General features: G+C 36.3%; 2 protein-coding genes across 30 annotated transcripts in view; one reads left to right on the forward strand and one right to left on the reverse strand.

Moving 5' to 3' along the window:
• LOC139979513 (major facilitator superfamily domain-containing protein 6-like) overlaps nt 1-7764 on the reverse strand; it is a 9779-nt gene extending 2015 nt beyond the window's left edge. Inside the window, exons 1-6 of one of the 6 annotated variants that reach the window (XR_011797186.1) lie at nt 7189-7288; nt 5554-5696; nt 4922-5005; nt 2855-3913; nt 365-1838; nt 1-6 (exon numbers count right to left, since the gene is read on the reverse strand). The exon at nt 1-6 is cut by the window's left edge and continues 2015 nt beyond it. Coding sequence is in view for 5 of the 6 variants with exons in the window: in XM_071990395.1 (XP_071846496.1) it covers nt 1657-1838; nt 2855-3913; nt 4922-5005; nt 5554-5629 (1401 nt within the window). In the remaining variant the exon portion in view is untranslated. Of the gene's footprint in view, nt 1839-2854; nt 3914-4921; nt 5006-5553; nt 5697-6199; nt 6318-6838; nt 7166-7188; nt 7289-7352 lie in introns of those variants that run through there. The other 5 variants (XM_071990395.1, XM_071990398.1, XM_071990394.1 and 2 more) reach the window with 5 other exon arrangements.
• Nucleotides 7765-17715: 9951 nt separating this feature from the next.
• LOC139980128 (rho GTPase-activating protein 26-like) lies at nt 17716-105331 on the forward strand. 24 transcript variants are annotated; one of them, XM_071991532.1, is made up of 32 exons: nt 17716-17976; nt 42646-42741; nt 44952-45013; nt 46838-46909; nt 51644-51745; nt 54770-54880; nt 56565-56607; nt 61325-61386; nt 63123-63185; nt 63496-63559; nt 64501-64598; nt 65863-65895; nt 66453-66490; nt 67308-67361; nt 68228-68306; nt 69088-69127; nt 69839-69901; nt 71257-71331; nt 71817-71904; nt 72525-72583; nt 73471-73576; nt 74298-74457; nt 75120-75828; nt 78028-78156; nt 79705-79740; nt 80917-80970; nt 87607-87696; nt 89497-89542; nt 90149-90229; nt 94043-94117; nt 95045-95080; nt 100065-105331. In XM_071991532.1, the coding sequence occupies exons 1-32, from the start codon at nt 17823-17825 to the stop codon at nt 100111-100113; spliced, it is 3027 nt and encodes a 1008-aa protein (XP_071847633.1). In that variant the 5' UTR covers nt 17716-17822; the 3' UTR covers nt 100114-105331. The 24 variants fall into 24 exon arrangements, with proteins under 24 accessions (XP_071847633.1, XP_071847624.1, XP_071847625.1 ...); XM_071991523.1 differs by lacking the exon at nt 95045-95080 and adding an exon at nt 97369-97454; XM_071991524.1 differs by lacking the exon at nt 95045-95080 and adding an exon at nt 97369-97454 and having other exon boundaries at nt 78031-78156.
• Nucleotides 105332-106056: the final 725 nt, after the last annotated feature.

The raw sequence follows: 106056 nt of genomic DNA on the forward strand, positions 1-106056 counted from the left end.
AATTACCTGCACTCATATGCACCCTCGTGGATTTGTACTCATATTTGTACTCTGGCAGTTTGATATCTAGTATGGATGTGCGTGCAGTACAAGAATATGTACACATAGCGCTTAGATGATTGTTACTCATATCTGTACTCGTATCAAGGTGAATTCTACTTGTACTCACACCCATGCTGTTGTATTTGCACTACAATCTCCATTCCAATATTATAAGCAACATTTATTTCAACGAAACAAAAAGGGAATGTCATCGTCTAGTATGATGACCTATGAGAACATTAATTAGATGCTTACATCACCCTTTAAATATGTCACCAATTACTTTAAACGTACCTTTAAATATTACAAATTATTTGTCTACCCCGTCATCAAGACAGCAACAATATATTTATCGTATATTCTTCTGTAAACATGTACTGTATGTGGTTTTCATTTGAACATAATTTCTGATGCTCATGTGGAAAACATAAATAAATAAAATAATATCATGTCCAATCTGTTAAGTGATTAAATGTATCCAATCATAATAATAATACTGTTTGTTATTGCATAGAGTGCTCAATATTTCTGTTATAAGTCAAAGTAAGAATATATATAATCTGTATAGCACAGTGGAATCATGCAAATTGACTCTGTGGTTTCTCAAGAATTTCTATTTTCTGTTAGACTAGCCAAACTTTCATTGATGCACTAACAGAACCTTGTCATATCAAAACTGAAGTAAACTTATTAATACTGCATAGTAATATGAGGTACAACTTTGTCACCTCTCTTAATGTTTAAATGTTCCAAAATGTTTCAAGGTTTTCTCATAGCAGTGTCAGCTTTCTCATTAGTTCAAAATTGTCCCAGTGACTACTGTACTCTTGTTTGAAATAAATTTTTATCTTAGCATTTAATGTTTATACCTTTGCACTGTTTATAAAATTTATCTGAAAAATACCCGAAAGACAATTGTCCCTTTGTCACACCTAAAATTTAATTTGTTTTGGTTTTTTACCAAAACTGTACAACTTCATTTTACGTCTGCCAAATTCACACTAAGAAAGACTTTGCAAGACTATGTTTTAGAAACAGTTCAGACCTGAATAATGTGACACAGTTATTTATATAACCTAAAAACAAGTTTAGCCTATGAAAATGTGCTTTGAACCCATGTTAAAATGTTTCCTTCTTCGCGCCATGCTAATGTACTACATTTTTTACCTCCAAAGGTTCTTTCAAAATTCAAGTTTACCCTGTAATATCTTCTTTTTTTTTACAGCTAATTAACATATAGATATATATATTAAACTGTTTTACACACCAAATGGTATGAGCTTACACCAAACTTCCCTTTTTCCTGACTTGAATAACTCTGACACAGTTATTTATATTTTCTAGAATCTAGCAAATACTCCAAGTTCAGCCTGGGAAATGTGCTTTGAATTCATGCTCAATGTTTCCTTCTTTGCTTCATGCTAATGCCCTAAATTTTTCACCTCCAAAGGTTATATCACACTTCAAATTTACCCTGTAATATCTCATTTTGATTAACATATAAATATACATTTTCAAGTGTTTTACACACCAAAATTCTTAAAGCATCTCGTATAGTTGATGCCTATAATTTATAGATATCTTACTCTGGAATACAAATATGGTAAGGCAGGTTTATTGAATTCGATCATACTCTGTTTGACGAGATCTCCGTTTGACTAAGAAGTAGTCCAAAATGGCATAAATGATAAATAAAACGGTAGTTACAGAGCAAAGAATTCCACAGTAAACGAAAAGTGTTCTTGCACCTAGGTTGTTGTATATGTAGCCACCTCCAATAGTTCCAAGCCCAGCACCTTCAAATTCAAAGAAAATTAGGCATTTATTAATTTCTAAAAAATTATGTTGCCTAAAGTATTGAAATAAAGAAAATTAAAAAAAAAAAAAAACACACAACAAATAGTTTGTTATAAAATCTAAAACCAAAACTCTTTAAAAATTAATTTTCTTCACCATCCTTTTAATGCAGAATAGTAAAAAATTAGAATGAGATTCTAAAAGCATGGCATTTTTCTACATTATTTTGAATATATTCTATAACAAAAGACATTCAGACAACATTGTTATTTTCCATTAAAACTAAAACATTAAGTAATTTTGAGTAAACTTCAAACAATTATTTCACTATTTTTCTAATATTTCTTAACAACATTATTAAATATTTTAATGGGTTGCTTGGCTTTTCCTTAAAGTTTCCACGAACGGAGGAAATGATTACTAAGAGCTGCTCAACATGTAATCATTTGGGTATTTGCCAAACGAATGCACCCCTTTGTTATTTTCCTTTGGAAAGTTCATTTACCCATTGATAGAGATCTTAACTTTATGGAAATAACAGCATTTGTACAAAGTATATGCAGTACATTTCTGTAGCAGGCATGTGAGGAGAAGAGAGATGGAAAGCACCACAGTTGGGACAAGACAGATTAGAATAGAAATGATTATACAACAAAGTACCCAACCGAAAACCACAAATTGTCTGCCCGTTTCCAATAGCAATGACAGGTTGCACAGCTAAGAGGTACCAGGGTATCAGGAAGACCACAAGGGGTAACATTATGTTCTCTGTCGGGATAATTTTAAGGGATTAACTTCTCTGATCTTTTGTCTCGTTTTCTAATCATCTCTTTAGTCTACTCTTTGGAAGTCCTTCCTCCATCTTGCTTCTCTATCTGCCTCTGAGGGAGGAGTGCAATCATTCCCCCCCCCCCCTCCCTCCCACCTGCTTCTCCTTCTGGTATGATCAATTAAATAATTACCGGTAATGATGAACAGTCAGCCACATCAGATCTTACAGAAACTCGGTACTCACCTAAACCGAGGCTTGCAGCAGACATCAGGGTCTGGACTGTGGCACCCATCCCTTCAGGAGCGACTTTATTGGCAAATGACGCAGCAGCCGGCCAAAGGGCACCGAAACATATCCCATGTAACAACTCAATCGGAAGAATATGCCAAGGGTCTTGAAGAATAGAGTAAAGGAAGAAACGAAGGCTGTAGCAAAACAGGACAATGGAAAAGACCGTTTCGTGTCCAAACCACTGAATGAACCTGTCGGATAAGTACATGAAGGGAATCTCGGAGACACACGTAAATGTAAGGGTCAGACCCATCACCAGGCTCGGAGCTTCGAGTTCATTGAGGAATAGAAACTGGAATGTACCAATCACTCCTAAGGAAAGCCCACAGACTGCTGCGATAATGAAGAAGATGATAATTTTGACTTCTCTGAAAAGATTTAAAAGCTCTTTGCTGATAGACATTGGTGTTGAGTGAGGAGGAAATTTCATGATGAGTACTGGTATGATTGCCGGCGCCATCATCAGCGCAAATATGATGTAGGCTGGGAGGAAGCGGTTTCCGTCGGGATTGTATTTTACATAGGTGTCCATTGCCAAGCCAGTTAAGCCAGACATGCTGCCCCATCCCACTGCACCCCAAAGTCTTTGTTTGCCATAGTCTGTATCTGGATGGTCCTTCAACAACTCCATTACGTTCGAGTCGATCATGGGATTTACGGGCGCCAGGAAAACGATAAAGACTGTTGAAAGACTGATCATGATGGAGAAGGTAAGGAGAGAGTCATCCCAATCAAGCGGTGGAGGAGAAGGCCCCCCAGAGGTAGAGTTGGTGGTGGTGGAGTTCAATGCAGAAGGGGTAAAGTATGTGGCACCAGATGCTGTGCATCCTACAGCAATTCCTATGAGGACCACAATGCGATGGATGCTAAATTTGTCTGCTACTGTTCCCCAAAACGGACAGGCAATGATGGTGCATATGGGTTGCACCGCCCTGATGATACCAATCTGGAAGCTGTTTAACCCAAGCTGTTCCATATAGACTGGCACAAATGGCAGGAAGCTGACCATACCTGTAAATGAGAAGGAAAACTTGAGAAAGAAGAAAAACTCAATTCTTTTGAAAGACACACATGAAACCTATTGAGTGTAGTCAACGTGATGATCTCTTATGCTCAAAAGTACAGACAAATGGTGCCCTATATTTGAAAGAAGAATGCTTCTTTTGCTACAAACATCCATAGCAGTTTTGATAATTGCAACATTTTATCTTTTTCCCTGCAGTATGTCAGGTTCTAAAAACCATGAGGACTAGGAGTTAATTTGGGGGATTTTTTACCATATGTAGTATTATAATTTAGAGGTTACAGATTAACTTCTTGTCCCTTCTTTACTATTGCATCTTCTTGCATCAAGTAACATAAATCTGAGAACATAAGTTATTGACCAATGGAAAACTCACTTGGAAATCATAAAACAATAGAAAAGAGTAAAGAAATTAATTGATAGACCAGGATTCAAACCAGTGATGTCTGGTTTACATTCCAGTGCTCACTTGGAAATCACAAAACAATAGAAAAGAGTAAAGAAATTAATTGATAGACCAGGATTCGAACCAGTGATGTCTGGTTTACATTCCAGTGCTCTATCAACTGAGTTATGCAGCCTTTAGTTAGTGCAATCACTATAGTCATTTCTTTAATGGGGGCCCCAGTTAGAAGCCACAGTACCTTGCATACCATGTAACCAAGGATCCCAGTTTCATTCAGTGACTGGGAGGTGATATCACAAGAAATTTCCATGTTTTAGGTACATATGAATATACTTAGAAGGTTACTAAGCGAGTAATTATACTGGCTAAAGAGTCCCTTCAATCCTGCAATATTTACATTCTTCACATACTTTTGTACAATATTAATTACATAACAAAAGCAACTTGAACATATATACTCTTAATTTATAGGTATAAGGTGCATTGTTAATATTGGATTTAGCAACGATATGAGACAAGCATAGTTGAAGGGAAAATATGTTAAGAAGGGCAAGATTTAAAAAGTGTTCAATGATCTCTGTATACTCACTGCCCATGAACAGAAAGTAGAAAATCTTTGCTGGCAAGAAGGTCTTGTTGATGTGGAAGAATCCATCAGTTTTGAGCTCTTTCACTGTCAAGAGCAAAAAGAATCCAATCAATTTAATGTACAGTACAGTTCCATTAATTCTAATTTGTACAGCAAAAGTTTAAAAAAGTACTTTCCTGCAAGCTCAGACAAAGCAAATTATTCACAGCCATTAAGGAGTGTTCAACTATATCTCTGAGACCAAAAAACATTGAAAGGTGGTCATAAAACAATTAACTTGAAGTTTGAAAATGGATGATCAATCCTAAATCTGATTTTGCAGCATGCCTGTGTTGGAATATGAATGACAAGCAAAAGAGAGGTATGCCACACAAATGCATGTGAGATTCAGTTTAGTAACTACAGTAGTAGAAAATATGATTACTTGAAATCCTCACATGATTGTGGCTTTCTTGATCAAGTAGTTTGACTTCATATATACCCATGGATGTGAAATTGGTCAATAGTAATGCATTTTTTCTCTTACACTCAGCTTATGGACTCACTGGCATTTAAGGTTATGAAAATAAGTATGAATCCATATAGTTTGCAGCATAAGATATCAAAGATAGAATCTCATTGTCTACAATTACCTTTGTCAATGGAATACTGCACTTGGTGGCCACTATAACCTGCACCAAGTTGAAAGGTTCTTCCATAAGCAGTCATTGTCTTTTTTTGTGAAATAAATTACTGAATGGTAAGACAACTCCACCTTAAATCTCTGTGATACTTCCTACAGTACAAGGAAATAAAAGTTTTGGATACTTTTAGTTTGTATTGGTGAGAAAACATTTCTACATCCAACAGCTTAAACAATGTGTTGGGATTTAAAATAACTAAAAAGAGAATTCATTCAACTTAACTAAGAGCCAAATAAAATAAAACCCCTTCTTTCTGACTAGGCCACTGTTAGTCTTGCCTCCATTCTTAAGAAGGTAAAGCCAGGATCTTATTTAAATACAAAAACTAGCCATGGGTAGGTGGGCCAAAGTATGATCATCTGTAGGCCTATTCAGTCTTGAACCATTTCTTTGTTATAATATCACTTTAATATTCTGATGTAACCATAATACTTCTGTCAGAATAAATAGCCTTTGCTAACAAGACAGATCCGTAAGCAGAACAACTGCAGCCAAACCATCGTTTCATATGAACAAATTCAATATGTCCAGTAGTTCGAAGTATTAATATCCATGATGAGACATTACTTGGCAAAAATTTTGGAGATGATCCTACCTCCTATCAGAAAATGATCATAGTCTAAAATTCCACTCCCTCCTTGGCCCTTGTTCTCATCTCTCCCTCTTCCCCCTTTCCTTTTCGTGAAACTCTGTTCTTCAGTCAACTGGACAGACTGTATGGAGACATATATAGGCCTAGTGCAACTTTACAAAATTACACAACAAATAGCTTTTGTGTATTTGCATGATTTCAAATCGAATGATACAATTTTTCAGAAAACATATCAAGACAAGAGCCAATTAACATGGTCCTAACAGGCCAAATAAAAGGCCGTGGCTATTCTTACGACGAGTCGTAACAATTACTTATAAACTATTCTTACGACAAAGGCAAATTCAAGCGAAGTAAAGTAAATAAAGCAACTGCGCATGTAGTAGGGGTAACCCTAACCCTAAACATAACCCTAAACCTCAATCCTAACCCTTACCCTAACCCTAACCGGAAATTATTGTTTCTCCTCGTCGTAAAAATAGTACTCCTGGTCATGAAAATAGCAACTGCGCATGCGTAGTAGGGAATTATTCTTACGACTAGTCGTAACAATAGCCACTTTGCAAATAAAATGGGTTATACTTAGTTAAGAACTTACAAATAAAATAAAATATATAAATGCGCTTCATATGAACTGTTTACATGCTCACTATGATGGCTAAATTAAAAATCAATGGCATATGAAAAATTCTCGGCCATGGTACGCCCCTGCAAAAGTGTAGCTGGGTGTGTCATTGGAGAGCCCTACTATACGATCAAGTAGTGTCACTCTGCACTGTAAATTATGTATTATATATCCAATCTTTTGATTACATTTCGCGGAACTGAAACAAGTTATGAAAGGGGCCACTCGGCGAATTTACCCGGTAGATATAATTACTTTATAAGTGATATTCTTATGATTTACGAGGGGTAATTTAGCTGAAAGCAAATTAAAGATGAAAAAGTTCGAAAATTGTACTGTTAGGAAAACATTAGATTGTGTTCTATACCTTTTCGTGCCTGTTTGCCCTGCAATAACGTAGGCCAGTTGAACTTTGGCTGTCACCTGAGATCACGTAACTATGGAACGCCAAAAGGACCACAGGTGGCGCTGCTATCCTAAATAGGATGTGCTACTTTTGCGGTAACAAATTTAAACGGAAATATTACTCACCAGTCTAGCACAGCAAAAGTAACTCCGGTCCACTGGGTCGGTCCGTTGCGAAATAATTTAATAGCAAATACAGGATCCATCCATAATTAAAGTTATGTTTAGATCCTTCACAAAATACGAAAAGTTAATGTAACGAAATGAAGGAATGCGGGTCCAATAAAATATATCTATAGCGGTCAGACATGAACGTTTATCAAGTTGATAAGAATTATCCGATCGAAAGTAAATATAAGACGATTAATGTAGGCGATTAACGTCGTTGGTGGCTCGTCGTGTTGAGCGGTCGAAGTCGAAAGTCGAAGTGGTGTAAGTTCGAACTAGCGATACCACAAGGGTAATTGAGGGCGCTAACAGTTGACGGAAACAGTAGCGGTGTCAAATTACGCCGCTACACTACCCTAAACTCGAGGTGCTACTACCCTAAGCAGGAGGTGCTACTACTCTAAACAGGAGAGGTGCTACTACTCCTAAGAGACGATGCTGCTGTAACAGCTGCCGCTACTACTCTAAATAGGCGATGCTACTATGCTACTACTACAGGCGGCGATGCTACAGTAAATTAGTAGCGCTACTACCCTAAACGGAAGGTGCTAATTATGGAACACTAAAGGACCACAGGTGGCATTGCTACCATACACTGGTGGTGCTATACCCTAAATAGGCGGTGCTACTACCCTAAACAGGTGCTGATACTACCCTTAACAAGAGGTGCTACTACCCTAAACAAGAGGTGCTACTACCCTAAACAGGCGATGCTACTACCCTAAACAGGTGTTATTATCATAAACAGGGGTCTATCTATTTGTAACTACGAACCGTTTCCAAAGTAAACCGCAGTGAAGGATATTGCCATTACAAATCTGCTGGTTATTTCTTTTGCGGATACGTACACCTGCCATTCGGCCGCATTAAAGAGATACAATGTTTCAAACAAAGGTTAATTTTCAGCCGCTTAACATATTTGAGAAAAGTATTAATGGATACAATTTTCTGGACCGAAGTCAAAATGATATCATGAGAAACAAAAGTCAAGGCTCGTTCAACCCGTCTGCCAGTACAATCTTAAGTAAAACTAGATGCAATACTCTTCATGCCAAATTTTACCTGCCCAAGTTAGAGAACATCAACGTACTTGTATGCTATGTGAAAATCCTTTTATTGATTGTGTGCTGCATTCAAAATTTACTGGTGAAAGCTAAATCGACCGGGAAGCTGTTGCTAGTTGCCGACCATTCCTGGACAGGCTAACAGAATAACATGTATAGAATTTGTGTTAGGTATTTCTATAATTATTTTTGTTTGTTCGCTCATCATGAGAATATGTAACTCTGCAAGAGTGACAGGAGTGAGATGTAAAATACCTTTATTTTCCGTGTATAGTTTAGAAAAGAAAGAAGATATAAAATACGACAGGGTGTCGCACCCCCAGAAGTAGATCCAAAAAGTGAAGCTGGCTCTTTGTCCCCCGCCCCCCCCCCCCCTACGCCTAATTTTGCCAGGTAAGGGTGATATCACAAGTACATCTAGTTTCGCCATCTGCTTGTGTTCACGGAATATGGGATCGAAACATCCTGAAATGAAATTGCATTTTACACTCATTGGTATTTTTTGCACGGTAACAAGTTTATATTATTCGAACAGCCGCTGGGAGGAGTAGGAACTGGGGTAGAAGTAATGGGGTTAAGTGCCCCCTTAATAAATTGGTTAAAATACAAGCCTTAACAGAGAATGAAGGAAATTCATTCCCAACTCTTCGCAATTTCAGAGTAATCCCCTTTTCTGCATTTTTTTTTTGTGCTTCAAAATGGCTATGAAAGACAAGCACTGTCCGAAAATGCTATACCCCTTCCACGCACTTATAGGCTGGATGAAAGTATCATTATGATCCCCTTCTAGGGGAACCATTATAACGACCTGACGATGATCACACAGTCTCGATGCAAGGGGACTGGGTTGAGAGCGGATCAGTCGTTCGGTTGTTTGGTTTTCGTGCCCAGGTTTTTTCCTGGGTGACTTTTCTTAAAAAGTATCACACAGTCAGTCTTGATGTAAGATGAATGGGATTAAGAGCGGATCAGTCGGTTCGCAGTTTGGCTATTATTGGCCATGTTTCTTCCTGAGTGGCTTTTCTTACAAATCTAGCATTATGTTCTCCTTCTAGGGGAACCGTGATACACACCTGACATCGATAACCACACGGTCACAGTCTTGATGCAAGGGAACTGGGGTTGAGAGTGGATCAGTCGGTAGTTAGTTGTTTGGTGCCCAGGTTCTTTCCTGGGTGACTTTTCTTAAAAATCGAATGCTTTTTCGGCCTTCTGGCTAAGATCATGTGTAGAATCTGTGTTTACGGGAATCTGCCCAATTTGCATAAATGTCACGTCAAACGTGTACCCTAGCATTAGTTGAATTTTACTTGTTTCTCACGGTTTGTAGTAGTATTTGTTTTGTGCCTCACGATATCATTTAACAATAAATGACGTGTATACCCCGCTTCAAAGATGCGACGAACGTAGAATGAATTGTGATATGACGTAAAGTTAGAAAAGAACCTATCACGAAATAGCAATCGTTTTTTAATGAGTTAAACATGTCTTATGACGGATAACTTGTTATTTCTAAAGGTATCCTATTTAAAATTCTAACATTTATCGTAAATGTAATTATAAACCATCTCAAATATTTGAAACAACCATCTTGAGGAAGATTTTACTTACATTCAGCTATTTTTGTGGTACAATATACTGTAACGTGTTACGTGACAATACAGGCTGGATTAAAGTACTGGGTGACTGTTCTTAGCAAGCATCACGTGTAGCATCATGTTCTCCTTCTGTTCGCCTTCGTGATACACACCTGACGATGATCACATAGTCACAGTCCCGATACTGGTGGCCCCTTGTATGCTTCAGTACACTATGGTGTACCTCAGCACGCTGTGGACTGGCGGCCCCCTGTATGATTCAGTACACTGTGGTGTACCTCAGCACGCTGTGGACTGGCGCCCCCTGTATGATTCAGTACACTGTGGTGTACCTCAGGACGCTGTGGACTGGCGGCCCCCTGTGTGCTCCAGTACACTGTGGTGTACCTCAGGACGCTGTGGACTGGCGGCCCCCTGTATGCTTCAATACACTGTGGTGTTCCTCAGGACGCTGTGGACTGGCGGCCCTCTGTATGCTTCAGTACACTGTGGTGTACCTCAGCACGCTGTGATCAGTACACTGTGGTGTACCTCACCACACTGTGGTGTACCTTAGCACCCCTTAGTGCGCCGTGGACAGGGCGCCCTGTATGCCTCAGTACACCAGGGTGCACCTTAGCGCGCCGTGGACAGGTGGCCCCCTTTATGCCTCAGTACACCGGGGTGCACCTTAGCGCGCTGTGGACAGGTGGGTAGGGTAGTAGCACCTCCTGTTTAGGGTAGTAGCACCTGCTGTTTAGAGTAGTAGCGCCACCTGTAGTCCTTTTGGCGTTTCATACGTAACATAGAGCAAAACTAATTATCGAAAAAAGACAATTTTCCTCATGAAGCCCACCCCATCACATGTCTATTGTCCTCATCAAGACACTCCACCTGATTGGAGTGGGTTGGTTGGCGTGGCTGGGCTTGTGGTGGGGGTGGATGATCGGACGTCAGGGATGTGGTACGCTTAACAAAAATTCCACTTAAACCTAGGGTTTCGAAATACAACACAATTAGGTTGCAAGAAAACAAAAACAGATTCTCTTCTAGCAAAATTGGAATGGGAAACTTCCAAGTCTTGAAAAACAGAACAGATATGAGTACGGTAATTTCGCGTGTTCCCTAACTTCGCATACTGTGCTTGCAGTGTGTTACACATGTGTAGCTGCAGGCTGATAGACACTGTAGTTGCTGTGTTCGTTGGTCAAATTGTAACCATTTTTTCAATACAATAACAGTGAAATTATGAAACAGTTATTTAGATTTTGAGACTCTTTCTCGGATTACTTCACCCAAAAATAAATCGTGCCCCCAGGTATTCCCCCTCCCACAGATGCGATTTGTAGTGTTAAAAATAAATAATCAAACAAAAACTTTGTCTGCCTCAATTAAAACCATAAATATTGGACAGACTAAGCCCGAAAATTCTTGAACATCAAGTTACTTCAAGTTGCAAATAAAGCACCAGATTGCATCTAAGGACCCTTGATTAATCATAACTTTCTTTGGCGTGTCCCCCTTCCCCAGGATGGAATTCACAAATAAACATTGTGCCCCCTAATTAAGTGATGTGCCCCCCCGCACCCCTGTGCCCCCCCCCCCAAGATTGAAATGTCTGGCGACGCCACTGTCGTCGTCACCGCTATCCTGTAAAAGAACATTAATGCGCCTGCTATCACGAATTTATCGTAAAATATTACATGGTATCCATAGGTGTCATCGGTTCCAGCGACTCCGTGAATGCACAGAATGAGAGTTTCATGCGTTTATAAATAGCGCCGTATTTTATTCATCCTTGCGCGATTACACTACAGGTAGCATACACTAGTAAAAACCCATTGACTTATACATTAAATCATAAAAAATAATGTCGTTTCAAAGTCTAGATAGAAGTTCTCACTACCAATCACTGGATAATTGACAAGTTGGCCATTCTTGGCACCATCAATTTTCCGTATCTAACCATGCAGATTTTTTGCTATGAGCTGCTAAGTTTTCGTCACTTGTAAACAAACCTCTTTACTCAGTATATAGAAAACAATTTTCATACGCTGCTCCTGCAGTGGCAGACCTGAAGGTGTCTAAAATTGCCTGAATTGACCCAATTTTTGCACCACATGTACTTCCATTCATGCTCTTCAACGTGCAAGCCACAAAATCCAGACCCTGATTGTAAACATATCAAAACGGATGCACTATGTGTATGTGTTAGCTGAGCCCATCTTAAAATATTTGTACACAGGGAAAAATTGCAGATGATAAGATAGTTAACTCCACTTATCGCCAATAGCACTGAGGAAACCCATTAGAACTCGACGATATAGTTGATCGACCATGGCAACTGATTTTTTTAAGATAAACATATCCCTAAATATTTTCTTATATGCAATATAATGATCATACAAATCAGTCGGGCCAACATCAAGAAACGCACCCATGTCAAAAATTCTGTCACCGACTCCCTTTTTTCAGGTCTTCATAAATTATGGCATCTTTATGGGCGCATGAGTATTTTTTCCGGAAATCATGAAAACCTGTGTATATATATAAACTAATTAGCTTATTCCTTATTCTACATTTCCGTTCACCCCTTGTTGAATCTGGGTCCAGTGCTCACGGAAGGACCTCCCTCTCCAATCCCTTCTCTTCCTGCCTGAGTGTGCCTTAAGTTTTAATTGAATCCTACCTCGGTTTCACTTTTACATATTTTCAAGGTTGGGCCATTACGTAATCTATTTCTGGTGTTTTCTTCATGAGTCGCCGGTGATCTGTTTGTTCCTAGCCTGGTGCTACACTCTGAAAATTAGTGATGTGAGTTCGATGAGGTTCATGTGTTCAAATTTGTAGCTATAGTTCCGTGGCAGACAATATGACACATGGAAGTGAAAAGTACAGTGTTCAGCTACATGATACTGTTGCATACCGCCGCCCAGCAAATATCTTGTTCCGAAGACTAGATAGGCCCAGGGGCGTCAATCCGATTTGAAACGTGGGGGCGGGGGGGACGGAATCGATTCGAGTATTCCGGCCGTAAGTACTATCTAAGCGGAGCGCCACCATCGGTTGGCGCGCAGCGTACAAGAAAATTTTTCTTCTGGCAGACCCCTCAGATTGCAGGAAACGGCACTTCCCGTGCATTATGGCAGAAAGCAACACCCCTAAAATTGATAAAAATTTCCGGCAATTTTTTATTTTGGGAAATATTCTCGAAGGAAGTGATCGCCATTTATTCCTAAGTTTACCATTCCTCGTCTCCCAGAAGCGCCCAACATTTAAGATATCGAAACATTTTCGTGTTGGCTGATCCATGATCACCGCCCATCAAGGGCGGCGGAAGCACTTTTAATCTGGGGGGGGGGGCACCGACATCAAAGGGCACTTTGCAGCAATTCGATTGGACTGATGCAGCCTTATATTTAGTACCCTTTATAACTCTTATTGTATTATCTTATTTGTGTATACACATCACTCCATCAAGGCCCCCCCCCCCCCAGGAAAATATGCATACTAGCACTGCAATATCCAATGTGCAAATTGGGAAACAAGGAACAAGTTTTCTTTTGAGACAAAATGAGGCGAAATCATGCTAATTGCTAATGTAGGAATCTTCCGAATTAGAGTTTATTTCTTGTTAATATCTTAACAAATTTGCTTCATTCGAAATAGCTTTGAGTTTGACCCACAGAAATTCACTAAGAGTCAGAGGCGTAGCCAGGAGTTGCAAAGTTGTATGCACGACTATCTGAGCGGAGCGCCACCATCGGTTGGCGCAGAGCGTAGTAGAAAATTTTTGGTTTTACAAACTCCTCAGATGGCCGGAAAAAGGCCCTTCCCGAGTGTTCATTCTGGTTCCCTGGCCTCTTGCTAACTTGAGACACCTCAATTTTTATGTAGAAAATGGGCACATTTTTAACCTGGGGAAAAGTGGGGGCATGTGCCCCCTGTGCCCCCCGGTTCCGCCGCCCTTGCCGCCCATGCCCGTGAGAAGTGGTGACTGGGTGAAGAAAAAGCCATGCCGTTTGAAAACATGGGCAGAAAAAGTGAAAGTAGCGAAACCTAAGGTAAAACGCGCGATAACGAAGTGATTATTTTCCAGGTTAATTGAGACTGTATCAAACGCGAGCTTAGGACAAACATATTCAAAGGTAATGGCATTACTAATCCCGATATGTCGTCTTTGAGGTGTGTGGAAAATCCGCAACGACCATCAAAGAGCAATTGAATATTTAGTCTACTTTTCGATTTCGAAAACACTTTTTTTTTAAATTAGACAAAATTTTATGACACCTTTGATATTTTTTTTGGGGGGGGGGGGCCTGTGCCCCCGGGCCCCAATGGGCACGACGCCACTGACCCCAGGGCCTCAGATATAGGCCCATTGCAGGGGTGGGCAACCTTTTGAATGAATGGGCCAGATTTTAGGAGTGAAAGATTGACAGGGCCGCACCTAACCAACGGCCTGCAGCTGATTTCAAACCTTTGATTCTGAGGACGTTCAAGCAATAGGTGTGTGTACTTAATCTGTATTCACAAAACCATAATGTCAATACAGTCCTGTTGATAATTAATGGTGATAATAGACCAACCTGACAGCATCATAAGTGCAGATAAATTCTAAGCAGCTAGCTCGTTTTTGGTGATGATGCAAAATAGATTGATTTTTTTCTTTTTCTTGAGACATCTCACGGGCCGCAAAAAAATCACTGGCGGGCCGCATGTGGCCCGCAGGTTGCCCACCCCTGGTCTATAGGAACGATGTCCCAAAATTTCCCCGGACATATAGGCGAAGGAAGCTATCCGCCGCGACTGCATGTGAGTTTCTCGACTTTCTGTCCTGGGAGTCATACCACAAAATGGTGCATTTCCTCATACGCCATTATTAATAATTTAAATAACTAACTAATAAGGCACAGCCCATATCAGAGTTCGTATAGCGAGCTTAGCGCAAATTTGGCGCCAGCATGTTAAACCAGGTTGCTAGGTCTACGAGAATACATTTACATGAAATTTGAAAACAAGGATAGCAAGACAAACAACTTTTATTATGTTATCAGGACCTCACACATGTGCATGTATCGTCAGACTTAGAATAGGTCCCATGTGAGTGGTGGCTAAAGTGATGAAGGCATGAAAATAAATCAGTGGTTGTTCGTTGGAGTCCTCAAGCAAGTTACCTCGGTTGCTAGGTGGATTTGCATCTGGTTATCGGGTGAATTCTGGTCGGAGCGTACTATGTAACCACCATGTACCCAGGGACGTAGCTAAGGCCTGATGATTGGGGGGGGGGGTAGTGGCTGAAAATCGGTTTTGAAGCCAGAAAATTCCAACTGCTGCTTTGTACCCCCCACCCTCCCGCTACTCGTGAACGATACGGTCAGTGTCAGTCAGAAAACCCAATCTTTCGCGACTGCACTTCTGTTACGAACTTGTTGCGATACATTTGTACCCACTCATTTCAAAAACTTATTGCCCCCCCCCCCACCCCAACCAAATATTTTTGTAAAATTCGGGCAATATGCTGATAGCTTTTTGGATAATTTGCAATGTGTTTTTCAGTGGTTATACTGATATTATTATTACCCAACAATTATCACCAATACGGAAGGGTAATAAGACGGAAAATGATTGTATGCTATTTGCATGCGATGTAAAAACCGATGCATGCCTGTATGATATGCACATGATCATGTGTTTTGGTTATATTTTTCGGGCAAGTCGTTACAACCCCCCCCCCCCCCCCACAAAACAAATTGGGCTCCTACGCCTATGACGGTAGTTCTATTAGGCATTTTTTTGTAGTATTCAAAATCATAAGAAGTTTTGTACGGTGGAGTATAAGAATCGCGAGAAACAATTTCCCAAAGTGGCAAGGAAAACGTGGTAAATATGACAGGTTAAAGGTCAATTTTGACCGAAATTTAAAAAAAAATTTACATGAAAAGGCCTAGATAAACTACAGTGCGACAGTCGGAAATTCCGACTGTCGCACTCCAATTTTCCAACTAGCGTCAGTTTTACCATGGCTTGGGGGTGAGACACACCCACACCCCCTCTAACGACGTCCCTGCGCGGTGAATATGGAACACGATCACATGGTTCAGCCTCTGTTGAGTCATGGTGCTCCGTAGCCTTGTCTTCAAACGCCTCAAAGCACTAAAAGATCTCTCGGCTTCCGTCGAACTGGCGGAGGAGACGAGGAGCAACCGCACGAGAGCTTCGACTTCACCAAACATAGCCCATACCACTGGATTCATCAACTTGAATATTTGTCTATACCCTTCAACCGACGACGAATGGAACTGGCCTCGAAATAAAGGCAGACTAAGCTTAAGATTGTTGGAGAGCTCAGGCGGTACCAACTCACGAGATCTGGGTGGAATTCTCCATTCAGCAACATTGAGTGATATTCGAGGATATGAATCCTAAGATGTGTAAGCCGTAACCAAATAGAGCCACGACACTACTCTTTTTCCAAATGTGTGGGGGGACATTTGATATTGTTTCCCCCATCCATCGAAATGTGGGGGGGGGGGACGTGTCCCCCCGTCCCCCCCCTGGATTGACGCCCATGGATAGGCCTATATGTTAATCATTCGTAATTACTGCGTGTTTCTGCATGAATTCTCGAAGTCATGACCGACACTATGTCTTCTGCCAAAAGATATATCTAGACCGCTGTCCCTACTATAATTAGGTAGAAAAGGAAATTTCAGAGATAGTGTCCGTCTTTCTGTATTGTTGTATTGCACGTAAAATCGCCAGTAGCAAAATAGTATTGTTAAGACCCTAGAATATGACCAGCCTACTGTACCAAGTTTCTTTTTCACAAAGCTATTTTACCGTATCTATTTGCTGTACTGCCCAGAGAACGCCGCGACAACGATTTCCATTGATACTTTTTGTATCGGACAGATCCTCTGGCATGTAAAATACAGTGGGCAATTAGTGGTAGGCAGAAACGGACTCTGAGGTATGTACAGTCGCACGCGAGAAAAGCAGTATATTACAAACGACTTGGCCAAGACTAGTACTAAAACAGAATCCATAGACCCCCCACCCCCACCCGTAGTTTGTGGCTCCCGGCACTAACAGCAAACAGTGTAGTCCGATAAAACATAATCTCTCACAATGAGAACAAAATGAACACAAAGAGAAAACCCATTTTGTCTTATCTTTCGATTGTTTAAAATTTAGGCTTATTACAACGCCCCCAATAAAGAGATTCCATTTTCAGACTTTCATCTATAACAATTTCTCCGTGCAGACCTTCGGTAATCCTACAATTAATGAATGCATCTCTGTTACCTTCCTTCTATATTAAAATATAATTTTAAGTTAATTGCAGCATGTTTCAGAATAATTTATCGGATTAGATGCGGTCAGTGCAGAAAATCCGGACAATGGTCGTCCAAATGCAATTCCATGCCCGATCCGATTTATCCGTCAATTTTCCCTGGTCGAGTGAAATTTCACAACCTTTCTTACTTACGAAATAAGACGCTAGCGATCAACGCTTATTTGGTCAAGTTGTAAAGTTGTAAAGCGCACAAAGGGTCTCATTGTTTTCCATTCACAGACAATTGAAAAACTCATTGGTGTATCGGGGAAATATATGACAGGTGATTTCTTAATAAAATAGTATATGAACTACGCATGCGCTATCTTATGTTCGCTAATATGTTCACAGAGATAGGTACGGTATAAATATATCGTGAACATGGAGGCGTAGTCCTTGGTTATAGTCGTATTTTAACTCTTTTAACGGAAAATAATACACAAGCAACATGGTTCTTCAGCCACTGGAATTTACGGAGTGTTTTCTAGACAGTCCAGAGTTTCGCGACAACCTACATTCCCATGAAGCGGAATTGGAACGGACTAATAAAGCAATTAAAGAACTCATTCGGAGTGGCAAAGCGTTAGTGGAGGCAGCGAAGAGTAAGTTCTCATATTCATACAGTACAGTTGTATCAGAGGATACTGCTGTTACTACTGTAGTGACTACTATGCATTATGATCATACCAGTGTGGTCTTTAGAACTTGCAGTGCGTACACCTCTAGTGGCTAGGCTACGTAGTTTATCATTGGCACGGCAGTAGTACTAGTGAAATCACGACCACTGACTGTGATAGTTATGACCTTCTGTAGGCAGTCGGTATATAAGTTTTGTCTCATCAAGCGTAGGCTGATTTATCAGACTGGCATTTCTAACATAAACTTTACACGATCGTTTAATGACTTCTTTTAATTAATTGTTTTCTGCTAGCTGTGCTGCAGCAGGTTGTTGAATTTCGGCCAATAATAATGTGTAGGCCTAGCTTACCGGCTATATCATTATACAATATGATCATAAGGCTCAGTTTACGCAGCCCAAGAATGCGATTATATTAATTAATGTACTGCATTAAGAGGATAATGCATGCCCATAGTCAGGGATTTCAAGTTGGGCACCAATTTTTTGAAAGGGCACCATACTACTTATGTACTAGTATAGGATATTGGCTAACTTGTGAAGCTCTTGAGTCTTGTACTTGTGCACATAGTGGTGGCATAGATGTGGGAGGAGGGTGTAGTCAACCCATGAATTTTTCTTGATATTTTGGCTATAGATAAACCCAATGCTGGAAAACTACTCCATTTATTACGTGCAAAAAGTCATTCCAATCTGGACATCTAATCTCGTATAACCTTTAGGATAGTCTAACACTACAGATAATTACATAATCAAATAAGTGTAAGTTCCTTAGATTATTACATTCTAGCAATAACACTATATTAAAGATTATTATTGTTGACATATGAGTCTGACTTTAAAGATCGTTTTGTAAGGCATGCTTCTCACTCACACATCCCCGGTTAAACCACAGAATTTACAGGGTTTTACCTGTGAATTGCCTGCTGTTAATGTAACATGTGAAAACTACTTATTAGTCATACATTACCTCAACAGTGCCAACTTAGTGCAATTTTACATATGCACTCTTGTTCAATTATATTTTTTATTTGAAGAACCAAGTCTGGAAATAAAAACTTGTTGATGTAGATGATAGTACTTTGACTAGTTTCAAACTTCAAGCAAGTGCAGTACAAGCTTTCTTAACAAAATGGCTACTAAAGGCTTTCTTGCGGTCTGCCTAATTAGCGATAGGAGTTCAGATAGAACTAGTTATGTAAATTAGAGAATTGAAGAATAGTTATTACAGAGCAGATGATTCTCATCAACAGAAGCAATGGAAAGTTGAATGAATATAGCACAGTTTACATTCTTAAGTGTTTAAATGAAAGACTTAGCTTTTAGTGTTCAGCTGTAAAGTTGATTTCTTGTTGCATTATGGATTTGTTGCACACTTTTTTCTTGTGGAGTCATGCAAGGTAACAAGACGACTTTAGGTGGGCTATGAGATTAGCCGATAGGAAATATTTGAGATTAATAGGGTTGTAAAATCATCTCATGAATCTAGTGGACAAGCTCATCTATTAAGACTAGAAGTATTCTTGGCTCTCTGGTACCATAAAAGGCCTCTTCAATTGTATGCGAAGTGAATACTCTGTTTTGATGTACATACCAATGTGCTACTTTATAAAATTATATTCTTGATTTTCCTCCAAAAAATGTATTTATTGCAACAGCAGTTATTGCTGTTGCAGTCAATTGTACGCAATGGATAAAAATGCACGATATTTTGAGTTGCATGAATTGGAATGGTTCGTTGCATCTGTTTTTAAGCCTCCTATGCTCCACCTTGTATACATGTTGAGGGCTGTTCTACCATATTCAAGTAACAAATTTGTAAACATCACATATTTACCTTCCAATAAAAGACTACAGTCCCCTTTCCCAAATTCTTGCAAAGAAATTGAAAACCAAAATGTTACATTGTACAATGCAAAAGTACAGTAAAAATGTCCGGTCATTGGAAATGAACCCTGAATCCTATTGTCAACAGTGTTGTGTGATGATGAATATGTGGTTTCAATGTAAGCATTCTTGAATCATTGTTGTACAGTACTTTAAAAGAAAAATGCTTAATGAAGCCAGAAACCAAGCCATGATATCAGTATCTTTATCACATATATGCACAGCATGTATTGTATGCTGAATGTTACTGACAGCTGTAGGCTGTAGAAAATATTTTAATCAGGATAAAATGGTGAAGGGTCTGGTTTGCATCTGAATAATAGGGGCGCATCCAGCCAGTTCCAGTTTGTTTGTGGAGATTAATCACCCGCTACTCTCCTAGATCGAAAGTATGCACAATCCTGTTTATTTACTTAACAACTTGTTAAGTGCTGCTCTACATTCCATGGGGAACTTAATTGGATTTGAAAACAGGTTTATGGACATAGTTTAAATCTTTTGAAGCAGGGTCACTGAACTTTTGGACAATATTGCTGAAGTTGTTCTGCTTCATCTGCTGTACAGTACTGTACCTATTGAAGGGAGAAAAAACATTACCTTTAAATGTGTAAAAGGGAGAATCAAATTCTGCATAATTTGTAACAAAAAACAATTATTTTCTTGTCTACTAAAAGCAAAGATACAAGAGAGAGAGAGAGAGAGTAAAAATGAGACAAGCAGATCGGTCTGTTAGGTAAAAAAAATAGGAACTAACAGAGTCTTCTATGTAAGATGTACAGTATTCAGAACTTTTTAAAGCAATTGTTGGTATTGTTTTCATTATGTTCTACAGCTTTAATACATGTGTACTGCATGATAAATAATTTTTTAGCAATCGTATTAAATTGTTAGATGTTTACAATTTACTTTGTTTTAGTATCGATTTTACCTTTCTTATGTTTAAGCCATTATTTTGTATGTTTTATTTTCTTTTGTAAATTTTAAATTTTTCATGTACACACTTGACAAGCATGTACAATATTCATCCTTTCAAGGAGATAATAAAGTTGAAATCAATTCAATCAAATAATAACTCCAAATTCAGTCTGTACATATTTTTGTACAAACCCAAAATATTTGATGCTCTCTGTGAAGGAAAGATGGACGGTAGAATTTTATTTCATGGTATAGAAAAAAAGAATTTGGAATTAGATAGATTATCCAAGTTTTGGACTTAACACAGAATTGCGGATTAACGCTATTGACTCTACATACAGTTTGTACTTTCCCATAGACCTGAAGTACATAATGCGTACGTTTCAGCTCTGTTCCCCCTCCCCCCTCCCCCCTCCCCCTTCCCAACCCACTTTCTCCTTCTGTCTTAATCTACTATGCAGAAGTCAATTGTACAGGTTTTTCTATAGGCTTTTTATCCAAGAAATTTGTTTTGGATTGATTTTTGTCTGGTTTTCTTCACCAATCTTGAAGCATTGTATAAGTATCCTTTTGATTTTCCATGTTTTTTTCACAAATGAAAACTTTCCGCACATTTTAGCCCCTTACTTGCTATATTATCGTACAGGTATCTGTTTCACCATAATCGCCATTCTAGCTTGCGAGTTGGCCTTGCTACTGCGCTTGGAGACGTGGGCCTAGTCCCAACATGTTTCCAGTCATATGTACAGTAGTTTAGATCTTATAGAGATAGAAAAGTGCATGTACTGTAGACTGGAGACAGGTAAGTATCGTTGCTCATAAATCCCCAAACCAGTTAGTTTTGGGGAGTGATTATTAACAATTTATGCAGCCAGAACAAAGTTTTTAGGATTACCTGCAGTGTGATTACATACTGTATTTGCGGTACAACTTTAGGGATCATACAGAAAGCATTATATTTAGCTACAGTAAGTAGACTATTAAGCCCTTGTTAAAAACAGTTTGTCAGGCATAATTGTGTCCATTTTGTTTTCTTCTATGCCATTCATTTTCATAATACTGAGATTGTCCTATTCTGTGAAGCATTGTTATACAACAATTGGTACTTAAAATGTTTTGTGTAACTGTAATGTGTTGTATATAGTTTAAAAAGATCACTAGTGAGGTGGAGTATACTGTATATATATATCTCAATGGCTCAAAGTGTATGTAATCTCTCACCATAAAGGCTCTTCATGCATGAATTGCAAATATTGTACAGTAATATTGTATTTGTTCCTATGTACTGTATCTAATACAACACTAAAACAGTACCAACAGTGTACCAAAGTCAAAGTGTGGAGGATGTTAGCTATTCAGTTAGAACTGCTAGTTTATTGTATTAGGTTGTCATTTATCTTGCTACTTTCAGTTCTAAAGATTTTGTACAAAGATTACACACATGGTTTGGAGTGTTTCAGACAAATAATATAGCAAGCACAGACTATCATTTCTTTGTTTGTTTTAAGGCATCAACATATTTGTACATTGTACTGTACTTGTGGTTACTGTATCACATTCATCAGTCGTAATGTACAAAGTTCTTTCATTTAGCAACTATGCTCTTTTAAAGTTTAAGGGCTGTGTGTATGAAAGTCTCTGTATACAGTATCTTGTTGAATCTCTAAACCTGACTGCAGATTAAAGGTTGATTTGAACACATAAAAACTAGTTTATTTAAATGCCTGCAATGGTAAGTACAAGAATATACTGTACATGCTTTTATGGTGGTGGAACCACGACTACATGGCATTTCAGTAAACCACGTATCCCAGAACCGCATAACTTTTTAAACATTGACCAGATAAGGAAAATGTGAGTGAGATGAAATTGATCTCAAACTGTTTTATTTATGTAGATGTCTGTAGTGTGAAAAGAGTAACGTGCCTTCCAAAAGCCTTAAAGGAATTGTCTGGTGGAAGATTTTTATACATTGTCCTTGTAGTTATTATTTTTCTCTTTCTAACCATGTAAAAATTGTCCCCATTCGACGTTTTCTTCTTGTAGAAATCTGGTTTTCAAATTCACCAGTTTCTCACCAAAAGTACCGTTTGTTCGAACGCTTCAATATGGTGATTGACGTAGTACTTGCAGATAGGCAAAACAGGCGACTTGAAGTTAGCACTCCCAATTCCGCAGTAAATAAACTCACGTGTAAGCACATTGGATTGCCTCATATATATAACGTACATACTCGCGAACGTATATACTACGATGCTCGGTTGGTGTACTTGTATAGCGTTACACATAGTAGACTCACACTCAAACCACAGTTCATTAACTGTTCTTCGAAATCGCTGAAATAAAATTCACGGATCAAATTAACAGTAAAAGGAAACTTGTAAAGTATTCGTTAAACCGAAAGATGAAACTTGGCGGAATCGATGTCATCGCAGAACTGTCCGATTGTAAACGTTAGAGTAGCCTATACACGCGAACATTCTTCGCGCTGGAGCTGGATACCGCGATGTATAAACAACGAAGAGCCTGCTGTTAAAACTTATCTTGTGTTACACAAAGACCACGAAACCACCGATCTACTACATATATGGCGGCTTAAGGAGTTTTTTAAATCATATATAATTTATAAGAAATTTCACCGGAAATTATTGAAGAAATTGATCGAATCGTTGTCAGAGCAGAATGTAGCACTGAGAAGCTTAGGCTTCGCAGAACTGTCCGATTGTCAACGTTTGAGTATAGCCTACATGAGAACATTTTTCGCGTTGGAGCTGGATAGCGCGATGTATAGGCTGAACAACTCAGAGTCTGCTGTTAAAATTTACCTTGTGTTACACAAAGACCACGGAACCACCGATCAAGTACATGGCGGCTTAAGGAGCTTTTGAAAACATATCTAATTTTTAAGAAATTTCACCGGAAATTAAGGAAGAAATTTATCTGTATACAAACGCTGTTTTTGTTGTGATTACCGTATAGGTACTGTGCGGAGGGTGGGTTATGACGCAATCTGCTATGGCAGAGCTGACGTCACGTGTTGTACTGTTCAAATCATATTTGAAATGTCTATCCATAACGATTAAAAAATCGTTTCTCTGTCAAACGCAACATTAGCGTTCTCATACTTTGACAACATGTTTGGAAAATTATTTACTATTTTTTAAGGTAACTTCTTTGGGCCACCAGACAATCCTTTTAAATATTCTCAAGTAAACACCATCCCACAACCACAGAAGCTTGACCAGATTAGGGAAATATGGGTGAGATGAAACATAAACTATTGTATTTAGATATATATGTAGTGCAAATCTATAGGCTCTCCTTTATAAAGGAGTTCTTGCATCCCCATGAACCATCTAGACATTTCTGTAGTTCAAACAAATATTTTTTGGTCATTCCGAATATCCCACTGGATCCTACGGCGATCGTTCTCTGCAAATTCAGTCCTGTTCATTGGAACTCGCTCCGTATATCTATTAGAAATTCAACTTCTTTTGTAAACTTTAAGTCCAAATTAAAGATGTTTCTTTTTAATCAGATCTTTTCTTAACATGAAGTAGTGTAATTGTAACTTTGTGTATTAAATCGCTTTAGATCATTGCTCTGCCAGAGTTGTATGTAGCACTATGTAAATGTATTATTATTATAAAGAAGTAATATGCTTTGATATGTCTGAAACCATTATTATATAACCTTCCAAAACCCATTTGTTTCAAGTTATGAAGAGCATTGTGGTAAGTGGTTAAGTCAGTGGACCTGTGATCTAAGGTTTGCAGGTTCGAGTCCTGGCCAGATCATTATGTTGTGTCCTTGGGCAAGGTACTTTATCTCCATTGCCTCTCCACCCAGGTGTATAAATGGGGACCAGTGAGATAAATTGTCATTTGAACACTGTAAATAGTTGCTGCCACATGGAGGGATTGTCTCTATATGTACAGTATATATGCAGAATCTTGTAAGCATGTTGACATTTATAAGAACAGAAAAAAACCCAGAACCAGTAATAAATCTGGCCCAATGTAATATGCAACAAACAAGTTTCTGTTCACTTGTATTCTTATTTGAGGGCATTAGAGGTTTAAGTTGCTAAAACTTAACTGTCAGTGGTCAGATATCAAAATGAAAATGAGCAGAGATTCAGTGATCAGAGGGCCATGAAATCCTTCCAGTTACTGTGTACAGTACTGTATGGTGCAATCACATTGTCATATTCTGATGATATTTCTTTCCTCTAACATGTGTTGAAGTCTTCATAAACTGGCAGGCTGTCAAGTGTCAAGCATTTGTGTAAAGGTCATTTACAAGGCATTGTCAAAGCTTGATGGCTTAGGTAGTCTTTAATCCTTTCACAAATTTGAAGGTCAGTAAAGCCTTACTGGGTGGTATTGTTATTCACTGAACCCAACAAGAGTTATCACAGACTAACAATATGACTGGAAGATTATTATGTTTGTCCATTCAGTTGTTTTCATATTGTTTCCTGACCAGCTGTAATGCTACATGATATATTCCAAGGTCTGAATTAGCGACCGGTACTACAGATCAGATAATTACCAGACTGAAGTAGGCTAGAAATAAGCAAAGATCTATTTCCAGTTCTTTACACATCTTGAAAGAAATGATCAAATTATTTAGAGAGTTTATTTAAACTTGCCAATATAGCAATGTGTTTTGGCTAGAACAAGATTCGACCTGTTCAGTGACCTCAGGATTTCAAATCATTATACCATGCTCTTTCAGCTTAGCATACATTAGGCCCTGTTTACATCAGACCATGAGCATGGTGTGTTGAACCCTGTGCACGGTGTTAAAATTTGTAATCTACACACAGCTCTGGGTTGACCTGGATCAGTATGAACTTTGAACTTCTGTTGTTTGTTTCGCATGTAATGTGACACAATAATAGACCCCCATATTTATAGCGGTGCATCACATAACATGGTTTATGGTTTTGCACCTTCTCTGAGAGAAACCAAGCAAGTTCCTGCTCGATGTTTGCGAGTGTGTGGCCTCATACCGAGCATGGGATCTAATGTAAACACTAAACATGCTGGTGTTCAAAATCAGTTCAATGTTGAACATGCACGGAGCGCCTGGTCTGATCTAAAATATAAGCACAGCCTTAGTAGCTATCCCTATACATCTTGACTGTAATTGATATACATATATAAATAGGGAAACTACATGTATTCCAGTCTGTCTGCATGGAATTGTTTAATTTTGTATTCAGAAAAGGTGTTTGCCACTTTCATACAGGGTACTTAACTAAACTACGTATTCACTTCACTTGTCTATGGTGAGCAAAATATCTCTCTGTTACAATCTTAACAATTCTTCAAAATACTGCACATAATATTTTCTCATTGTACAGGCATTCTACAGTACATGTGGAGATTATTTGTGATTTCATATTAAATGATGTACTTTATTCCAATAAATCGGAGCTAAGTTAAATATGTATATGCAAATTTTTAGTATTATTTAACATAAATTTGTTACACTTTTGTTGTTATAAACAAACCCCCACATGAAACTCACAAATTCAAAATTTTGCATTTTTGTCATTTAAAAGGTTGTGAAGGAAAATCATATCTGTTGTGTTCTCGAATATATCACACGACAAACCATATATATATATATGTCAGTGAGTATCGTTCTGCTCTCAAAGTAATTAGTACATCCATGCGCAGTCGAGATCCTGAGCTGCATAAACCTCTGCCACAAATCTGTGATCAATTTCTGCGAGCACACCGTGTTTCACAGTCGAATAAGACTTTATTTAACTAATGCATTACAGACTACAACATATTGCTAGATGTCTCCGAGTCATGACCTAATTAAATGCCGAACAGCTATCATGAGCGATACAAATCTGGTTTCAATTGTGGCTTTGGGTAGATACAAAGTTTATATATTGCCTTTTTCAACAAAATGTGTCCAAGAAAAAACCACCTTATTAAGAGCAATTTAATGGCAGTGGTTTGATAGAATACATTCAGTGAAAAAAATCTGACTGAGTTGCATGCAGTAGAAATATGTAAAAAAATGGAGGAAACAGAAAATTCCTGTGGCATGAACCATACAATATACATGATGTGGTAATATCCATGTCATTTGGCTTTCATTTTGTATTGAGTTATTATAACTGTTTTGAAAGTGGACACTGTACAGTGAAAGTGGATCATGTACAGTAGGCTCTTTGCCATATTTAGGCTCTGAAAGTTTTGTGAACTTCAATACTTGTGGCTTTGTTGAATTAGTGCTTAGGTTCATGTGATTGTGAGTTCTAAGGGTACATGATTGTTTACAGAACTTTACATGAAAAGAATAAATATTACTCAGTATGAATTTCAATATCAGAGAGGATGCTTACTTTGCAATATTTTAGTCTCAATAGGACATTTATATATTAGTAATTAATACATAAACTGCTAGTTTGAAAGGCACTTTGTATATATACTTGTACAGATAATGAACTATATTTTGCTGAAAGGAAACTGATAGTGGAGCCCTATGTTTAATAATAATCTGCTTGCAATAGCTATGAGTTTATCTCTTTTAGGTTTCTGTTTTTGTAGCCTTTGTTGCTGTTTTTATATCCAGTAGGCTGAATGGACAAATATTTTCTTAGTCTTGTTCTTGTACAGTATGTATTTATGTATGAGTGTGTATGTGATGGCTGGTTTGAAAACATGATATCTCAATATTAAAGTTGAATCAATGTCATGATTGGAGGATAGATGCCTCATAATGTGTAGATGTGCCCTATTGTTGCTGGTTACCACCTCATGAATATTAATGAGTGGGCAGGACTTAACATAAAATTATTAAAATGCCAATATGTCTTACTGTAAGTTCAATTTAGTTCATACTTGGTATGGTGATGTAACTACAAGTAAGTACATGTTCTTTCAACAACACCTTTACATCATTATTATTCATGAGTGAGTGGGGCTTAATGGTAAATGGTCAGAAACAGCTTTTAAGCATGATATCTCAACAAACACAAGCTGAATCAACATCATAGTGATTAGATGTGCCCTATTGTTTTTAATAATAATAATAATAATATTAATAATAATAATAAAATAAGAATTTGTAAAGCGCTTTTATCCAGTTAAAAAACTGCTCAGAAGCGCTGCAGGAGCAAAGTACCCAAAATGGACACAACAGTTATTAAACAAATGGATACCCATTCATGAATAAGAATGTCTTGAGTTCTTTCTGGAAAGTTGACACATGCTGGATTGTTTTCAAATGTAAGGGGAGACTGTTCCAGAGCTGTGGAGCTGATCTAGCAAAGCAACGTTCCCCATAGGTGGAAGTACGAACAGTAGGAACAGATAGCATATGTTTTAGTTACCATCTGTGTTCAAATTTTGTGTAGCAGTTTGAAGGCTATGAATTTTGTCTCTTGTAAAATACTATGGTTCTTGGGTATATGAAACTATACAATTTTTGTGCTTATATAAAGCAATTGGATCATTTTGCAAAGTTTTTTGTTTTGTGATACAGGATTTATTCCATGCAGACCGAGTGCTCAGTGTTAAACTTGTTATGTAAATGCAACTCAGGGTTAACCCTGGATCAATCAATGCTGACAACTTTAAATTCAAACTTACCAAAGTATGTACATAGTTCAAGTATCTCCTGGCTATAAGTTTCAGTTGGGTCACATTAATGTGTATTGAAAATGTTTACCACATCACAGAAAATTTTCCTGCAGGGCTGCATGCGGCACATGAGCTCCCCTTTGCCTAGCTGTGAGTCTTGAATCGATACCGTAAATGAGGGTATTTAGTGGGTAGTGTGCACTGAGGTTAATTGTGTATAAATGTCACAGTTTCAATGGCATAAAACGAGCTGCTACAGCAATTTTAGCTTCAGTTTATATACACATTTGACTCAGTGATGGTTGAGTCTAGCATTAGATTGTTGCTTTCATTTTGTTTCTTGCTATTATTCACTGTTTAACCTCACAAGGTAAATTTATTTAACAACTAAAATATTTCAGCTTGAATGGGTATACATTGTATGGTAAGAGTTCGTTGTTAAGGTGCTTTGCTGAACATTGTCACTGTGTTATGTGTTCAGTATAAACAAGTGACCTGACCACATTACTGTCTACCTTTTTCATTGGTGTGATGTCATTATGATGTATGCAACCCTGAAAGGGCGTTTTCATGGATGCATCACCCTCATTCTGTGTTTTTTTACATCAACTAATCAATGTCTTTTCTCGCAAATTGTCTATTTTTTTCTTGGTTCTGATATGTGAGAAACAACATTTGGCATATTGTAATCATGATGAGCTTTTTCTATTCCCAAATATTGCACATCCATCACAAAGATTGCAGTATGTTACTGTGTATCTGGACTTTGTGAACTTGTAGAGGGTTAGTCATCATGGTCGAACACATTGTCCATGGTACAGTATACTGTACAGTAGGTCTATTTCATGTATATAAAAATCTGTGCTAAGTTGCAATACCTTGAATATATCTATATATACATTTCAATATGTGTTGCACATTGAAAGACCAATCTAGTATGCATATATACTGAATATGTTTTGCATACTGCAGATCTATGATCATTGTTCACAAGGGGATTGCACTGTAAGCAATATAACTTGCAGTACTAGGAGGTTGAATGTCAAAGATGGACGGTGACTTTATTAATTAGAGTTATAATGCTATATAGTCATAAGAAGGATACTCAATACATAGCTGATGTGTAGCTTTCCCCCCTGTACTGTAGCTAGCTTTTAATAAACAGATGCAAAATCATTCTCTAACAACAGACAGGTGATCTGTCACTGAGAGAACCAAGAGGTGATTCTGTTTAATAAAGTCCACAGATTGAAATTAGTCTGATTTCAAAGGTTCTCAGATGTTCTTCCCAGACGATAATTTAGTTATGTTTCGATGCAGGCTATTGTTCATGTTGAATACCGGTCTGTAATCACTCTACAAGACACACTTGTTCAATTGTGATGTTATCATTTATGTTTTTAAATAAATTAAAATAATGTGAGTTTTCTTTAGAAATAAATTTTGACCAATATTTTATTTTTTATATTTTATATATAACTCCAAATAATAAGATCTTTTCTTTATGTTTATAAATAAATTTCAAAAATATATAAATTTTGTTGTATTGTTGGAGAGCAGATCAAAGGCTAGGGAACACCATGTATGTTCTGTAATCGTGTTTCGCATCATCCCTGGCAATTTTTGTCATGTCATGGGTTTCTTTTAACATTGCATGTCAGTATTATCGTCAGTAACTGTCACTGTATGCTAAATGTAGCCGTGTGTTCCTTGATGATTAATTCAAAGGATTTCATAATATTTTCCCCCTGTTGTTTTCTTCCTCTTTCATTTTCAGCTTCTTGGCAACGCTAAAAGTTATAATTGTTTGCCAGTTTTTGTTCTGGTATTTGGAAATAGTTTCTAAAGGCTCTTCCAAGAAGTCATACACACTGGTTATAAATGCACTGGCAGAACAACACTAATCACTCACCAAGTCCACCTGTATAGAACAATATTAACTGAAGCAAATGGGGCCAACCTGAGACAAAACATGAATAAAAAAAGGTGAAAAAGTTACTCTACGGCTGCAGTGTGTTAAGAAACTTTTTCTTCACGACAATGAGGTTTGAAAATACGGTTCAAACAGATCGTATGTGTATGATCCTTTATGATAGACATTAATACCAGCATTGATCAGAATTGACTACTATACTCTGCAAATGGTAGATTCGGAATAAAGAGGTGATAGGCGTCTACCCAGAAGAGGGTCAGTTGGGGCGCTGCAGTCAGATATTACCAGTTAATAGGCTACGTAGGTAGGCAGGAATGTGTAATAGTTGAGTCAAGACAGGTCAGTATCCTCGCATGTAAATTAGCCAAACCAGGGAGTTTTTGGTGTTCATACAGAATCAGACTAAACTAGTTGATTTACTTTGCTCCTCTCTTACCTGTCTCCCACTCCACATCTGCACTTTCTCATCTACCTAGCTACATACACCTAACTAGACTAGACTTGCATCATTAAGCAAAGGAAGTGTAACCTATTGTTTCAGATGTCATTCACTTAATATAGTTTGTATAGGCACAGTACTGATTAATTCTTCAGCATCAGGAAGCTACAGTATTGCAGATTTGATACCTGCACTTTGTGCTGGACTGTGTCCAATATGCAATCCATGATATAAAAGTGGACGGTAGCACATCCAGCACTGAATAAGCTTCCGTGCCACAGGTCTATCAATGCTGCTGCCTGTTAGAAAGTTTTACACCATAATATGTCATAGTTGTTGAGTGGAATGTTATTGAAATGCCCTTTGCATTGGGTTATAACTCCAGTTGATACTCACACATACTTTTCGTAAGGCAGAACATGTCCATCAAACTTTCAAGGAGATCTATGAGGCTCAAAAAAATGTGGCTGTTATTAATTGTACAGTTGATAATGGACACATGTTTAGTACACATGTACATGAAACTTTCTCTTGCAAAATTATAATACAATGTTTCTTGTTTGTCATCCTGAAAACATCCTTGGCGCAATAAAGAAGGTTAGAAAAAAGTGTGAAAGAGGCAGAACAAAAGAGATCATTTGAAAAGCCAATAGCCAATGGACTGGCTTAAAAATGCCCAGGATAATCTGTCAGTTATTAATATGCAAATACTTTAGTAGCCAGTGCTAGCCCTGTTGGAGCAATGAATTCTGTGCTATACTTTCATGTCCAGCTTCAGGGCACTCGTACTGGTAGTATTAGCCGGTACAGGGCGCTGTGAAATATGGTTAGGGAGGGCAGTGTCAAGTGGTATTAGCATTACAAAATGGTCCCAGTTATTGGCTTCAAAATTTTGGTATAGTAAATAATTTAGATGCTGTTCAACTCCTCTCAAAAATAATTATTATTCCTGAGTGAAAGCTGTGGATAAAGTAACTACAAATATATACATGTCTATAAATATATATTCTAGTACATAGTGATGCTATGTTTCAGTAGCAAAGTTCATCTTTTGAATTTAAATTCCAGAATTGTGTTGGTATTTTAGAATGATCGAGACATTTGACAGAATTTACACAAATAGAACAAATTTGAATAAAAGTTGCAAGTCCTTCCTTATGTAGTCAACAGTGTCCAATTCTTAATGAATTAAAAAAAACAAATATATTAAATTGTCTTCACTTCCTGGTAGTACTTTCTAGTACACACCCATATATAGTTGTGCACATGTGAAGGGACTGCATATTAAACAAGATCAATTGATAGGTCAAAGTAATGAAGGCTTGTAAAGTGATCATTTTCAGGGTATCAGTCATTCATATCCAAATTTCTGTCAATTTATTGCATGCTGCTATACTGATCTATTCACCCAGTCATTGCGTGCATTGATGACTAACATGTGATCATTTGATGACTGTGTCACTGTGTCACTATGCAGTATATCTATATGTATATATATATATATATACGTTATACGTATAGTACTCATAGCAATATTATTGTATCTCAAAAGCTTATTACATTTTGCATCCCATTATGTGCAGCAGTGTTCCTCTGATTAGCTTGTGACTTACTCTAGCTGTGGTGGAAAAAAATAAAGTAGATCTTGGGTTTGTAAGCCACTTAATATCATTTCCTGCGAGATGTGGGTCATGCATTTGATTTATCATCGGGAGGAAGACAGACCTTGCCACCACACTTAATCTTGTGACAGAAAACAAATAGCTCTTGCAAGTTTGCGTATTTGTAACTACAACAGACTAAGACCGCCAACAGAGTAAGTAATTGGTTAAAGGAGCATATTGATGAAGTCCAAGGAAGGCGAGGGACAGTATATTATAATCTCATTGGTTGACATTGTACCCTTTTTTTAAGTAAACTAGGTATAATCTGCAACATCTGGTATGCAAGAAATATGAGCACTTAACCGGTAAATCAGCTCTGACTTATTACATGGAAACCCTGGAAACGTAAATGGACGTAATTTATAATGTACAATATGGGAGGAATATCAGACAAATTTGATTGACACCCTGCGGGCCATAACTTAACTTTCTCAGCTTAAGCATATATATTGTGATCATAGAAGGGATTTCCCAAAAGCTTCAGTTTGGTAAAGTATCACCAAAGTCTTGGAAAAAAATTAATAAACTCAGTACAAAATAAATTCTTTGTTTCTAATTTTTCTGGATTATCTGTAAACTATCTGTAAGAAACGGACTTACTAACTGGAGCATAAGCCGCCAATTTCTGCGAATGTGTGTGTGTTGTTGTTGCCAGATGCCTGCATTCTCTGCTTATCAATGCTGACTGTCAGTTGCATCGGATGTCGTTAATTCTGTATCAATTGTTTGTAATATATTACTTGCGAATCGGTTAATAGACTCCTGGGCGGTACAAGTATGCCTGGCATGCAATGCTGTTGGATTTAGTTATGAATGTAACTTGGTGATAAATTGCCTTTGATATGGAATAAATTTCAAGGTGGCTATTTGTTTGGCACCCTTAGAGATAGTCCATAGCAACCACATACAGCGGGACTGACTGGATCTTCATTGCTTAAAGTGTGGATTCTTAGTATTCAAGGAGCAGACAGACTTTCAATTCGTAATGTCCGCAATCGACAAGGCTAGTAGAGTGTGCGGTATCTGTAACTTACTATCGAAAGTTAGAAGTTAAACAACCTTATTATGTCTAACTTTCATTTTTGTTTTGTCGGAAAATTGAACACAGCTCTAAGGTTAAATTGGTTCTTGCTAATCCCACACAGCAATAAAGTTTAGTTACTGGGAAGGCTTATTTGTGTTTCTATGATTTCTAACATCAATCTTTTGTAAGAAACTTTTTTAAATTATTCGTTATGGAGAATGTGTGCTCTCTTGTGTGATGTGATCAAGTTTCGTAAATTTTCTCCCTGCCTGATTAACTCAATATTTAATTAAAGCTTGAAAGCTATTGTTGAATTGATATATTATTCTCTTCCCCAGGTAGATTTGCCAGCTCTCCACTTTCCCCACCTAGCTACCCCCTCTTAATATACTGGAAGATATTTTACTGCCATAAATTGGTTTCTATATATAGGGTGGTCAGATGGTCATGACTCACAGTGTTCTTGTCTAAGTTCTGCTTTGTTGAAATCACCATTAAAAGAAAGACTTTTTAGATTTGTGAATGGGAGATTTAATTGATAGCATGTGAATATTTAGGTCATATACATACATGGTATATCAGTCACATACATATTATGTACTGGTCAGTCAAATATATATGGTGCATTAGTCACATACATATGCAGTGCCCAGTCATAAATATTGTGTTCCAGCCATATACATGTGGTGTAACAAGTCATATATATATATATATATATGGTGTACATATGCCAGAGTGCTGAGGTTGTGAGGAGACAGGTAAGCCTGTCACTCGTAAATAGCCAAACTGGATAAGTTTGAGGATAACATAACTTTTAGCGCTGCACCCCCATGACCGTCTACGATTAACCTGGTAACTTTCACACTTTCCCTTTGGTCCAGCTGAATCTATAACACTATAATTGTCCCTTTAATGGTGAAGAACAGTGTTGGCCAAAAAAAGCTAAGTACAGTAGCAGTTCAACTAATTGTCATTCAGTGTGAGTCTTCAACACTCATTTCACTGCAAACTTCTTACTGTAGCGTCTTTTCTCACTGAGACCTTTAATTAGTCTAATTGGACACTTTTGAATATCTGGAAATAATTTGGAAAGACAGAACCTCCAGGAAAAGTACAAGTTATGAAGAACTTTGAACAAATTTAAGCTTACTGAAATTGCGGGGCCAATAGGGAATCATGTACAGTAGCTGTCACACTTTGTATAGTAGTTTTGAGCCTTTGAGGATTGTGAATTTGGTTTCTGAAGTTAGTTTCTAATATAAAATGCTGGAAATACAAGATAGTTATGACTCGTACAAAACCTGCTTAACTATACATTTTTGTGTTTGTTTAGCAATTTGCGCATTTTTACGTAGCATTTTGCTGTGCGATGCCAGATTATGCACTGGGCCAAGACTGATGAAAGTAAGAACAGAACAGAGGGCTGTGCATGATATAACTTTAAAGGGCTTTTTTAATGCAGAAAACTAAATGTGGCTTCCCTCTGACAAGTTGCCCTATATGCCTCTTCAATCTATAAGACTTCTAGCCATCGCGGTCACATTTGTCATCTTGACTTCATATTACAGAGAGCGAGAAAATAGCCAAGAGAAAAGAATAGATAGTTATTTTTGTATAAATATATAAAATATATAAGAATCATCAACTCTTGTTAAGTTAAGTTGGGTAAAATGTAGCTATCCAATCAAGGAATGAAATTTGAAGAGAAAAAAAACAAATGATCATGAAAGTAACAATACAAATTTCATACTTAACATTTGCTGCGAATTGTTGCAATGATCGTTTCTGTCGGTTTGTAAATTTGCTATTATGTACAGGTTGGGAAATCAGCCTTGATTGTCGTGTAAAACCTCCAAGATTATTGATTCCGTCTGTTTATAGATTGCAACTCTGAGTACATCTATGTGTGACACTGTCTCCTGCAATATTCCCGAGAACTGAGTGTGATTTCACAAATTGAGATCCATTCTTTATCGAGAGGCCTGGTGCAAGAGTGTAATAACGAAGTTAAAAATGGTTTCGCCTGCAGTAGGCAATTACTGTGGCAGAAGAGTCTGTTTCTATGTACCCCCTAGAATGTTTGGTTTTCACTTAATTGTCAGGGGTATGATGGGGGGATTGAGTGGTTTTCTAACATTCTGCAGTTCTTCTGTGCTAATACTGTATATCTCTTTGCTTCGTAAGAAAGGTATCTACCCATTTGGCACCTCCAGAAGATCTCTGCTGTCACGGCATTGAATCAGTGGTCCACGAGGATGGACGAATTATGAGTTTTAGAAAAATTAAATAAAAATGCTAAAATTAGACAGCCTGAATGAGGCTCCCACCCAGTCAATCAGGTCATTTTTTTTCTTTGGGGGGGGGGGGTGGGTAGGGGGGATGAGAAATAACCCTTTACACAACTGACGTTCATCAATTAAACGTGACTGGACTATTTAGTCTACTAATATACAGACCATAAGTCAGTTCCTCTGATGCAACACAAAACTCAAAAGTGGGAAAAGCAAAAGACATTAATGGCCTAAAATGACATCTTTACAATGTAGTACAAATTTGTCAAGGACAATTTGAGTTGAAGGTCATTCATGGATGCTCTGTTTTAGTTTATTAAGTTAAAAAGAACATGTTTTCTTTGTTGAGTTTTATAAACTATTGATAAAACAATCACTGAGTTCCTTTTCCTTTTGTTTTTTATCTTAGAAGACTTGAAATTCTGTCTATAAGTCATCCTCTGATTTTTCCTCCTGTCATAATTCCTTGAAATGAAGCTATAAATCATTCAACATGGCAGTGTTTACCATAAAGCTTGTAATAATAACATTCATCACAACATGATATTTAGAAATCACTTTTAGCCTTGCTGCTGTTGACTCAATACGCCACGGTTTGGATTGGGGGGGAATTCTCCCGAACATCGGCTGGCTGGCTCTCGATGTGACCGTGTGTGTGTGTGTGTGTGTGTCGAAATGCCGGGTGATGCTTTGCATGCATGTAAGGTTTAACGCCACTTACATGTGACATTTCGGTGAAATATGAGCCAAATCCATGTTGGAGAGAAGTGTCCCTACTGGGAAGTACTCTGTGTATACATCTAGATATGATATGTGGTTTTTACTGAAATTAGTGACTCATTTGGGAAATGCTAATTAGGGGCAAGTTGTCAAGCAGTTCCAGGCAAAGGAGGCTGAGGAGAGGTAGGGAGGGTGTGTTTCAGTGGATATTTGACAATTAAAGGACTGCTGGATGGATGGATGGAATGAATGAAAATATGGCATTCTTGATGATTCATCAACTATAATGGATACTAAATGGAAAACAAAATGAAATAAAACTGTTAGCAAACTGCTTATCCACTAGAGAGCCTGTGTAATAGAATGTGTAAAAGTAAGTTGGCCTGACGTTTCGATCCTAGCAGGATCTTCTTCAGAGGCTAAATGACAAGTTACAGTAACAGAAGGGACAAAAACACGCACAGAATACAGACAGGTTAATGAGCACGGTGAACACAATGAGATGGATGAAAGGGGATTATAAGTAGAAAGCAACAGGAGAAGAGGAGAGGAAGGAGATAAACTGTGGAGGGACAAAAATGGGTCACATGTATGTTTATATTTTCTGATGTGACTGGGAGTTTAATATTTGATTAATCTGATGACAAAATTTAAGTAGGTTTTGAGTACTAATCAATAATGATGATCATGTAATTTTAATGGTTGAGGTAAATGAAACAGTTCTGCCAAATGCATGGTAAACTTTAGTATTCTTTGGAAATTATATAAAGTTGATAGCTCTTAACAGAGGATGGGAGGGGGGGGGGGGGGTTTGAATGTCATTTTCTCCAATGTGTGAAGTTGTTTGTGTTCATATTAATGCCTTGTGCACAAATTTGCTTCCGTAAAACACCCAAATGTATGTAAGAGCTATCAGGTAGATCTATGACTCATATTTGCTGGCACACATAAAACCTGTGGAGTGACATGTACACACACTACATTGTTATAGTGATTCGGAGTGACTTACTTCAAGCAAAACTACACAAACTCATGACTTGCTAACACCTTTTCTTTTGTCAAATCTCATTGAAAAAGAATCATTGTAACATTTTCTGGAAAGACACCTCTGTTTCTCCAAAACAGTTTCAAGGAAATCGACAGTCACCATTAAAGGGGGGGGGGGGGAACAGTGCTGTTGAAACCCGCGCTCTTAAATGGTTCACAAGCATTGTTCATTGTGAAAATTAAATAGGGAAGACTACGTCCAAAGATTGGATGAGTCTTTCTCTTTAACCCCCCCCCCCCAAGTTTGGTCGGTCGTTGAACATGAGCACAGTTAGGTCATTGGAAAAGTAACTCGCTCACAAATAATTACCCGTTTCAGACTAGGAAAGTGAAAGTCTAAGAAGTGAAACAGCAAGTTGAATTTTGGTTTTTCTGTTATGAAGCCATAGGAAGCTGAATGTGCTTCTCTCACTTCAGCTCATTGCTGTGTGGGAAAGAGCGAAAGAAATTTGATAATTGGGCAATGTTAACCTACAATCTAGTTTTCAGATTTGTGATAAACATGAATGAAGTTACTCCTCACTTACATGTCTCCTCTTGACCAGAGCACTCTCATTCCTTGTTGTCTACAGTATAGTCCAGGCCGAGAATTTCACAATCTTAGCCATGATTTTGCAGGTGCTTGAAAAATCTACTGGCTTAAAATCCTATTCCCACTAGCATCTTCCAGAGTTACAGCACAAACATCAGTTACTGAACGTACGGTTTATGCAATGTTTTATCGGCCTAAATATATTTGCTGTATTGTAGCGCTTATGTTAAGGATGGTAATCATGCCAAATTTTTGATTGTCGACTGTCAAACATTGTGCTAGAAACCACATATTTTTGTTACCCAGGTTTTTACAGTTTTTGCGAACAGTTGTCCCTCCTGGAAGAAGTTTCAGAAGTTAATAATGTCTAGAACAAAGCACATCATATTTCTGCTCAATTTAAATACCTGTTGAAGGTTGGATAAGAAGCCAATGCACAATCATTGTGGCAGCCAGTTGGGACAGTTATTTTATATATATATTGCACTTTCATGTCACGTTCCAAAGCACTTAGTATGAACAGCTTCTATTAGATATAGGTTTGGAACTGTGCATACTGCCAGTACATGTGGTTCAATGCACAGTACAAGGCACAGTATAGAGTGGTATTAGCATTAAAATGATCCCAAACTTGGGGGATCCTGCCCATGTCGTCATTGCTGCGAAGAAGATGAAAAGGAAATTTCCAAGTACCATCTTTGCCACTGGTAACTGTTTGGAGCATGTGTAACTCAAATTTGAGTCATCTATTAAATTATGAAATTGCAAGTTTAATATCTGTGAAAATTTCTAGATCATTACCATCCTGCATGCTTAGCAATCAGTATGGTAATATATTGACGATGCTGCGTTTTGCAGGGCTCCCTGTTTCCTTTTTTCAAAGCACAGTTGTTAGAGAGTGATCAGCATCACTTCCTTGCTGAGGGTATATTTTTAAGTTATGGCTGGGAAAGATTTGGCACTTTCCCTTCGGCTAGGGATGTCATTAATTTAATAATGGAAAAGCGACTAGAGTGAAAACTTGTTTCACGACAAAATGGCTGCTCAGAGAGCTTTGAAAAACTTTCAGATTTTTATTAATACATGTACAGTATAGATCAACATGCCCCATCTAATATTTGTAATTTTTTGTAGTTTTGAGTGTGTAAAAGTAAAATGTGGATTGTAGAATTTTCTCAAGTCACAGGTGTGCTGTATTCTCCTATAATATTGAAATTAAGAACACAGGGAGTGTAGGTTTGTATACGGAACAGCTGGGACTTAATACAAAGAAGATAGATATGACTATGTATGGATCATCAAGACCAAAATATAGTTGATCACTGATTCTATTTCTGTCAAACTTTTTTATTGCTCCCTAAAGGATTATATATTAAGTATATGATATATACTTTACTGTAAGATACATAAAGAGTGTCTTAGCTTAATCAGGTTAGACTATAGGGATGCAGCACAGATGTGGTAGACATTAGTTTGTAGGTATATGTAGGGAGATATATCACAGTATGTACGCTTCTCCTGTTTACACATGTCCACTCAAATCATGCTCAGTTCTGCATCCTACCCCCAACCCCAAACTTGGGAATTTTTAGCATAGTTAGGCTCTTGCTAAACCACTTCTGGGTTAATTCCCCCTTTTTCATGATTCCAAAATTTTGCTTTCACGTATCGCACAACGTACCTCACTCCTCTCTGACCTGTCCGCTATGATATATGCACTCTGTTCAACCTAGCTAACAACAGTTGGTGACATTTTTGCACTGCCCGCTCCCATCCCCATCCCCCTCCCCCACTCCCCACTCCACTGACCTCTTCCCTCATGAATCTACCATTCCGTGGCTGTAGCTACGGATTTTCATTTACTCGTATCTGCCTATAGTAACACATCATTTGTGAAGTTTCAAAGAAAGAAGTCTCAGATTTTAATAGCACATCAATTAGTCACAGCAGGACCAGATATACAGTATAAATTTGTCAGATCGAACAATGTAACTATCTCTAGCAAAACGGGTCATTTCCCATAACTCTACAAGGAAATACTGTAGGATATGTGGCAATATACATAAAGGAAGCTAATAAGTATTATTACCCCTAATAATGTATTACGTGAAACTGTTGACGCATACTTTAAAGTTAAGCTATACAGGAGTTAGAAACGTTTTCTCAGTCAGTTCTCCATATTGCTGATTTACTAAGAGAATGAAAACTAGAATGAAAACTAGTTAATACGATCACCTTAAATTGAAGCATTACATAAGTACATTTACTTCACACTCCTCTCTCACTTACTGTCTCCAAACTAAATAAATTTCCACTTTCCCATCTACCTAGCAAGCTACATGACTAATGACTAGAAGCACTAATGTACATAATATCTACAGTAACACTGGCTGACCGTTTCAGTGAGAGAAAAAAACCCCGTCTATGCTATGGTTCCCTTTAAACAGATATACAGAGCCACCTGTATACTGTGATATGTGTGACATTATGACCAACTTCCTTTGTAATATTTGGGTACATGAATTCTGATATTTTGTAGCAATCAAGATCTAGTAGCATTTCAGAAGTCAAATTTTGTGAAACATTTTAATATCTCAATCAGGGAAGAAAAAAAAGAGAAGTAAAGGGAGGGAAAAAATAAATAATTGAGGTTATGCAGCGCTGAACTTGGACTTGATGTAAATTTGTTGACTATTTTACCTTTTGGGATGATTATTAACAGTCATTTTTGAGAGCAGTGCCTATAGTATCCCCCTTCTGTACAGCCCTTTTCTCTCTAGGATTCTTGCCCCCTCTTGTTGCCGTATACTGTTCCCCTTTCACCCCCTCCCCACCCACCCCATCCCCCTTAAAGCTTTACAATTGCAACCTTCACATTACCACTGCTGCTCCTACTCATTCGCTCCCTACTGTACATGCAGGAAGAGAGAACAAGTGCGTGCAGAATTCCGCTCGTATACGGAGCTGACTCAAGTATGGATGTAATTGCGTGGAGACTGTGTGATTAGCAACCCTGAATCGTGTGTCTCACATTTGTCGAGTTCTACAGCTGTATATAGTTTGTTCCATGTATAAATAATTCCGGGACAGCTTGGTAATTCTCCCAAACGACTATCTGTTGGAGCTTACAGCTTTGATGATACATTATATAGACTAGTTGTAACTGCCCAGGCTTTAAGCTGCCGCAGATTAGAATGTATCACATTTGCTCTGCAACCAGGGGTGGTAAGCAAGTGCTGTTACACTGTATTAGTTTTAACGCTAGTGTTGAAGTATATACAGTAGTAACTGTGTGATCGTGCTTATTAGTCGCATGTAGAAAGTGGTTTCTCTTTGGAAATGGAAAATTGATTAGCATAAGTCAGACAAGGTGAGCGTTGAGGTGAAGGGCAGTATTGTTATTGGATAAAAAATATATGTGAATGGGTTTTTGATGGCACGATGACTGGTGAGAGAGACATCTTAGAGAATTGAATCCCTTGAGTATGGGTACTTTTCAAATTTGTGTAATTTATTCATATCAATATGAATGCTATCTGGAGTGTTCGTAATTATCCGATAACCACCTACTGTAGAAGGCTGCTCTCAGAAAGTCTTGTCGGACAGTTTCCTATCTGATTTAATGAAAGTTCATAAGAGATGTATGTACTCTGAAAGTTTGTTGTCTTATGAGATGCAAAATTAATATTGGAAGTATTTTATGATTTACGAATTGATTGAACATAATTGGTAAACAATAGCTGAACCAGCGGGAGTTTTTAATCTGGTTAAATATCTACTCTGTAGGTTTTATGCCATTAGTGTACTATGATGCAGTAAGTTGGTTCTTATCCTTAATTAGTTCTTCTACAGACTTAGTGCTATTAATACTAAGAAGGATAATTCCTATCCTAATTATGCTAGGCATATTTTTTGTTTGCTGGTTGCCTAGATAAAATAAAGACCAAACTCTTTACATTGTAATCAAGACTCTGATAAAGTATACTTACCAGCAACATTTTTCCTCAGAGATGCCAAAATGAGAGGAAACTTTTCTCCCAAAAAATGTATGAAATCTCTCTCTCCTGCTGTAGATCTGTTTTACATGGTGAAACTGAAACAATAAACTAATGATAGGTCTGGCACTGGCAGTAAAGAATTATTAAATAATTTCACAAAAAAGTTTCTTCCAGAAATTTGAAAATTATTGCGTGCTTTCTTGTAACTGTAAGTGTCCATCAAGTTGATTCATTCTACTTTTGCTATATTCAGTATTTGTCTGGAAAAAACCCCTAAAATCACTCCTTTCTTACGGTCTGTCTCCTGTAAATAAACGCTCCTTTCTACCCAAGCTTATGACAATTGGTGTAATTTTTGCACTGCCGTCCCCTCCTCTACCCCTCCCTCTTCTGATCACCGCCTTCTACAGAATCTACCATTCTAGAGTTTCCAAAGTAAGTCTATAGTGAGATATCTTTGTCTTAACTTAAATTCTACCATGTACTGTAACCCATCGTTTGGAAGTGTGAAGGACAAAATTCTAAATCTTCATCCTACGTAACTTTGTTTACATTATGTTTCTCTACACAGATTTGTCAAAGGCCCAAAGAGCTTTTTCTGAGACTTTGGTCAACTTCAATTTTGAATGTATAGGTACCACACAGACGGATGATGAAACAGTTATATGTAAGTATTGATCAGCGTTTATGGAGCAAATTTCGTAACAATTCATTGCAGCTTTTGCGTGTCATTCTACTATATTTTGTTTAAACTTTATTGGCGACGTTTTACGATTGGTTAATTTATATACTTCATTCCTCTCTCACCTTGCTCCTCTGCTTATCCTCTCTAGGGTCACAGCCCTCTTTCTTTGGAAACTAAATTTTAGAAGTCCTTGACATGATAGTATAAGCTAGGATGGCTTCTCTTGAATCCCTTTGGTGTTACACGGTACATAATTTGGGGGTAACGATAGTTTTTGTCAGGTGACAGACTTTCTAGATTCGGATCTGCTGATTGGTGCTCATTTCTTCACATTTCTTGATGTTTTCTGGGATGAAAATAAGGGGAATAAAATATATAGCTAAGCTCAACCTGAGTGACATCCCTTATAGAACAAAACAAAGAGAAGTATTTAATGTAAAAAGCAAGATAAGCATTGATTCCTATCCAGTATCCATTCAACATCCAAGCCTTTGATTTAGTACTACAGTATGTCAATGAGTAACAGACACATCATAAGGAGGTTATAACATACTGTAGTACACTGAACTCAACTTGACAATACAAAGTCTGTGCAACAATACAAGGAGTGAGTGATTCATCGTAGATATGTCAGTGGACTTGTCAGTGGTTGAATGTTTGGAGATTTTTCTATGGTGTTGTTGTAAGAAATAAAGAATGAGCACTAGAGTTAAGTTTGAAATTGAGAGAGCAGTCGGTATGTGCCTTGTGTGAGATCAAGCTATGATTGTACAGTGGTCTTCGGAACAGGTACCCCATGTTGACTTTGGTATGGCAACTGCTCTGGTTACTAAGCAACTAGAATAGAATTTGTTGACACAACATTGCAAGAATCCTTTGTAGTTAGAGTATTCAGACTTGCTTAACCAGAACTACTAATGCATTGTTATTAATAGCAATGCAGAGACAAACGAATCTCTAAAATCTGCTTCATTGTTGGGCACAAAATTTAAAGTGAATTGACTTTCAGGAATTGGTCACACAAACACACACACACACACACACACCAGGACAACGATCATAAATATTATTGTCCAGTCTGGAAAATCGTAAGGAATGAATAAATATTAACGTCATCATTATTGCAGTTATATTTTTTATTCAAATATAGCATGAAATTCTTCCATCTTGATGTCATCAACAATGAGTGTGTTTAAAAGTGTAATATTTTGATACAAATATGTTGGCTATGTTCAGTAACTCTACAGTTGTGCGATACATTCATGAAATGTCAATGGACTTGATCTGCACGCAGTTTTCAACCAATGAATGTAAACAATAGGATTAAATATGTATAATTAGTAATAAAAGATTTCCTTTCATAGCATACCTCAAAATATGTATTTAAGTTTTCGATTTTGCTCTCATAATTTCAACAATTTTGATAAAACACAAAGTATCAGAGCATTGTTAAAGGTTTCAGTTTTAAAGTGCAGTGCATCTGATTAGTGCAAGATTGTGGACCGATTTTCTGGATTGAAAACTTCAGCGGGTCAAATTCTGTCTGTGGGGCCACCTATGTAGAACCCCTGGTGTACAGGTAACTGTATATCATGGGTCATTCGAGAAGCAAGGGTTTTAATGTTATCACAGTTATTTTGTCCCTGATGCACAAAGAAAGTATGAGGTTGACCCTGGAGATGGTCAATAGGGGGCACAATACAAGAATGTTACCACAATATTACAAGAATGCGCATGTATAGGAGACAGGTACAGTAAGTATCGTCGTTTGCAAATAACCAAGCCAGTATTAGGTTTGAGTGCCCATTTATCTAGTTTTGACTTCATTTTGAAATCCAGCAAGTTTCTACGGTATGTTATGAAGCATCTAACCATACATTAATTATACATTTTTGATATTGACATGCACATATACTTGTCTTTACCCTTGAGAGGTATTAATAAAAGATTTCAGGCTAATGCTACATTGGAAAATATCTGTGTGACTCACACAGTTAAGCAGTCACGCTCTACACTGTTGGATGGCGTGATTGATGATCAGCGAGATGCATTGTATGATATGTGACAATGTGTTACATGGTCATTTAAAGCAGTATACTACATGTCATGTTTAGTTTGAATTGCCACCAATTGGGATCATTATCTTGACTTCTGACCTTTAATAGTTTCTATTTGTCTCCTTGTCTCTACAGCGAAATCTCTCAAGGAGTTTGGTAAGCTCATCAGTCTTATCGAAGATGAACGGGACCGCATGGTAAGTCCATTATCATCTGCAAAGGATAAGACAAAGTTGATTAAAGAGATCATATTACCCACTGTAGATGTCATGGAAAATACATGCACTAATGGTCACCATTGGTCCATTTCCTTATTAGTTTCATTTAAGGACTGATTGGGTTTTAGAAGATTTGTAGGCGAAGTCAAAAATTAAAGAGCACCTACATAAAAATACAAAAGCAAACAAATATGTTGGTAAAATAAAATGATGAATATCACCAGAATTCATTCCTTGAAGTATGCCATGAGTTGATTTGGAGAGTCTTTCTCTTTAAATGGAGCTATTATTAGCCCCCTAGTTTGAGAATGTTTAGTAATTACTTATGTACACCCTCTCATTGTTGGAGGATGTGCATTCCATCTCGTTAGATAAATATCATTAACAGCTTGCCTGCTTGTGCAGCCCATGAAGTGGTTCACTGTTGATTCAACCTGATGGCTCAGTACTAACTTCTGTCATGTATGTTCTGTAATAAAATTTCAAACAAGTCGACAATTTTTTTGGTGGGTATAAATAATCAAAGGATGCAGCAAAAGGAAATAATAATTTAAAAAATAAATAAAGAAAAGAAAAGCTAGGAAAGAGTTGAGAGAATGTGATACTTCTTTTGAATCTAAAGATTTAGTCTAAAAATTTTCAGGAGTTGCAGAATTTATGAAATTTGTTGTTCCTTATACAAGCATGCTAAAAGTTCTGAAAAATTTACCAAAAGTAGCTTCCTATTGATTTGAAATAATTGACTTCATCCTTCACTTACCTGTTTCCGTTACCTATGCACACCCATCACCTAGCTTTATAACTGGTAACATTCTTGCACCGCGCCCCTGATGACCCTATCTAAGGTCACTGACCTCCTTCCGAATCTACCATCCTAAATCTTTCAAAGTACTTTGAGAAGTCAATTGGGATCAAATTTCTCAAGTGTCAGGCGTAGGTCCAAATCATAGTTACACCTCAAGAATGGGGTTGAATCGGGCACTCAGTGTGATCAGACTCGAGAAGCGAGGAACGAGAAGTGAGGAACTAGCAAATATCCAAACCAGTAAGTTTTGGAATACCTGTTCGTTGATTGCTTGCATGGGGTCTGATACCAAGCACAAGGTCTAAGATGAACAGGATGTCTAAACTAAACATGCAGGAGCTCAAAATTATTGAGGGCTCCTCTGGAAAGCAGTGCTTCTGCACCGAACAGGACTACCCTCATTAAAGATGACAATTATAAAAAATAAAAAAAAAATAAAAAAATATTAGCATATCTAATGCTGCACAACAAGTGCAAGGTCTTACTCGTAATGTAAACACAGCCATAGTTTGCAGTGAAGAGAAATTCCATGGCAGTAAAGCTAAAAAAAAAAAAAAACGTATTTAAATTAAAATCTTGGCGAACATTTGTCGTCTGTTAAACATATTTAGGTCTAATACAGAAGGTGAGGTCAGTCTGTGTACTTTTTCATTTTCATTCCTTTGCTCTGCAGTAGAAAATAATAAAGCACAGTGGATTTCAATCCATATTTAAATTATATAACAATAGTCTGTTTTCTCACCTAGTAACATTAATATGACTTTTGCTCATGGGCATGTCTCATTATTTCCCTTCTGGGTCAACCATTGTAGCTAATGATAGATTAGGTGATAGGTAACTGCAGGTCTTCCTCAACACATTTGTGGCATTCCAGCTCATATTTATTTAAATTTAAATTTTCTATCAGACTCCCATAAAAAAACCTTTTGCTTCGCTTGTACAGTATCTTGACAGCTTTTCATAATACTTTTGCTAATTTCCTGTTTTTTCCCTCTTAGCTTGATCTTGCAAAGGAACAGCTCATCGTTAGGTTGGACGAATTCAGAAAAGAACAGATTGGAAGTGCCAAGGTAAGTGTGTTTTGTTCTTTATTTTTTGGCTTTTTAAAAATGGTGATTTGGGACAGATTTTGTAAGAATTTCAAGGCCCCACTCAACAAAGGAGATATTTCAACTTTGTTTTATATCATCTTGTAAATCAAAAGGGAGGTGCTGATATCACAGTTGCATTGCATTCATCTTAATCTTTTATGCCTCCTTGCATGCGTGTATGAACTTGTTAGGCGAGTCTGAAAATGCCAGTTTCCATGGCAACTGTGGGGGAAGACTCTAAACAGCTATAGAATATTCTTATGTGTGTTCAATTAGTATAGTTGATGAGTAATAGTTAAGTGGGCGGGTAAAAAGTACAGCCTGGCTATGTGAGGCCATGCGTAGGTTTCTGTGAGGACTTATCGAAGAATGTACTTCTTTCTCGTTACGTTGTTCGAAGGAAAATTCTTTCCACTCACCGATTATCAGGTTTGTGATGTATCTGAAGGAAATAACTGTTATAAAGAGACATTTAAAATAGCAGCAAAAAAAACCTACACTTTATATGCCAGTTGTAGTAATCTAGCAAAGTAGAAGGAAAATGGAAAAAGAGGAGGGATAAAAAAGTATTTCAAAGGTATTTGACATCATTGGTATTAATTAGTATAGTATGGGCTAGTTAGAAATCAAACATTTGAATTTATTCTTTGAAGTAACATTCTTATAAATGAAACATATTCAAGTGAAAGTTTGTGATCAGATTCGCAGTCATCTGGTAGTCGGCAAAAATGCTGTGCCCAATCCATATGCTGCAACCATTAAGAAATGTACCTACCTATCCCTCCGACAAAAATGAACATGTACGAAGTTATATAAGATCAGAAAGTTCTACTTTGTTATGTTGAAAAATCCTATCACAAGTAAGAAGGGCTCAATACATACGTACAAGTTTATCAATTGGACATATTTCATGTCTTACTGGCTATAGTGAAGGTTCTGCAGACCGCATATATGATATGGTTTTTTGAAAGCATTCTCTCCACCTGTGTGTTAGATCCCGAGAATGAAAAAAAAAAAAAAAAATGGACAGCAAATTCGCTGTATGCCATTTGGAACGGGAATAAAAAAAGCTGATAGCTGCACGTAGGATTTACCAAATTTTCATTTCCTCTGAGTTTTATTGCACCCTCCTTCCTAACTGGAAATGATGGGTTAGGTTAAATTAAAGGGTCGGTGGTGTCTGCCTACAGCTGGAAAAGTCAAATACTGGTAATGCTTTATTCAAACCTCAGCTAAAAGCTTTTACTAGCTGCCCTTAAAAAGTGTTTGGCCCCCACCCAGACATTTTCCTTGTCTAATTTTAGCATTCCTCAGTATACCTGGGAAAACAACTGTAAAGGTCATAACATCTCGAAAAGTACTTTTCGATGTTTTTGTTTCTAAGCAAGGCTTAAGCACTCTGAAATTTGTGCCATTTATGCCATTTAGATATCATATTAAATGAGGTAGGTATTAATGTGTAGTTTCTATAATAGAAATGAGTACAAACAGCTTCAGATGTATCAGTGTTAGGCTGAAGTTTATGCCCTATCCTCTCAGTCGATTTGTGTTTATACAGTAGTTTACGTACCACAAGTAACATTAATCCTTGTATCAACTGCATGCTTGCCTTAAGTACAGGAATGCCCTATCATAATTAATCATTAATTAATGATTAATAATAAAACTGATCCTGAAAAAAAACACATCACCATGGAAACAGTTGTTCTGAGTTGAATATTAAAGCTATATACAGTTGGCACTAAAATGAAGGATAAAACCTTCTCTCTTTAGATATCAACAGGAAGTAGAGGGTCCATTCCAAAGATTCATTAAAATGTTATTATATAGTAAACAAACAAGTATCACATGAGTCCTTTTTCAGTGTATTTATTCCAAGGAATTCTTGGCAAAACTAATGACTAAATTTCTTCCTGCTTCCAGCCCATTTGTGATGAGAGGTGAAAAAAACAATGTTCATTGTTCTCCTTCTCAGAAAGTAAATGTTCCTGTGTACAGACCTAGAATTGAATAACTTTTAGCCACTTGTTAAAAACAAGTCACTAAATTCAAGGTCTCCAAGATGTGCATTTTCCTGAGTTACAACACACATTAGTTCACCCTACAGGCTTAATACAGGCTATTAGTGCACAATATTTTGCTGATAATAAGCAGTAAATACAGGGCTGATGTTATACAGTAGGACGGAAACCATGTTGATTATTTCACTGGCAATTGTTTGCAGTCTGACCATGTGTTTAAGTTCTTAGTGGCAGAAATTTGGCTGTGCCTTTTTGTTCTACTAGCAGGGAAACAGGAAAATCCAATGGCATTTAGCCAGAAAATAGTCCAAATTTTGATGCCTGGTATAGACAAATGTCATTACAGGTCAGACTGATATATTAATGAAGGAAGGATTGTGGTGATAGATCACCTAGAGCTACTTAAAACTTCAGTCCACATAATCTTCTGACACCTCTTCATTCCCTTCCACCCCTGCCCCCCAATCTGCCCCTTCCACCCCTACCCCCCAATCGGCTCCTTCCACCCCTATCCCCAACCTGCATCCTTTCAAATTTAAAGAGACAAATTACAAAATGAGAGGTTTTTATATTTCATCCTCCATCCTCCCAACTTGACAAGTTGCAGAATGAAGGAAGTCTGGTGATATTGTACAGTATGTGGCTGAAAGCCAAAATAGGAGAAATGGGGAAAAATGTTCTCAATTCCCATAGTTACTGTAGCCTATACGATATTCTTTGTGCCATTGTGGTCTTGTATATATATAGCTTCTGTATTTCCTTTGGGAGATATCAAAAGGAAAAATAACAGAAATGAAAATGCATCTTGATAGTCTATTGCTCACCAAGACTTCACCTAAGTTTCAATTTTTGCTTTCAAAATATTTCAAAACTGCAAACTGATGATTCTGTGATGGTACATACAAAAATACCTGCATTAGTTATATATCAAATAGAGAGAAGTAGTTCATTTCTGTACTGGCCTCTATTGAACATTGCATATATATATATATGCTGCTACATCACTGTCACTGCCTTTTTGTAATTCATGGAGAATTGCTTCTAAGCTTATTGTGCATCAATTTGTACTGAAACCTGGATATATATGAGGACTTTGTGTTGACATTTTAGACCCTGAGATCAATGTTTTATGATCTAGTATGCGACTAAACGTGAGAAAAGTGTACAGCAATAATGGTTGAAAGGAGTGAATGTAATTTATGTTAATTAAATATGTTAATGTATGTATGTACTGGTCATTAGAATCATCTCTTTAATTTTTTTTTTTAATGGAATATGTGTTGTAATTGGTTTATAACATATATAGAAAATGACAAAAAGAGACTGAAAAAGAAATAAACCGAAAAAAAGAAAAAAAAAAAAAGTCAAGTCAAGTGTAGGTGTTTTTTGGGGAAAAATTTTGTTGCTATACTTTCAAAGGTTTCAAGTGTGAGGTGAAGGGTTCTACTTTTAATTTCCTGATTAAATAAAGTATAATGAAAGGTGAAATAAATTTGGAAATGTAAACAAAACAAAAAGAGTTGATCCTCACTAAGGTCTGACTTTAACATAATTTGGTTTTGTTTGTTGGGACATCTGATGTTAACAATGAAGTCATCTAAGCCCAAAAATTGGATCTTTCCTAGAGAATTAAAATGTTTCGAAATTACTCACACAATATTAGCAGTCTTGCTCTACCACCCATAAAATGTCACAAAGCAGAAAGGATTTATAAATAGCCTATCAGAGGATAGATAGCCTATCAGGCCCATAATTACAGGTACTCTTAGACTTTATAAACCGGTGGCAGGGAATATTGTAATTTAGTGTTCAAATTTTGTGTACAAGCATTTTTGAAGGCCCTCCTCAGATTTGCATTGTTTTGTGCACTTGCAAAGCAGTCTGCCCATTTAGCGTAGCATTTTGCTGTGCGATACATGATAAATGATTCCCTGCTCAGTGGTCATCTTGAGGGAATTCAGAAAGGTAGATTAAAACTAATAATTAATGTTAAAGATCATCAGTATCATGCACCTACAAATGTAAGCTGCTAGAAAAAATGCTAAAAGTTTTTCAGAAGCACTTTCCTTGAGGTTTTGACTCTCTAAAATATTCCCAGACATTGAGGAGTGTTCACTGAGACATTTATGTATCTCAGCGAGGTAGAATGCCTTTTGAGAGTTGCAGCCAAATGTTTGTTGAAGTATTAGTGTCAGTGACCAGTAGTTGACTTTCTAGCATATTTGGGGGTGGGGTGGGGGGGGTGGGGGGAATACTGATGACCTATTAGTCCACTGAGAGAACCACTTGCAGACATATTGGATGGGAGGGTGAGAAGAAGGGTCATTAACCAACCTATACTGTGTACACGACCAGCACAGGTCGCCAGGGGTGCACAATTTTGAAAACGTTACCTAGTACACTCTTAGACAGTGTAGACCGTGAGTACTTATTGTTGTGTGACAGATAAATTGCTTGTAAATTTCCAAACCAGTTAAAGTTTGTGATGTGAACTCATGCTTTCTCTAATTAATAAACAGACTCATTTAGTCTGACTAGTGGAACTCCATCTTGTTAAGTTTAATCATAGATCTATTTGAAGTTCTAATAGTACTGGGAGGGTCATAGCAGCTACCTTCAATTTACACTATTGTATCTATGGTTAAAGCCCTTTTGAAACAGTTTGTCTTTTTCTTCTCTTCACCTATCACAGGACCACAAAAAGACATTTGACAAGCAGACAGAGAAATTTTGTAAATCTTTGGATACCCACGTCAACCTATCTACCAAGAAGAGAGACACATCACTCCAAGAGGTAGATTCTTTTCTGTAAATACTAAATATAAATATAAGCACATCAGAATGTGAAATTGGCAGGGAATACCCAAAAGGATGGCTTGGGGAAGGGTAGAAAAGATGGGTGGGGGTGCAAATGGATGGGTGGGGGTGCAAAAGGATGGGTGGGGGGGGCAAAAGGATGGGTGGGGGTGCAAAAGAATGGGTGGGGGTGCAAAAGGATGGGTGGGGATGAAAAAGGATGGGTGCAGGGTGAGTGAAGGATTGTAGCCAGTTGACAAATCAAGGGCAGTAGGTGAGGGTGGGGATGGGTGCGTGAGGGATGGGTGATGTGCATATACCTTATAACATAAGTTAGAATATTTAATCTAAAAGAACTTGAAACTGTAAGAGTTATCCTGTATGCAGAACTGATGGTAGTTTTAGTTAGAACCAAGTGTAGAAGTACATTACAAAGTTCTGAAATCGAGAAACAAAAAGGGCAGTTATAGTTAACCTACTTTTAAGTTGGGAAAACAAGGATGATTTCGTACAAAGTAAAAGTTTCAGGTTCTTGAAACTTCAATGTTATTGAAGCTATAAATAGAGAAAGTATGATTTGTGTCTTTCATTCTAGTCTCTTTAAAACATGTTTATTATGATTATAAAATTTATGAAGTGACAAAGCCATTTATCAATATTTTACTTTTGATACTGAGGGTGTACAAGATCTCTGTTTTAAGCAGATCTCTATATAGTTTGTTGAAATGATTTAAAGTTATAGAGGTGATGTACAATCAAGACCTCCATGTAAAACACAGTGTGGAACACACAAAAGTAACACGCCTTTGATTTTGGGATCATAAACACGGCCAGTTTATTCAGAATCTTTACGTGGGCAGTAAAATTACGTCTGTGAATTAGATCTTCAGAGTTTGATGAATTCTCACAAGTGTTTGCGTATGCATGTGTGTGTGTGTTTGTCAACACAAGTAGAAAATACAAATTTTGAGTCATAGGAACAAGCCACCCAATCCTCCCCGAGGGTTTTTTTTTTAGCAACACAATGACAAGACTATAGTACGGATGTATATGTTGAGAAAGACTCTTCCACGTTGCTGCATCTGCTGCCGTGGAAACCGAGACTTGACCACGTTTTAGAGTGGAATGTTGCACTGCCTCCGTGAATAATTAAATCCAGAGTCGATCCTCGAGGGAAATAAACCTTCCCGGATTTATCATTCATGCCGGTGGTGAGGAGGACTACCGAGCTGGAAGGTCAAGGTGGTTGGATTGTGTCTAGAATGAGTGTCCAAAGAAAAAGAAAAAGTAAAAATAAGCTGGAAGAGAGAGACAACTTTAGGATAACACACTGTAAAAAAAAGAAAGGGAAAGGAGGTCATAGGAGCAAAAGTTGTCAATAGTTTATACAGGTAAATATTCAAAGGTTTGAATGATTCATAGCATGTGAAACTGCCTGATGTAATGAATTAAGGCATTTTTAGAGGGTGAATGAGTTTGTTTTTGTTACTGTGTTAATGTGAAGAGGGAGGGTGAAGGGATTTGGACAGATTTTGTTTTTGTAGACTTTTGTTTGTTTTATGAAGAAATGAAAATGAAGAAGAAAGGAAAGGGCTTAAAGGTTGTTAGATTAATCAGCTTTTCAAGATCGACGATTCATTCTCTCGGTACAACTTGACTTTCATAAAGTGCTTTTGGTCATATGAAGTACTGAAGGAAAGAAGGGATTTACAACAAAAGGTTGAAACAATAATTGGCTCTTCAAGAGGATTTTCTTCTTTTGGTACATGATTCATAGAGAGCAGCATTTGATGACCATTATCCATTGCACAATAAAAATGAGATTGATAATCACAGGATGTTTCTTATTCTGTCTTTTATATAAAAACGTATCCAACAAAGCAAGAATTTAAACATGCATCGGTCGTGAGTCAACACACACACAATCGAGAAAGTCAGGAACTTGAGAACTATGAGAAACTCCTGATCAATCAGCTTATAATTTTTTTTTTAAACTAAAAGGTGTGAATTTGAAGAATTATAAAAAAAAGTAAAATTATTTTGCAAGAGACAAAAATATATTGATAGCTTTTGTGTTCCTCCTTTTTTATCTCATTTGGAAATATTTATCAGTTAATATTCATTTCTATCCTAATAAATGTACTGCATTCATAATAATATTAATTCAGTTCCAAAAATAAAATAATTGGATGTTATAAAAAAAGAAACACTTGCTTTTCATCCATAGTTGGAGAAAGATTTACTGTACTCTGTGTGCTATGTACAGTACTTGGGATTTGTTGTACATTAGATAGTGTCTATTATGTCTGCTGTCCACTCGGGCTGCAGAAGGATCAAGTATCTACTACAGTCTAGACCCCACCGTATGACACAGTGTCGAACACACAAACTCGCCGTTGATTTCGCGATCATAAACACCAGTTAAGTCAAATCTTGAAATGGATGGTAAAATGACATTTGCGGATAAATCTCCAGAGTTTTCATGAATTCTCACAAGTGCGTGTGTGTGTGTGGATCATGTGTAGCAACAGCAATTGTATGACTCATGAAACTGGGGAACTTTGGGGGGAATACAGGTATGATCAATGCAACAGGTAAGGTACATTGGAAAAATGCTCAGATTGGAAAAGATGGAAAACAGCAGTTTGTTGGACTTGGTCGAACAGTTCTGTCTCCAGTGTAGTTAACGAACCTACCCTTGTATACACACATGTTTGCTGTCATATTTCTCATGGTGGAAATGAAGCATTTCTGAAAACAGCAGAATTGTGTTAAAAGAAACTTTAAGTTGTGTGGCATTGCTTAACATATATGTAATGCTGGCAAGCCAGAAAAAAAAAAGAGAGAAAACAATGGACAAAACGAAAACGAAAAAACTTTATAATTGTAACGACCAGACCCAATCAATGTCTTTTAAAAACATTTTGCTTTTAGATGTGTTGGTAAATTTTCAGTAGACAAAATTGATTTTCATGTTTCCTGATATGCTTGTTTCTTTTTATTTTTCTTCTTTCTTGTGTAGGCGGATGCAGGCCTAGAGATGGAGAGACGGCAGTTTCACCGAGATTCACTCACTTATGTTTTCAAGCTGCAGGAAGTTCAGGAGAAGAAGAAGTTTGAGTTTGTGGAGACAGTAAGTCAACACAGAACTATGTTAGTTGTGAACTACTTTACTAACTACTTTTACAAACTACTGAGTAAAACTTAGTAATCTTAGTAATTAATTACTCCTTTTAACAGAAATTTTGAATGAAAAGTAGGTGAGGGTGTGGTCGCATGATAACCCTCCATCTGGTGCTACTTCTGTCGGCAACCATTTGTTTCACTTGATTAGCCCATACGTGACAGAGCTTTCGGTTCTTCAGAACAGGAAACTTTCCTAAAGAGGATATCACCAACCACCACATGTTACATCCACATCCCCAATTGAACAGCTTGATAAACTTGCAACTCATTTATGCCCAAACCTGAACTAATATTTAAACACATTTATATACAATTCTTAGTCTTTGTATCTTTCTCTCCACACACATAATGCATGTATATACTTGTACACAAAGCCGTTTTGTTATGTTCCCCTCGTGCAGCAGCAGCTGTTCCTACCATTTCCTTTCTCTGAATTAATTGTGACAATGAATAGGCTGCCTTCAAGCATTTTCTTCTTAAGGTTCATCATCAACCTTAAGAATGAATGAAAAGTTGCACGTGGTATCGTAAGAGACCGATTTGCATAAAACATTGATGGATAACGTTTAAGCATGCTGGCTCATTCTACACGATTTAGGAGGAAAGGGAGTACAAGTTGAAGAAAGCCAAAAAAAAAAAAAAAAACGAAGAGTTTCCAATATTTGTAGAATTTCTGCCTGCAAGTGGTCACAATGTTCTCCAATTTGATTCTGTGATTCTTTGATGTTCAGGTAAAGCATTTACTTGACAGGAATGGGAAGTGTGTCTTGGTCAGAATTGTTTGTGAGTAAGCAACAAGAAAACAAACAAAGAAAACTTGTGAAACAGAAAAAAAAATTGTGGAATTTTTTCTTGTCGTTATATGATTCACCAATTTAATTGTGTTGATATTAATGGTGTGCATTACCTGACAGAACTAGGACTTAGTGTCTTTGTTCAACTTGTTTTGCGAGGAACAACAACAAATGTAGAGTCGTAAAATAAAAGACCTACAAACTGTGTCGCTTTGTACACATGTGTAAAAAATAATCTCTTTGTGGGACTAAAGAAACCAGGTAATTGTAAGTTACTTTCTTTCATCCATTCTCGTGTAAAATGCCATGAAACTGTTTTTTATGTGTCTTTCTAGGACCTTATCTTGAAGAAAATACAGGTTAATGCATGCCTTGACTCCTCCCCACCCTAACATATTTGTCTGCCCCCCCAATGTTTTAGAAAATAGGATCGAGCAGTAATCTGGCTGCCGCCCCCCCCCAAAAAAATATTGGGCCCTAAAAAGCTATGCCCCTGGGGAGGGGGAGGTTAGCTCTGGAAGATCGCAGGAAAGATGCAGGATTGTCTTTAAATATCAGTGTTATCCTTCAGTCTATACAGACCTGGTCTTACACAAGACCTGCCACCCCTAACCCCCCTCCTCCTCCCCCATATGATAAGAATGAATAATTCCCTCTCGTATCGTATAACAATCTGTTATGCAAGTGGTCAAATTGGCACACAAGTGGAAAGCTTTATAGCAGTGTTTCTACACATCCCCTGTGAGTTTGTAGTATGTGTATGTAAAAAAAAAGGGTATTGAAAACACTTTTTATACTGGTGTTTCAAAATTTAATCTGATCTTTTTTCATTTGCAGCTTCTCGGCTTCATGTATAGCTGGCTTACGTTTTATCACCAAGGTAATTATAGTTATTTACTTTGCTCCTCACTTACCTGTCTCCCCACAAATTTCTGACTCGTTCTACCGTGCCTAGAACGAACTGGTAACCTTTTAACACTGTGTGCCCTCTATGCCCGGACCTCTCCGGTCAATGCCCTTCTCATTCTACAACCCAAAGTGCCTAGAAGTTCATTTTGTGTGTGGATTCAATCCCATCTCCAGTTCGTTTGGAACTGTGTATTTTGAGGCCTTTTTCACCTAGATGGAATAAGGAATTTGTTCTTTGTGCAGCCCAATGAAGTATCCTCTTCATCCGGGTATATTTTCTTTAATTTCTTCTCATGCTATGTACCTCTCATAATCCTGAGTGATTCTTTTCTCTTTTGTCATATTTGACATATTTTGTTGAATTTCAAAATTTACAGGACCTGTGTTTATTCACATTTGCATCAATTTGATTTACATATTGAGATAAGACATTTCTTGAGTTTTAATTATATCCGTTGATTAGGTTATTAAAATATTATCCAACACAACACAGGAAATAAGAGTGTAATTATAGAGAGAATGTTTTTCTTGTGCATAGCATAGCCAAGTATTATGTCCTGTGTTGTGTTAGTTTTGTATCATGATACTGTTTTATGACTAGCAGGACTTTTACTTTTTTAAACTTTCAACAACAACTGTCACAACCTGGTACTTTCTTGAAATCTCATAAAAAATTCTCATGCTATTAGTAAGTTATTATGATAACAGCCTGTTTTTACTATACCTGACTTAAAGTCAGACCTTGTAAACCTTGAGGTATTCTGTTCGAGAAACTCAGTGAATCAGGATTAACTTGGTTCTGCGAGCACATTGTGTAAGAGAGTCCACAGACAGGTAAAACTTGTCAAAGTTTGTAAAATATTCCACAAGGTAAGGTTTTCTTTAATGATGTATGTATTAGACTAGGACACAATGTTAAAAGTATGAAAATTAGGCACAAAATCAGTTTTAGTTTTTTTAGTTTATGTTGTAGATCATTAAAAGCCACTGCTATCATTTTGGGTTGTATTTCTATATACCCAGTTTGGATGTTTGAGAAATGACCATTTAAACATCTGGAAAACTTATGATATTTATGAAACTTATGATATTTATGAAACTTATGATATTTATGAAACTTATGATACTTATGATATTTATCAAACACTCTAGATAGACTGAGATTCAAAGTAAATCAGTCTCACTCATATGTGTTATATGTTCAAAAGAATGAGTCATTGAATGAATATGGTACTGGGGGGGGGGGGGTGTGAGGGGGTGGAATAATTGAAATTGGGAATGCATGCAGCTGCTTTAAGTAGGAGGGTGGGGTTGGGGCAGTGCAACTGTAATAAGATAATAATTCGGCAAATATTTGATACTTGAATCTCATAAGCAAGGTAGGTCGCCTCCTGATTAGCTAAGTTGACATGAAACAGAAGGAAAAATAAGCCCAGAAAGTCAACCATTGTGTTGATGAGAAGTTAAGAATTGAATAAAGTGATTACCTGCTATGTAAAATGTTTAGTGGTTGAAAAAAAAGAGAATGGTGAACGAGATGTAAATTTCAGCAATACTATAGATATTTATATAGTTTTGGTAAAATCGGTGACTGACGCGATGCTTTTGTAGTTTTGTGTTGTAATTACTACTGTTAACTTATTCCGACTCTGCATTTCCACATATTAAAGGTTCCTTTGTGTAGTATGGGTTTAATAGACAACCGGTTACATTGTTCTCCATGCCACTGAAATCCTGTCAATACAAATGCAATGACTGATTTGAATAGGAGTACCCCTTTAAAGCAGACTATTTTTTCGAAAAATTCCAGATGTCGCTATTTTTTGAGACATTGTTCCACTATTGGACTATACAACAGCATTTAAGCTTTACACAACCCAAAAACCAAACTTATTATGTGCAGACGCTGAACAATACTCTGTGTAGGCGTAACAGTACAATCCACCCCTCGTCATTGTCTATTCTACATCTACTGTACATGCAAACACTTGGTTGGCATCTGTTACTGTGTTTTTTTTTCCTTTTTTCTCCCCCCCCCCAATCTTTAAAACACATACTGTACTGCCAGTGGCAGTTGGATTGTACTCTTACTTGACGGTGTAAATGTACACTAATCAGTTTTATTATTAAAGTGTAAATGTTGACTACATAGAAGAGGACATTTCAGTATCCCTTTTCAAAACTTTTCATTGAACCAGAGTTTTGAAACCAGTGACAAACAAAGAAACAATTCATCCATCTTTATATTCATGCCCTTTGAACCTAGTTCCCATGATGTTTGTGATTCTGCTTCCAATCTGCTGAATGTCATTTCTTACAGACCATGAATGAAATTTTTCATGGGTATTTCATTGATTTTTATAATTAAGTGATTGATTAAGGTGTTGTAAAGTTCAAGATATGTTAGTTTTATTCCATTAAGGTCATAAACACGAAAAAGATGGGAGGTTGAAATGCAGCCTTGGTTGAGCTGGAGTTTGCAAGTGTCTGTCAATTTAATATATCTTTTAAACTTTAAAATTTTTTAAAAACTTTAGAAAGGATGATAACTACAGCGTTTATCAATTTAGGATGGCTTTATTGATCTAGATATGTAAGTAAGGTTAAAGGACAGCACATGCAGGTGGAACTGGTGAAGGTATACTTCTTCCTACAAGACAAGAAAACCACACACATTCTCTTGCTGAGATATTGCAGCGTTTCTAGAAATGAATTGATTGCTTGAAGAAACTGAATTCAAATTGGTTTGCTTCTGAAGTCATATTGCAAATAGTTAGGGTACACACAAACAAACAAAGAATTGAAGTCCTTGTGTGAGAAGAATACATAATTTTTTATAGGTTTAAAGCTTTGAAACTTGATGACACTAAACGGTATAAAAAACACTTTGCTCAAATTCTACAAAGCAAATTGATCAGTTAATGAAATAATGTGAATTTTGTCGACCTAAATGATGATAGCGATGTCCTATGCAGGAATCAGTTTGAATCGGTAGTACAATGGTTTTTGTGCTCTGGACTTGAAAAATAGGTAAACTACCTACAATAGGTTTAATAGGTAAAGTCTTATATTAGCGGTTCAGTCAGTCTTCATGCACTATTGAATTTAAGTTTGTATTAGGTGTTACATTACATTGATCTACTATTTAAAAACTAGTACTTTGCAAACAACAGTATCATGAAAGTACTCGTAACCTTAGTCTTGGAAACAACATGTTTGTGTTCCATCATGAGATCCGGTTTGTTATATACTCTTATTTTATTGTCTCACTTGGTTTGAAAGTAAATACACAAAGAACCCATTTGAAACTTACGTTATTTATTTATACACGCACGGATACCAGAGGAACTTGTTAAAAAAAAGAGCTCTAAAGAGACACTCTCTCTCTCTCTCTAGTGAAGCAAAGAGATAAAACACTTGCTTCCAGTAGGAATTCAGTTTAGCATTGCTTTATATACACAATCACCATGTTATCATAATTGAGTATGAAATTCTACAATAGAGAAAAGGGGTTTGATAGCTGGTGCAAGGTTCGGAAAGTTTTTGTCTCAGCAAATATTTAGCAAGCACTAGCGATTGATGATCATTTTATAATCTCTTTTGAAGCTCTAGTGTGCACTTTTTGCTGTTTTACTTTTCAAGAAAAGCAGAAATGACCCTTTAGAGAATGGGGTTAGGTCAGTTAAAGCGACAAGACTACCATAGTCTAATTGACATACCGGCCTCAGATGTAACACAAAAACTAAAATTTGAAAATGTAAAACTTTTATGGGCCTCAAATGACATGTTTACAAAGCATTGCAAATTTCTCTATGACAAATGGTGTTGAATGCCATCTAATGGTGATACTGTTGTTTATATGAAATAAAGAAGTACACAATTTGAATTATGTTAATTTCTTAAACAATGGATTAATGTTTGCACAGAGCATCTGACATTATCATCAATTGAGCATTAAAGGAGCATTCCAGAGGTTTAGCAAATTTTGAAGCTGAATACCTTTAAAATTGGTATTGGCATAATCATAGAAACATTACTACTCTAACATTCAAATGTTTTTTTTTTTGCTTTGACTTTGACATTTCAAGACTAAGAAACTGCCTACAGTCATGCTTTAACGTCATCTAATATGAAGAGCACATCTCTGTTGATGAACAGCTAATACAAGAAATGATTTATTTTTAGTTTGATTTTGTACAATATCATATAAAGATAATTTTGAAACTGTTTGTGAAAATATCACATAATGTCACAACAAGGTAGTGGGTAACTAGGATAGGATTAGCAGTGAGAGGAAAATCCTGGAGGTCTTCTTAGAACAAATCCTGTTTAGATATTGAATCCAACTATTTATAAAAAGCAGAGTCAAAAAGAAATGGCATTTGATTAAGTTTGCTATCCTTGATAGTATCAGCTCATACAAATTTAAATTATATACTAGTAAATGTGAGAGAATGTTAAACAAGTTGTCCTTTTTGATGACAAAATTGGATAAAAAAAATTTGCTTCTTCATTCTCCGTACATGCATTTCATTACTTTTTGTTGATTGTTGTTTATTTGTTTGTAGTGAATAAATTAGAAATGAAGTAAATGCTCACAATCATAGTGACCATCGTTTTCGTCATACCTATCACACTTTCAGATATATTAAATATTAAATAAACATCGTGATTTTTGTTCTCCTCAGGGCACGAAGTATCAGTAGAATTCAAACCGTACATGACAGACTTACAGTTGAAACTGCAAACGGTGAGTTATTTAACCAGAGGAAATGATATTGTCTAGTTTCGTTTTCTATCAGATTATGTTTACGTAAAAATACATATCAGGTGAGTCATGATTAGCAAACAAAAGCAAAAAAAATCAGAAAAAGAAAAGAATAGCAAAACAGAAATAAACAAATAAAAAGTCTAAAAGATACACAAGCTTGGAGATGAAGAGGTTGTTAAACTATGCCAAATTCCTGTGGTTGTCAGCCAGTAGAAATCTTTCATTTAACTACCAGCAAGTCCCTATTTTTATTTGTTTGATATGCAAATTGACGGAAAGTTTCTAAAACACAGATACACGTCCTCATAGTATGGTTGGTTGTACAAAGATACACGTTTAAAGCACGAGTCAGGATTTAATTTTACGACAACGTGGCAGGTTTTCTGCAATATTAATAAGATTTGATGCAACAAGGAACACTGGTATCGTCAGTTGTATTACATTGCTGTTTCTTTACTTGGAGGGAGGGATGGTGGAAGGGAGGGGGGGGGGCATTGGGAAATGAACCCATGTTTGGAATTTCTAAGAGTGTTATAAAAAGTATTAGTCTTGCATGAGAGCCACAAGTGATTTATTTCCAAGAACTAAGAAAAAAAGCTGTTCTTAAAATGCTTGTCAAAATGAATTATAGCCCTGGGACAGTTTCATAGCTGAGTTATGTAGAGCTATTCTTATTTTCCATGTAAAGACACTTGTTGCTCTCAATTTGTGAAGAGTTATTTATTTCTAATTGCACCAGTTTTGGTTCGGAGAAACTAGAACTAAAGTATGATGTATACTATACACACATATAATGTACTAAAGCCCTTGAGTGAAAGACTAGTGGACATGATCTAAAGTGTGCAAGCATTGCAATATTTAATCTTAAAACTGAAAATATACCAATTTTTGCTTTAAGCTGTAGAGCATTTAGGAAGGAAATGGCAGTTCCTGACCTGTTACGAATAGGTTCTAATTTAGGTCAGCTGTTGCAAAACTTTGTAGGGAAAGTTTGATTATATTTTCAGTAGCAATATTTTTCCCTCCCTGTTGTTGGCAATGATTCAACATTTTTTTAAAAGCACAGCACATGAAAGATTAACATAGAGTGTTTAACCATTGTAGGCAACATTGCGTATATTAGTTATGCATTGATTTACATAGATCCTGGTAAGAGCTTTGTCCAAATGGGGTACAACAATAATATTAATAAATATGAATTTGTATAGGGCTTTTATCCCAGTTGGAAACTGATCAGACGCACTGAGGGAGCAAGTTACACAGTAGAAAAACATAGGTTATCAAAACAGGAGTTTACAAAAAGAACTGTTTGACTTAAGAAGGTAGAAAATGGAAAGTGTGTAATATTAGAGCAGCAAGTGGGAAGGGAAGAAGAGTTTGGGAGTTGGTGGGTGAGCAGTGGCGGTGAAGGAGGGTGGGGGGGGGAAGGGAGGGAGGATAGCATTTCCAGGTGAGTGATTGCATAGGACTACACAGTGCAAAGTAACAGAGACTGACAGGGATTCAGAAACTGTTGTAAGTTCTCTCAGAAAAGTGTTTCAAGTTATCCTATTGTGTGCATTGTTTCCGATAGTTTCTGAAGATTGAGGTGAAACCGATCGTGATAGACCACCCTTATCTCTCACCTACCACTCCACCATTGTCTTTTGCACCCTTTGCCCTCTCCATGTTTCTTGTTTCTCGATGGTGACGCTCTTTTTTCCTTCCCTTTGCAGATCAGAGCCGGTTTTGAAAATACGAGAGCGGAGGGCGAAATGCTGATGCATAAGATGTTAGAGGTAAGGCACTATCAGGGATGTTAGAAGGAACTATCAGTAGTATATTCATTAATGCACTTTCCTTGTTTGTTATGCTGTTTTTGCAGTGACCATAGAATCCTTTTTTGAGGCTAAAAAGTAGTATTTTTTAAAATATCAGCCATATTTCTTGATGATTTCATGATTATAAATGTGTAAGTGGGGTCATGAACCAAACCCCCCTATCCAACCCCCCTCCCCTTCCCCTCCAAGCGCTCAATTCATATCCCTGTTTATCTTTCAGTATAATTTATTTCTAATTTCTTTCCTCCTCTTTCTTCCTTATTTTTAGAAGCCATACGAGAACAAAAAACAGAAAGACGTGCAAGAGGGCTACCTCTATGTTCAAGAAAAACGTAAGTTACTCTCAAAGGAACATGATCTTCTGCCTGTTGTAATCTCAAATCTGTGATCTCCTGGAGTCGATCTCAGTTTCCAGTGTTTTGACATATATGAGCTTGTTACAGCCAAACTGTGTTTTAACCTTGTAACTGACATTTGAAGTTTTGTGGTTAAGACTGGCATGATCTTAATAACCAAAAAAAAAGGGGACAGAATGTTGATTAAATTCCTGGAAAAGAAAACTGTTTTAGTTTATGCAAAAAGAGAAGTACTGTACACACTTATATTTAATGGTTTCTCAATTCAAGAATATTGGTTTGTATAAATACTTGCCACCCACTCTACCTTATCAAGTTCCCCTTTCAAGTAGGCTATAAAGATCGAACTGAAAAATGAATTTAAATAGTTGTCTTTATTAAATAAATATGCCTTTCAGCTACAACATGAGCATTGATTTGTATCTACGTCTGCTGGACTGCAGTTAATCTAGAGTCAACTTTTTCGGAATATGGAAAGTGACTAGAGCCTGAGGAGTTCCTCTATCTCCATCAGAAGAGATGCCAACTCATAGCCACCAGAGCCGGAGGTGACAGTGAAAGTGACTTATCGAAAGAGAAAGCCTGATATGAACAGGTGTTCATTCATGATGTTGGCAAATAAAGCACATGGCTTTCCATAGTGTGACATTCCTAATCCAGCCCATTAAATCTCTCATTGAGGACAGAATTATTGCCACTACATAGCCTCCCCATCTCCCCTCCATCTTCCCCTCCCCCAACCCACCAAACCTCTCTCTCTTGCCATCTAATACACTATAAGTTTAACTCACACAATTTTTTCTAAACATCCTACAAGAGTTGATCATGTATTGAAGTTTCCTTTTATCTGAAGATTTCAAAGGAAGATATTTGGAAAGTGTTTGAACTTATTCTTAGCTCTGTTAATTGTTCTACAGGTGCCCTTGGTTCAGCATGGACGAAATGTTACTGTCAGTACACCAAAGATACCAAAACATTAAGGATGAGTGCCTATGTACAGACACTCCCAAAGAGTGTAAGTACTTCTAGTTCATAATAATATGATTATACTGTTTGAGTTAGATGTTCTGGTGGTAACTGTTCTCTGTGTTTTAATTGATCCAGTTTGATAAGTATGAGAATCTTGTATTTCCTGTGTTGCTTGTATTGATCACTATATGTTTTCATGTTTCATGACCCGTTTTGAATGTGACTATTGATTACATTCAAACTGACTAGGTATGTGTCGTGAACTATGTCACTAAAAAGCTTGTTGTCATGTGTTAGATTATTGCTGTAGCACACACTGTTGTCTCCATTTATATATTTCCAAGGCGTTTTACCAACTTGCAATGTGTGGAATCTTGATTCAATTGTGTTTTTCTTCACATTCAAATTGTGGATATAAATTTGATATCCTCCAATACTTGAAAGTTATTCAAGAAACATGATAGCAAATAATCAGCAAATTTTAGTATTTGATGATTTGTAGTTTCTTGTAACAAGTTAATAGTTTCATTTGATATTATAATTTAACATCACTCATAATAACATCATTTAATATAATAATTTGACATCACTCATAATAACATCATTCATAACTAATAACTGACCCATCTCTGTCCGTTAAATCATCTAACATCACTCATGCACACTTTGGTAGCCACAGGTTTTCCCCTCACCCTCCCAAACACCTCCTCCCTCCTTTACACTATTCCCACATGACACTAAATGATGTCAACATCGTGGTCAAGCTGCCATTGTAAATGGCTGGCACTAGCTGCCTTCTAGTTTGGTGTTCATCTTTCTCTTCTGTGGAGCTTGTGTCATATCAGCTTTACCATATTCATGCTCAGATATCAGACCCCAATAATTCCTATGTAGAACCAAGACAAGCCCTTGTTAAATTAAACTAGAAAGGGGTTGAGAATAGAATTCTTTACAAATTTCCAGTTGAAGAGGTATGGCATATACACTAGTGAAGTGCAATTCGTGGAAGATATGTATCATTTCATGTTCACATTATATTTACATTCGCTCCTCGCTCACCTGTCTCCCCACAACCTTAGCACTGTCGTTCTACCGTGTCCAGAATGAACTGTCAACTTTTAACACTGTTCACCCTCTATGGCCGAAAACCCCTCCGGTGAATGCCCTTCCTTCTCATTCCAAATTTTCAATTGAACATGTATTGTATATTCAGTGGTGAATGTAGTTTGTGGAAGAAATGTATCATTTCCTTATGTTTTATGTTAATGACTTAATAGTTTCATTTGTGTATACACTCTTGCATGTTTCAGATTCCTGGTTTGGCCACTAGCATGAAAAAATTTGTACGTTGTTTTCTATATAACCTTTTGCACTTCAGTAGCTAGTTACTTTTCTGTTTTTTAGTGTTTGTAAATAATGGTGATTGGGAATATGTAGATGAAAGCAAATTATACTAACAATTTACTGACATCAGCCTTTGCAACACTTAAACAATGGTCTCCTTTTTTGAAAATGTATTTTCAGTTATTTACTCTGTTTAATGCTATCAAATTTTAATTTGTTTTAAAGCCGGTAAATATGGTCATTTGCTGAATTGGAAATTTTCTTATTTAATTCCATGTTTCTCTTGCAAGGACGATAAATGAGATATTTCACTTTTAAAAGCATTGTAAAGTTTGACTGAACTCTCTCCATGAAATAGAATTTTCTAAAAGAGTTCATATAACTATAAGAATGGGTCAACATATTTGAGTGTGATTAGCTATGCGGTGCTCTATGAACTTTTGATTTGATGCATGTGAACATAGTTACATTGCACTAATGCTATTAAAATGATAATTTTCTTTTCAAAAATTCAATTTTCATAGTTTTATGTTTGGTTGTTTTATTTTGTTCCTAGACTGGTGATGAACATCTTACTGTTACTTCTTGTACAAGGTATGTATAAATGTCACGTTTACTCTGTTTTACGTCTCCAGCAAAAGATTCGCATTCCCCTGAAGATTTCAGTGCGGGCATTGAATATTAAGGGAGGAGGGGGGGAGCTTGTGCAACACGAAAAGATTTTGACATGTTCAAATATAATATGTCACCCAGATTGTCCTTCAGGTTTTGTCCGTCTAGTCTGTTTAGAGTATGTTGGAAAAGTAGGTTCGATCAATCGGAAATGCAATGAAAGGCAAAGTCATACTACTCTTCAAGTCGATGTTCCATTAAACAGACTTGTACTTTTAGATAAGTTTGTAAAATTTGAGGGAAAATGTGTTAGACAAGAAGATTAGACATATATCTCAGTCATTTTATTGTTTTATCAGTGTTTATTGTGGCACTCATTCCCTGCTGCCAAGAATGTCAATTAACGTCCCTATCTAACGAGGACAAGAGTGTACCCCAGCATCTGACTGCTTTCTCAAATCTCCGAAGGAAGTTGAAGGCTCCCCCCCCCCCCCCGCCCATTCACTATCACTGTACTGCTGCTGCCATGGTGAATGAAGTAGTTTGGATGATCTGTTTCTAAATGTGCAAAGCGTACCAATTCCTCGGATGACTTATTACAGCAACACTGCGCGGCAGAAATTTTGAATAGGTCATGGGAATCTGCTTCCTGGGGAGGATTTGAAACAAGGAACCTAGGAATTGTGGGGCGGACGCTCTAACCGCTACAACTCTTTCAACTTTTATCATATGGAAATATCGACATAGTTTGAGATATTCTCTTCTCTGAATGATGTTTTTGTTCTTTCTTTCTCATCAGGAGGGTGGCAGATACTGATAAACGGTTCTGCTTTGATATCACAGTAATGGAAAAGTAAGTATTCCATATAAAAGAGATCTCTTTGTCCTCTCGAAAAACACAGCCTGAAACTATATAGGTTAAGTTTGGGCATGTGAATGTATGCTGAGTATGAAATGTTGAACCTTGCTGTTTCATCCACATCAGGAAGGAAGGAAATCATTTTGAGATGGGGTCGTTATCCCTCTCATTATAATTAACAATGTTTTTGTTAATGATGAACCTACCCATTTTCACATATTGAACGCATTATGTACGGTTGAATAAGTTGCAGTTTCTATAAATGTTTTTCGATTTGTAATTCAATAAAAAAGTTAGATAGTGAAGTGTCAGTGTTATGATATGTGAACAAACTTGACACGATTTAAAGACAAAACAGGCATGAATTGTGGGTGTGTGAGGGGGGGAGAGTGGGATTTAGGGAGGGAGGGGGATGAGGCCGTGAGATTGTGGAGGTTACAACACAATCAAGGATGTTTTGACTATTGTATAATGTGTCATTGAGTTGCATACTGTTTTTTTTCATTTTCATTTCTTTATTCCAGTATAAATTTACAGAAAAATTTATAAATAGGATAAAAATATAACAATATACAAAACATCAAAATACAGGTTAAGACATATAAAAGTTTATGAGACTAAGTTAATAGTGAAAACATAAAAAGCGTTACAAAAGTTATCAAAATTATCAAGAAGCTACAACAAAGGATCTAGGAAGCTGTCTTTACCAGTTTACAAAAAGGGCTGCTCTGTACATTTGTATCTTGTGCTACAATTTGTTGCTGTGTATTTTAATTCAGTCTGGTTTGAGTTTAACTAGACATTCTCTGTTTGATTTATGTATGTATACAGTAATGATTTCTCCATCTTGTTTGTGATAGGCCCAACGTCATCACTCTCCAGGCAATCACAGATGATGAGAGGACACAGTGGATGCTCTCCATGGGTGGAAAAGAACCTGTGAGTAGAAATACAAGTTTTATCCTGTTGAGCAAGAATGACGAAAAAAGGGAAGCGGTATTTTCCCGACATCCCAATCTGAACTCTTTTGCAGGTGATATTGAAAATGATTGGCAAATCTAAAACTGAAATATCATCTCTAGCACAATGCTCATGACCCTCCCATTCTCCCTAGCCTCTCCCATTCTCCAATCATATCCAGTTTTGCCACCACCTCCCTTTCCACCCTCTTCCCTTACCCCACCCTATCCCCACAAGTGTAATTGATCCCTATGACTGAGCTACTCATTGTGTAACAACAGGAGTACTTTATCAAGAGTACCTCAATTGAATAGGGGAATGGAATTATATATATATTCATTTGCCTTTGTCATTCACCTCCATTTCATGAACAAAGTCTGTTCAAAGTATCTCTTTCGAGATCCAGCTTTAGGAATCACAAATGATTTCGAGTTGGTTAGCATATATATACTAAATTGAAATCGTTGTGAGTTTGAAAATCCAGAACAGTGAAAAACTTCCAGCCTCCACCGGGATTCGAACCCGGGCCTCCTGCTTTATATGTGGACACCCTAACCACTAGGCTATGGACGCTGATTGTATGTTCAGAGGTTCGAAACCGGTAAGGAAGGTGGTAATATATATATATCTATATATACATATATATATTTGGTTTTTGTTCATTTATGAACATAAGAAATTAAAACATGAGATTACTATAATTGTTCTGTGTGAAAGTAGTTTGTATGATTTCATACCTTTTTGTTTTTATCATCTTTAGGTCTACCTGAACCCAGCCCAGATCAAGAAAACAGATGACAGTAAGTTTATGATGGTTTAAAAGTTGGGTTTTAACAAAGAGTCTGGGACAATTAAATAGTTCATTGTATAATGCTGACACTAGTCTATTAGTCGTCTAAGATGCGAACCAACCATGGAAGTCCCTGCAGTCCATCCTCGTTGGTAATAGCCAATAAAACAGCAAAACTTTCTGACTTGTCGATAGAAGGGTAACACTAATAAGTAATTAGGAAGATACAGGCATACATAAATTGTACCGGTAAATGGTGGATGGATCACACACTGTTGTTAATGAGGTTATTCTAATCACAAATTCAAAATGCCAGACTTTTTTGTACTTGATATGCAACATGAAAATACGTATACAAACATTTACATTGGTAGAAAGAAACACTTTGCAAATAAAAAGTTGGCTATGAATTACTGATATGTAGACTCAACTCAACTATACTTGGTTCTCTCTTGTAGGCCACTGTACTGTAGGTTGGAGTAATGAATGTACTTCCAACAGTACACATACCCCATGAGCGAAGGCAGCCACAAGATAGTGTAGTAAAATTAAACAAAATACCCCTTCTAGAGATGTTGGGAAAATAGGAAACTAACCAGCTACATATGATTCTGTGAAGAGTGTTTGTTCTCAAAAATACTTAATTTTCTATTCCAGTTTTTGTTCTTCGTTTCTTAAAGTTTTTCTCTAATTTTTAAAATTTTTAATATCCCGTCTACAGATTTACTGAACGACATTGGATTTCACTTCATTCAAAAATGCATTGAAGCAATAGAAAGTAGAGGTGAGTTTTAAACTGTGTGAGGAAAATGAAGAAAGTTCTTTTCTTCACACTCAATGCTTGCATACTCACATGACTTTTTGGTTTTGATTGTAGCTAGAGTTCATCCTATGACACAGTAAACAGTCATGCTTGTTGACAGTTTGTAAATTTCACACCATAATATAATTTGTGACTTTCGATTGCACTTTTGATTTGGTCGAAAACAAATCGTAGTTTACCCTCGCAGTGCTGTACCTGAATATGTTATATTTGCAGCTTTTATTTCCAATATGGCAATTTATGCACTTTTTCAGCGGAGCACTAGTTTGCTCATTTGCGAATCTAAGACAGAGCAGGTCCTTTAAATGTAGCTTTATATAGAAGATTACCTGTTTTTCGTATGAATTACATTTAGTGTCTTTCAAATGTTTTCTGAATTGATCAAAGAGAAAAGAGCAAATAATAGAAGAAATACAGAAAGGAAATGACACACACATGCACACACACATGATTGTATTACATTCCAACCGAGGACCCCATTGTATTTTCCATTGTTCAAATCCACGTACCCTAACCTTAACAATATCCCATACAATAGAATTCTTCCGAGGACGTGGTGATTCTTTAGAAATCACAATCGAGGACCTGGAATTCTTTCGTTCAAGTCCTTGGTCTGAATACAAAACAAACGCACACACACGCACACGAAAAAACAATAAAACAGTGTTTACCGTTCCTGAACTGAATGATCATAAAACTAAGGTTGTTCAAACAGAAATTTGGTCATCCCGGACGACCGGACTACCAATTAAAATTTGGCCCTGACAACAGAGCACCCTTCTAGGATAACGTTCAAAGACATTTGTCCTCGACAAAGTAATACTGAATTGTAAGCGTTTAATTTGAGGCCATAAAAGTCTTATGTTTCCCTCTGAGTTAAATTGCATTGCATCAGAGGAACCTAATGATCTGTGCAGTAGACTCCAGTCCAGCCACTTCAACTGAGAAACCTCAGCTATTTACAGGATCATTTCTTAAAAACTAAAAGTGTTATTAAAATATAACCTGAACAGAAAGCAGTACTATTTACTGGTCTACACCATATCAAAATTACTTATTTTTTGCCTTAAATAATGATTTGAACAGTGACAGGTATTGCCTGCATAAAGTGTGACACAATCCACTCGTTATCCCCTAGTAGAGGCCATATCAATACCGGTGGTATCATAATTAAATGGAATAATAATACCAGTATGAGGTAGTGGTGATACATTATATTCTTTTACATTTCTAACTTTTATTGTCTGGAAATAAAATATTTAAATTGCCATGACTATAATTTGTCTGTTTTAATTGAAGTTTCTGTTCTTTTATAGGTCTTGATGATCAAGGGCTCTACAGGGTGGTAGGGGTCAACTCCAAAGTGCAAAGGTTAACATCAGTTTGTTTGGGTAAGTTTTATCCTTAAAATGACCAGAAAGTGAAAGTAAGATATAGCTCAGGATGGAGAGGGATAGGGGTTCTATTAAAGGTTCTTTGGTTCTGACTGATCAGACAGTTTTAATCAGAATATATATTATTTGTGTTTATAATTTTTCTTATTATATTTTATTTATCACATAGTAAAGGCATCATGTTATTGTTTTTTATTATCTTTGCCTATAACATGTTATGCACATTATATACACGGATAGGGTCCCACTTAAGCTACTGTAAGGCTTCCTCCTGATCCTTGGGTCTCTAAACTAAACAGTGTATGATGGATTGGCAACACCACAGGAACATCTTCACTTTATGAATCCAAACCAACCCTTCATACACCTAACTTTTTTTTCCAGATTTCCTTTTCCCTACCCCTCCTTACACTTTTTTTTTTGTATTTTATGTAGTTCCTAATGTCTCATTTTTTGTCCATGATCAAACTTGATCAATTCAGACAAAAGGAAACCTCACAACGTGAACCTGTCAGACTCTGGCGAATGGGAGATCAAGACTATTACTAGTGCTCTGAAAAACTACTTCAGGTAAGTCTAAAAAATAAAAATATGTTGAACAAAGGACAAGTTGTCCATAAGAAAGGAAGTCATATGCAACATATTGGCCTGGGGTGCGGCAAGTGGTGGGGGGGGGGGAGTGGGGTGGGAAGGAGGGGGTGAAGACCTTATTTTTGTGGCGAGTGTTTTTATTGTGAAGCCATGATTGTGAATGAGAATTTCAATCTGTCAGTTTGGCAAATGGGAGATCAAGACTGCTACGAGTGATTAGAAAATCTACTTGAGGCAAGTTTGAAATTAAATGAATGTAAAAGAGGAAATGGGGCTGCTTTTGAGTGGTGCAGATGTACACATACAACTTTTGATATTTGATTCGGTCAGGGTGATGGGATGGGGGAAGGAGCTAGGGATAGGAGAGGAACATTTTATGTAAGGGATGCAGTCATGGAAAGGTTATGGTTATGACGGAAAAAGTTGAATTTTGTAACGAAAGCTATAGAACATTTCATAAGCTCACAAAAAACAATGTTTTCAGTGAATTAATTGAATGATGCTGACATTTATAGTAATGGACTTCATTAAGGTAATGATTAAAGTTATCTGCAGAATGCAAATTACTCCTTTAATAATTACTCTCACTTCTGACACAGAAATCTACCAGAACCACTGATGACCTTTGACCTCCACGATAGCTTCATAGCAGCTGCAAGTGAGTATCATCTAAGACATAATACATTCAATGTTGTGTAACTTGGTGACATGAGATTCAAGCATATGTATGGAAGGCTGTCTTTGATGAAATTATTATATTGTATGGTTAAATAGTAGTGAGTTTATATTTCTCATCACCAGTGTTATAGTTATTAAACTATGGGGTACAGGGGGACAGTCAGATACCACAGAACTTGTAATTCACATATATTCATTTTGCACAAAGATATCAAGTGTATTGTCCTGTAGGAGAGCCACATACCTCATTTCACCTAGTCATAATTGTATTTCCCTGTAAGAATTTTGAGTAGTATTTCCTCACAACCATAATGGTGCTTTTTAGCTAGTTGCTCCTATCAGGCCTGATGAGAAGGAAAGGATGGTGGTGGGGGGGGGGGAGGGGGGACATAATGTGGGCCAATTAGGGTGCCCAGGAATGTATGTGATAAAGAATAAGGTCTTCCCTAGATCATAGTATACTTAGCAACACTGTAGACTCCAAGAAGGGACCTTATGACATAGTTCGTAGCTCTTGACTCCCCAACTACCCCAGTCTGTTGACATTAGCCCAGAGCATTAAATGCAGATTAGATAAGGCCCAGGAATGTCTGACATGTGAGTACTGTATGAGGAGGCTATGTTTTGAACATCTTTTGTGACTTTTAAGTAGCAGACTATTAATATGATCATTTCCCTTTTTTTTTTCAAAGAAGAGATTATTTCTTGTAAACAATACTACCTACTTCAACAGAGGTTAAATTGATTAATGCCCCTTCATGTCAATAATTCATCCAGTTTATTTGGAAAATTAGTAACTTGAATCTTCTCACTTGAACTTGATAATCTTTTATATAAAGATCGCATTTTTGTTTCCCCTCCCCGTAGAACACGATTCAAAAACTCTGCGGATAAATGACATTCATGCCCTGGTTCATCAAATACCGGAACCGAACTTTGAGATGTTGGATATGCTAATATCTCATCTGAAGAAGTAAGAAAAATTATTTATTCATATTCTTCAGGTCACATGTGCCTTCAATGTTTCTTGTATGTTTCATTCGTATTTGTTCCAATTTTTATTTTATGTGATATATATTGCATTTTTGCAATGGTGATGTATAAATAATTAACCTCTTACCATGACCTATATGATGGCATTGGTTCCAGTGTCGTTTTAGTTTCTATACCTTTAAAATATGAAGAGAAAAACAGAGAAATTAGATAGTTTAAGATCATGGCAATATTATATCACAGATTGACCACATACAAAATGCCAGAATACTTCTGGCAAAAAGCCAGAAGTATCCATGCAAGAGTTTGCATCATTTACTATTTGATAAGTTGTAAAGGTGCTCTCCAGATTTTTTTTCCATCGACTTTCAATAATTGAATTCCGTCGTTTTCATGAATTTCTCCGAAATGAAAATCTTTCAAATAAAGTGAAATACAGCAACGATATTATTGACGATGCCATTTTTTTTGGTGCAAAAATATGGAAAACTTGGGAATTGCATGATCTCAAAACCAGTGTGAAATAAGAACTTGTCGTATCTGCATAATTATGGATAAGGAATCTTTATAAAGTAATGTGATGTTTAGTTGTGAATTTACATGTTTATTGTTCTGTATTTCATATACTCACATAACTAAAGTTAACGAGAAGTTTGTTAATTGTAATTACTCTTCACGTCTGTCGTTTCCTCTCACTTCAGAGTCTCTGAGAACTGCAATAGAAACCTGATGACAAAAGCCAACCTCGGTGTTTGCTTTGGTCCGACGTTGATAAGGCCCGAGGAGGAAACCATGCAGGCCATCTTAGATATAAAGTTCTCTAACATCGTAGTTGAGATCCTTATCGCCAATTATGATACGGTATATTCAGACAGCTTTACAAAAGTTTCTCTGTGTATCCTCTCAATGTTTTTCCAATTTTTTTATTCCAGACATTATTTTCAGTTCTTTTAATGCTGTATTTTGCATCGACTTGTTGAACTTTACCTTTGTACCTGTTGATAGCCATTAATTTGAACATAATTATATAATAAATTACCATCATTTGTCCTGCTCGTACTAAGCAATTTATTAAATGTCTCTTTGCAACGATAGAGAAAATTCTGTGCTCCACCGTTCCCGCTGCGAATAAAGCTTCAGGCATATATATAATCCATACTCCTGCTCCCCTCAAGGCCCTCCCAATCACCCCTATTCCCCCGATTCATAGTTTGTGTGCCACGATTGATCTTTCTAACATTGTGGTCTTAGTTCCTGCTTTCCTGCTTTCAACATAAGATGGTCAGACCTTGCTTTAGTCCTTTGATGATTACAGCTATAACATGTTAAAGGCAGAATGCTAGTATAAGTTGTTGACAAGAATCAAGTAAAAAGTTAAATATGGTTATTTAATGGTCGTCAAGGCACACTACTCGCATAAATTTAGGTACAAATTAATCTTTTGTCTTCATCTCCCCCTCCCTTCCCCTTCCCCTCTCCCATGTCTATTTCTTTCTATTCTCTTTTCTTTTCTTTTTTTATAGATTTTCAAAACCTGTCCTAGAGACCCTCCACCTGACATGATACCTCGACGGTCCGTCGTCCCATCAAATTCAGCCTCATCAACCACATCTTCTGCATCAAGCGTTTCTTCCTCTAAGGCTTCACCCAGGCACCATCAGAAAACCCCCGCCCCTCAACCACCCTTCTCTGACTCCACTCACCCTAGCCTCACCCAACCTTCCAAAGTGAAACCACCACCACCAACCAAAGGGGAATCTCGAGATCATTCCCCTCGTAGAGCAGGTGAGGATCTCCCCGACCTTACGGGGAGGGTGAGAACCCTCTCGCAGCATTATCTAGACCTAGCTATATCTCAGGATCATCAAACGCCCCCTTCCATCAATAGAACCTCAAACCAGGTCATGCGAAGGAATGCCAAATCTCTAAAATCAGGTCGCCGTCGGCCCATGTCACAGTTTTTCCTCCCGTCGTCTAAATCCAAAGATAGTAAAAAAGAGAACATCGATCTACACTTCCCCAAAGATTTCCCAAACTTGGAAGGGGTGAGTGTCGCGAGGCTTTCTCGTAGCTTTCACATAAACACCAACAACTGCCATGAACAGCCCAAGGTTTCCTTGAAGCAGAAGGGCAGGTCTCTCATGCAGAAATCTGCTAGAGAATTACAGAGCTTAAAGTTGAAGTTTCAAGGCGTGGATTCGAGCCCAGAAGCAAAGACTATTCCCGCGGAAGGTAACTGGCATGATTCCAGAGCTCGCCACCCACAGCTCAAAAAAAAAAAAAAAAAAACATCTCATGGCAGCTAAATTGCAGATCGATTGGCAAAGTTTGCATTTTTACGTCATTTTTACGTTCCGCCGCGTAGACTCACTTTTCTTTTGGAGATACCGTTTTGATCATTGCAGAAACTAAAACTAATTAACCCCCCCCCTTGCCCCCTTAACTTTTTGCGTTTTTGTTACTAGTGTAGAGGCTTCAATTTTCTTTTTATCCCAAATAACAAACCAGAGATGATCAGATTTTTCAGGATTAAACTCTGTAACAACTCATATTTTCTGTTTCTTCATTCAAACTTTAACCAATTTTTCCTCTTATGATTTGAATTGAAATAAAGAAGTAATTTTGTTTTCATGGCTAAATTTTGAAAAGTAAGACGATTATTTTGCTACTATATGTCCCAAATTAGGAAAGGTATTTTAGTTTGCCTCTTCAATCTATGTGAGGAAAGTTTTTTTTTTTGGGGGCAGGTAAGCATTACAGACGTACATTACAAAAGAGAGTACCATAGTTTTCTTTCTAACATCTCAGTATTAAATAAGTATAATACTGCAGCAATGAACAAATTATTTTCCAATAGTGGAACCTTGACCCTGTTTCGGAGGAGTGATATTTCTTAATAATCACCCAGACTCCTGCCCCTATCCCCTGATCATCATGCTTATCATTACCATGCAAGAAGACCATAAAGCACTATCCATTAAGATGCTACCACACAACAAAGACACTTACCTTTCACTATGCCATCTGATGAGTAGTTCAAAGCGTGCACACTCATTCGAAAGAGGCAACTTTATTACGTAGTTAAATCGAGAAGAAACTTGCAAAATCAATCATGGACTTCCATCAACCCTCACACCCTACAGTCCTCCAACTCCCCCTCCCCCCCCCCCCCACATATAACTGTAGAAAATTCAGCACGTCATTCAGGTCTCGAGTAAGTTTTTGACCAAGTGAGATATTTTTCTGTTTAATTTCTTTGGGGGCGTTATATTAGCATTTATTATTAACTTTCATGGAGATGCATTTGATATTACTTACCAATCAACAAATAACTGCATGAACTTTACAATTGGAGATCATGATTTCAAGTAAACTTCAATTCCACCTTCTTCATTATTAACACAAAATACTGGTTTATAGTCTTGTCTTGGGTTGTCACTTTTGTGGTTAAAAACATTTCAAAAATGTAACAGCTTTCACATCTATGGTCGCTGTCTTTGCTTGGGTTTATAATTTGCTTGATAATAGTATTGGTATTAGAATTTTTTGGGGCAAAAGCAAGAATTTGATGGTAGTAACATGATGTTAGGTTTCATAAGAGAATTGAAGGGTGATACCACAGAAAGGATGGCCACAACTGGTATGTGTGTTTAAGATAAAAGGCACTGTAAGAATTGAGTAACTGATGTCAAGGTAACATTCTTTCATCAGTTTCTACCTCAAGTGTAGCTGTGGGATTTGACATGATCATAGCTTGTGGTGTGAAACAAGTGGACCTTGATGGACATTACCTTATTTGTTGAGTTGAAGAAGTTGTTCAAAAAGAAAGAGAAGAAAATTAAAACCAAGCAAAAACTGACCAAAAGGTTAAACAAGAGAGAAGAGTAAAATACTGTCAAATACTTCAACAAAAGGTGAAATGCATAAAGAAAATTAAAGGGAAAATATTTTTGGTGGATGTTGGGGGGTTGATGGGGGTAAGTTGATGGTCATCCAAACATTAATTGGTAAAGGGATATGGTTTTGATTTTTTCCATCTAGTACCATGAACGATATAAACAAAACAATTATTTCTTTCGGGAGTTGTAAGTTTCAATGATTTAACTAGATTTGAAAGAAAACTTGTAACCTGCCAAAACGTATTGATGTCCAGGTTGAATTTCTTAATTTCTACTTTCATGTGAAAACTTTTTAAGAAATGCCAAAAGCTAATGAGAGGAAGAAGGAGGGGGGGGGGTGTGGTTGGGGACAGGGGGTGATATTGAAGGATAAGGAGTAGGGGAAAGAATAATAAAAAACTATTTTAAGAGTAGGTTGGTAGAGATAACCCTGTTTTACTTTCCAGTTACGGCAATCTTCTCAGCCACACGGTGCAAAAAAAAAAAAAACATGATGAATTTTGACATTTTTGAAAATTTTGAATTCCTGCAGCAGCACCTGCAGAGCCTCAATACAGTTCAAGCGACAGTCGAGAGTCGATCAGCTCAGCAACGTCAAACTCGACCCATTCATCTAGCTCCTCTCCACCTTCCAGCAAGAAGGCTAACTCGTTATCAACAGGTAGGAAATAAAATGAATTTCTGTGAGGTCGTATTTTCAGTTTTAATTGCAGTTTGAAATACTTTCTTTTGAAGCATGCAGTTACGTCAGTTTTTTGAGCTGTGCGCCTCTGGCCACTGAATATTCATTGAACAGTCACGAGGTCAATGTATGCATCTTTCAGTTTTCTCGTTGCGATCACACATTTCATTTAAATGATCGTTTGTAATTTTGTCAGGAAAATAAAAAATATAATACATAGTTATATATATAAAAAAAATGATGGTAATTTGCTTTAATTTTTCAGTTAGGCTTATCATTTCTGCATACTTTACTTTGCTTTCTTGTAAAACATAGATTCTCAAAGGTTATCAGTAGTGACTCCAAATTTTAGCATGCCAACATTCAATAAAAAGTTTTTTGATTTTCTGACCACTCAGATTTTTCCAGACATAAAAGCTCAAACTAGGCAAATAATTTCCTCTTTGTGAAGTTTTGAGGCATGAATGACCAACAGTTAATAGTTGACTTGGGGCATATTTGCAAACAATAATGCAGATATTCAGTCGTAACAAAACTCCCAATGTCCGAGATGTTTTGTTGCATGAATAATTTGTGGAATTTACCTTCTACCTGGCACTTCAGTTCATATGCTTTTAACTTTCAGGGCATGGCAGGTGTCTTCTTGTTTTCTTCAATATCTGTATTACTTATACATGCAACATACATGTTTACTTTAATGATGCTGTTGGTTTTTAATTTGCAGCTTTCCATTTTTTCTGTCACTTTCTGGATTCAAACTTTGACTAATACTTAGACAACGTACATTTGAGGGGGAGGGGTAGCCAGGCAGTCATAAACTAACTGTACAATGTACCAACACAATAGAGTACATTTTGTGTTTTAATATCTTGCCATAATCTGTTGGTACCATACTTGAATAGTAAAGCAGAGAAAAGATACCTATAATTTCTTACCAGTTGTGTCCCAAAAATGCACCAAAGAAGTTTCAAATTAGACCAAATCTTACAAGGTTACATCCCTCGGTTGGATCAATGGGTCTGCAGTTGTGAGTAAATATCACATGGCTGGGTCCAGAGCGATACAGTGTTATAACCCATGGCAAAATATTCCTGTAGCTGTTAATCCCTGTTGAAGGGGTGGGGGGGGGGATTAAGAACTAAGAAAAGGGGAGAGTTTGGAAAATGGTAAAAAAAACAAGCTTTTATTATTTTTATTTTGTTAAAGATTATTGTTGGTTTTCATGCTTTTTCTTTCCTTTTTCTCATTTTGTCAGATTTCATATAATTTCACACATTCAGTTTGCAACTCTGCACTGGTTTATGTGTTAAAACATTCCAAGGAATTAGAAAATGTTGGATTCAAATACACAGATTTTATTCATGCGCCGTACAGCTAATGTTTCAATGTAATTGCTGTTCTTTGGTGGAATACTTAATCTGTCACTCAGCATTTAATGTCTGTTCTTGGAGTAGTAGAGAACATTTGAATCCAACCAATCATGTAATTGTACATTTTGAATCCAACCAATCATGTGTTTGTTTGTAGGAGGTCACCGTACCAATAAGCCGAAGAGGAAACCAGGTATTACATTACTCAGCAGTAACCATGTCTAATAAATGTGCCCGTTGCTAAAGAAGCATCAGTTTAGTAGGATGTGTCAATTGCCTGCAATTAATAGTTTAAATAAAATATAAAAAATTACCTGTTAATTTCTCTATACTTACTCGTCTTCCTAACGAATGTTTTAGCGCATGATCAATTTAGAAATGTTGAAGATGATGTAATCTTGAATCCTATTCAGCATTTATCCATGGCAACTCAGACTTTTAAATTTTTATAAAGTCTGTATTTTTTATTTTTTTTTATTTTTGTGCAACAAAAGCATGGTTAAATGTTTGAGTATCATCATTAAAGACACATTATTTGGGATGTTGAAGATGACATCATATGCAGATGTCTAATATTTATTCAGAGCATACAATCACTAAAAATTAAATCTCTTTGCATTCCATATTCAAATGATTTCTTTAGATGTTTCTATAATGCTCTCCACTACCAATCATAGTCATTCTATTCCTGTCAATCACTACTTTTGTATCTTGAAGAGCATTAGAGGTAACACTTGTCGAATGTGATGTTTTAGGTCATGCTCTCTTTGCCTTGAATATTTTAATCCTGCATATGATTAACATAAATTATAATCTTTTCCACATGTGTAAGGAACACGCTCATAAATTGTCCAAATTTTTTTTTCTGACGAAATGCAGTAAGCGTGTCAATTTTCCAAAAAACGTGAATGAAATAGAAATTTTTGATTAATGTCAAGAGAAAAAAAAAGGTTTTTTTCCCTGGAAATGTGTCTTTGGAGGTGATCAAATATGAACCGATGTCAACTCGGTCAATAGGTGTAGAAGTACACCAAAAAGTGGTCCTTTTTACATGGATGTGTCGAAATTTCTCGTGCATTTGCCTGGAATGATCGTGCGCTCTTTTTTGCATCGCCATCTTGGAAAGTAGTTTTGTCCGACTCTCGCCTCTCCCTAACTCAAGTAGTAGTTGAAAAAAAGAAAAGAAAAAAAAGTGAAAAAGGAAAGAATCTATTCCCAAAACACGCTGCCTGCAGGAGGAGGTCTCGGTCGTTCCCATCTTTTTTTTTGGGAGGGGACGACAGGAGATGGTTTGCCCTCCTTTGCTCTTATGTCGTCTATGATCGTTTTGTTTTCTCTTCCTACGTGCATCTTCATTGGCATCTTACAGTATTCTGGAGGTCAATACAAATGCGGAAATATCCCAAGTATCATACGTACCACGGTAACGTCTCACGCAAAAGTCTCGTCAGCTTTGAATGTTTATCCTGTAAACGCTCCTCCTCCCTATCATGTCTTAATATCCAAATTATATTTAGAGAGCATGATTTATTTATAATCAATGTTGGGGTGAAGAATCGGTTTTCTTGAGGATCCTGGAAGCGGTGTCAATGTTTAATCGTTTAGATTTGGAATGCTATGAGGTTTTGAGATAGAGGTTACGGTAAATGTCGAAAACAGAGCTGAAGTGTTGGGGGAGAAAGAGGAGCACTTGGGCAACATAACCTAAACAATCTAAATATTGAGGTCGGATTAATATATTCCAAAATCTTGGAAGGAATTGGTTTTGGTATTGCATTTAAAAGACTGAAATGCTCTAAACTTTGAATGCGATTACAAAGCTTATAATCAATGGTGGAAATAGTAGATTTAGGTCAAAACAATATACAGTAATGATTATAAAGTGGATTGCATTGTCAGATGTTAAATAATGGCAAATTAGAGATAATGTCTGGGACATATTATTGATGAAAACAAGTAGTGAACAACTATTAAAAAGGAAAAAAGTAATATTAATATATATCAGGAAGCAACCGCATTCAAGCAGATGTAAAAAATACAGCAAAAAGGAAAAAGACCAAAAAGTTGATGGTTCCTGATACAACTTAAAGAGTTCTTCATTTTAATGGTTCACTCGGTCATAAGTGTGTCTGATATGTCTTTTCATTAGAGCTTGCTACTATAATGAGATATTCAGCAATTATATAAACTATTATTAAGCAACTTCTGCATTCTTAAGGTCTTTAGTTTGGTATTTCTACACAATACAGATAGTAATATTAATATAAATAAAATCTAAAGCAAGCAGATATCATAAAAACAAGCAAGCAAAAATAATAACAAAAGTAAAATGAAAAAAAAAGAACAAACGTGTATCTTGATGTTTTGTTATAGCTTATAGCATCATAATCTGCAAATGATATGAATTTGTGTCAGATTCCTTTGAACATTTAAGAGATGACTGCATCAACAATTAAGTATCCTTGGATATTAAGAAGAGAATGAATCTAAAAGAGCTTTTATACCAGCATTTTAGGGAAAAACTTCCCTTGTCTCCTCGTAAAATCTGTCTCTTTTGTGTGTGTGCGTGAACGTAAACGATCTATTTATCATACCTCCATTCTACTATGTCTCCCCGCTCCTTTCAATGTCTTGAATGTACTTTTCTCTTTTTCATCTATGAGTGCACCGATGTCAAGATATTGTTTTCTGCCTTAATTTGCTGTTGTTAGTCTAACTGTGCTCTCTATTACAGACACTCTCTTAACTGATAACTGTCATACCGGCATACATGATCTCCTTCCAGTTCAAATAGGTAGCTTAGAGTGATATGGCGTTATCGTCATGATGTATTCTTCGTGAAAGCTTAAATATTTTAAATCAACGATCTTCCAGACCTGGGTTTTATTGAGAGGATTTTCTGGTGGCAAAACATTGTGAAACTTATATTAAAGAGAAAAATATTCCACACTGCTAATTGAAACCCTGTCTCAATATCTTGGCCCTAACTTGAGATATGGCTGATTGAAATACAACTTAGTTTGACTGGCTAAACTACATCCAACTACTCCAGGATGTTGGATCACAGTAAGGGGTATGTGATGTCATCTGGGCAAATGCTCTTCAAAAGCTTTACATAGACATTATAATCTTCTTATATATTTATCCTTGAAACCAAATACATTTGGGAATGCTTGCTTTCGATGTCAAATTTCTCTGTAATTAGAATTCCATGAAAATGTATCCCTTTTTAGATACATATTTGATTCCTCTGTGGATAAATGAATGACAACTAATCAACAAAAACAAAGGACATTTGCAGCTGAAGTGCCCTGATGACATCCATATTGCTATTGCCAGATGCATTTACAAAGTATCAAATTTGTTTTCAGGAATTTTAGCTTCGCAATACAAAGTGCTAATAGGATGTGGTTTTCGCCAACAGATTCAAAAAATATTCAGCAATTTTAACTAAGTGATCAACTTGAGTCACCAGAATATTCTTTTGAAGCATTCATAACACAATGACTTGCACAATTTGTAAACAAGAGCTTTCACAGTCAATGATTTCTGCCTTAGATGTATTATCTGTTCATTCTTCTTGTTTTTGTCCTTGTGGGAGAGGGGGCATGGGTGGAGAACCAAATGGTGGCAAAATAAATTATACCAAAATAGGATATTTATCATCATCGGAAGAGATTATTCTAGTTGACAGGATGTGTGTTTTTGTAATTACAGTGAAACTAAACCACGCTGATATTGATAATATTTCTAGGAATATGGCCAAAACTAGGTCTTTAAATAATGGTATTGAATGATCCAAATTACGTCTTCAGTCAAAGCCTTTTACAGAAAATTAGTTAATCTGTTACCAAATCCTGGAGAATCATTGAGAAAAGCGAAGCAACTTCCTACATGAAAGATGTATATTCAGAATCGTTCAAATACTTTTGTAATTATGTTCCTTTGAGATACCTCTGTAGAGAAGTCCAAGGGCACTAATGAGAAAGGGTTAACCCTTAGATCTTTACATGTGTTTCCCTGGTGTTCACAATCACATGCATTTGATGGGAACCATATCAGAATCAGTGAACAGATATTTGAAATGTCTAATGTGCATATTCTAAATGGGGCTCTTTATGTGTGACATTGCAGCTACAAGTGAGGGTCAACCCTCTCCCCTCTGCCTACCTCCGCCTGGTATGTTCAGTGGCATCCTTTATAGTCTGTGTACATATTACTGTCTGAAGGGTTACTGGGTCAGGAGATAGAGAGGCAATGAGCATTAGATGAAATTCATGAAATAGAACAGATTTTAGTCCTCTACATTCATAGCAGTAGCACATGTGTAGAAATGCAGAAAGGAGGAGGAAGGAGTCAACTTTTTAAAAAAATAAAAAACTATTTGGAAATTGTCATCTATATGTCTTTGTCATTAGTTTATTTATCTTTTGGCTGAGAATGCAAAGCAGACAATCAAAAGAATACCTGGATCATCAGCCAGTTGGGACAAGTTTGCAATGCTAATACCACCCTATACTGTCCTCTCATATCATGCTTCAAAGCACTCATACTGACAGTATGTACAGTGTCTAACCTTTATCTGATAGAAAACCAGGATGCTCATACTGCTAGCACAAGTGCTTTGAAGCATGACATGAATGTACAGTGCATAAAGAATTGTCCCAACTTGGTTGTAAAATGCCTTAGTTATAGCCAAATCAATCTAACATTATGTGAAAGTCTGTTGTATTTCATTCTTAGATGTTTATTTCAACCGTCCAAGTGGTGATTCATTCTCCTATTATCCCTCACCTGTTAGAACATTGTTTTGTGATTGGCCAGTTTTTGTCTCACCCAGTTGATACGATCTTCCTCTATACTGTTATTTTATGTTCTGCCCCAAAGCACTCGTTCCGACGGTATGAGCAGTATGGATATTGTGTTCCTATTGGGTTAGGAACTGTTCATACTGTCAGTACGAATGCTTTGAAGCATGATATGGGAGTACAGTATGGATTGTCTCAACTGGCCGTCTTGTCTGTTGCATGTCCTGCATATTTATGAGTAAGCTAATGAATATGTATATGTATGCATAGCATGTTGTAGTACACCTCCTCCAGTGTGTGTAATTTCCTTCATATACATGTGTAGCTGCCTATCACCTCTGTGCATATTCTGTGTATTCTCTATACATATACTCAGCCATTATATTTACCTTGCCTTACTGTACCTTGTACCACCTTGTCTTTACTGTACATACCCTGTACCAGGTCCACTGATGTATAGTATGTGGTCTATCAAAGAGAAGCTGCCGACATCCAAACAAGTTATCAATCTTTCATTCGAAGGAAGTGTCTGTTGACACAAAGTCGACACAATAGTTTGTTTTTCTTGGGCATTAAAATTTATAAAGACTCTTTTTGTGAAGATTTTTACGAAATTTACATGCCAGATGTGAAACCCAACTTCATCTTGTATTTTTTCAAGTTATGATTCAAACACAGCAGTTTGATGGGATCATTCCAATAAGCTTTGAATTATATTTCCTTGAAATGTACTTGGGATGTATGGGTTGACATAAATACTGACAAGTTTGAAGAGACTCAGGTAAACAAACAAACAGGTAGATAGACATACATCCCAAACAAATATACATGCATGTTGCATTAAACATTCATTGATAATGACCAAACACATACACAGCGTTTGTTTTATGAACTTTTAGCATGTTTTTTATACGTTAATAGAACATTTACCTCAGCTGCGATTTGCCGGGCTTTGACTTTGATAGTTTGCACATAAACTTAGGAATTTCACTGAGAAGCCACTTGGTTAAAATGGAAAGAAAAAGCATTTTCAATTCTGATAAATCAACCAGAAAAGAAATCCTCAATTGTTCCTTTTGTTATATTATTTCCTTACAACTGAATGATGGTTAATACTGCTGTTTTCACATTGGATACTAACTGACACCCTTTTATATTCCACAACGGAAAATAACATAGAACCCTATCAATACAAGAAACAACCCGTTTCAGTGTATACAACACTTGTATACTAAAACATCCGAAAAAAACATTTGGACAGAACAACAGATTCCGGTAACCCATGTTTTTCCTTTGCTTTTTGTTGTTCTTTTCTGGAAGTGTAAAATCCCAAAGCATCCTAGAAAAAACCCTTCATATGTAAATTGCCCTGCTGCTACTTAATCTCTTAAGCGCAATACTTGTTTGTAGAAAGAAACTAATAAATTAAATTCAATACATTTCCAGTTTTACAAGAAAAGAAAGTTGCCAAAAACCTATTCTCCTGTGAGCAGTTTTCTTCATCTTGATATGATGATGCGTATTATTAGCAATTGAGAAAGCTGTAAAATGCAAAGGAATGATATGTTGGTGCTGAAAGCAATCATGAAAACATTTTAATTTATAGTTAATAGTTCATCAAGTTATGGGTTCATTTTTCTGCTTCTTGATTTTCTTCATTGACTTTAAATGTTTGCAGATTATCGTTCTGAACCCCTGTAGAAACTTTTCTATCTGTATTACTTCCATTCGTGTAACATTCAATTCAAAATAATGAATTTAAATGATGTTTAAATGCAGAGTTTGGAGGTAATTTACCTTTCCGAATAACTACTGTTTTATTGTTGTTCTGTTCTGTTTACTAAATTTAGTTTCCTTGTTTTGTAGAAATTGAATTTGTGGCAAAAAGTGGGATATTTTCTCATGTTCAGTCAAGCAAATATTCTTACCGGGACAACAATATACCAGCCAATGATTTGGGAGTTCTGTGCAATTTACCAACAGCATAACAACATTTACCCATATGTATTTTTGGGGGGTAACTGGGAGGGGTACAAGGACTCTGGGAGGCATATACAGACCATTCCACTGTTACCCTAACTGATTTGCTTGTTTTAACATTGCTCTTAAGCTCCACTATCCATTCCTCTTCCATCTGTCACTGTTCTTTCTTCATATTTATGTTCCCATGTCTTGAACTGAGTCGGTTGAAACTACTGCTTGTAGCATGGCATCCTATCTCACTGTTGATGAATCCTTCTCTTGTACTTTCTTGAGTTCTTTGCCAAAATATTCTGTTGTCACTGCAACACCTGTCTAAAGCAAGAATAGAGAGATGTTGGCTGCCTCATGCTTTGTAGGCCTCTTAGTGGTATCATATAGAACTTATTTGTATGCTGTTTCTAGGAAAATGTTCATGTTCATGTTACGTCATCGAAACCACAATGCATTTTTGCATTCTGGTTATTCAGTGGCGTTTGTACAGTCTAGATTCTCTCTCTGTCACTGCTTATTTTCATTTCGACATTTTCCTGTTTTGTTCTCTCCATGTTGTGATTTTCTTCTCATTTCTTAAATTCTCAATGAGGACAGCTTGACATCCTTAATGGTCCACCAGTGATTCCCAGGTGTACTGTTCTCTCAGTTTAATATCAATGGCTGTCTTAAATCTTCAGACTTGTTATTGTGATTTCTCTTAAAGTCAGAAGTCACCACTAAGGGAACTCTACAGGACTGTATATCATGATCTTTAAAACTCTCCTTCTATGTCCCTACACAAGTAATGTCCAACTTTGTTGTTGAAATTGTTGAATCATGCTGAACCCTGTTGAACGATGCTTCATTCTGTTGAATGATGTTGCCTTCATTTGTCTTGTTCCATTTTGTTGAACATTGTTACACTTTTTCAACCCATTTTACTCTTTATGTTGCACTCTGCTGACAAGTTTGTTGATTCATGTTGCGTTTCTTGTTACATTTTCGTGGACGATGTATTGAGTGTTTCCAAGATACACTGTATTGATATGTGTTGGGTGTTTAGATTTATGCATTGTTCCATTAGTAGGACTCTTAAATGTTCCCTGTGTTGGCATCATCTTTGGCAATTCATGGTTCTTTTATACCAAAGATGAAACTAATTGTTAATATTCCTTTCTATCTTCTGTTGAGTTGGTTAAGTATCTAAATCAGTGATTCCATGGATTGTTGTTGAAGTGTTCTAATCTGTTGAAAGTGTGTCTGTGCTTAATGAATAATTTCTTTGGGTCACACAGGCAAAACACCTCCCCACAGTTTAGATGAAGATCTTGAGAATCCTCTGCAGTCTTATAGACCTCCAGCGGAACTTGCTCGTAAGCAGTCAGGTAAAGATTTATATCACCAAGTTCCATAGGCGATGTACATAAGAAACTTGATATTCTCGTCCCCCATGTGACGATTCAATTTCTTTACTCCTATAGTCTTTCTTCAGTAAAGTTTTTAAAAACTCAAGTACCAGGATGGATTATTTTGGTGCTCTCCTCTTTTAATCCTCTTCTTTCTCTTTTGTCTGTCTCATGTCCTGAAATGGTGCATTCTTCTGCACTGGTTACATTACATTATTATTCCAACTGATACCTTAACTATTTGGCAGTATTTTGAATGATACTGTCCTGATTACTAGTATCTCAACTGGTACAGGACTGGTTACATGTGTGTTTTACCTGATTCATAACTGGTTACAGTAACATTTCAACCGATACTTTACTGGTCATGCCAGTATTTCAATGGACACTTTATTGTTCATATTATTATTTTAAACAATACTTTACTGGTTAAAATTTATTGTTACAGCTGAACCTTCATAGGTACTGTAGCATATGGATTGATAGATTACTGGTTAAGGTAGCATTTTCACAAAATACATTACTGGTTACAATAACATTTCAACTGATATGTTACTGGTTACAGTAGAATTTCAACTGATACATTACTGGTTACAATAGCATTTCAACTGATGCGTTACTGGTTACAGTAGTATTTCAACTGATACATTACTGGTTACAGTAGCATATTAAACTGATATGTTACTGGTTACAGTAGCATTTCAACTGATATGTTACTGGTTACAGTAGTACTTCAACTGATACATTACTGGTTAAGGTAGCATTTTCACAAATACATTACTGGTTACAGTAGCATTTCAACTGATATGTTACTGGTTACAGTAGTACTTCAACTGATATGTTACAGGTTACAAGTAGCCATTTCAACTGACACTTACTAGTTACATTAACAATTTAACAGATCAACTACTTGTAACAGTATAGACTCAGTGGACACTTAACTCATTATGTTAGTATTTGAGGTGAACTGTCACTGGTAACAGTAGCATTATAACATATATTTTACTAGTTACATCAGTATTTGCATAGTTATAGATACAGTAGTTTGTCAACTGATACACTAAACTAATATTTGATTGGTTACAGCAGTATATCAAGTGATAATGCAGTACTTGTTACGCTGTTACTTCATGTCATACTTACCTGGTACCAATATCATGACAGTCAACTGAAATTAAATAACCATCTGCTATGGCAAAGAAATTTTGATTGCTTATTGTAGTAAGCGATGTCTTGTACTAACAAACAAAAACATGTACAAACAGATGATATCCCCATCTTACAACACAGTGAAGATGAAGTAAGATATGATCTGTGTTTCATCCTCTTGGAATGAATTATTAGGAAAATAGTGAAGATAGCAGTATTCTTCCATGTTCCTGTGTGTAATGACTGTTTTGACTTTTTTGAGACAAAACAATCGTTATAAACCATTGAGACAAAGGACCCGTTCATGAAACCTTTGAGACCAATGACCCTTTACACACGTTCGAGAAACAGCGACCCATAGAGAACATTAATTTCACTTCCTTGCATATTAAGCTAACAGTGAATCGTGTTAATATTACCAGTAAAATTGCATTGGCTGTAAGCAATTGCGACATTAATCTGTCATAATCTGAAAGCATTTATTACAGGAAATCTATGCTAAATTATTTCTCTGGCTTCCTGTAACTCTAGTCTGTAGATCTTCTAAACTGAAAGTAGAGTTTCTTAATTAATATATTTATGGGCAAATAAAAAACGATTGATTGGTTTTTCCTTTCTTTTTTCTTATAGGTACTACAACCTTTGCCCGGCCACCTCTAGCTAGAACGGATGAGCTGTAAGTTGGATTCTTTGTTGCAAATTCTATTGGCAAATTAGCAACTGTTTAATACTCTCTACTGCTATATTAACTGTGATGGCCTTGATCTTTTCTATCTATGCTCATCCATGCTTCGGTACTGGAAAATTTGAATATTATCTTTGAAGACAAATGACTAAACTTTACATCTATTTATCACCTTTTTTTCTTCTTCCTGCGGCAACAACATTGGTACTCAAGGGAGATTATTTATAGAACTAAGTAGTTTACCAGATAGAGTGCACTTTACATAACATATTTCTGACACTGACACCCAGTTTAGACCATACTAGTTTTTTATCGTAAAGGAAATAAAAATAGTCCGTAGCTTTGGTAGTACTAATCATAGTAGAAGAGCTCCATAAAATATCGCTTTGTCTTTTGTTCCTTTTTCTTTGCACTGAAATACCTTTTCTGTCATTCTGTCATTTTTCATTCTTCCAAGTTTCTTCCTTTTTTTTTTCAATTTTATTTTTTCAAAAAAAAATTTTCTTCAAATTTGTGGTTGTCGCCTTTCTGGTAAGTTCTCTTCATCAACCACCCAAAAACATGAAGAATCCTAACTTATAACCTTTCACCTCACAGAGATAATAACCATGAAGCGCCCGAAGTGACTCCTAGGGATAAGAGTCCATCGATTAGCTCCAGTACCTCCACTGTCTCACAGTAAGACCCCACCCAGTTTCATAATACTGCTGCATGCATTCATCTATTTCTCCTCGTCTCTCCCACCTGCATCCTCACAGTCATGTTTATTCAGTAGTTAAATCTTCTTATGAATATTCAATTCAGATTATTCCAAATTGGATGGATGCCATCTCACCATAACCTCGCTATGCAATGCTTACACAGTGTGTTCAAATAGTGTGTACATAATGTTCCCCAAAGTCAGTGACTGTCACTTACATATTTTTAGTTTGGAGTTTTTTTATTTTGTTTTGGTATGTTTTTGAGACTGTTTTCCCCAAACAAAGCAAAGAAAACATGTATTACAATAGATAATATAAATAATTTTCAATCAACCCCAATGCAAGACTGAAAAACAAAATTTTAAACTTACAGCTAACAGTGAAACAGATTTTAGCAAAGAAAAGTGTGTTCAAAGTGTGTTACACAGTGTGTTCAAATAGTGTGTACATAATGTTCCCCAAAGTCAGTGACTGTCACTTACATATTTTTTGTTTTGGGGTTTTTTTATTTTGTTTTGGTATGTTTTTGAGACTGTTTTCCCCAAACAAAGCAAAGAAAACATGTATTACAATAGATAATATAAATAATTTTCAATCAACCCAATGCAAGACTGAAAAACAAAATTTTAAACTTACAGCTAACAGTGAAACAGATTTTAGCAAAGAAAAGTGTGTTCAAAGTGTGTTACACAGTGTGTTCAAATAGTGTGTACATAATGTTCGCCAAAGTCAGTGACTGTCACTTACATTTTTTTGTTTTGGAGTTTTTTTATTTTGTTTTGGTATGTTTTTGAGACTGTTTTCCCCAAACAAAGCAAAGAAAACATGTATTACAATAGATACTATAAATAATTTTCAATCAACCCAATGCAAGACTGAAAAACAAAATTTTAAACTTACAGCTAACAGTGAAACAGATTTTAGGATGTATTAATATATTTTCCATATGCCTTGCTTGAAGTGAACATATTTTAATCTTTTCTAACTTGACTAGCAAATGCTTTGTAACTCATTAACAAGTAATATTTAAACAAATTAATAATAGCTACTGTAAAAACAGATTGCCGGATGTACACTGTCTATACAAGGTTTTCCCAGTTACACTAATTCTTGCTTCACCTAAGGATTGTCATTGGGATTCACTATTGTAATGAACCCTTCAGTGAAAAGATTGTCTTGTAGGGAACCTTGCTTTATCCAAAAATGTTTAACTCCCAAGGTTGAAAAATAAACTCTTAATGGTATGTTTTATCTGTGGAGATATTTTAATTTAAGTTGATTTGTTGTGATTGCATCTGGCAACAGCAATGTGAGCAATATCATTATAATAGGAGGGCAATAATTGTTTGTTTTCTTTCTTATATTTAAACATTATTTGGGCAAGGAGGAAGAATTCTTTAGGTGGTAGTTTCTTCACTGTCAGGATTCAAAAATCAGTATATTTTACTGGATAAATGGGATTTGTGGATTTGGTGTTTGCCAGTAGACAAAGAAGGCACTTGTACTTTCCTGCAAGTAGACATTAAAAACACATAGGTGAGGTAAAAATATGTCAATTAAAAAATTAATGATTTACCATACCAAGGATAAGCCCTGAATTGCTGCTGTTTATCAGTAAATATTATTGGGCTGTTCCCATAAACCTGTACAGTGATTAATGCGTTCTGTAATTCACGAAAATTGCCATGTGGTCACAAAAGTCTTTGTTTTCCAATTGAATCTTTTATTGCATCTGAGGAACTGGCCTAGTCTGTGTTAGACTAAAAGTAGTCCAGCCACCTGTATTCACGAGGCCCCAGAAGTTTAAATGTTTCTTTTATAAAAAAAAACTATAAGTGTTAAAGAAATAAAACATGGGTTGATAGTAGTGTTGTTTGGCTGTCTGCAACATATCAAAATTAAAGTTTATACCTTAAAGTCATCCTGTTAAGGTAGCAATGATGGGTGGGTTTGTTGCTGCTTTAATGGTTGTTTGAATTTGTAACAATTTTGTTTCAGTTTCACATAGAGTTTGGTAATTTAGGTAGATGTTTAGTTATATGTACTTGGCATGAATGTATGTAGAAAGAATAGGATAGTTGTGTGTTGGATTCAATATATCTCTGTTGAACATTTCCTTCAGTACGTGTTTTGTCGAAAATGTGGTACAATGGATACGTGTGTTTAGATAAGATGTTTTACAGTGGTGTTGTTGTCCAGTTTCTCATTTTTTGTGACAGCTTTATGATTCAAGAAATCTGGTTGCAGAGCAATCTTCAAGAACAAAGATATAATAAGCTGTTTCTTAGAAAATTAATTGTTCCTTTCTAAATGCTTGAAGCATTAACTAATATTAACTAATGATACTGTACAGATTGCAAACAGACTGGTGGCGTCAAATTAAAACATGTGAGCTCTTGCTATGTGATAATGTTTGAAAGTGATTTTGTAGTGGTATGTTCTAGAATCAACTGGTGGCCGGCCACACTATCACAGTTGGACCATGTTTCTTTGTTCATTTTTTCTCAAAACGTTTTCAAGAGATATTTAACATTTTGATTTTAATATTCTTCCATAATGCTAGTCCACCTACAGGAAATCAAGCTTTCCGCTTGATGTATGTACTTCATGGTGCTACATGCTTACTTGTTCCTCTGTAATAATTATTGTCCCTATTACACACAATGTGATGAAGATTTTTTGTCATGGGGGGAAAACAAGCTGGCTGTGTTTGTTTGTGAGATAAATGCCACTCACCAATTAAGTGCACTTCATAACAGAGCTATATAGTTACTTTGATGCATTGTACAGCATTATAAAAGATTGGTTAATTAGCATCTTTTGAGGCGAAATGAAGCACGTCATAAATGCTCCAATTGATCATTGCAGTACTTAAAATTTCAATTCAAAAATTTTCTAAACTAATGCCAAGGGAAAAAAGTTGTAGTCAATCTTATTCACAGTGCTTGGGTATATAGTATTTGAAAAGTATCGGAACTGGTTTATTTACAACAAAGTATGAAACCTGGTGTAAAGTATTTTCTTAACTTGGAAACTTTCTTTGCCATTGGCATAACAAAGGACAAGTTTGCATTTATGCAATTGTTGTAAATTGGATCATGTTTCAGTATCTTTTTCTTGTAGCTATACTTTGATCTCCTATAAGATACTCAGTTGGTCAAAGCTTTTAAAAAAAACCCCACAAAGCACAGAAAGGCTTTTAACATGGTAATTGTGATCAACCAACCATAGCTCATCACTGCTACAAAACATTTCCAAACTATATTCTTCAAAATAGTACACATTGTCGTAGTGTTTTATATGTCTGTAGAAGTACAGGAAATATAAAAGCAAAAATGGATAGCTCACATCACTTAACTTTGAAATTGTTTTAATTCCTTATACAAATGATCACCATTATTTTCAGTTTGCTTTGCTTTTGTTTCCTTTTGTAATTACTTTCATTGTTAAATGGAGGAGACAATCTTAACAATGTCCACTTTGAAACACTCCTTTCAGTGTTAATATGTGACAGAGTACCTGATGTATCCATTGATTTTAGAACACTGTTTCCTTGTACTCGTTACTGTGAAATAAAACAAAGTGAGAAATCATGCACACTAACAGTTGTCATGTTTACAGGGTTGAACATTCTCTCTTCACATCCTCATCCCTACGTCCCTTATTACCTCCTCGTCCTTGTAAACCCCCCCCCCCCCCTTTCACACGGATAATCACTTCTAGATCACCCTACTATGGTTAGAAAGGAAAGCATCTCAACAATGCTTCTTTCTTTTTTTTTCCTCGTCAGGTTAAGTAATTCATCGGCAGATACGAATGTGGCTCAGAGTGATATTGCAAAACTTCTTGAAGGTGGAAATAAAAGGTAAAGCAAAGTGTATCACATTGAACATTCGGCTTGGCATATAAAACATGCAAAATTAAAACTGCTCTGTTGTATTCGTCTGTTTATTGTTGTCTGTTTATCTTCACAATCTCTCCCAGTTTTATTGTAAGATTTTGTATTCATTTCCCAGATGAACAAAAACAATATGATAACATCATACAGACTATCAAAAGTCAAAGTAAAGTAGTTATATAAAAAGTGTTTCCATGTTGTTTGTTTTCATTCCCCAACCCTCCAAGTTTTGTTCACTTTGTACACTTTGCATGCCATGTGAGCTGAAATGTCAATAAGAAAAAAGATAAAATGAGGAGAAAAAAGACACAAAAACAAAAACACCATGTCGAGGGTAAGTTTGATTGAGATGGTTGTGCATTGTCTGCTCATATTATATACATCCTTTTAGAGGTTATAACATGGAGACTGCTATTGGTATCAACCATACTAAATGCTGTACAGGAAAATTATAGTGGAAATGATAAGCTAAGTTTTAAATGGAGACACATTTGAGACACATTTTGTGTCACGTTCCTTCAATTATACACATGCTATAACAACATTTGCAAACCGTGGAGTAATTTGACAACTCCGAAGCTGCCAATGTCATTGTTTTGGCAATTACACCAACTTTGGAGGCTGCTGAGTTTGAAGTTCAAATTGGGCAAATTATTTTTCACCCTGCTTTACTCCACCACAAAACAAGACTGGACCCCATAGACCTGTGATCGTAAATGTGCAAAAACAGGTAGAATGTTTTGTTTGATGTGAATATTAACAGAATTATGCAATTCAACACATCTGGAACATCAACTATAGGCAGAAAACTGCAGACTCAAGTTTCTTCCAGTTATTTATTCGTCTAAATCACTAAATTTTAATATCAGATTTACTGGTCACCCTCTCCACCAGGTATGGTCAAATAGTTGATTTAAACGTTGAACCGATGTAAGTTATAATTGTTTCTTGTTTCAACATTCTCCATGATCACCTACTACAGAAAATTACTGTACATAAGTTGCTGCTTTTCGGCTGCATTGGCATTCTCCATGGAATAATTCTATCTCAGAAACATGGCCGTGCATCAGTCATCTCTTCCGTAGTTCAGATACATGTGATACATCTATACACATACACATAGGAATACCCAGATGGGGTTCGGAGGGGCATCTACAGTTTAAGGAGGGGCACAATGCTTGTTACTATATCTTTTGAAGTTTTTGTATATGTTTGTATTAATGGTGGCTCTGATGGCTTGGCTCATTAATCTGCCCGGGGGGGGGGGGGGATGGGAGAGGGGAACTATCCACCTGTGTCTTGGCCTGACTACGGGCCTGATATTAGGCTTTACAAATGCTCATTGATATCATATGTGTTCCAACAGGTCCAAGGTGGTTATGTGTGAGAATATGTTTTGGTCACTGCATGAAATTAGTTTTCAACATGTTTCCTGCAGTCATAATATTCATACCTTTCTCCTTGCCACATCCCAGTCTCCTCAAACATTCATTTATACTTCATCATTCTTTTTATTGATTGTTATGATATCATTATTGTTTTGTTTCTAGGAAGTGAGTTTTGTGTGATTTTTAAGCTATATTAGCACTTCACATTTTAGATGTTAAAAATACAAATTTCTAGACTAGTAACTTTGCAGCATCTTGCTTCACAGAACATCTTCAAAATGTTGATGCTTTAGTCATAAATTACAATGATCAATCTGTCTAATTCTGTTGGGAAGTTTGCTTAAAACGAATAACAATTCAAATTCAAAACAAAAGAAAGTTTGATATTATTTATAATGAAGTAAATTGTAAAATGCTCATTCATAATTCATAGGACATGTGGAGTTTTTTTTTATTTTCATGTTTTTTTTTACTTTTCTTGAACCAACATTTTATTGGTGTTGGTTGCATATTGACTTGTGGTGGATGTGGACTAACTTTTAGAACTATTGCATTGCAAGAAGCAGTTTCATCGGTCTTTCTTTATGCATAGAGAATATATCAAATTAGATATCTGAAAAAGAAAATATAACATTGCAATCTCTTTAAGTGCTGGAAGGTTTAGGCAAAGTCCAAGGAGACTTTTAGATCACTGAAAGGTGGTAAAATACTCTGCCTATCTAATTATCACTTCAGTTCATGTTAACTGTTTTTTAACTTACTTATAGGGGATAGATTTGACTTACAAAAGATAAAACACATACTATACAAACATATTTCTTGATAGTGCAGTGTTATAACCCCAATGTTAATAATGGCAGGGTAGAAGTGCCATCAAGATAATAATATATTTACCAAATTAAGTCGATACTATTTCTCAGAAAAATGATCAGATGTCTTGTCAAGAAAACAAAAGAACAAACAAAAACAAAACAAAAAAACCCAGAAGAGGGATGAATTGTTTACAAGGGGTATCTCATCTTTTCACCTAAAGTTGTTGACTTAATCCAAGCTTGTAATTTACCATTGTCTGAAAAATGATGTAATGACAAATTATGTTACATCTCGTCATTTCAAAAATATTTTGAAAAAAGGTTAACTTTGTCAGGGTTAGATATTTTTACCTTACTGGCACTTTTAATCACAGAATAGCAAATAGAAATATATCTATGTATCATATATCTACCCGTTAGCATGGACTATATTAAACTGATTACTGTTCTTTTGGCTTCAGTCTTCTCTTGCAATACTGCTCTCAAAATGATTCAGTTTCTATCAATTTCAGTGGTCTTTCATATTGATCTTTCCATTGCAATGAATTCATTCTTTGAGGTGGTCATGTGCAAACACTACCCTGCAGCATTTCATCATACTTGTGAATTGTGGGAACCTCTTAGGTACTGGACAGGGTTTAATATCCTGATTCGCATATGCAAAATTCTGTGCAAAAATGGGCAACTTGCTATATAAACAACTGTGATTCTCGTACACAGAAACCATTTTATAAGAGACAAAAGTAAAGCCCTTCAACACTGCTACACAAAGTGTTAACACTAAATTGTTCCAAGTTGGCTTCTTGAATATGTATGTATCAACAGAGTAAGTATTTATCCTTCAATAGTTATGGAACATTCATTATCTTCCAGCTGGAAATTTGATCCTACGACAAGCCTTCACATACAACACATTTTTGCTGGATATTCTATCTGATTTTTGCAGCAAACAGCAGTTTTATTCAATTTTTTTACCCTCGCTTGCAAATATTTCTGTTCTTTCTCTGCTCCTACACAGAGGTATATGTGTCAGGACACTGTATGCTTGCGACGCTGACAATGAATCTGAGCTTTCGTTTCAACCCAACCAAATCATCGTCAATGGTCAGTGTTGCATTTCTGATTGTGTCACTGTTTACAAAGGAGGCATTCTCTAAATCAAAGCATAGGTCATTCCAATGGTTCTCTTTTGTCAAGTACACCCGAACGACTCCGAAAGATGAAAACCATCCACCATATATCGTAGCTAATGTATGTCAAGGTTTAAATCGTACTAAATTCAAAAGTTATCAGAAGTGTGAAATATAACAAGATATCCAAAGATAAGCAACCAAGTTCACTTTATCCACTATAAAATTTCAAAGCTAAAAAGGAAAGATAAACCTTTTGCAACTATTGCAGAACTACTCTATGTTTGAAAGTCACTTCCTAAAGCCATTTTGAAGGTTAATAACAAAATGCCTCCTTTGTTACTTGTAGCTACAATAAAACCTCACTTATCTGATTCAGGCATGGGCAGTCATAGATTTTGAGCTTAAAGTGACATCCCTAAAAGCCTCTATTTCACAAAAAATACAAAAAACTTTTTACCAGAGAAAAAAATAATATTCTCCCACTCTTTCTCTCACATATAAAGTTATATTTTACCCAAAATAGCACCCTTTTATTCACATAAAAGTTTGAATTGTTTGGTTGATACTCCATAACTGGAAGATCTAACTTCCTTTTTCAAATTTTCAAAACTTCCATGGAATAAAAAAAACTGTCAATAACTAAGAAACTTTTGGGTGCTAGGGAGGATTTCTCTGTGAAATTTCCATTCTTAATGCAAATTATTTTTCAAAGTGAGACCTAAAAATTTTCCCCTGAAAACTTTTCCAATATTAAAATCATCTGAAAATTTAACATTCTCTACTGTATGATGAGTATCTGTGATAAATGGATACAGACCCCACAGCATCAGATCTTCCAAGAGATGGAGAAGTCGTCTCAGATAAGTGATGGTTTGACCTAGAGTACCATTATCAAAGAGATGACACTTGTTTGTATTATCCATTGTGTCCATAATTTTCAATGTAATTTTTTATATCTTACTGATTTTTATTTATTTTTTAAAATTTTCATTGCCATATATATTTATACAGTTAAACACAGGTTTTAAAAATTAAAGTTGTCTGTCCATGCCAATTCTGTCTCATGTACCAGTCCATTGTTTTATTTGCTTGCCAAAGCTCTCATATTAAGCAAGAAAAAGAAAACACAAATTTACTTCTTATCTTGTTAAAGTGACTAAATATGCTTGCATTGGCTGTAACTTCGGCCTCCATGGTGAAACCGTTTCAGAAATACATTTCTAATTTTACTTTCTTGCATTTTTTGAATCTCAATGCCTTTGAAGCTAATGTATGGCTTTATATCAACAGTTATGTATATTCTTCACATGCTGTAATTAATCCTGGTAATAGATATTTAGATGCCCAAATCAATGCAAAGAGGAGAACCTCTATGGTATTAAAAATGTTGATATGAAAAGGAACATGAGGCAGGATCGGTTGGGTTTGGCACTCAAAAAAATGATCTACAACAAAGGACAACATATCAGTAGAGTTCAGACAAGTCACAGTAATGTATTATATTTAAATTAAATATTTCTTACTTTTATAGAACTATTTAGTTTAAGTACTGCCTACAGTATTACACTGTATACTGATATCAAAGATGTTGCAGACATTTATAAACCCTAATCAATTCTCTTACGGTTCATGGGTAGCAACTAAGCCAGCATCTTTTTCGGTATATATTTCCTGTTTGCTGCAAACATATGCATGGTGATGGGTTTTACACATATAACAATATGTCATGTATGTCTGTTATAAAGTGAAATGATTAACATCTATGAGCAAATTTCAACAATTTGACCTTTAATACAGGTGGTAAACTATGAGGACTTCAATTCTCAACTGCAGTAACAGATTTGCACTTACTCCCCCCCCCCCCCCCCCCTCCATTGTAACAAACCTGCAGTACGGAACTAAACATTTCTCATGAATGAAAGAAAAGTGATATAGAAAATAGGTGTTGAGCATTTAACTCTCAGGTTGAAGCATGTGGACATGTGGCAAACTCATAATTTATGATCATTGGGTGAACTTTGCTTTGTACATTATCAAGGAAAGGAAATTTTAGAAATGTCAACAGGATTGGATTAAAGTTAATTTTTGTAATATTGGTGTACTTTAACTTCGTGTAGATTTTATCAAGTAATCAAGGTAAAAGAAGTAAAAAGAAAAAAGAACAAAAGCTACCTTAAAAATAATGTTTTGATTCTAGAGTATCTGAAAATGCCGTGTACTTAGAAACACCTAGGTAAATATTCACAGGTAATTTATGTAGGTAAGAACTGAAATTGAGCCTGTAAGACCCAGAATTCCTTGTTGAAAGAACCTTTGATTTTGATTACAACATAATGAAATTACACATCTCATGATATGAAATGTTGCCTTAATTGAATTCACATGTTTGAGGGGTAACTTTATCGTAAGGAAGTCACCACCTGTTGGTTTTAGTTTTCATTTTGCTTCATGTCATATCAGCAAACATTATTTCATGAAAGAAGTATGAGTTCATTCATGTTTATAGTGTGCAGTGAGGTGCTAATACCATGCATGTGTCTATTGAAAAGTCACATCTCTCTGTCTTCTTTCTCTATTTCAGTCCGGGAGTCAAAGGAAAGGGGTTGGGTCCTGGGGACTCTAAACGGTAAGACGGGATTAATACCATCGAACTATGTGGAGCCGTTGACATGATAGCTGCCGCCTTCGTGCAAGGCACCATTTTTTGAATCCAGCGATGTGCACCGTCGTTTTTTCTTCTTCTTAAGGATGATGCTACATTAGCAGAAATGAGGAAATTGTGACTCATAACCCATTCTGAGGTTTAAGAGATGCTTTGGGAAAAAAGACACAAAAAAAAAACAATCAATCAATGAAATTGAAAGATGTGATCAGTTTTGCAATAGCTTACAATCTAGAACATAAGATTGATGCCTTCCGAGAAAGATGAACTTTACGAATGGTGAGACCACTGGCTGGGAGGAAATTTGGCTTTAGATGCAAAGGTCACAAAAGTAATAAGGGCAACACCGACAATCATTAATTTAGTATGCTATTAGCATTCAGTAGAATCATGTAGAATATATGTAAAAACAAAGTCAAGTGTGCTATAAATTTCCGTGAAGATGCATTTTATGATAACAGGTCCATTCGATAATTTTCTTTATGTTTGCTTATAGAGAATTCTACTCATGGAATTGCCAAAAATCTCATCAGTGAAATAGTCACGCTTAAATAGATCTCGATGCAGGGATATTTCAGTCAACTTCAAACACAATGACTCTAATTAGACTTAATTTACATTAATTCGAACATGCTGGGAAGTGAGTACCCCCTATTTCTCAAGACTGACTCTTCCAAAGTTCACATACTATCATGTTAGGCTTTGGTGTAGTTTCAATGTCACAAATTTGTTCTTATTGCAAATTGTAACTGACTAAAATATATCAAAAATAAGTCAACTGTTTTCTGTGTTTCAACTGAGTATAGAATGACTCTCTCACCTAAATTTAAATCAGATGTATATTTGGATAACCAATTTTTGAAGAATCAAAGATGCAGTATTAGAGAAACATTCCATTGATCCTCGTATCATTATACCATCAGCATGCATCCCCGTCGTTCCCCTTAAAACTCATCAAACTCATCACTGATGATTCACCATGGAATATATAAGCTTGGGTATTAAACTATGAGTGTGAGTTTCAAAATCTTGAATTGTTACTAAATATATCAAAGTTATTAGATTAGAGCATACATAGTTTTAATGATACCAAAAGCACCTTTTGTATTCTCATAATTGTGTTAAATTTATGTGAATAGATTTGAACTGTAGTGACCTTAGGTAAATCTTCACTTCCTGGTCTGCCTCGTCCCTGCTTCACTATGGCCAAGGTGCTTTCCCTTCGCAAGGTTGCTCAGAAGGTATCCTTCAAAATATGAAAAACTGAAAGGAAAGAATCATGCCTTTTCGTGCTGTAAAGCTTTTGTCAAAGCTATCATTTTATTTTTAATTGAAAAACTTGCTTAAAGTGCAGAAATAATATAATGAGCTCTTGTCTTACCGCTGGTGTTAAACAATGTTGGAAAGTTCTCCATGAATGTATCCCTGTATTTTAAAGGTAGTAGTCATTCTGTCAATATTCTCTCTGTGTATTTCTCGGTTCCAGTACATGGAGGAAGGTCTAGAACATCTGAAACTGTTGTGGTAAAGATCTGTGAATAAACACAAAATCAGAGGAAAAATCACTTTCTAATGTAAATAGCTTGATTAGTTCCATCAGTTAATGAAACCAACATGATATCAAGTAATCAAACTGCCAATTTCGTAAAAAGCTTTGCATTTGTTTATGTATTGTCGGAAAATTTCAAGAAATGGAAATTGCATTCGCACTTTGGCTCTTATTTTATAAAGAAGTTAATGGCAAGTTGTGAAAAGATTCATGATGTAATGCTATTGATATACATTGAAGCCCAATTTTAACTGTTAAAACATTTATATTTCAAAGTGAGCATGATAGTGATACATTGTACTGGTGGTTTGAAATGTTATGAGAAATTATTAGTTTCAAAAGAATTGATGGTATGAACAATAAATGTGAATGAAGGTTAAGAGTTTGTTCCTTAATATTTTGTGGCTTGTGAGAGCCTCTAAGAATCTCACTAAATTTATGAAATGGAATTGACAGTGTGTTTCATATGTAACTGATGCCTAATCCTACTATTCAACTCAGTTTCCATTGTGCCACATGTTGATCATATCCCCCCCCCCTTCCCCAAGAACAAATATTATAATCCTTTGCATTTTATCCTGGGAGAATGTACTCTTGTTGTAATCAAAAAGAAAATGTTGCATGTAGTCTATCATTGTTTTGGTATGCCCTAATGTTATAACTCTGGAAACCTCAAAAAATAGAAATTAATTTTGTTCTAGTATAGGACTGATTCTAAAGACCTTTAAAGGTGTAATTTAAACAATCTGGATATTCTTGTCAGGTAGTCCAAATGTCACAGTTAACACAGTTAAATGTCAGGTGAACTGATAATACTAATGGACAAGAAAAGGTTTGAATGAGTGCTCTTATGGTTTATCTCAATGACTGGTGGGCAACCCTGTAGCAGAATCTTTAGTTTTGCGATGTATTGGTGTGATCTCACGAGCCCTTATGTCCGCTGTGGAGATGGAGATGACTTCAGCTGCAAAACTGTTCTCCGGTTTCCTCCTCTTCGCTCACAATTTGCTCACGTAATGTGTGCTATGTACCTCGACTCGCCTCTTCTTGATGCAGCGCTGCCACTTGTGTATTCACACATGTATTGTGAGTATTTAACCTCAAGTGGCGTGACTGACCCTGGAAAACAATGCCGTTCATTAATTGGAACAAGAAGTAATACTCTTCAAAATGGGATTGCATGCTGTTAGTTAAAACACTGTCAGTCAGTCCTTACCTATAACCTGGGTTTCTGTACTTCTTCTGTGTTAATTCTAAGTGTCCTTTGATATTGAATTTGTTAGGATTCATTCCAAACTTTTCCTACATAAGAAATCCACTAAGCTCTGTTTTGTATAAAACTATTATGTAAGACTACAGTTTTGTGTACGTCTCAAATAACTTGTCTTAAAACTGTTATTAATGCTGGAAATGGTGGTATTAAAAAAAAATGCATGAATAGATATTTTAAGAAATAAATTGTGAAATACATGAAATGTACAAATGAAATGTAGCAATTCATGATGTTATTATTTTTTTTCCTTTTTTTCTTTTCCTTGTTTCTTTTATACACTTTATATGTCAATATATAAACTGTATCTCTCTACTTGTAGATATAGACTTGTTAAAAAAAACTTCAATGTAAATAGGTGTACTGATTAATTCTGGTAAATTAAGTCCATAGTAACAAGTGTATTTTAAATATTGGAATTGTGCAGTTTATTTTACCCACCCTGTTTGATAATTTGTGTGACAAGTTGAATATATTTGTTGCATGATAAAATGAATGTGTGATGAATTTGAAAAGTGATTTATGTTTCAAAAATGGCAAAAATCAATACAGCACAATACAATACAAGGAAGACATTACTTTGAAGATACAATTCATCTTCATCAGAATGCATGTCTCCTTTTGGCAAGATAATAGTAAATAAGAATGATAATTGTTTAAATGATGGTAATACATTATTAGTAACAAATGTTGCCTTCTGTCTTAGGATCTTCGAGTATTGATAACCAAAGAAATGCCATGTTTCTCCTGCAACTGGTAACATGCAACAGACACCATTAAAAAATGTTCTTTTCATTGAAATGGTGGTACCAACTGCATCATTAAAAGGGAATCAGTCTATAACCTACCAATAAGATACCAAATTGGAACCCAGAAGAATGAAAGTAGGCATAATGTCAAAGGCTTGCAAAATGCAATAGAAGGTATTAATTTGTTGGAAAACAAAGTATTCTGTATTAGACTAAGAAGTTACTAAACTTAATACCACAGACGAATGTGTGAATATTAAATGACAAGGTCAGAGTAAGATAGTTCCAACCATAATACGCAAAGTCCACATTTTCAAAAGGAAGTATTCTTTTCCAATGTATGCTTCTGGTGAAAATTTGTTCCAGCGTTTCCCCTTTTTCCTCATAACATTCTCATTCTGGAAGATCTAATGTTTGATTGAGGAAGATGATATCTAGTTCTTGCTACTACTAAAATGTTGTTAGGTGTGGTGGTAGGGGATATGGATGTCCCGTGGTGGAGGTTAAGATGGTCCAGTTTGCTGTAAACACAAAGATACTGTTAAAAAGGATTCATTGGCTTCATATGCCTTATAAGTGTGAAAATCCCCAGAATTTGTTTTAACTGTTGTAATTTGGGTAATCTCAGGCTGTGAGTTTGGTATTTCTCAATTTCCATGTTTGTCTAATTGCAATGAAAGTGTGCTGATGTATTGGAAAGGTATTGTGAAAATGGATCTGATCCGAGAAATTGGTTAACCTTTGGTAATTAATTTGTCATATAACACCATTGATTCTGTTTGTTTTTCTTATGTCTTCTTTTATTATCTCTTTAAATCACTTTTTTTTTGTATTTTATGGAAGATATGCCAAGTTTTTTTTTTCACTTTCAAATGAAGCAATAATTTTCCCTAAAATGTTTTCTGCTTTTTGTTTTCTTTACCTGGGAATATTGGTTCATCTTTTGTTAGTTTAAATTCCTTTCTCTAGCTTTTGCAGCTCTGGGTCTAAGTATGCCTTTTCATGTTTGGAATGGTGACCTGACCTTAATGACAACATGCACAGGCGACTAGCGAAGGAAATGCATTTGGTGTTGATTAAAGATATTTGTAGACAAACTTTTCTTGGAATTATATGTTAATTCCAATTTGCATGACAAATGTAAAGTTTGTTCTTTTGAAGACAGATATCAAGACAAACTTCATGTATTTTTTAAAGATTCATGTGTCTGGTTGATCTATACAGTACAATAGATTCACAGCTCAGGAATTATGCGAAAATTTCAATATGCAGAAAAGTTAAAAAAAAAAAAAAATAGAAGTAACACACCTATTGAGTTACTTGGGGATTAAAAATTTAGTTTAGCCAGCTGCATTTATCATGGATGTTAAAGCATTGGTAAAGAGTATATCAAAGTTTATGGAAGATTGTTTACCTGTATGCATATGTAGTAGGCTCTCGTCTTTATGCTCTATGTTATTACAGAGACCAGGGCTCCTGTTTAGGATGATATTTGCTATGTCGATTATCTTTTGCCAAATGTATTAGCCATTTCTCTCTTCAGTTTTCGTCTTTGTAATATGTTGGAGTAATTTATGAAAGAATGGTATCATTAAATAAACAAAACTTCCAAGTTTGATTGTCTCTTTATGTTCTTTGTTCCTACTCTCTTGTTTATTACTTTAAACAAAATTAACAATACAATTAATCTACAAAAAGTTTAGAATTGAAGAAAGTCTATATCAAACTTTGAAAGTTCAATAAATAGAAATCCTAAAGAAATATGGGCAAATTTTCAATTACATGGATGAACATATAGTTTACAGTTATAGAAAACATCAGTAACTTTTCTGTAAACTTACATATATTTTCTCTATGCAGAATCTCATAGTTTATGTACAGTATAGCAATCATAATGTAACCTGTATCTGTATGGCATCTGCAATTTGTGCTGCAGATTGGAAGGTTTCTCCCTGAGTAAATTGCTCATCTTAGCATCCAGATGAGTCAGACAATTCTAGCTTTACATCTATTTATATTTGACAGAACATTGAAATGCTACCTTGACTTTGTCATGGGCATGTAGGCCTAAGTGCCGTGTTAGTGACAAAAAACTTCATCTTTTCTTACAAAGAAACTCAGACTTTTTAAGAAATTCTTTGCTCAATATGTCATACCTGTAGTCCTTAGTGGAAATTTTGGAATAGAATGATTTACAATTTGCATGAAAACAAAAGTCCATATCAAAAAGTGATGCCTATAATGTTATTCCAGTTGCAATACTTTATCCTTACAAAGTTTGAGCTAGATTCTTATAATCTTTACAAATACTTTCTGTCATACTCAGGACTGGAAGTTAGATCA

Source organism: Apostichopus japonicus, chromosome 14, assembly GCF_037975245.1.
Source record: "Apostichopus japonicus isolate 1M-3 chromosome 14, ASM3797524v1, whole genome shotgun sequence".
NCBI classification, from domain to species: domain Eukaryota; kingdom Metazoa; phylum Echinodermata; class Holothuroidea; order Aspidochirotida; family Stichopodidae; genus Apostichopus; species Apostichopus japonicus.

Coding starts and splice junctions, on each gene's coding strand:
- LOC139980128 (XM_071991523.1), top strand. CDS start 17,823: ATGGTTCTTCAGCCACTGGAATTTACGGAGTGTTTTCTAGACAGTCCA. Junction 65,896..66,452: donor CCACTAGCATGAAAAAATTT/GTACGTTGTTTT, acceptor TTTTGTTCCTAG/ACTGGTGATGAACATCTTAC. Junction 71,332..71,816: donor GTTAACATCAGTTTGTTTGG/GTAAGTTTTATC, acceptor TGATCAATTCAG/ACAAAAGGAAACCTCACAAC.